Source organism: Durio zibethinus, chromosome 4 (assembly GCF_047325235.1).
Source record: "Durio zibethinus cultivar Kanyao isolate XHJ-2024 chromosome 4, ASM4732523v1, whole genome shotgun sequence".
Lineage (NCBI taxonomy): Eukaryota > Viridiplantae > Streptophyta > Magnoliopsida > Malvales > Malvaceae > Durio > Durio zibethinus.
In genome coordinates, this window is record NC_143165.1 from 13,900,362 (window position 1) to 14,022,257 (window position 121,896).

General features: G+C 29.9%; 8 protein-coding genes and 8 pseudogenes across 18 annotated transcripts; 10 read left to right on the forward strand and 6 right to left on the reverse strand.

Annotated features, from left to right (window-relative positions):
• Positions 1 to 4,054: 4,054 nt before the first annotated feature.
• On the forward strand, positions 4,055 to 12,357 carry LOC149519218 (disease resistance protein RPV1-like). Of its 5 annotated transcripts, none has more exons than XR_016341618.1 (7): positions 4,059 to 5,190; positions 6,043 to 7,138; positions 7,833 to 7,873; positions 8,335 to 8,575; positions 8,733 to 9,563; positions 9,653 to 10,364; positions 11,284 to 12,357. XR_016341618.1 is itself a non-coding variant. In XM_089759727.1 (6 exons), exons 1-6 carry the CDS (start codon positions 4,700 to 4,702, stop codon positions 10,187 to 10,189), a joined length of 3,237 nt encoding a protein of 1,078 aa, XP_089615853.1. In that variant the 5' UTR covers positions 4,059 to 4,699; the 3' UTR covers positions 10,190 to 10,460. The 5 variants fall into 5 exon arrangements, 2 of the variants coding, with proteins under 2 accessions (XP_089615854.1, XP_089615853.1); XR_016341619.1 differs by having other exon boundaries at positions 11,491 to 12,357; XR_016341620.1 differs by lacking the exon at positions 8,733 to 9,563 and having other exon boundaries at positions 4,055 to 5,190; positions 11,491 to 12,357.
• LOC149519219 (uncharacterized) lies at positions 11,249 to 12,294 on the reverse strand. Its single transcript, XM_089760233.1, has 2 exons — positions 12,132 to 12,294; positions 11,249 to 11,847 (listed from the first exon to the last, which is right to left on the reverse strand). The coding sequence occupies exons 1-2, from the start codon at positions 12,292 to 12,294 to the stop codon at positions 11,249 to 11,251; spliced, it is 762 nt and encodes a 253-aa protein (XP_089616359.1).
• Positions 12,358 to 15,653: 3,296 nt separating the features above from the next.
• LOC149519220 (disease resistance protein RPV1-like) lies at positions 15,654 to 18,133 on the forward strand (annotated as a pseudogene). Its single transcript, XR_016341623.1, has 2 exons — positions 15,654 to 16,266; positions 16,819 to 18,133. The product of XR_016341623.1 is annotated as a disease resistance protein RPV1-like (transcript).
• A 1,496-nt stretch (positions 18,134 to 19,629) lies between these two features.
• Positions 19,630 to 22,246, forward strand: LOC149519221 (disease resistance protein RPV1-like; annotated as a pseudogene).
• Positions 21,303 to 25,903, forward strand: LOC149519222 (disease resistance protein RPP2B-like). 3 transcript variants are annotated; one of them, XM_089759724.1, is made up of 7 exons: positions 22,264 to 22,393; positions 23,055 to 23,095; positions 23,553 to 23,793; positions 23,967 to 24,836; positions 24,918 to 25,044; positions 25,138 to 25,673; positions 25,816 to 25,903. In XM_089759724.1, the coding sequence occupies exons 1-7, from the start codon at positions 22,271 to 22,273 to the stop codon at positions 25,825 to 25,827; spliced, it is 1,950 nt and encodes a 649-aa protein (XP_089615850.1). In that variant the 5' UTR covers positions 22,264 to 22,270; the 3' UTR covers positions 25,828 to 25,903. The 3 variants fall into 3 exon arrangements, with proteins under 3 accessions (XP_089615851.1, XP_089615852.1, XP_089615850.1); XM_089759725.1 differs by having other exon boundaries at positions 21,303 to 22,393; positions 24,918 to 25,673; XM_089759726.1 differs by lacking the exon at positions 23,055 to 23,095 and having other exon boundaries at positions 21,303 to 22,393; positions 24,918 to 25,673.
• Positions 25,904 to 30,183: 4,280 nt separating this feature from the next.
• LOC111287816 (TMV resistance protein N-like) lies at positions 30,184 to 35,845 on the forward strand (annotated as a pseudogene). The gene is made up of 5 exons (XR_016341883.1): positions 30,184 to 30,893; positions 31,457 to 32,556; positions 33,224 to 33,288; positions 33,838 to 34,834; positions 34,916 to 35,845. The product of XR_016341883.1 is annotated as a TMV resistance protein N-like (transcript).
• A 2,078-nt stretch (positions 35,846 to 37,923) lies between these two features.
• LOC111288907 (uncharacterized) lies at positions 37,924 to 41,281 on the reverse strand (annotated as a pseudogene).
• Positions 41,282 to 41,759: 478 nt separating this feature from the next.
• Positions 41,760 to 43,901, reverse strand: LOC111287855 (putative ubiquitin-conjugating enzyme E2 38; annotated as a pseudogene).
• Positions 43,902 to 54,764: 10,863 nt separating this feature from the next.
• On the forward strand, positions 54,765 to 60,795 carry LOC149519223 (disease resistance protein RPV1-like). 2 transcript variants are annotated; one of them, XM_089759731.1, is made up of 6 exons: positions 54,765 to 55,530; positions 56,392 to 57,490; positions 58,185 to 58,225; positions 58,688 to 58,928; positions 59,085 to 59,915; positions 60,002 to 60,795. In XM_089759731.1, exons 1-6 carry the CDS (start codon positions 55,040 to 55,042, stop codon positions 60,533 to 60,535), a joined length of 3,237 nt encoding a protein of 1,078 aa, XP_089615857.1. In that variant the 5' UTR covers positions 54,765 to 55,039; the 3' UTR covers positions 60,536 to 60,795. The 2 variants fall into 2 exon arrangements, with proteins under 2 accessions (XP_089615857.1, XP_089615858.1); XM_089759732.1 differs by lacking the exon at positions 59,085 to 59,915 and having other exon boundaries at positions 54,782 to 55,530.
• A 733-nt stretch (positions 60,796 to 61,528) lies between these two features.
• On the reverse strand, positions 61,529 to 62,828 carry LOC149519224 (uncharacterized). Its single transcript, XM_089760234.1, has 4 exons — positions 62,660 to 62,828; positions 62,463 to 62,565; positions 61,772 to 62,119; positions 61,529 to 61,691 (listed from the first exon to the last, which is right to left on the reverse strand). Exons 1-4 carry the CDS (start codon positions 62,826 to 62,828, stop codon positions 61,529 to 61,531), a joined length of 783 nt encoding a protein of 260 aa, XP_089616360.1.
• Positions 62,829 to 66,010: 3,182 nt separating this feature from the next.
• On the forward strand, positions 66,011 to 89,394 carry LOC111287853 (TMV resistance protein N-like; annotated as a pseudogene).
• LOC149519225 (disease resistance protein RPV1-like) lies at positions 89,019 to 91,595 on the reverse strand. The gene is made up of 2 exons (XM_089759734.1): positions 90,782 to 91,595; positions 89,019 to 89,492 (listed from the first exon to the last, which is right to left on the reverse strand). Exons 1-2 carry the CDS (start codon positions 91,279 to 91,281, stop codon positions 89,489 to 89,491), a joined length of 504 nt encoding a protein of 167 aa, XP_089615860.1. The 5' UTR covers positions 91,282 to 91,595; the 3' UTR covers positions 89,019 to 89,488.
• Positions 91,596 to 94,616: 3,021 nt separating this feature from the next.
• Positions 94,617 to 103,132, reverse strand: LOC149519226 (TMV resistance protein N-like). Of its 2 annotated transcripts, XR_016341621.1 has the most exons (7): positions 102,363 to 103,061; positions 100,053 to 101,148; positions 99,318 to 99,358; positions 98,624 to 98,864; positions 97,636 to 98,463; positions 96,836 to 97,547; positions 94,617 to 96,692 (listed from the first exon to the last, which is right to left on the reverse strand). XR_016341621.1 is itself a non-coding variant. In XM_089759733.1 (6 exons), the coding sequence occupies exons 1-6, from the start codon at positions 102,851 to 102,853 to the stop codon at positions 97,011 to 97,013; spliced, it is 3,234 nt and encodes a 1,077-aa protein (XP_089615859.1). In that variant the 5' UTR covers positions 102,854 to 103,132; the 3' UTR covers positions 96,740 to 97,010. The 2 variants fall into 2 exon arrangements, 1 of the variants encoding a protein (XP_089615859.1); XM_089759733.1 differs by lacking the exon at positions 94,617 to 96,692 and having other exon boundaries at positions 96,740 to 97,547; positions 102,363 to 103,132.
• LOC111288911 (uncharacterized) lies at positions 94,675 to 95,992 on the forward strand. The gene is made up of 5 exons (XM_089760235.1): positions 94,675 to 94,843; positions 94,938 to 95,040; positions 95,159 to 95,683; positions 95,813 to 95,879; positions 95,951 to 95,992. Exons 1-5 carry the CDS (start codon positions 94,675 to 94,677, stop codon positions 95,990 to 95,992), a joined length of 906 nt encoding a protein of 301 aa, XP_089616361.1.
• An 11,812-nt stretch (positions 103,133 to 114,944) lies between the features above and the next one.
• LOC149519227 (putative ubiquitin-conjugating enzyme E2 26 pseudogene) lies at positions 114,945 to 115,631 on the forward strand (annotated as a pseudogene).
• A 658-nt stretch (positions 115,632 to 116,289) lies between these two features.
• Positions 116,290 to 119,055, forward strand: LOC149519228 (uncharacterized; annotated as a pseudogene).
• Positions 119,056 to 121,896: the final 2,841 nt, after the last annotated feature.

Here is a 121,896-nt window from a genome sequence, read left to right on the forward strand (position 1 = left end):
TGTCATAGAGCAAATATCTCAATGTAAAACTGTATGATATGATTAATGCAAAAAAAAAAAAAATAAAACAAAATTGAGTTAGTGTGGTTTGAAAAAAAACATTTTTTGTTTTTTAGTGTTTATTTTAGTGTTTTGAGATTTTTTTTGTTTTGTTTTGTTTTGTATTATGCATAACTTTTATTTTTAGGTATTTCCTACAAGAAGGTGGACAAGACTTTACATAAGGCTGGTTTCTTAAGCTTATTATATGCTCGGTTTGGATTAACAATGTCTAAAGGTTTCCAAATTGTTCCTCACTATCATCCATGTTGGACTAGTAAGGTACCCTGATCCTCACCCATTATAGGCTACGAACGGAAAGGGTTTAATTCGAGTGAAAGTATTTCGCTTGCCATTACGGAGGTTATCACCTCACGAGAGCATAGGTACTTTACTTCCTCTTATAAAGGATGGAGCTCGGGTATAGAGCTCATGCATGAGATGCATCGTGCCATTGTGTGCAAATGTATCCTAATTTATTGAGAGTAATATATACAAAAAAATAAAACATAAGAGGCATAGTAAAAGAAATGTGTGAATTTTTTTTGCTTTTTATTTTCGATTTGTTTTGTTTTTTGTTTTTTAACCTTTTTTTTTTTAAAAAGAAAAATAAAAATCTAAGAAATTAATTAAGACTATTTAAATAAAAAATTAAGGATAACAAGTAGTTAATTTTAGCCTGACTCTCGAAAATAAAAGGCAATACCCAGTGGAGTCACCAAGCTGTCGTAACAGTTTTGTGTTCGTCCGACGAATTTGGAAATGAAATAAAAAATAATGGAGTCGTCACCAATCTTTTTTTGGCTAGGTGTGATTGGCCACCTATTAAAACATATCCTTTTAATGAAATCTTAAAATTAATTAAAATTTATTAAAAGGATAACTTAAGGGTCTGCGTAACAGTCTAGGTTCGAGAGTTGATTACACATTGGAAAGGATTAGCACCCCCACAATACCTGTTTAAAAATGGTACCAATTAACTACGTGTTATCCTTTGATTTTGATGAAAAACAATCCCATTTTCGGTGTTTTTTAAAAAATAATTCTTGATTTTTTATTTATTAGAAAAAAAATTTTATTCTTGAGAAAAATAAATTAAAACCTTTTTATTGAAATAATTCTTAAAATGTTCCAGTACATTGGTAACATTAGAAGAACTTTTTCTCACCTAGAGATTTATTAGGCATCGTTTCTCGGAATACCTAAGAAATCTCATCCTCGGAGGTTTGAATTTACTTTTCATAAAAAATTATGTTGTGCATGCAATGAAGAATGTTATTATGTTGATGCATACATTTTATTCTCCTTTGTTAGAAATTTTATTAATTATTTTATTAATATTTATTTTTAATTGAAATTTTGAAGAAAAAAGAATTTAATTATATTGAAGATTTTCTATAAATATTCCAATACACTGGTAATATTTTACAAAAAATTTTCTCACCTAAAGATTTCTTAAAGCATCTCTACTCGGAATACTTTTAGAATCCCATCATCGGATAAAATTTCTTTTCTTTTCATTTTTATTACTTATATTTTTAATATATTAATCAATTTTTATTTATTACTTAAAAAAAAAAGAAAATTTTTATTGTATTAAAAATTTTTTTATAAATACTCCAATACACTGATAGTATTTTAAAAAAAATCTTTTCACCTAGAGATTTCATAGGCATCACTACCCAGAATACTTGAATCTCATCGTCAGATAAAAATTTCTTTTTCCTACATTTTTTGTTAGTCTTTATTATTTTAAAAGATTTATTTTAAAGTTAATAAAACTATAAAAAAGTTTTATCATATATTTTACTATTTATTTTTTAATATTTAATATTATAAAACAATAAAAATTTATTTTGGTAAATTTAAACATTTTTTACATGCATAAATATTAATAATAATAATTAAAATAACAAAAATAATATTTAAAAATATCTAAAAAAACAATTTTTTTACCTAAACCGGACTGGTCAACGTGCGGTTCGGTTCGGAGGTTCGGTTCGACGATTCAGGTGCGGTTCGGCTCGGTCTGGGCGCGATCTGGTTAGTTCAGGGTTCGATTCGAATTGAATGGTTCGGTTCCGGTTCAGTCAGACTGGTCAGAGGATGATGGAGAAGCAGGTCGTGAGTCAGATGCGCGGACCCCAGGTCGGGTCGTGGGTTGACACGCGAATCCTAGGTGCTTAAACGATGTTGTTTTGGGCATTTATTGAAACAACACCGTTTTGGCTATTGACAGCTTATATAAAAGCCGAAATTTTTTTTTCGGTCATTTCCCTCCCTCTCCAGAAAAAAAACATTTTTTTTGCCAAACGCAAGTGCCGGTCAGTCACCGTCACTATCATCGTTGCCGCCGATTGTCGGTCGTCTACCACCGTCACCGGTGATCGAAAAAAACCAAAATCACCTAAAACGTTCTACTCAACACCCTAATCACAGATCCAGCCTCATTTTCGCCAAAAAGAGTCCCCACTTCCCTAGATCTGTGTTCAAAGTTTCGGTGAAACTATTTTTTTTTGGTATTTTGACTCTTTTTTTTTTGAAACTGACTTTTTTTTTCATTCTTTGTGCAAGGGCTCTCGACGTTGGGTTTCTCCCTACGGGGAGGACTATTGATTTTTTTTTGGTAGAATCTCTTTCGTTTTTTTTTTTTGCAGCTTTTCTTCCTCTATTTTTGATCGGTTAGGAGCTCTATTTATAGAGCTCCGACAGTGTCCCGTGCCTAAGGGAATGGCACAAGGCTAGGCATGGGGGTGTAAGCACGACCCCCATGCCTCTTTTATTTTTTTTTGGCAACATCTGACAGTGGTAGGGTTAGATGATCAAAGGGGTGGGAGGTAGGGCATGGTGAAGGATGGGTGGTAGGGTATGGTGGCAATGGTGCCGAGAAAGACACCACTACCATCCTCGATTTTTTTTATATTTTATATTTTTTTGATATTTTTTTGATATTTCGTATTTTATATTTTTTTATCTTGATAAATTTGATGTCCACAACCACCACTAGGCGCTTTAACAAGTATTATAGAGATTTCAATACCCAGCAGACAACTCACCCCCTTTTCCTACTTTTGTTTCGGTTAAAAAATAAAAAGGCCAGTTTCAATGTCCATATTGCTCGCTTTTTCAGCCTATCTTGCTTTTTCCCTGCCCCAATTTAAACTGCAATTGGTCTTAATTTCCATCCAAATTCAATACTATCATTGAGCGCCCGCTTTAATAGTTGTCATGTGTGACCAATTATCAGACCCACTAATTAAACAAGGTAGGTTTTGAATTAATTTGATTTAGATTGTGACAGCATTCATACACTGTTCATCATTTGCCTAGGCCTGCAATGATTCAATGTCCACATATTCCATACAATACTTTAATCATCCAATCACGTATACTTTTTCAATTTTGCGATGAAACATTAATAGAGTGAACCCTACGAAACTCTACATTTAAAAATAATGATACATTGTAAAGCAAGGCAACAAAGGGCAAAAAAAAAAAAAAAAAACTCCTACATTTACATAGCTTATGATGACTTGCAGTATTTATTTACGGCCGGAAGCAGATGGCTTAAGGGGAGAGAGAGTCTAAAACTCAGAAATTCTAATAGGTATTGTACCTTAGAAATAAGGGAATCCAAATCACACATATGCTATGTAATTTATGTTATTTTTTAGTATTTTTGTCTTGACAATTTTTTAGAAAATTAAAGCAAAAGTTGAAAAGTGAAATCATATTCGATCAAAATAAATGGAAAATTAAAATGTGTTCGGTCAAGTATGCCATGACACAATGGTGAAGAAAAGAGCTCTTCAAAATTCTAAATACAACTATAATTTTATCAAAGAGTGCTCAAAAATGGAATAGGTGGTCTTTAGTTAGCAATATCTCACCAAGTCCTTCTCCTTGCGAAGAATGATGATTATTCATTGAAGCTTCCCCTGTATTTACGTTCAATTGCAAACTAAAAGCTCTAAAATTCATATACTATTCTCCTTCCACAATTTAATTGTTCAAAATGGGACTTGCACACCACAAAAATAACGCAAAACAACAATGTTTGAAAACAGAAAAGAACTTGACTCTCTTAGTTATCACTTAATTTTCACCCATAGCAATTTACCATTCTTTCCTCGCGGATTCTTCCTTGAAAGAACATCATAACAGATCTTTGGCCCAAAAGACCATCACCAGGCGCTTTCATAGGTATTATAGAGATTTGTTTAAAAAAGGGTTAGGTCAAGTGAAATTGTCGAGAAATGTTTGTTTTCCCTATTTCCCTTGGAAACTAGACTCTTTTAGTCGTTGTATAGCGTCTACTTTACGCAATAGCTATTTTCCTTTACAAACATTAGTCAACATAGCAGCCAATTCCCCTCATCTTCCTTGAATCTTCCTGGAAGGAGCCTCATAGCATATCTACGATCCAAAAGACCACCACTAGGCGCTTTCACAGTTATCATATGTAGATGCAATAGAAATAAAAGTTGGGCAACGTAAAAAGAAATTGTCGACAGATGTTTTATTCTTTCCTTGGAAATTGATCCGTTGGTCTCTTGCTTCATGCTCAAACTTGACGGTGTTTTTAGTTTCTGATAAATAGAATCAAAGGGAACTGTCTCAAACACCAGCTTGAGATATCTTCCTCTTGCACCTCCTCCTTATGTCGTCGTTACCATCATCATCATCATCTTCTTCTTCTCGACAGAAATATGATGTTTTCTTGAGTTTTAGAGGTGAAGATACCCGCAAAAACTTCACTGATCATCTATATGCTGCTTTAAAAAGGAATGGAATCGAGACTTTCAGGGATGATCCAAGGCTTGAGGCCGGAGAAGAAATCGCACCAGAACTCTTGAAAGCAATTCAAGAATCATGGTGTTCACTAATCGTTTTCTCAAAAACGTATGCTTTTTCAAGTTGGTGCTTGCACGAGCTTGCTGAGATTGTTGAACAGAGAGAAAAGAGGAGGCATAAAATTTTCCCAATTTTTTATGATGTGGATCCATCTGATTTGAGAAAACAAACAGGAAGAGTTGCTGAAGCCTTTTCCAAACATGAAGAGAGATACAAGGGAACTAAAGACAAGATCCAAAGATGGCGAACTGCTTTAACTGAAGTGGCTAATATCAAAGGATGGCATTTAAAAAACAGGTAACTCATTCTTTTCGTGGCTTGTTTTTGTTCGCAAATTTTATTTTTTTTCTTTTTTGCAGTACATGTTATATACTTTAAAAAACTTTTTTACTATTGTGTTTTATTGTTGAATTTCATTTAAAAAACATAGACTTCATTCTTATTGCTGCTCTGTTTTTCATCTCAAACTGTATTAGGAATAAAATCTTGTCTCTTCAAAATAAAGTGACCACCATGTATAATGTTTTGTTTGAAATAATAAAAAGAAAAGAAATTTATTTAAAAAATATTTTTTGTGATGAGATTGCAAGTTATAATGTACTTATATATTAATCATTTATGAAAAATAAAATCATAAATAATTTTTTAAAAACTTGAAATACATTTGGTAATGATTTTGGTTACTAAAGCTATAAGTACAACAATAAGCCAGAGGTTTTTAAGTAGACTTGTCCATGGATCGAGTTAAGTCCAATTATTATTTAGAATCTCTTATCCAAAGCAAGCTTGATTATTATTCAAAAATTTTAAAAATATTGAAAAATTCTTTATATTAATACGATATATATTTTAAAATTAAATTTAAATAAAATAATTCTTACTCATTAAACAATGATGCGGGTCAAACATGAACTTAAAAATTCTTGTCAAGGTTCAGTTTGAGATGAACCTGGCCTATGAGTAAAGTATGTAATTCTATCAATGACCAAGTTTACTTTAAAGGTATTCTAAATTTGTTTTGGTTAAAATTATTGTGCTTTTATTTTTTGATTCTGTAATTTCTAGGCTCATTTATCATCATAATCAGTTTCATTAGTGATTAATTTCTTAAGCAGAAACTAAATTTAATTTCTCTTTTTGTGTTTGAAGACATGAATCAGAATTTATTGGAGATATTGTTAAAAAGATATCAGCAAAATTATGTCAAACATATCCGATTGGCCATGATGAGTTTATTGGAATTAATTCACGTTTGGAAGAGTTGCATTTGAAAATAGGCATTGGTGAAGATGATGTCCGCATTATTGGAATTTGTGGTATGGGCGGCATTGGCAAAACTACTTGTGCAAAAGTTGTTTATTCTCAAATGTCACCTCATTTTGAAGGTAAAAGCTTTCTTGCTGATGTTCGAGAAGTTTCAGAGAAATGTGGACTTGTTTCTTTGCAGAAACAACTTCTTTCTCAGATATTGCCAGAAGAAGGTTTTAATCTATCCAATGTTCATGAAGGGAATGCCATGATTAGTCGCAGGCTATCTCACAAGAAGGTTCTTGTTGTTATTGATGATGTTGATAACTTTCAACACTTAAAATGCTTGGTTGGGAGGCGGGATTGGTTTGGTTTAGGGAGCAGAATCATTGTAACAACAAGAGATGAACATTTGCTCCAATCCTATGGAATGGATGATGTGTATAAGCCTCCAACATTGGATGATGATGAAGCACTTCATCTTCTCAATTTGAAAGCTTTCAAGAGTGATACAGTGCCAGAGAATGATTTCATTGAGCTTTCTAAACAAGTTGTAGCATACGCTGGTGGTCTTCCCTTAGCTCTTGAAGTTATCGGTTGTTTTTTGTGCGGTAGAGATGCAGCTCAATGGAGAAGTGCAATTGAAAGACTTAAAAGAGATTTTGACAAGGAAATTCATGACAGACTTCTAATAAGCTTTGATGGATTAGAAGAAACAGAGAAGAACATTTTTCTAGATATTGCATGCTTCTTTAAACGGGGTGAGAAAGATTTTGTAACTAACATACTAGATGGTTGTGGTTTCTTCGCAGAAATTGGAATAAATCGTCTCATTGAGAAGTCTCTCATAAAAGTTTGGGGCAAATTTTTGTGGATGCATGATTTGCTACAAGAGATGGGAAGAAAAATTGTTCGACAAAAATCACTTGATGAACCTGGAAAACGTTGTAGATTGTGGGAGGAAAATGATGTTTATCATGTTTTAACAAAAAATACAGTAAGTTATTCCATAAACATTTCATATTTATTTATTTATTTAGAATCTTGACTTTACTCAACATGCAAAAGTATATACCAAGAAAATTTATTGGCCAGGTAAGTTATTAGTATGACATTAAGATTTTGTAATTAAGATAAAACCAAAAATTTGAGATTGCATACTGATATTCTTGAATATATGAAAGAATAAAACTAAATAATTGCAAATAATAAAAGTAAGACTACTTAAGTGTATATTTTATTGTAGTTTTATAGTTTTTTATTAAAGTTATAATCATAAATAGGTACTAAATTCATATAAGAATAAAATAAAAATGGATAATTAGACCAATAAATAAACCTGCATATATAGCTATATATAAAATCCAATATAAAATTGGATTAAATCATATATGATAAAACTTAAACATGAAAGTTTAAAAGTAAGCAACTTTCTTGCTATTGAGACAATGTTTCATTCATATTATTTTAAAACTAAATTATGAATTTTTTATTTAAAATTATCTTGTTAGTTTAAATAAAGGAAAATTTCCTTTACTATAAACTTTGTTGAGAATTAGCATGACTATTAAATCCAATGCAAGAAACTATTATGTATTATGGTCTCCTATATTTCATCTTCTTGAAATTTAGCTATTAATATTTTACAGCATTTACTTTTCGTCCCCTTATTCTTTACTTTTGATTTTTAGGCTACCGACGCAATTGAGGGCATGATCATCGACAATAAAGGGTAAAAAACAAACACACACGTGTATCTATGTGTATATTATATATTATTATTTGATCTTAATTTGTCTCATTTAATTGAATTATTATTCCTAGAACATATATAGTATCAATATTTTGTCCTAATTTGCATTTTTTTATGTAGTTTTAGTTGTCGGACTTGAAATACCAGCATTATTACCCATTACATTCTCTCATCCTCTCATTTTTAGATTTGAACGTGAAAATAATCAAAATTAAAATAAAAAGTCATAGGTAATCACCAAATGACTATTCAAAATTAAAACATAACCAATACGAAATTGCAATCATGTGGTAGGAAAATTGATTGTATTAACTAAAAAAGTTGTGTTTCAAAAAGAAGAAAACAATGATAGATACGAGTGAATGTTGATTCTTGCCTTCTGTAGGTGTTGAAAGCTTCAATATTTTGAAGCTCATTTTTGTTTTGCCCTTGGTTGTCAGGGAACAGAACAACATGTTCACTTTGAATGCTGATGCCTTCTTGAATATGAAAAAATTAAGATTGCTCAAAGTCTTTTATCTCCCAGTTACTCAAGATCTCAAATATCTTTCAAATGAGTTACGGCTTTTAGATTGGAGTGGATATCCTTTCAGATCATTGCCATCAAGCTTCCAACCAGACAACCTTGTTGCACTTCTCCTACCTTATAGCCACATTGAACAACTATGGAAGGGAGACAGAGTAAGAATTACTTCATTCTATATTGGTCTTTTTGTTTATTTAAACGAATTATAAAAATTTTTTTTAATAAGATATGAAAATAACCAAAAAAAAAAAAAAGAGTTTTCCAAAGTTTTCTTTATTTTTTTTCTCTCTAATTTATTGTTGTTGTTAACAGACTTTACCTAAATTGAAATTAGTCAACCTCCAAGGCTCCAAAAACCTGATCAAAACGCTAGACTTCACAAGGGCTCGATATCTCGAAAGTTTGATTTTGGAAGGTTGTTCCAGAATAGTAGAACTTCCCTCTTCAATTGGACATCTCAGCAATCTTGTTTTGTTAAATCTGAAAGATTGCAGTAACCTCGTGAATCTCCCAAGCAGCATAAATGGGTTGAAATGTCTTAAAACTCTTAATCTCTCTGGCTGTTCTAAAGTTGAAACTTTACCAGAGAATTTGCAGCATGTAGAATTTTTGGAGGAGCTTGATTTAAGTAAAACTGCCATAAGAAAACCTCCATCCTTCATTTTTCAATTTAAAAGTTTGAAAGTTCTTTCTTTCAATGGATGCAAGGGACCGCCATCAAAAGTACGACTGAATTTGCCTTCTCTTTTCAATGTATTGCTAAGAAGAAGCTCGGATTCCATGGCTCTGATGTTGCCTTCTTTGTCAGGTTTGAGTTCTATAAAAAACCTGAATCTAAGTGACTGCAATCTTGGGGAAGGAGCTATTCCTAGTGATATTGGGTGCTTATCCTCTTTGGAGTCACTTGATCTTAGTGGTAACCATTTCGTCTACCTACCTGCAACTCTTAATCGACTTTCCAAGCTTTATCGTCTTAAATTGTCAGATTGCCGGGAGCTTAAATCTTTGCCTGAGCTTCTTCTAACAGATATATGTCCGTATAGATTACACAATCTAAAAAAGTGGGGAAGAATTTTTGGTTTTAACTGCTACAAACTGGCTAAGAAAAACAATACATTAACAATGCTAAAAAATCACCTTAAGGTTGGTGTCCCTCTCTGTCACTAAATCTCACTCCCTAAAATTTATTGTATTACTTGCCAAACAACGAGCGATTTTTTTTTTTTTTACAGGTATCTACAAAAGCAGGACGATTAGTCGATATTTTTATACCTGGAAGTGAAATCCCAGAATGGTTCTGCCATCGGAGGCATGAATCTTCAATAAAGATACCACTGCCTCTTAATATTGGACATGATAATCAGTTGATGGGAGTTGCTTTCTGCTGCGTTTTTGTCTTTGCCTCCACCGATGATGATGATCGTTCGAAGTATATCTTCTGTAAAGCTGTTATCCATGGTAGAAATATTTTGGATTTGAATGATAGTGGCTATGGTTTTGGTAGAGAAGACAGGTTGTCTTTGGAGATGGAGCACCTTTGGCTACGTTATTATTCTCGTGACATGATATTTCCGTTATTGAGTTCGTCTAGTACAGATTGGGCAAATCAAGAATGCAATGAAATTGAGTTCTCAACGAGAGCCACTCCAGGGCAAGTGAAGAAGTGTGGTGTTCAAATAATGTATGAGAAAGATTTGGAAGAGATGGAAGAACTACAAGAGGAACACAACAGTCCATCAAATTCTGCAGATCTTGACGATATCCATTAAAACGTTGGTGGTGATGAAGGGTCAGCAGGGAACGGAGTTGTCCTTGTAAAACGAAAACGTAAAATCTACGAGGAGGAAGGAGGACCAATTGATGAGAGTGACAGCCTTGAAAAAAGACCACAACCAAAACGTCTGGAAAAAATTTTAAACTTTATAGTGGGGAAGAAACTTTCTGGTAAACTTCTAAATACTAATCACTAGACTTGAATGAATCCTTTTATTTATTTACATGCTAATCAATAAAATACGAGGATTTCACTATTTTTTATAATTTCCTATAAATCTAATTTGCATTATTTCTGTGTTTGTTTTTTTAGATTGAAAGATAATAATCATTAAGTGAAATAAAATAATAGGGACAAACTCCATAAAAAGGCAAGGAAGATGAGAAGGTGAAATCCTTTGATGTCGCTTTGAGCATAATCATCTTATCTTTGCTTTAAAGAGTGTTTTACTTTGATTTAGGGAAAGAAGATTGTATCCTGTTTTTTGATTTGGTACCTTGAAAAATGAGATCATATGTGATTTTTTTTCCCAAGGATTATATAGAAATTTCATTTCCCAAAAATACAATAGTCAAGGGAATTATAAATTGTGCTGCCTACTAATAAAGAAAACATGATATAAAGTATAACAAAGGTATAAATTAATAAACACAATAACAAATATTAAAATATCATTTAAATATAAGCCAACTAGGTCTAGGATTTCTATTCAAGCTTGAACAATTTATTCTTTAATTTTTTTTAACAAAGGATGTTGCAGCTTAGAAATAAAAGGAGTTATAAATGTTGAAATTTAAAATCCAAATTCGCCGGATGTTATCTTTTAAGAGTAATTAGTTAATTGAATAAATTAAGTTAAACTTTAAGTTCTTATTTCTATCCTCCTGGTAAGCAGCTTCCCATCATGCCCGTTCCCACCCCCACTTAGAATTGCAATTGGCCTTCCCCGTCCAAAGTCAATGCTATAATAATCAAACCAAGTTGAACAACCCAAGACCAGAAGATTGTTTATACTCCTTGCTAGGCTTCCTGTCACTAGAACAGGAATTTCCTTTCATAATTTTGAGAAATTCGTCATCTTTTCCTCAGACTGTGAAGCAATAAACTTGTTCATTTGCCATGCTACATTGCCTAGCCCATGTTCTTGTAGCTCCATGATTTTCATGGTTATAAGTCCACCTCGTATCATATTTGGAGTATATTGTTCAGGCAGCTGGTGCAATCTTGATTTTGCACCAACTGCTAGGAAGAAATTAGTCTCTTCTTCCGGATCAAGATTTCTGATGCGCACAGCAGCTTGCCAGATATGAGACAAGAGTGCTTGAAGAGAGGAGATTTTGTCTGTGCCATGTTCAGCGTTGGCCTTTACATTGAGATGTGCTATGTTTTCCCTAGTGACATGAAAAAACCTGACTTGCAATGGTGGAAGAACGAATTCATGAATTTGTGTGAGACAAGAGTTCGGAATACCAACAGTTCCCTCAATACCATGTGGAAACCAACGTCGAAGAGATGGGGGCCTGGACAATTCTATGGAACCTCGGAAAATTTCTGCCCAGGAATTTGATAAAATGCACAAATGATGTGCCATCAACCACAACATGATTGTAAGTGCAGCTAATGAAGAGCCCTCTGAAAGCTCAGTCACTTGTACTGCAAGTAAGGTATTGTAAGTAGCCTCATAAATTTTTACTTCATTTAACTGAAAAAATGAGCGAATAAAGGAAGGAACAACCATAGGGCCAATGATATCAGAAATATCTCATTAGCTGCAGCATGAACAAGCAAAACACCAACATTGTTGCAGTCAATGAAAAACGAAGAGGTTTCATTGTAAACTTCAATGGATGCGAGGCAGCCAACGAGGGGGAAGAAGTAGTTTAATTAGAGTTCGTGAAGGGGAGTTTTTCAATTGGTGGACTAAGGTTTCACCTAACTTTTGATCTTGCTGGAGTTGTGGCCTGGAGTAGAGAAGTCCCTTCGGGGCATAGTCCATGGCAAGGAACATGAGATCCCACGAGCTAACTCGATTCTTTCAACTTCTGTCTTGGGGTTGGCAGCTTGAACAATGCTAGTGGATATGAATCGAATATCACCCATGTCTCTCTATATTTTGTTAAGTTTCTCTGGTTCTTAGAAATTGAAGCTTCTATTTATAGCCAACAGTCGCATAATTTATTAGTAAAGTAATAAACTCTTAATTTAAATAATCATAGATAAAATCCTAAACCTCAAATATATATATAAAAAAAGGAGCTTCCTATTTATAATCAAGTTCAACCACAACAACCATTAAAAATGTGCATTTAATTGAAGATAAGTTGTACACAGCTAGCATTTGGATATTTGATTTGATGGTAAAATGCATGTATTTCCAAATAAAGTTATGGTCAATTTCCTTTGCGTCAATAAAAAAATTTTCTATCCAAGAACATGGATGGCCTAATTTTCCTAAAGCAGCCAATTATAAACTTTCAATACTCAAGGCTATGAAGATAAGATGAAGGAAGCCATTAATACGGATGCTTTAAAAAAAGCTCAGTTCAATCTCAATTTTTTTTTTTAAATAATACATCTATTAAATCTAAACAAATTGAAATCCATGAATACGGGTGTTTTATTATATATATCCACATTGATTTTTTTTTCCAATTCCTTTTACTTTAAAATGTTTCTAACTAAGAAAAATTAAGCACAAAAAGGTGAAAGCCATAAGAAAGAAAAAGCATCACGTATAGACATTCATTTTTTTTTATAAAAAAAAAATCTAATTTTAAAAACAAAAGAAGTGAACAACTTTAAAAAAAAAGAAAAAAGGAAGAAAGTTGAGTTTGCATGCAACATCATGAGTTTTTATCAAAAATTTTATATCATAAATTAAAAAACAAAACTAAAGAAAAAATAGGGATTGAAAAAAGGAAAAGAAATTAAATTCGGATGTAATGCCAACACATCCCCTAGTATAATTTTCTTTAAAAATTATCAAATTATAAAAAAAAAAGATAAAACATGTATTTTTAATAATAACATCAAATAAACCCATATTAAAAAATTCAAAATATTAAAAATTATTTATTAAATATCAAAAGTTAACAAAACAATAAAAAATAAAAAAATCAGATAACTTGACATGTTGTATACCCTTGATATAAAATGGGTCTCACAAAAAAATATAAATCTAAAAAATGATTTATCAATTACATAAAAAAGGGGAAATGAACAAAAAATAACATGTGGTTTAGTATCCTTGATAACAGGTGAGTTTTAAAAAAATTAAAACAAAAAATTTAATTTTTTGAAAAAAAAGTTAAAAAAAAGAAGTAGAAAAAAATTTTGGTACAAATGGATCTCACAAAAAAATCTTTTAAAAAATATATTTTTGATTTCTTTTTAAAAATTATAAAATATTAAAAATATTAAAAAATTAGAGAAAATGTGTGGGTCCCACCCAAAAAAATTAACCGAAAAAAATGAGTCTCACACATTTACAAAAATTTTTAAAAATAAAAATGATGGGCCCTAAAAAAATGTAAAAAAATTAATGTCATGGATCTCACCTTAAAAAAAAGTGAGTCTCGCACCTTTTGAAAAAATAAGCAAAAGGTAATGGACTCTATTAATAAAAACAAAAAAAAAATAAAAACTAAGAGATTATAACATGGTAAATTAAATGGATGACACTAGGCAGCCTCTTGTTGATATTTGCATGCCAATATATACGATTCTCCTTTCACAATTTTATTGTTCAAAATGGGACTTGATGGACACCACAAAACAGAAAACAACTTGTCTTTCTTCGTATATTGCTGACCTTTTTAATATATTGTTATTGAAATCTACATATCAATATATTGGTCGTTTTTTCACCCCCACCAGGCATATGTAATCATCCAATCATGCCTTTTTCCTTGCCCCAATTCCAAATGCTATTGGCCTTAATTTCCATCCAAATTCAATACTATCAATTTTTTTTTTTGGGTACGATACTATCATTGAGTGCTTTCATTAATAGTTTTGTCATGTGTGACCAATTATTAGACCCATTAATTAAACAAGGTAGGTTTTGGACTAATTTGAATTAGATTGTGACAGCATTCATGAATTGTTCTGCATTTGCCAAGGCCTGCAATGATTCGATGTCCACATATTCCATATAATACTGTAATTGTCCAATCATATTTACTTTGTTCAATTTTACCATGATACATTGATAAAGTGAATTATACATAGTTCTACATATAAAAATAATGATACATTGTAAACGAAGGCAACAAAGGGCGAAAAGAAGAAAACTCCTACATTTACATAGCTTATGATGACTAGCAGTATATATTTACTGCTGGATGCAGATAGCTTGAAGGGAGACAGTCTACAACTCAGAAAATTCTAATGGGTATTGTACCTTAGAAATAAGGGAATCCAAATCCAACATATGCTATGTAATTTATGTTACTTTTTAGTATTTTTGTCTTGACAATTCTTTGGAAAATTAAAGCAAAAGTTGAAAAATGAAATCGTATTCAATCAAAATTAAATAGGCAATTAAAATGTACTGGTCAAGCACGCCAGGACACATTGGTGAAGAGAAGAACTCTTCAAAATTCTAAATACGACTATGATTTTATCAGAGAGTGCTCAAAAAATGGAATAAGTGGACTTTAATTAGCAGTATCTCTCCAAGTCCTCCTTGCGAAGAATGATGATTATTCATGGAAGCTTCCCCGCTGTTTACGCTCAAGGGTCAACTAGAAGCTCTAAAATTCACATACTATCTCCTTCCACAATTTAATTGTTCAAAATGGGACTTGATGGACACCACAAAAATGAAGCAAAACAACAATGAATGTTTGAAAACAGAAAAAGAACTTGGCTCCCTTAGTCATCACTTAGTCAATTTTTACCTACAGCAATTTACCATTCTTTCTTCTTGGAATTTTCCTGGAAGGAACATTATAGTAGATCTTTAATCCAAGACACCATCACTAGGCGCTTTCACATCTATGATAGAGATTTGTTTGAAAAAAATTTGGGATTAATGTCAAGGGAAATTGTCTGACAAATGTTTGTGTTTTTTTTTTTTCTTTTTTTCCTTGGAAACTGATGTGCTTTTAAACTAGAGAAGTTGACAGTTAGAAGTTGACAGTTACTAGACAGACAGTTCTTAAGCAGTAATTAACCATCACCAAGCTCCATTGCTTTCAAAGTTACTAGCTAACCTCTTAATATTTTCCTCTATAGACAATAGTCAAGACAGCAGTCAATTCCCCTCATCTTCTTGGAGTCTTCCTGGAAAGAGCTTCATAGCATTTCTGTGACCCAAAATACCACCACTACGCGCTTTCACAGTTGTTATATATCAATGCATTCGAAATAACGGTTGGGCAATGTAAAGAGAAATTATCGACAGATGTTTTCTTCTTTCCTTGAAAATTCATGTGTTCTCTTGCTTCATGCTCAAACTTGACGGTGTTTTTAGTTTCTGATAAATAGAAGCAAAAGGAACTGTCCCAAACACCAGATTAAGATATCTTCCTCTTCCACATCCTCCTTATGTTGTCGTTGCCAACATCATCATCACCTTCTTCTTCTTCTTCTTCTTCTTCTTCTTCTTCCTCTCCTCGACAGAAATATGATGTTTTCTTGAGTTTTAGAGGTGAAGATACCCGCAAAAACTTCACTGATCATCTATATGCTGCTTTAAAAAGGAATGGAATCGAGACTTTCAGGGATGATCCAAGGCTTGAGCCTGGAGAAGAAATCGCACCAGAACTCTTGAAAGCAATTCAAGAATCATGGTGTTCACTAATCATTTTCTCAGAAACATATGCTTTTTCAGGTTGGTGCTTGGACGAGCTTTACGAGATTGTTCAAGAGAAAAACAAGAGAGGACATAAAATATTTCCAATATTTTATGATGTGGATCCATCTGATTTGAGTAAACAAACAGGAAGAGTTGCTGAAGCCTTTGCCAAAACATGAAGAGAGATACAAAGAAATTAAAGACAAGATCCAAAGGTGGCGAACTGCTTTAACTGAAGTGGCTAATATCAAAGGATGGCATTTAAATAACAGGTAACTTGTTCTTTTCTTGTCCAGTTTTAGTTTTTAATCAAAGCAAATTTGATTTTTTTTTCTTTTTTGCATTACATGTTATATGATTTAAAAAACTTTTTTAATCTTGTGTTTTATTGTAGAATTTCATTTAACTAAAGGGTAATTTCTGTTTTATGATGTTGTAACATAGCCTTCCTTCTTATTCTTGCTTTGTTTTTTCAAACTCGGAATAAAATTGTTCCTTAAATAAGGGCAATCACAATGTTTCACGTTTTGTTTAAAATAAAAAAGATATATAAAATATGTTTTGAGAATTTTTTTAACTAGGTTGCTAATTCTGAATTACTTATATATTAACCATTTATGAAAAATAAAATCATAAATAATTTTTTCTAACCTTATAGATATTTGGTAATACTTAATTTCAGTTACTAAAGCTTCTAACAAGAAACTTGAGGCTTTAAAAGCGTCCTAAATTTTTTCCATAAAGGATTATTGTACCCTTATTTTTGTTACTCTTAATTTCTTGGCTCATTTTTCACTTAAAGTTATTTCTCTTTTTGTTTGTAGGCCTGAATCAGAATTTATTGGAGAGATTGTTACAATGATATCAGCAAAATTATGTGAAACATATTCAGATGTTCCTCATGGGTTGGTTGGAATCAATACACGTTTGGAAGAGTTGCAGTCGAAAATAGACATTGGAAAAGAAGATGATGTCCGCATTACAGGAATTTGTGGTATGGACGGTATTCGTAAAACGACTCTTGCAAGAGTTGTTTATAAAATGTCTCCTCATTTTGAAGGTAAAAGCTTTCTTGGTGATGTTCGACTTAATTCAGAGATATATGGACTTGTTCATTTACAGAAACAACTTCTTTATGAGATTTTGAAAGAAGATTTCAGATTTTCAGATGTTCAAGTAGGGAATAGAATCATTAGTCGTACACTATCGCACAAGAAGATTCTTGTTGTTATTGATAATGTCGATAACCTGCAACACTTAAAATGCTTGGTTGGAAGGTGTGATTGGTTCGGTTTAGGGAGCCGAATCATCATAACATCTAGAGATGAACATTTGCTATGATTCCACGGGGTAGATGATGTGTATCAGCCTAAAACATTGGATTTTCATGAAGCACTTCATCTTTTCAAATTGAATGCTTTCAAGAGTGATGCAGTGCCAGGAAAAGATTTCATTGAGCTTTCTAGACGTGTTGTGGGATATGCTGGTGGTCTTCCCTCAGCTCTTGAAGTTTTGGGATCCATGTTGTGGAATAAAGATGCTTCCCAATGGAGACGTGCAACTGAAAGACTTAAAAATGAACTTCACAAAGATATTCATGAGAGGCTTCAAATAAGCTATGATGGATTATCAGAGACGTAGAAGAATATTTTTCTAGATATAGCATGCTTCTTCAACAGGGAAAAGAAAGATTTTGAAACAAAAGTACTAGATGGTTGTGAGTTTTCAGCGGGTATTGGAATAGATGATCTCATTGATAAGAAAATTGATAAAGACAACAAATATTTGTGGATGCATGACTTGCTACAAGAGATGGGAAGAGCAATTGTTAGAAAAAAATCTCTTGGTGAACCTGGAAAACAATGTAGATTGTGGGAGACAAACGATATTTATCATGTGCTAACGGAAAATACAGTAAGTCATTTCGTAAATATTATGCATTTATTTGTTTATTTTGAATCTCGACTTTACCCAAAATAATAAATTGACTATCACGAAAAGTTATTAAGTAGGTATATATTTTACTCTCATGACATTAAGATTCTGTAATTAGGATATATACAACCAAAATTTTGGGATTACGAATGAGTATTCTTGAATATATGAAAGAATAAGATTACTATTGTTTATTTATTATAAAATAACACTACTTTTTTTGGCCAGAATAAATTAATTAAGACTATTTGAGTGTATATTTTATTGTAGTTTTATAGTTTTTTTTATGAAGTTAAAATCATAATTAAGTATTTTATTTCATATAAAAATTCAAATAAATAGATAATGAAACTGGATCAAAACTCACATATAATGATACCTGCAACTTGAGACAAAGCCTCATTTGCATTATAATTTTATAGTTAAATTATGGATTTTTCTATTTAAATTTCTCATGTTAATTTAAATAAAACCAAACTAATTTCTTTTAATGTTAATTAAGCTTTATCGAGAATTAACCTAACCATTTAAAATCTTTAGTATTATGTCCCGTTTTAGTTCATTCCTCTTATAAATTAGCTATTAATTTTATTACACCATGCATTTTATGTCTCCTTATCCTTCACTCTTTTGATTTTTAGGCTACAGAAGCAATTGAAGGCATGGTCATCGACATTAAAGGGTACAAAAACATACATATACATGTATCGATGTATATATGTATTATTACTTAATCTTGACTTATTTTTGAACCATGGTTGCTAGATCATATATATTATTAATATTTTCCCTTACATTACATCCTTTCATTTTTTTTTATTGTAGTTCTTTAAATAAAGTCAGAATTATATATGTTCAAAGGTCAGTTATCCATCTAAACTTGAAGGCTTATTTGCTATTTGGAGAATTGAACAAAAAAATAAGACTCAGTTACAGATCTTAACTCTAATATTTAAGGCCCGAGTCTAATTTAAATTATATAATATATATCATTTTTTATGTTTATATAATATATATATTTATATTTATATTATAATAGGAAGGGATCAACTTACGCAAAAAATTTTTATATTTTTTAATTATTAATTTTAATATATATAAAAGATGAGATTAAATCATTTTTTTACTAATTTTTCTTATCTTTTGGATCTATTGAATATATTATACAAAGTTGGAATTATATATGTTCAAAGGTATCCGTTCAAACTTTAAGACTCATTTGCTATTTGGAGGGTTGAACAAAAAAAAAAGACGCATTTAGGACTTTGACTCTAACATTTAAAACCTAGCCTGATTCAAATTATATAATAAATATAATTTTTATATTTATATATAATTATATATTATATATAGTATATAACAAGGAGGGATCAACTTACATAAAAATAAATTTACATTTTTTTTAATTATTGATTTTAATAAATCTAAAAATAAAGTTAAATCATTTTTTTCTTTTTATTTCTTTCTCGTCTCTTATATTTATTAAATATATTATATAATAAAATGAAAAAAAAACATCATAGGTAATCACCTAATTGGTCCTCAAAATTAAAGTGAAAAATCGTAAGCAATCATCTAATGACTACTCAAAATTAAAACATAACCAATAAGAAATTGAAATCATGTGATACGTGTGCCAAGAAAAATGGTTTTAGCTAAAAAATTTGATTGTTTTAACAACAATATTTGGAAAGAGAAAAGAAGTTGTCTCTCTTAGTCATCACTTAATCAATTTTTACCCATAGTAATTTACCATTCTTTCCTAGTGGATTCCTCCTGGAAAGAACATCATAATAGATCTTTGACCCAAAACACCATCACTAGGCGGAGATTTGTTTAAAAAGAGTTTGGAATTAATGTAATTAGAGCTTTTCAAGCATTCCCATAGTAAGAAGGTCAAAGGAAATTGTTAAAAAATGTTTGTTTTTCCTATTTCCCAGGGAAACTAGACTCTTTTAGTCGTTGTCTAGCGTTTACTTCACGCAAGTTTGAGCTTCATGCTCAAACTTGACGGTGTTTTTAGTTTCTGATAAATAGAAGCAAAAGGAACTACTCAAACACCAGCTTGAGATATATTCCTCTTCCACCTCCTCATGTCATCGTTGCCATCTTCTTCTTCTTCTCGACAAAAATATGATGTTTTCTTGAGTTTCAGAGGTGAAGACACCCGCATAAAATTCACTGATCATCTATTTTCTGCTTTAATAAGGAGTGGAATCGAGACTTTCAGGGATGATCGAAAGCTTGAGGCTGGAGAAGAAATCGCACCAGAACTCTTTAAAGCAATTCAAGAATCATGGTGTTCAGTGATCGTTTTCTCTGAAACATATGCTTCTTCAGGTTGGTGCTTGAAAGAGCTCGCTGAGATTGTTAAACAAAAAAAGCTGAGGGGACATATAGTTTTTCCAATTTTCTATGATGTGGATCCATCTGATTTAAGAAAACAGACTGGGAAAGTTGAAAAAGCCTTTGCCAAACATGAAGAGAGATACAAGGAAAATAAAGATGAGATCCAATAGTGGAGAAAAGCTTTGAGTGAAGTGGCTGATATCACGGGATGGCATTTAAAAAGCAGGCAACAAACTCTTTCCTTTTCTAGTTTCCAATTTTAATGAATATAAAATTATTATTATTATTTTTTGTTGTTTTGTGTATTGCATGATATATAATCTTAAAAAACATTTTTAATCTTGTGTATTATTATAGAATTTCATTTAACTAAAGGATCATTCCTATTTCATGATGTCGTAACATAGTCTTCCCTCTTGTTCTTGCTCTGTTTTTGGTCCCAAACTCTACTAGGAATAAAATTGTTTCTTAAAATACAAGTGATCACCATGTTTCATGTTTTGTTTAAAATAAAAAAGTTATATAAAATATGTATTAAGAATATTTTTGACTTGGTTGCTAGTTATGATTTAATTATATATTAGCCATTTATGAAAAAATAAAATCATAAATAATTTCTTCTAACCTTGTAGATATTTGAAAATACTTAATTCGTTTTATATTTATGTAATATCAATATATAGATTCTGTATATTATTAATGAATCAGTTGATATCACCTCATTAATGAATAATTTTTTAAAAAATATTAATTTTTTGTATATTTATTTTAAAAGTTTATATTTATTTTTTTAATTAGATGTCATCATCAATTCATTGATAATGTATAGATTTTATATATTGATAATGCATTAAATATAAAATTTAATTAATTTCAATTACTAAAGCTACTAATTAGAAACTTGAGGCTTTAAGAGCATCCTAAATTTGTTCCATAAAAGATTATTGTATCCTTATTTTTTGACTCTTAATTTCATAATTACCAACTAAAGTTTATTTCTCTTTTTAGTATTTGTAGGCATGAATCAGAATTCATTGGAGACATTGTTAAAAAGATATCAACAAAATTACGTCAAACATATTCGGTTGTTTCTAATGAGTTGATTGGAATTAACTCACGTTTGGAAGAGTTGCATTCGAAAATAGACATTGGTGAAGACGATGTCCGCATTATAGGAATTTGTGGTATGGGCGGCATTGGTAAAACTACTCTTGCAAGAGTAGTTTATATCCAAATGTCCTCTCATTTTGAAGGTAAAAGCTTTCTTGCTGATGTTCGAGAAGTTTCCGAGAAATGTGGACTTGTTTCTTTACAGAAACAACTTCTTTCTGATATATTGTTGGAAGAAGGTTTCAATCTATTCAATATTCATGAAGGCAATGCCATGATTAGTCGCAGGCTATCTCACAGAAGGTTCCTGTTGTTGTTGATGATGTCGATAACTTTCAACATTTAAAATGCTTGGTTGGAAGGCGTGATTAGTTCGGTTTAGGGAGCAGAATCATTGTAACAACAAGAGATGAACATTTGCTTCGATCCTACAGAGTGGATGATGTGTATAAGCCTACAACACTGGATGTCGATGAAGCACTTCATCTTTTCAATTTGAAAGCTTTCAAGAGTGATACAGTGCCAGAAAATGATTTCAATGAGCTGTCTAAACAAGTTGTAACATACACTGGTGGTCTTCCCTTAGCTCTTGAAGTTATCGGTTGTTTGTTGTGCGGTAGAGATGCAGCTCAATGGAGAAGTGCAATTGAAAGACTTAAAAGAGATTTTGACAAGGAAATTCATGACAGACTTCTAATAAGCTTTGATGGATTAGAAGAAACGGAGAAGAACATTTTTCTAGATATTGCATGCTTCTTCAATGGGGGTGAGAAAGATTTTGTAACTAACATACTAGATGGTTGTGATTTTTTCGCAGAAATTGGAATAAATCGTCTCATCGAGAAGTCTCTCATAAAAGTTACTTCGCGCAAATTTTTGTGGATGCACGATTTGCTACAAGAGATGGGAAGAAAAATTGTTCGACAAAAATCAGTTGATGAACCTGGAAAACGTTGTAGATTGTGGGAGGAAAATGATGTCTATCATGCGCTAACAAAAAACACAGTAAGTTATTCCATAAACATTGCATATTTATGTATTTATTTAGAATCTTGACTCTACTCAACATGCTAAATTATATACCAAAAAAATTTATTAGCTAGGTAAGTTATTAGTATGACATTAAGATTTTGTAATTAAGACAAAACCAAAAACTTGAGATTGCATACTAATATTCTTGAATATATGAAAGAATAAGACTAAATAATTGCAAATAATAAAAGTAAGACTACTTAAGTGTATATTTTATTATAGTTTTATAGTTTTTTATTAAAGTTATGATCATAAATAGGTACTAAATTCATATCAGAATCAAATAAAAATGAATAATTAGACCAATAAATAAACCTGCAAATATAGCTATCAAATCCAATATAAAATCGGATTAAATCATGTATGATAAAACTTAAACATGAAAGTTCAAAACTAAGCAACTTTCTTGCTATTGAGACAATGTTTCATTCGCATTATTTTGAGACTAAATTCTGGATTTTTTTATTTAAAATTATCTTGTTAGTTTAAATAAAGGAAATTTTCTCTTACTATAAATTTTGTTGAGAAAATATTATGTATTATGGTCTCCTATATTTCATCTTCTTAAAATTTAGCTATTAATATTTTACAGCATTTACTTTCTGTTCTCTTATGCTTTACTCTTGATTTTTAGGCTACCAACACAATTGAAGGCATTATCATCGACAATAAAGGGTAAAATACAAACACGCGCATGTATCTATGTGTATATTATTATTTGATCTTAATTTGTCTTATTTAATTGAATTATTATTACTACAACATATATATTATCAATATTTTGTCCTAATTTGCAATTTTTTTTATTTAGTTTTAGTCGCCGGAATTGAAATACCAACATTCTTACCCATTACATTCTCTCATATTCTCATTCTTTAGATTTGAACATGAAACTAATCAAAATTAAAGTACAAGGTCATAGGTAATCACCAAATGACTATTCAAAATTAAAACATAACCAATATGAAATTGAAATCATGTGGTAGGAAAATTGATTGTATTAACTAAACAAGTTGTGTTTCAAAAAGAAGAAAACAATGATAGATACGAGTGAATGTTGATTCTTGCCTTTTCTAGGTGTTGAAAGCTTCAATATTTTGAAGCTCATTTTTGTTTTGTCCTTGGTTTTCAGGGAACAGAACAATACGTTCACTTTGAATGCTGATGCCTTCTTGAATATGAAAAAATTAAGATTGCTCAAAGTCTTTTATCTCCCAATTACTCAAGATCTCAAATATCTTTCAAATGAGTTACGGCTTTTAGATTGGAGTGGATATCCTTTCAGATCATTGCCATCAAGCTTCCAACCAGACAACCTTGTTGCACTTCTCCTACCTTATAGCCACATTGAACAACTATGGAAGGGAAACAGAGTAAGAATTACTTCATTCTAAGTTTGCCTTTTAGTTTTATTTTTGAGACTAATTATAAAAAAAAAAAAAAAAATCTGTATAAGATATGAAAATAACCAAAAAAAAAAAAGGGAGTTATCCTATGTTTTCCTCTTTTTTTTTTTTCTCTCTAATTTTATTGTTATTGTCAACAGCCTTTACCTAAATTAAAATTAGTCAACCTCAAAGGCTCCAAAAACCTGATCAAGACGCCACACTTTACAAGGGCTCCATATCTCGAAAGTTTGATTTTGGAAGGTTGTTCCAGAATAGTAGAACTGCCCTCTTCAATTGGGGAACTCAGCAATCTTGTTTTGTTAAATCTGAAAGATTGCAGTAACCTTGTGAGTCTCCCAAGCAGCATAGATGGGTGTAAATGTCTAAAAACTCTTAATCTCTCCGGTTGTTATAAAATTGGAACTTTACCAGAGAATTTGCAGCACATAGAATTTTTGGAGGAGCTTAACTTAAGTAAAACTGCCATAAGAAAACCTCCATTCTTCATTTTTCAATTTAAAAATCTGAAAGTTCTGTCTTTCAACGGATGCGAGGGACCACCTTCAAAATTACGGCTGAATTTGCCTTCTATTTCCAATGTGTTGCAAAGAGGAAGTTTGGATTCGATGGCTCTGATGTTACCTCCTTTGTCAGGTTTGAGTTCTTTAACAAGGCTGAATCTAAGTTACTGCAATCTTTGGGAGGGAGCTATTCCTAGTGATATTTGCTGCTTATCCTCTTTGAAATATCTTGATCTTAGTGGTAACAATTTCATCTACCTACCTGCAACTCTTAATCGACTTTCCAAGCTTCGTTTTCTTCTATTAAAAAATTGCAGGGAGCTTAAATTGTTTCCGGAGCTCCTAAGTATAGAATATGTGATCATATATGGTTGTGTTTCACTGGAAGAAGTTGCAGATCCAACAACAGCACGCAATTCAACAAATTGGGGAGGCATTTGCGGTTTTAACTGCTACAAATTGGTTGAGAAAAACGATGCATTAACAATGCTAAAAAAATATCTTAAGGTTGGTACCGCTCTCTCTGTGAATCTCACTCTCTAAAATTTATTGTATTAGTTGCCGAATAACAAAAGATTTTGTTTACAGGCATTTGCTAATGCAAGACGATTATTCCACATTGTTATACCTGGAAGTGAAATCCCAGAATGGTTCCGCCATCGGAGGGATGAATCTTCAATAAAGATACCACTACCTCCTAATATTCGGAACGATAGTAAGTGGATGGGAGTTGCTTTCTGTTGCATTTTCGTCTCTCCCTTCATCGATGATGATGTTTATGAGGAGGTTGCAATAATGTCTAAAGCAGTTATCCACGGTAGGAATATTCCACAAGTCGATTGGAGTGGCTTATATTTAGGAGAACTATCTAGGCGGCCTTCGGTCATTGAGGAACACCTTTGGCTACGTTATTATTCTCGTGACAAGATATTTCCGTTTTCATTGGAAGAAAGATGTGGTAAAATTGAGAATTCATTGAGCACAGATTGGGCAAATCAAGAATGCAATGAAATTGAGTTCTCAATCCAATCCTCTTTGGGTGTCTCATCTGTCAAAGTGAAGAAGTGTGGTGTTCGAATAGTTTATGAGAAAGATTTGGAACAGATGGAAGAAATGCAAGAGCAACACAGCATTCCAACAAATTGTGCAGATCTTGACAATATCCATCAAGACATTGGTGGTGATGAAGGGTCAACAGGGAATGATGGTGTCCTTGTAAAACGAAAACACAACGTCTACGAGGAGGCAGCAGGACCAGGTGATGAGAGTGATAGCCCTGAAGAAAGACCATACCCCAAGCGCCTGGAAAAAATTTTAAACTTAATAATGGGAAGAAACATTTTGGTAAACTTCTAAATGCTAATTGCTATACTTGAATGAATCCTTTCATTTATTTGCATACTATTCAATAAATAAGAGGATTACACTATTTTCTATAATTTCTTATAAATCTAATTTGCATTATATCTATATGTTTTTTCTTCAGGCTGAAGAATAATAATTATCGGGTGAAGTAAAATAGTTGGAACAAACTCTATAAAAAAAGCAAAGAAGGTTAACAAAGGAAACATTAGATAAAGTAGATAAAAAAACATATTCAATGAGTATTAATTTTTTTTTAATATGTAAGTACTTTTTTATATTATTAATATGTCAAATTTATTAAGTTGTAAATGATGAATAATTTATAGTTATTTATAATTTTAGTCGTATTCATTTTGGTGGTGTTTATTCGTGTATATTTATATTAGTCGTATCTATTTGTATATAATTATATTATTTGTATTTATTTATATCATGTGTTAATCATATTATGTTGCATATAATATGTATATTAAGCATATCGTGTTTGTGTTTAAAATTTAAACATGTTTTATAATTCATCTTGTACTTATATTTTAATAATTTATGTCGTTATATGTGTCAAACATGACACGAGACCCAACATGAAAACTATAATTACTAGGTCTAGTCTGAAAGTTGGTTTCAGTTCATGGATAAATATGAGTTCAAGTGAGAACACATGCTCGTTAATCACCAACTTCTTTACCAAGCACGTCTACTGCATGGACGAATAGTCTGGTTATTTTAAACCCCTGCAATAGGGGCTGAAGGAAGGACCCATTTTTGCAAACTATTTATTACGACACCTCCAAGCAATTGTTCCCTAACAAATAAGGGCAGAGTGCAATTAACAGTCACCACAGTTGCCACAACAATTACTCTCTTCTATTATTAGTTCAAAGATAAAATTTCAACAACAACCAAATTTCAAAATAAAAAAAATAAATGTAGAATAAATTTGGCAACTTTAAAGCAACATGATTGTAAGAACATAGTCACAAGTCCCAACCTATAGTAATAACTGAACTCCAAAGTTTTCAATATAAACATCCAAAATTTAACTCCTTTAAGCCGTAATAAAGCAATACTAATAATGATCCAAGCAAAAATAAAATCAATACAACTCCAAAATGGACCAATAAATTAAAATTCCCATAACAAAAGTGATAGCTGAAGTGATCATTTTATTTATTCGAATTCAACTTTCATTATCATAACATATATATTCATAGATTTATCGTTAATATATTTTATTTAAGAAATAATTCTTAAAATCTTTCAATAATTTGGTAATATTTTATTTTGATGCAGATCTTTTAATAGTTTAGTAAGATTTTATTTGAAAACCATTTATAAAATTTTACTTAAAAAAACTTATTTAATCTTCCAATAGTTTAGTAAAATTTAATTCAAGATTTAGATACTCTAATAGTTTGATAGGATTAAAAAATTCATTAAGTCCTCCAATAATTTAATAGGATTAAAAAATTCATTAAATTCTTCAACAATTTGGTAGTACTTAATTTGATATCTAAATATGGTAAGACTGAAAATTTTATTATTATTTTATTATAAAATATTCATTAAATCCTTCAATAATTTAGTAAAACTTAATTTAATGTTTAAATTCTTTAATAGTTTAGTAAAATTTTATAAATTTGTCATAAACATTTTATTATCATTTTTAACTCACAATCTTTAAATCTTATTTTAAACATATATAAAAAAAATAAGTGAAATGAAAGAATAAATATATAAATAAGCAAGATATAAAAATTACGTTAATGGATGAAGAGAAACCCAAAATTATGCCAAGACAAACTTTAAGCCTATTACTAGTATAGGTTGGTGAGAACCAAGGCCTAGTAAAACCACTCTTTTGGTCAACTGTTTCAACATTTTGTCTTCCATCTTACTACACAGCACCTTTGAAATGCCTCCTGGCAAAATAGTTTAACATACGCCAAGTTTGAAGCACATGGACTTGTGAATGGTCTCCTTTACTCCGTGTTTTCTTGATTTCTCTGTTCTTTTTCCTTCTCCCCCGCCCCCCTTTTTTTTTTCTTTTATTGCTAGCTCCTTCATTATATAATGAAATTCGACTAAAAAAATCTAGGTTTTCATAAAGAGGAAGATCAACTATTTAATGCATCGATTCTTATTCTATTTTTAATTCTTGATTTTCTTTTAATTTCACAATCTTCAACCCCAAAATTTTTGCAAATTCTCACCTTGATTCTCAAATTTACAATTTTTACAAAAATCTTTCGAGTCTGATTTCTTTTCATCTAAAAATAATCTATCGAAGATTTAAATCAAAAAATAAAATAAACAAGTAAATAGAATAAAAACAAAATAACATAAAATAATAAAATAAACAAATTAAAACCCTACAATTAGGTTCGAAGTGAGTTTGAGTTCAACTAATTTAAGTTTAAAGACCTAAAATTAAATCGGATCTAATTGATTTAGATATTGAATTAAATGTGATGTTTACATTCATACATATATATATATATATATATGATATTTCTATAAATATGAAGTTAAATGAACAAAAAGAATGAGGGGGAAAATTTTGAAATTATAAAAGAAAAAAAAAAGAAAAGAGTTTTCTTGGGAATGACCTGTTTTTGTTTTGACAATAAAAAGTGAGGAATCTCTACCGAATCTCGACCACTTCGAGATCCATGAAGGAACCGTAAGAAAAACGTTGGTTTGGACAATGAGAAATTAAGAAAAAGAGTAAGAAAAGTTATCAAAGAACCCCAAAAGAGGTCAAATCTTTTCTTTATTTTTTAAGACTGTAGTTGATAGTTAGAATGGTGGTTTCGAACTTCCACTGCATAAAAAGAATTTTCTTTTTTAATTAGAAAGAAATTTTGTTTTGTATAAATGAGAACGGGAAATTAAAAAAAAAAAAAAATAGAACTTTTTAAACAAAGGCAGGCCAGTGGACTGTGGCAATCTTTGGGCCTATGAAGGAGATAGTAAACCTAAACTAAATATCTTTTGGGCTGAATTCTCTAAGAAAGAAAGGCTAAGACTAGATTTTAGCCCACTAAAATTGACCAACCATCAGTGGCCACGCAGATAGTTGGGAATATGGGAGTAGGCGTCGGGGAGCTTAATCTCTTTAGAAAATGAAATTACTTCGAATTAATGGCCTATATTAATTGATATCTTTTAAAGGTGATATTTAGTAGTTTTTTTTATTGGTTTAGCACCTAATATGTTTCAGATTCAAATTTCAATAATTGTTTGTCCTAATATTATGGCTTCTTTTGTATTAAAAATTATTTTTTCAAAAAAAAAAAAAAAAACTTAAAAAAAAATTTAGGAAAGCAACTCAAGGGTTTTGTTTCAACCAAATACTAAAGTTCTGAATATCTTTTCAACATGAACTGATTTGGTCTTCTGGTTTTGTAGTGTGTTCTTCTTCCATTTATTAAAGATCAATTATAGTCATAAAATATATGCTTTAATATGCAAGTTACCTTTCAAAAGGTGAAGGAAAGTGAACCCTCAAAACCACTTCATTGTTGGGAGGTTACTTTACCATAGCCATCACACCATTGCCTATTTTCTTGATGGGTTACTTATCGGTACCAATCGCCAAATTTGACAATGTTTTAATTTATATTTCATATATAGTTTAAATTAAATTTCACTTCATTCTCATAATTGATTGAATTATTTTTAATTTTATGTATACTACTCTAATCCTTATTTTATATTTGATTGTCAGATATTAATCTTTAATTATTAAATTAAAAAGTTTAACATTTTATCAATAAATTATGTAATTATCGATAACTTTAAAAAAATATTAACAAAAAATCCACCCAAAAAATTAACCAAAACAAAACCTCACAACTTTAAAAAAAATTTTAAAAAATAAAAAATTAATAGACCCTAGAAAAAGCATTTAACAAAATTTAACGTGTGAATCTCACCTTAAAAAAAAAAGGTGGGCCTCGCAATTTTTTAAAAATAAAAAGCTAATGACCTCCAAGAATAAAAAGAAAAAACCAAAAAATTATAACATGATAAAGTACGTAACATATTAAAATCTGTATATTAATATATAGATTCTCCTTCTATAATTTAATTATTCAAAATGAGATTTGATGGACATCACAAAAATAAAGCAAAACAACAATATTTGGAAACAAAAAAAAACTTGTCTTTTTTTATCATCACTTAATTTTTGCTCATAGCAATTTACCATTATTTCCAGTGGATTCTTTGTGGAAAGAACATCATGATAGATCTTTGACCCAAAACACCATCACTGGGTGGAGATTTGTTTAAAAAAAGAGTTTGGAATTAACGTCAGGGGAAATTGTTAAAAAATGTTTGTTTTTCCTATTTCCCTCGGAAACTAGACTCGTTGGGTGGTTGTCTAGCGCCCACTTTACGCAGAAGCTATCTTCCACGATAAACAGTAGTTAACACAAGAATCAATTCCACTTCTTTCCTTTTCTTTTTTGGGCCAATTCCCCCCCCCCCCCCCCCGGCTTTTCTTCGAATAATCCTGGAAAGAGAAATTGTTGACAGATGTTTTCTTCTTTCCTTGGAAATTGATCTGTTGTTCTCTTGTTTCATGCTTAGACTTGACGGTGTTTTTAGTTTCTGATAAATAGAAGCAAAAGGAACTGTCTCAAACACCAGTTTGAGACATCTTCACCAGCTCCTTATGTCGTCATCACCACCATCACTATCATCATCATCATCATCATCTTCTTCTTCTTCTTCTTTTTCTCCTCGCCAGAAATATGATGTTTTCTTGAGTTTTAGAGGTGAAGATACCGGCACAAAATTCACTGATCATCTATATGCTGCTTTAATAAGGAATGGAATCGTCACTTTCAGGGATGATCCAAGGCTTGAGGCTGGAGAAGAAATCGCATCAGAACTCTTGAAAGCAATTCAAGAATCATGGTGTTCACTAATCATTTTCTCTGAAACATATCCTTTTTCAGGTTGGTGCTTGGACGAGCTTGCCGAGATTGTTGAACAGAGAAAAAAGAGGGGACATAAAATTTTCCCAATTTTTTATGATGTGGATCCATCTGATTTGAGAAAACAAACAGGAAAAGTTGCTGAAGCCTTTGCCAAACATGAAGAGAGATACAAGGAAACTAACGACAAGATCCAAAGGTGGCGAACTGCTTTAACTAAAGTGGCTAATATCAAAGGATGGAATTTTAATAACAGGTAACTCGTTCTTTTCTTGTCTAGTTTTCGTTTTTAATCACCGCAAATTTGATTTTTTTTTCTTTTTTGCATTACATGTTATCTACTTTAAAAAAAAAAAAATTTTTTAATCTTGTGTTTTATCGTAGAATTTCATTTAACTTAAGGGTAATTTCTGTTTTATGATGTTGTAACATAGCCTTCCTTCTCATTCTTGCTCTGTTTTTTTCCCGAACTCAGAATAAAATTGTTTCTTAAAATAAAAATGATCACCATGTTTCTTGTTTTGTTTAAAATAAATAAGATATATAAAATATGTATTAAGAATTTTTTTTACTAGGTTGCTAGTTCTTAATTACTTATATACTAACCATTTATGAAAATAAAATCATAAATAATCTCTTCTAACCTTATAGATATTTGGTAATACTTAGTTTCAGTTACTAAAGCTACTAATAAAAAACTTTAGGCTTTAAAGGCATCCTAAATTTGTTCCATAAAGGATTATTGTACCCTTATTTTTTTTTACTCTTAATTTCTTGGCTCATTTTTCGCCTAAAATTTATTTCTCTTATTGTTTGTAGGCCTGAATCAGAATTTATTGGAAAGATTATTACAATGACATTAGCAAAATTATGTGAAACATATTCAGATGTTCCTGATGGGTTGGTTGGAATTAATTCACGTTTGGAAGAGTTGCATTTGAAAATTGACATTGGAAAAGAAGATGATATCCGCATTATAGGAATTTGTGGTATGGGCGGAATTGGTAAAACAACTCTTGCAAGAGTTGTTTATAAAATGTCCCCTCAATTTAAAGGTAAAAGTTTTCTTGGTGATGTTCAACTTAATTCAGAAATATATGGACTTGTTCATTTACAGAAACAACTTCTTTATGAGATTTTGAAAGAAGATTTCAGATTTTCAGATGTTCAAGTAGGAAATGGAATCATTAGTCGTACGCTATCGCGCAAGAAGGTTCTTGTTGTTGTTGATAATGTCGATAACCTGCAACACTTAAAATGCTTGGTTGGAAGGCGTGATTGGTTCGGTATAGGAAGCCGAATCATCATAACATCTAGAGATGAACATTTGCTACAATTCCACGGGGTAGATGATGTGTATCAACCTACAACATTGGATTTTCATGAAGCACTTCATCTTTTCAAATTGAATGCTTTCAAGAGTGATGCTGTGCCAGGAAAAGCTTTCATTGAGCTTTCTAAACGTGTTGTGGGATATGCGGGGGGTCTTCCTTTAGCTCTTGAAGTTTTGGGATCCATGTTGTGGAATAAAGATGCTTCCCAATGGAGAAATGCAATTGAAAGACTTAAAAATGAACTTCACAAAGATATTCATGAGAGGCTTCAAATAATCTATGATGGATTATCAGAGACGCAGAAGAATATTTTTCTAGATATAGCATGCTTCTTCAACTGGGAAAAGAAAGATTTTGTAACAAAAGTACTAGATGGTTGTGAGTTTTCGGCGGGTATTGGAATAGATGATCTCATTGATAAGTCCCTAATAAAAATTGATAAAGACAACAATTATTTGTGGATGCATGACTTGCTACAAGAGATGGGAAGAGCAATTGTTAGAAAACAAATCTCCTAGTGAACCTGGGAAACAATGTAGATTGTGGGAGACAAAGGATGTTTATCGCATGCTAACGGAAAACACGGTAAGTCATTCCATAAATATTACACATAAATTTGTTTATTTAGAATCTCGACTCTACCCAAAATAATAAATTAACGACCGTGAAAAATTATTAAGTCGGTATATATTTTACTCTTATGACATTAAGATTCTGAAATTAGGATATATACAACCAAAATTTTGGGATTACGAATTAGTATTCTTGAAAATGCAAAAGAATAAGATTACTATTGTTTATTTATTATAAAATAACACTACTTTTTTTTTTTACCAAAATAAATAAATTAAGACTATTTAAGTGTTTATTTAATTTTAGTTTTATAGTTTTTTTTTTTATGAAGTTAAAATCACAATTAGGTATTTTATTTCATATAAAAATCAAATAAATAGATAATGAAATTGGATCAAAACTCACATATAATGATACATGCAACTTGAGACAAGGCCTCATTCGCATTATAGTTTTATAATTAAATTATAAATTTTTATATTTAAATTTCTCATCTTAATTTAAATAAAATCAAACTAATTTCTTTTAATGTTAATTAAGCTTTACTGAGAAGTAACCTAACCATTTAAAATCTTTAGTATTATGTACCGTTATAGTTCATTCCTCTTATAATTTGGCTATTAGTTTTATTACATCATGCATTTTGTGTCTTCTTATCCTTCACTCTTTTGATTTTTAGGCTACGGAAGCAATTGAAGGCATGGTCATTGACATTAAAGGGTGCAAAAACATACATGTATCGTTGTATATATGTACATGTATTATTACTTAATCTTGACTTATTTTTGAGCCATGGTTGCTAGATCACATATGTTATTAACATTTTTCCTTATGTGACATCCTTTCAATTTTTTTTATTGTAGTTTTTTAATAAAGTTAGAATCATATATGGTCAAAGGTATTCGTTCAAACTTGAAGACTCATTTACTATTTAGAGAGTTGAACAACAAAAAATGAGACTCATTTAGGGACTTTGGCTCTAACATTTAAGACCTGAGCCTTATTCAAATTATATAATATATATCATTTTTTATATTTATATATTATATATAGTATATAACGAGAAGGGATCAACTAACATAAAATAATTTATATTTTTTTAATTATTGATTTTAATAGATCTAAAAAGTAAAGTTAAATCATTTTTTCTTTTTATTTTTTTCGTCTCTTATATCTATTAAATATATTATATAATAAAATGAGAAAAAAAATCATAGGTAATCACCTAATGACTACTCAAAATTATAACATAACCAATAAGAAATTGAAAACATGTTGTTTTAACTAAAAAAGTTTGTTGGAGCTTTATTTAGATGGAACAGGCATTGAAGAACTTCCCTCTCCAATTGGACATCTCAACGGGCTTAAACGTTTGAATTTAAGTGACTGCAAAAGTCTTAGAAGTCTTCCAACCAAAATTGGAATGGAATCTCTTGAAACGTTAATTCTTTCAGGCTGCTCAAATCTTAAAAGGTTTCCAGAGATCGATGGCAAAATGAAATGTTTGCTGGAGCTTTATTTAGATGGAACAGGAATTGAAGAACTTCCGTCCTCAATTGGACATCTCAGCAATCTTGTTTTGTTAAAACTGAAAGATTGCAGTAACATTGTGAGTCTCTCAAGCAGCATAAATGGGTTGAAATGTCTTAAAACTCTTAATCTCTTTGGCTGTTCCAAAGTTGAAACTTTACCAGAGAATTTGCAGTATGTAGAATTTTTGGAGGAGCTTGATTTAAGTAAAACTGCTATAAGAAAACGTTCATCCTTCATTTTTCAATTTAAAAGTCTGAAAGTTCTGTCTTTCAATGGATGCAAGGGACCACCATCGAAATTACGACTGAATTTGCCTTCTCCTTTCAATGTGTCGCAAAGAGGAAGTTCGGATTCCATGGCTCTGATGTTACCTCCTTTGTTAGGTTTAAGTTCTTTGACGAAGCTGAATCTAAGTTACTGCAATCTTTGGGAAGGAGCTATTCCTAGTGATATTTGCTGCTTATCCTCTTTGGAAGAACTTGATCTTAGTGGTAACAATTTCATCTACCTACCTGCAACTCTTAATCGACTTTCCAAGCTTGGGTTTCTTAGATTGTCAGATTGCGGGGAGCTTAAATCGTTGCCTGAGCTCCTAAGTATAGAACAAGTGATCATAGATGGTTGTGTTTCATTGGAAGTAGTTGCAGATCCAACAACAGTGCGCAATTCAACAAATTGGGGATCAATCACCGGTTTTAACTGCTACAAATTGGCTGAGAAAAACAATGCATTAACAATACTAAAAAAACACCTTAAGGTTAGTATCACTCTCTCTCTGAATCTAACTCTCTAGAATTTGTTGTATTAGTTGCCAAATAACCAAAGATTTTTTTCACAGGTAATTGCTAATGCAAGACCATTATTCGACATTGTTATACCTGGAAGTAAAATCCCAGAATGGTTCCCCCATCAGAGGGATGAATCTTCAATAAAGATACCACTGCCTCCTAATATTCTGAATGATAGTCAGTGGATGGGAGTTGCTTTCTGCTGCATTTTCGTCTTTCGCTTCATTGATGATGATGTTTATAAGAGGGATGCAATAACGTGTAAAGCAGTTATCCACGGTAGGAATATTCCAAAATTCGATTGGAGTGGCTTTACTTTGGGAGGAGAATCTAGGCAGCCTGGGTTCATTAAGGAGCACCTTTGGCTACGTTATTATTCTTGTGACAAGATATTTCCGTTTTCGTTGGAGGAAAAATGTGGTAAAATTGAGAATTCATTGAGCACAGATTGGGCAAATCAAGAATGCAATAAAATTGAGTTCTCAATCCAATCCTCTTTAGGTGTCGCATCTATCAAAGTGAATGTGTGGTGTTCGATTAGTGTATGAGAAAGATTTGGAAGAGAAGGAAGAAATGCAAGAGCAACGCAGCATTCCAACAAATTGTGCAGATCTTGACGATATCCATCAAGACATTGGTGGTGATGAAGGGTCAACCGAGAATGATGGTGTCCTTGTAAAACGAAAAGGTAACGTCTACGATGAGGCAGCAGGACCAAGTGATGAGAGTGATAGCCCTGAAGAAAGACCACACCCCAAGCGCCTGGAAAAAATTTTAAACTTTATAACAAGGAAGAAACATTCTGGTAAACTTATAAACCTTATATGAATCATTTCATTTATTTGCATGCTTTTCAATAAAATAAGGGGATTGCTCGATTTCTATAATTTCTTATAAATTTAATTTGCTTTAATATCTAGGTGTTTTTTCTTCAAGTTGAAGAATAATAATTATGAATTGAAATAAAATAGTTAGTACAAATTACAAAAAATGGCAAGAAAGGTGGGAAGGTGGAATCTTTTGATGTCATTTGGAGCATAATCATCTAATCTTTGCTTCAAAGAGTGTTTTACACCATTTTTTTTGTTTTAATTGGAAGAAAGAAGATTCGAATCTTGTTTTTTGATTTGGTATTTTAAAAAATAAGATCATATGTAATGTTTTTTTTTTCCCAAGGATTATATAGAAATTTCATTTTCCAAAAATCAAGTAGGCAAAGGAATTATAAATTGTGCTACATGGTAAAAAAAAAAACATGAGATAAAGTAGAAGAAAGGTATAAATTAATAAACACAACAATAAATATTAAAATATCATTTAAATGTAAACCACCCAAGTCTAGGATTTCTATTCAAGCTCAAACAATTTATTCTTTAATTTAATTTTTTTTTTACAAAAGATGTTGTTGCTTAGCGATAAAAGAATTAGTTATAAATGTTAAAATTTAAAATTTAGATTTGTTGGATATCACCTTTTAAAAGTAACTAATTAATGAAATAAACTTAGTTAAACATTGAGTTATTATTTGTAGCTTCCTTACAGGGAGCTTAATATGGATAGACCAAGTTTCACTAACGGCTACTAAAGTTGGATTATTTCACCCATTGAACAATGTAGAAGTTGGATTAAGATTAGTTTGTGACAGAATTTATGAACTCTTCATCGTTTGCCAAGGCATGCAATGTTTCAGGTAAAAAGTAAGCTTCAATGTCTTCTTCAGCTCCACCATATACTGTTATCTTCCCATCATGCTTGTTCCCAACCCCACTTCGAATTGCAATTGGCCTTCCCCATCCAAAATCAATGCTATAATAATCAAACTGAGGTGAACCACCCAAGACCAGCAGATTGTTTATACTAGTTGCTGAGCTTGCTGTCAATAGAATAAGACTTTCCTTCCATTATAAGATGATTCTCACCCCTTTCATTACATGAAAGAACGACAAAATAGAATACAAAAAAATCTCTTATAAAATCTTTAGGTTATACAAGTTCAGTCTAATGTATAATATATAAGTTTCCTCCAATTTTATATTGGTTTGTAAAATTATTTTATTTAGTTTATTCTTTAATTTCGCTCACTTGATTTTATAATAATTATTAGATCGTAGATTGTTAGAATGATTTGATTTCAATTTTAATTTCTATGTACTTTTGAGGGCATTATCCCTCCAAAACCATTGTACCACGAAGGCAGCACGAGACTTATACAATTGTAACTAAATTTTTTTTATAATTTTCAAATAAATAAATTAGTTTAAAATTAATTTTGTTTGCTCCTTGCTTTAGTTTTAGAGGTTTCACTTTAAATACTACTATTTATAGGATTAGGCAAGGCTGCTTTCATTGTGCGATAACAAGCAAAGTCAATTAAGGCCTTAATTAAGGCCTATCATTTAATATTTTATGGTATTCTATAGGGTAACTTGTTCTATTCTTATTGGCATGTTTAAAAAAATAATTGATATTAACCTTAATCAATGTATTTTTAAAAATAATTACTAAATTCCAATGTAAAATAAATAAACTGCTATTATCTCTAAATTAAAACTAAATTAAAAACATGAATAATGGCCCACACCAAGGCTAACGGACTAGAATCAATTTTCATTGTTTGAATATTTAGACAATATGGCTTAATATAGTTGATTTATACAGTTATCTTTAAATGTGATATTCATTAAGTATGGCAGTTAAATTTCAATACTTTCAATCCCTTCTAAATTCTAAAACCAGATAATATGAACAGGTTATGAAAGATTCAAATTCACAACAATCTATTTTCCTCCTTTCTTTCTAAATATGCTTGATAGTATCAGAATGTTGGGATACTATCGCAGTCTAAAGCAATTTTATAGTGCAATTTCGAAACTTACTGCCACTGAACGCCTCATAACTTTAGGCTCAGCAGTTTACCTTCTTTCTATAATTAGCTCTGTTTCAATCCAACATACTAAAGGTTATTATTCTTTGTAACCCTCATAGCTCTGTTTCTATATAATTAGCTTTGTTTCATCCAAAAGAAGGGAAAAGAAAAAAAAATGGCAAAACCTTGGCATCTCATATTAGATTTGTTTTAATCTGATGCAAATAAGATGTTGCTAACAAAATATATGCAAAGGCATTTCTTCTCTGTCTGACAATATTCCATCATGGAATGTGTCTGTAGGGAGAGGGTTTATCTGCCAAAGATAGAGAAAGGCTTAGAATACATAACTGTTTATAGTACATCGTCTCAGAAAACTTGCATAACAAGAGACCAATTTACAGAATTATTTCAGAATAGAACTTGAGATGGAAACATCAATCTCCATGGTAAGTAGTAACACAAGGAGGCACTAGGTGCTGGATTTTAATGGCAATTGCTCTTCTGAAGCCACTGGAAGGTCCTCATTTATCACTGATTCTTGGAATATCTTTGGAAGGAAACAACGACCACCAAAGCGTTGTTGCAAGTGTATGATTGCAGAAAAGAACAGGCCCAACACAGGAATAATGATGTTCCAAGCAGTTGAGTAATAATCTGCAGCAGGATCTGCATAAATGTATGAGTCATCTACATCAACATAATTGTGTGCCCTGTAGAGATCATATCCGTGGGGTACCAGGCGAACAAGGGTGATTCCAATGTAAAAGAAGCGAGAAAGAGCCTGTTCTTTTGAGTTCTGGAACATGTTGAAAAGGATTTGGGTGAAAAGAAAGGCATCAAGGATCAAACCAGCATAAGCTCTTGAAGCCCCCAAAATGATCTGCTCTATGTAGTATGAAGAATGGCTTCCGGTTCCAACTAGATTTTTCCTCCATTTCATGAAAGAGGCGATTACAGCTCCGGCTATGTACACTGGAAAACACACGTAGAGCCCGCGATTCTCAGCAACCCACAAGGCCTTTTTCTTTTCATCAGAACATCTAGCAGTCCATGAAAGCATCAGAAGACGAATTTGCAGCAGAAAAGACACCATTGTGACAACCCTAATGATCACCTTATTCATTTCTAGCGATGTTCCACCTCTAATCCAAACAGATCTTCTCACTATCTTGAACGAACATTGCTTCAAGATTTAGAACCAAAGGGATCAAGTGTCCCAAGGCTAGAATGACAAGCATGAGAAGTGAAACAAAAGGACAAACGCCAGGATGCTTCCTCACATGAAAGATTTGAAGTACTACAAAGACAGTTGCAAGAGTGTTGGATATGACAGACATGACCACCTCGAAATCCATTCTCCAAATTGATTCCACTGCCCACCTGCGATAATGAGCTCTTCCTGAGAAGTACATAGGTTCAAAGTAAAGGTGATCAGTTGTTTCACGCATGCTCTTAATGCTTCCCTTGATTTTACTTCCTTTTCTGTCTGAGTTCAATGGAGGAAAATGAATATCCACAAGGATCTCGCAGTCCATTGAATGACTTACAGGTGCTTTGTTTTCTGATCTGAGTTCTCTGCAGCCAACCATGCACAGATTACCTGTTTCAGCATCATAAAACCCTTCAGCAGAAATTTGGATTTCCCAATATCCATTTGAAGATTGGTTAAATGGACGATTAAGGCTAGAACTCAATTCCAAACTAGGTAGTTTGATGCTCATTTTGTAGCTGATATTAAGCAAGCTACGATGGTATCTGATTTAACACCAGGATTTACAGGCCTTGAGCTTGAGGATGGTATTAGAAATGGAAATCTCTCATAAGGCTGATCACCCACTGCAAGAGGAATTGAATAACCGCATCCTGTTTGTCCTTCGGAATTTTTGATTGAGATATGAAAACCCATATCTCCAGAATAGCCATCTGGGTATTTCCCCAGGCTGCTCTTCCTAGTCGGATTCTTCTTTAGGCATGACTTCTTTACTTTGTCCATTGCCATGTACTCATACTTCAAACCTTGAAGCTGAATTCCTCCCCTACTATGGTAAGTATTTCGGAACACGAACCTATCAAAGAAACCAGATTCATTCCTCGGCTTTTCACTCCAAATTTCACCTAAAACAGTATTCGTGTTTCTGATAGACAAGATTGCTGGAAATCTCAAGCTCAACCTTGTTGTGCAATCTCCAACATGAGACTTCTGCAAGGAGCTTGATGCATCATAGATTCGGCAAGCAACTATACAAAGCCGATTCTTCTTTGCATCCCAAGATCCTTCCCCAACTAATGATGTGCTGAAATTGAAAGAGCTATAATACCCCATATGACTATTGTTAGGAAATTCTATCAGAAGCCTCAAGCTTAGCTTATCGTCGGAGCACTGAATCATACGCAAAGATATGACCCGCGGCAAATATCCAATACCGTCACCAAATGGATTGCAACTCTTTGAAGAATCACAACCACTTGCATACTCTAGTTCGAAAACATTGCCTCGACCTAAAACCATATTACAAATAGTTCGACTCCGCGATAAGCTGAGGGATGACACCACTGGAATATCAGTTCCCCCAGGGCACCCTTGACTAAATTGTTTTGAAACCTTGGTGCACTTGTAACTTACTTCAGGAAACATCAGAAGGGAAATTTGCTCAAAGTAATTTGGTTCAGCAGCAGGATACAAGCTATCCATGGTTCCAGTGACTAAACTATTAATAGTACTTGAACTCTTAATATTGTTGAACTTGAGAACAGCAGCAAGATGAATCAGCTTACCTTCTTTGGAGTATGTATAGCTTGATCCCACCATGCATAGCTTCCCGGTAGTTCTAGACCAGAAGCCATGAAAATCAAAGTCCAGAACTCCACGATTACTTGAATCACTTGAATATGAATAGAATGACAAACCAGAGGAGAAACTCTGTTCGTAGTTATAGAAGCTTTGAAAGATTAGGTTTCCTGCTACCTTGAAGACATCCTCATCATCAGTTGCATATACATGATGAGTTTCGAAAACTAGAGCTTTCGATTCAGATAAATAATACTGATATGAGCTACGATTCAAGACTTTATCCCCACCATAGTAGTAACCAGTTTGACGTCCAGGAAATGGGAAGATACTGAACTCCTCATCAGCTGGTTTTGATTCATGAACAACTGAATCACAGTGATGACCATAACTAAGTTGAGTTGCGGTGCCAGATACAATATTCAGGTAGAAGAAAGAGGAGAGAAAAAACAGCAATGAAACATGAAAGGAAAGTTTTGATGAAGTAGAGAATATGGAACAATGATCCATAACTATAGGCTTGAATTTCTTCAGACAAAAGGATTGGGAGGAAGAACTTATAGGAAACTTGGAAAAGAGGTGAAAATATAGAGCTCTATCTCTCACTGAGCTAAGGTGAACTAGGCAAAGCTGGTGGACCTTCAAGGAAATTTCCTGGTGCACGAGCTTTGTAGAAAACTTGCATCTTTGACTTGACTGAAAATCATCTCTACTAACTCTTCTTAGTTTCGAGTGGGACCAATGACGTGATAATAGCATGCTTAATTCATAATATATCTTTGAAAATCGATTTTTTTTTTGGACTTCGGTTTCGGTTTGAATATTTTAAATATTTTTATTTTATAATTCGAAAATCGATACGAATTGAATTGAAACATTTAATATTAAAGAATTAAAAAAACTAAGTTTTGACCCAGTTTGGGAATAGGAGACGTTTCTTGGCAGGTCCTACAGCTGACTTGACTTAAACTAGAGCCAGTCATTTACTTTTAGATAGCTGAAGCTGTCGACCATGCTTTCAGTGTATATAAACCACAATTTTCACTAATTTCATTCAGAGAAATAAACCATGTTGTCCCTCATTCGCCAAACATATGAAGGAAAGGAAAGGTCAAATAACAACTGTCAGAGAAGACATTCCAGAGGAGCAAATGCCGGACATTTTCTGTCATCCTTTTAGTTATCAAGAAGATCATTAAAAAAGCAAAATTAAAAAAAAAAAAAAAAGCCATTGGAGAAAGTTGCAAAAATTTCCAATTTACAATGTTGAAATTATTTACATCCATATACAATGCTGAAACTATATATAAGCGTCCTATGAACCGAAGCATCTTGATAAGAAAAAAAAAACTACTTTACATATTTATAAATTAAACCATTTTAATCCAAGTTTCAAATTTTTAATTTAAAAAAGGAGTTCATATTGCAGACTTGAACGTATTATCAACTCGGTTATTTTGACATTTGAGGAGAATAAGAAATTTACACATCCAGCCATAGAGTCATTAAATTTCTGTGAGCAGCTTTCTCACCTTCATCGACGTCTTGAACGCCACCTTTTACCATGCAACCTACCTGAGCACCATCCATATATGCTTTACATGCCACAAGAATATCATCAGCACGCCTGTAGAAATGGCCCACAACAAAGTCCTCAAAATGCTGCAGCCAAACATGATTTTTTTTAGAATTTTAAGCCAAAGAGAAGCAATGGTAATTATACATTCTAACTCGCATTGTGGAACAAAATTTTCTTATATTATCATCAATATCAATATCTTAGTGCAAGTGATTAGTACCACATTGAATAGATCATTGTCTTCACTGACAAGATAAATGTATCCTCATTGTAATGCCGAGACAATAATTCACCTTTTGATGTGCCATTATGATGTGCCAAACCAGGCTCGTTAAACTAGGGCTTCTGATTCAAGATTAGAGCCTAAATACATACCAGAACTTGGAGCATGGTTGACATACCAGGTATCCACTTCTCATTCTTATAACCAGACCAAATGTTAAGAAGACTAAGAAATACTTTGCCACAACTATACAAATTTGGATTGAGCAGAAGTCCACCAGAATAGATAGTATACATGCTGAAACAAGCAATTTCCTAGTCATCCAACCAAACATGTATACCAAAAGATATAATCATAAAAGATGCAAGATAATATTTCAAATTCATAATCCTCAATTACAAACTGGTGGTACTTGAGGATGGCTAGCAGGGAAGAAAACATCAAAGAAAAAGAGGCCATCATGGTAGGGGGTGCCCTCTGCTCCTATAATTACAGCCCTCAAGAGATCCATTCTTGATTCGTAAACCCTAACAAAAATAGTATCTGTTGAGACCAAAAAAAAGAGATAAACTAAGAAGCAATATTATTTATATATTTCATCGGCAAAAGAGGAAATTGTTACAATCACAGTGGAAGATCTCAGCTGTTAATATTGCATCCAAAACTTAGGGTGCATTTTGAGTCACAATTCAAGTTTGTTTGCAGTATTCACTAAACAATGGTTTTATTGAAATACGATTGATAAAAGAAAGAAAGAGTTATCAAATGAAAATTCTCTTGGAGTAGGATATAATACTTAAAACTCACCGGTAAATCTTTCTCAAGTATTTTCCACTCCTCCTGAATCTTCTTTGATGGCTGTCACAAACAGAATTTAATAAAGACCAATTTTATTGGTTGAAAATTAGGAATATCACAACAAAGAAAAGGAAGAGCTTAATATATCTTGAAAAGCTAGTCACCTGCTTTGTTGAAGCATCAGTTGAAGCATAGTGATGGTCTGAAAAATCTTCAACAGTATCAAACTATTTAAATAGTTGGAACTTACTGAGGATATCTTCTTCATTTACATTTCTCTGATTTCTGATGTCTGCCACTTCTTAAGGAGTTACATACGTGGCATCAACTGGATCAGGAAAACTTGAATAGATATTATGCTTATAGAAACTATATTTGGGCTTCATAGGTGGTAGCCACCAAGACATGGATGGTTCCGCATCCACAGTGTGATTTAGTTGTGCATCTACATTCATAGGAAAATTTGAATGCAACAAACTACTAGCACCAATTTGGCTCTGTATAGCAGACTTAAAATGATACCAAAAAGCTGGAGCTACTGCATGAGGGAGCATCAACAGTCGATGAAATGTTTCCATAAGAAGTTTTCTTTTTACTCTCTGAAAAATCTGCAAACCAAGGGATGGATGCCTCTACTCCAGCAGGAATATCAACATAATCAAAATGTGCTTGCAACATGGAAAGGTAATAGTTACCAAAATAACTCATCATTGTAAGCCAAATCACAATCCAGGTTAAATATATTATTTGATCCTTGGGTAGAATTCTTAGAAGGTTCAACCTTGTTTATTTAACTAAGAGATTTAGTCACAAAGCCCTGTATAGAAAATGGGGAAAAATAAACAACCAAATTATAGGTCCACTTGTGCATTAAATTTGATGCTGGGCACAATAAACAGAAATCACTACAAAAACACTTCAATCTCTCAGATACTTCTGATTGAACAGCACTATACACAACCAGAGCTATTTTTTACAGCCTTCCCTTTTTTTCGTTACATCAACTCTCTCATCAAGGATCATTATATCAGTCGAATCTTCATATTTATCAACATCAATTACTTCATGAAAAACAACCTGCCAATACATGAAACATAAATTTTCTAGTAATGCATCAGATAAGGAAGATTTTTCTCAGAGCAAAAAGAGTGATGTGAGAAACCAGTTAACAAAACATAGCTTGCTAAAGAATCATTTAAAGAATGTGAGGCTTTGCTAAAACCATGTTGTCTCTATTTTTAACAAGGCACGCCTATTGCAAGGACAAATAGTATATGAAAGTTGGTTTTGGTTCATGGAAGAATATGAGTTCAAGTGAGAACACATGCTCATTTATCACCGACTTCTTTACCAAGCACGCCTACTGCATGGACGAATAGTCTGGTTATTTTAAACCCCTGCAGCAGGGGCCAAAGGAAGGACCCATTTTTGCAAACTGTTCATTAGGGCACTTCCAAGCAATTGTTCCCTGACAAATAAGGGCAGAGGACACTTAACTGTCGCCACAGTTGCCACAACAACTACTGCCTTCTATTATTACTTCAAAGACCAAATTTCAAAAAAGAAAAAAAAAAAAAACAATAAATTTGGCAACTTTAAAGCAACATGATTGTAAGAACGCAGTCACAAGTCCCAACGTACAGTAATTACTGAACTCCTAAGTTTTCAATATGAAAATCCAAAATTTAACTCCTTTAAGCCCTAATAAAACAATACTGATTATGATCCAAGCAAAAAAAAAAAAAAATCAATAAAACTCCAAAATGAATCGATCAATTAAAATTCCAATAACAAAAGTAATAGCCAAAGCAATCACTTTATTATTCGAATTCAACATTCAAAGATATGATATTTCTATAAAAAAGAAGTTAAATGAACAAAAGAATGAGGAAGGAAAATTTTGAAAATAAAAGTTTCAAGCAATGGCAGGCCAATGGGCTGTGTCAGTCTTTGGGTCTATGCAGGGTATGCTAGACTTAAATTTAATATCTTTTGGGCCGAATTCTCCAAGGAACAAAAGCCAAGACTAGATTATGGCCCAATAAAGTTTGACCAACTGTCAATGGCCTAATAGATAATTAGCAGTACGGCAGGATGAGGTGGAAGAGCTTAATCTCTTTACAAAATGAAATTACTTTAAATTTGGAGTTTATTTTAATTAATTTATATAGGCATTTTTAAATATGGCATTTAGTAGACTTTTTTTTTATTGATATAACATTCAGTTTGTTTAAGATTCAAATTTCAATAATTACTTATCCTAATGTTGCGGCTTCTTTTGTATTAAAAAATTACTTTCTTAAAATAACATGAAACTTAAAAGAAATATCATTTGTAATAGAAAAAAAAAATAGAAATGTAGGAAAGCAACTCAAGAGTTTTTTTTCAAACCAATACTAAAGTTTTAAAAATCATATCAACATAAGCTGGTTTGGTCTTTTGATTTCGGAGTGTATTCTTCTTCCATTTATTAAAGTCCAATCACAATCATAAAATATATGCTTTAATATGCAAGTTACCTTTCAAAGGTGAAGGAAAGTGAACCCTCGAAACCACTTCATTCTTGGGAAGTTTTCTTGTACCATAGTCATTACACCATTGCCTATTTTCTTCATGGATTACTTATCTATACCAAGAACCTAATTTGACAAATTTTTATTTTACATTTCATATATAGTTTAAATGAAATTTCACTTCATTTACATAATTGATTAATTGTTTTTTTAATTTTATGTATACTAATCTAAACCCTTTTTATATTTGGTTGTCAAATATTGATGCTTGGTTATTGAAACTAAAGAGTCTAACAATACTCTATCAACAAATCATATAATTACTGAAAACTTAAAAAAAAAAAAAACATAATATAGTTCCTAAAAAAATTTAAAACATGTGTATGTCAGTGTACATATAAATGGACATTTATGCTAGGCCAAAACCTTAAATAGATTGCAAACCAATATTATTCATTAAATTTTTAAAATGGGTTTGATTTTTTATATAATCCTACAAAAAATTGACATAGACATGTAAGGTGGAGAAAGAAAAGGAAAAACAGTGGTAAGGAGGCCAAGCATGATTTTCTCTATGCTAATTGTGGATAAAAGCTTGAAAACATATATGTAAGGCTATACGTTGTTTGACGACAAAAGAGATTTCAAAGTAAAGTTGCTAGTCAAAAAAGAAATTGCCAAATGAAAAGACCCCCAACCACTACTAGGAAGGTTTTTGCTTGCAAAATTTAGCAATCCACCTCAACTGAAGAATATAATTAAAGATTAATTGGACTTTTCAGTCTAGCTCTTTCTTTCACCATAGATTTCATTCACATTTTCTTCCTTCTTTTTTTTTTTTTTTTTTGCAACAAATAGGAATAAAACTCCTACAAATTAAGCTTCTCTTTAGGGAAAAAAAAACACAAGCTAATCTCTCTTAAAGGGAAAAACATGATGTATTATTAATAGGTCAAAATTAACCATAAAAGTTAATTAAATAACATTAGATACCAAACTAAATCAGGTATAGAATTTTTAAACTCTACAAATAAAGTTAATAAATGCTTATTAAAGGATATTTTGAAAATGAATTAATTATCAAGTAAAGAAATGTCAATTTTTTTAATTCAATCAATCGATGTATATCTAAAATAATAATTTAATATATTCATAGTTGGGTTTTCAATTTAATATAAAATTAATTAATTTTTAAGTAAACTTTTTGTTTACCTTTTTCAATTGATTTCACAAAACTTTTGATCAATCAAGAATAAGGAATTTATATTTTCTAAGTATATGAACCAAATTAGAGAAATTCTCCATCAGTCTTTCAAAGGGAGATGCCTAACATTTGGGTGCTCAATATTTAAGGTATTTATACTTAAGTGCATTTAGATATAAAAACAAAAATACTTTGAAAAAGTAAAATTTATTAAACTATATTTATGATGGCCAAGATAAGGTGCTACTAATGTCTATATGGTCAAATATTGATTTTCTTCTACAAATCAAAACCCTTTGATTATTTGATATGTTTCCTAACTTTGAGTTTTTCTTATTTGTTAATGCATGTTATATAAAATCATATAAAGAAGATAATTTTTTTCTCATTTTATAAATTTTATCTCGTTTAATTTAGAATTCAAACTTAAAACATTTAAAATAAAATTTTAAACTGTAATGGCTGAAATTTTTTCTTTAAGATTTTTTTAACTTTAGTTTACCAAATCATGTTTGAAACATATACAAAATTTCATATCAATCTTGGTAAGAAATCCTTCTAGGAGAATCTTAAAATGAGAAAGATAATATCATCTCCTTTTCAATAGATATATATATATATATATATATATCATCTCTCTTTTTCAATAAAGTGAAATGAAATTGACATGAGGCACTACAAGAAAATGAATATTTAACAATACTATTTTGTAACAACTGAAAATATTATTGTAAAATATTGTTATATTTACAATGACTTTTTATAATAATTGCTTAATTAAATTTTTTAATATTTTATACAACGATAAATTTTATCATTGTGAATTCCTCTATCAGTTGTAATGCCAACAAAAAATTGTTGCGAAAATTTGTTTTATTTGTAATGATTTTTTCATTACCGTTGCTTAATTATTTTTTAATATTTTATATAAAGACAAAACTTTGTTACAAAAAATTCTATCATATTTGTAACCATAACAAAAAGTTGCTACAAAAAAATTTTTATTTGTAATAATTTTTTAAAGTCGTTGCTTAAGTTATTTTTTTTAATATTTTATTTAATGACAAAAAAGTTGCTATACAAATCTTATAATATTTGTAATGACAATAAAAAATTATTGTGAAAACCTATTTTATTTACAACCATTTTTCAATTGATAGCCCTCATTTCTATGGTTTTCAGTTTAGTGTTCTAGGGATGTGGGTATAACATTAAAAAGAAGCTATTTCATTACTTAAGTTATTTTTTAATATTTTATACAATGACAAAAATTATTGTTATGAAAACTTTTTATTATATTCGTAATGATAAAAATGTAATGTTGTGAAAACTTGTGTCGTAACGATTTTGGGACCGTCAGACGTAAAGTGTTTTAAAATTGAAATAAATTAGGGGAGTCACCACCAATCTTTGTTAGGGTGTGATTAGCCACCCAAAAGTTTATCTTTTTAATAAAACTATAAAAGCGAGTTTAAAGTTTATCAAAAAGATAAATTTCGATCTACGAAAAATCAGGTTGGGTCCGAGAGTCGGTTACGTATGGGAAAGGATTAGCACCCCCATAACGCCCATAAATTGGCACCATTTAATTACGCGTTATTTTTGGTGTTAGATAAAAATGGTTTCAATTTGAAATTTAACATTAATTCCCTTCATTTGGAAAAATAAAATTTTGTTAAAGTTCTTTATTTAGGAATATTGAGAAAATCTTAAAGTTAAAGAATTATTTTAAAATTCTCTAACATCTAAGTAGAATTTTAAAATAACTCTTTTCGCTTAAAATTTAACACGATAATCCTTAAAATGAAATAACAATCTTTATAGAAGATAATTGTTAGTGACTCTCCAACATCTAGGCAGAGTACCAAGAATTATTTCCTTCGGACTGTTATTTCTATTTTATTTTATAATATCATAATTTTTTTAAATGTATTATTCTTTTTTATTATAAATATGTTATCATCAAATAATAAATAAAAATTAAAGAGAGAATAATGCAGACAAATATCGACGATAACACGCTAACATATGTATGCTAATGAAATGCAATTTAGAAGTTGGATTCTTAAGTATAATGAGATCACCCCGACTCTCCAACATCTAGACAGAGCTTAGGTGCGATTGTTTATATTTAAGATCTCAATTTACTATTATATTTTTTATTTATTAATTTTATTATTAATGCGAATTAAGAATTAGTGTAAAAAACTTAACAAAGTAAAATTTCCTAAATACCCCATCATCTAGGTAGCATTCGAGAACATATTACTTCAAATGAGATTTTCACATGTGTCCTTAAGATTTTCAGAATGTTTTGGAGTAAGGGCTTGGGTAGAGGTTTTAAAAGTTAGGGTTTCAAGATTTTGAAGATTAGAATTTTAAGGTTTTGGCTTTTAGGGGTTTTGAATTTGGGGGTCTGGATTTAAAGGTTGGGATTTTAGGGTTTTGGATTTTATAGGGTTTGGATTTAAGGGTTTAAAAGTTTTAGGGTTTTGGATTTTAGGGGGTTTGGATTTAAGGGATTTTAGATTTTAGGGGTTTTAGAATCCTAGGGTTTTGGTTTTAAAAATTGAGGTTTCGTTTTTAAGAAAATGCGAACATTTCTAAAAATCCCTAACATCTAGATGGATTTTCGAAGCAAGTTTGATTTTAGTGATTTTTGAAATTTAATCAATAATTTCTCATATATTTATTTTTTTTATGAAAATTTATTAATAATAATTTCCCAACATTTAGGCGAAATTATTTTTATGAAAATGTTTTTATTTCCTCCAACATCTAGGCAGAAAAAATAATAAAAATTATTTTTTTTGAGCATTTTTAATATGTATTTTTAATTATTATCTTATTTATTTTCATTTTTATTATTATTAAAATAATTAAATATTTATTCTAACAAATTTAAGAATTTATCATGCATCAATATAAAAAAACTTAAAATAACAAAAATAATAATATATAAAAAAATTAGAAATTTGAAAAAAAATTTTTTTTTACCTGAACCGGACAGGTTAACGGTTATGTCAATGCTGGTCTAGACTGGTTTAACAGTTCAATCAATGGTTCGAGAAGTCTAGTGGTTCAGACTGGTTCGATCGGTTCACTAACGGTTCGTTTGGACCGGTTCAAGGCTAGTTGAAGCGGGTTGGCGGGTCGATTTACACAGATCTCGGGTTGGATCCGGGTCCACGTGCTGATCTCAAGTTGACGGGTCGGTTAAAGCGGAGGTTGTTTTGGGTCTTTCCCTAAATGACGTCGTTTTGAGTCTCAGCCTTCTATATAAGACCGAATTTTTTTTTCATTCATTCTGCCCTCTTTTTGCCCAAAAAAAAATTATAGAGCTCTTAAGGGAGCTCTGTGGCCCAGTCGACGTTCGACCTCCGATGTTTGTGCCGTTGTGCTGGTTGTTGCACCTACCGCCATCGGTGGGTCGTCATCGGTGGTCGAAAAACATAAAACTTTCTCAAATGTTCACCTTCTCGTGATCTTTTCAGATCTGGTGCCCGTTTTGCCATAAACTACCCAAATCGGTGTAGATCGGGGCTAAAAGCTTTCGGTCTTCTCTACCTGTTTTTTTTTCTTTGTAAAATCAAAACTGATGTTATTTTTGTTGCAGGTACCTTTTTGGCATTGGGTTCCTCCCTACGAAGAGGACTGTTTGTCTTTTTTTTTTATTTCTATTTTTCTATTTTTTTTTTATGGTTGGTGTGGGTTCTATTTGGGGTTGTTGAAGGGAGAGGTTTAGGTTGGTGTCTGGGCTCGAAACGAGAAGGTGCTGAGGGTAGTATGTCTAGAGGTTTCGAAGATCTGTCCGTAGGTTTTTTAGATGGGGTGTCCGAGAGAGAGTCTGAAAGGGAAGAGGCTAGGGGTTTTAAAGAGCTTCAAATAATGAGATAGATGGTGGTCGTAGACATGGTAGGGTGGCTGCTTGGTCTAGTGGCTAGAAAGGGGACTGGTCAGAGGCTGGACAGGGGGTTGGTCGGGGGCTGAACAAGGGTGGCAGCGGTGCCGTACCAGCCCTCTGGTTTCTGTCTCTTTTTCCTTTTTTTTATTATTATATTTTTTTAAATATATTTATTATTATTATTATTATTAAAATTATTAATATTAAACTGAAATGAAAACAGTAGACCCGGACAAAACCGGTGTCTACAACTTGTTTTATTTGTAATAATTTTTCAATGTCGTTGTTTAATTTTTTTTAATATTGTATATACCAACAAAAAGTTATTAAGAAAATTTTTATCATATTTGTAATGATAAAAAATTATTGTTATGAAAACTTATTTTATTTGCAATGATTTTTTAATATATTTTTGATATTTTCATTAATTAAAAGAAGGATTTTGAAAATTAACAAGGAATTTAAAGCGGTAGCTCCAAATTCCACCTATTTACATGGCTTTTGCAAATTCCTTCCCTTAAGTCCTGATTCCTGATTCCACTTGTCCTACTACAAAAAATAGAATTTTTTAATTTTGTACAACTTATTATAAAATATAATTGTTATAATTATAATTATAGAAACTCTTATTTATGATTTTAAAACTATTTTATTATATTTTAATTCTTTTATTTATATGTCAAAATACTTTATTCACATTTCATAGTTATAATTCAGAATTAATATGAATATTTAAAATACTTTTCATTAATATATTCATGAAATTCATTGACATAAATACTATAAATCATATAATGGAAAAAAATATCTTATATGAAATTAACATAATAATTTAATTTAATTAAACAAATAGTGATGAACATTTTAATTGTTTTTTATAATGTATGATTATTGAGGGAAGATGATTAAAACCTAACTTTTTGAGCATGGATAAATATACTTTACACCATCAAATCAAATATTTAAGTGAAATAATTAAAATAACTAAGTAAACTAAAATAATATAATAATTAGCATTTAATATTTATCAACTCATAAAAAATTCAATTAATAATAAAATCACCATTCTAGAAATTATATAAAAAATTACTAATTATTTTAAAATGATTATACATGACTACATGCATAAAAATACAAAAAAAAAATCACTAATTAACAACTCACATTCCCTCTCAAACTTTCAACTAAATTATCCAAAAAAAATTAAAATATTAAAATTTTAATCAATCATTCGCTTTTCCCTCTCAAATTTTCACCTAAATAAGAAAAAAAAAAGCAAAAAATATAATTTTAAGTTTTAAATGGCACACGTGAATAGTTTCCAAAAGCCTTCCAAATTCTCACCTAAATTTTAAGGTAGAAAATAACAAAATAAAAATTTTATTATTGATTCAGTTGAACCAAAATCCACCAAACCTTTCCCACTTTCATGTCTCAAAATTCATCTCTATTTATGGTTCACTCTAACTCTCTCTTTCTTTAAAAATTCATCAATGGCGAGGCCTCTCTCACTCATCACCACACTTCCTATTTCTTCTAATCTTTTCTAAGTTCCATTCACACTATCTTTGCCTTCTTCCTCGACCCAAGCGGCTAACCACACTATTACTAAACCCAAACTCTTCCTCCTATCTTCATATTTGGTATAAATGGGCTTCATAAAAAAGAAAAAATCTTTTTAAAAAATATATTTTTGATTTCTTTTTAAAAAATTATAACTTCACAAAAAAGAAAAAATCTTTTCTAAAAAAATCTTTTTGATTTCTTTTTAAAAAATTATAAAATATAATAAAATTATAAAAATTCAAAAAGAAAAAAATGGGAGGTGCACCCAAAAAATAACAATAAAAAACCTCACACCTTTAAAAATATTTTTAAAAAATAAAAAGTAATGAACCCTATAAAACACATTTACAAAAATTTAATGTTTGGATCTCACTTTAAAAAAAAAAGTGGGTCTCGCACCTTTTGAAAAAAAAAAAAAAAAAGGCTAATGATCTCCACTAATAAAAAAATGCGACATCTTGGAATCTACATATCAACAAATAGATTCTCGTTTCACAATTTTATTATTCAAAATAGGACTTGATAGACATCACAAAACAGAAAAGAGCTTTCTCTCTTACTCATCACTTATTTAAACAAAATTACTATATGGTCTGTCATGGCCAGTAATGTTTTATGTAAAAAGCATGCTTCAATAACTGTCCCCAACATAGATCCTATTGTCTTCCCATCGCGCGTGTTCCTTGCGCCACTTTGAATCGCAAGTGGAAGTGGCCTTATCCATCCAATCAATACTATAATAATATAATCAAAATGAGATTAACCACCTAAGACCAAAATATTTGCTTACTACGCTTCCAAGGCTTTCCTTTCAAATTTCCAACAAGTTCCTCATCTTTTCCTCAGTGAAGCAATAAACTTGTTCATTTGCCATGCTGTATTACCTGTCCTATGCTCTATTAGCTAGTTCGTATAATTTCATGTGAATTTTTGAGCCAATTAATATAACTCAAACTGGCCAAAAAAATTTTACTCCCTCTGTCTCATTTTCTTTGTTCAATTTTTTTTTATGTCCCAAAACTATGTCTTATTTTCATTTTTAACATTTAAAACTCTTATTTTTTATATTTTAAAATTATTTTTATGATTTTTTTGTACTTTTTGACATTAAAAATTATGAAACTTTAATTTTATAAAAAAAATTTAATTTAATATTCAATAAATTAAAGTCAAAATTTTTTTTCTTAAATTATATGAAAGTCAATGCAAGACAAACAAATAGGAATGTGGGGAGTAATATAACTCAAAGGGAAATTTAATGATAATGAGTTTAAAAAACTGTTAATAAATGCATGTTAAAGTCACTTCCCTTGTGATTACCCTAATTTGAAAACTTTAATGGCAACTTAACTTATGTTGCAGTATAAAAGCTTTCTCTTAACCAAGAGAAGGAAAAAATAATCAAGCAAATGGCAAGTTTCAATGTTATGCTACTAGTTTTGGAGTTTTGGTTATTATGCAAGTGGAGAAGTGGCTCTTGATGTATGATCCAATCAAAGTAAATAATTATGAAGCCAGATGACATTGCATTCAAGATTCGTTGCCTAGCATTGCTGCCATGAACTTATCAAATTTGTCAATTTTGCCATGATGCATATGATAACTTGCAGTATTTATTTACTGCCGGAAGCAGATGGCTTAAGGGAAGAGAGAGTCTAAAACTCAGAAATTCTAATAGGTATTGTACCTTAGAAATAAGGGAATCCAAATCCCACATATGCCATGTAATTTATGTTATTTTTTAGTATTTTTGTCTTGACAATTTTTTAGAAAATTAAAGCAAAAGTTGAAAAGTGAAATCATATTCGATCAAAATAAATGGAAAATTAAAATATGTTCGGTCATGTATGCCATGACACAATGGTGAAGAAAAGAGCTCTTCAAAATTCTAAATACAACTATAATTTTATCAAAGAGTGCTCAAAAATGGAATAAGTGGTCTTTAGTTAGCAACATCTCACCAAGTCCTTCTCCTTGCGAAGAATGATGATTATTCATTGAAGCTTCCCCTGTATTTACGTTCAAGTGCAAACTAAAAGCTCTAAAATTCATATACTATTCTCCTTCCACAATTTAATTGTTCAAAATGGGACTCGCACACCACAAAAATAACGCAAAACAACAATGTTTGAAAACAGAAAAGAACTTGACTCTCTTAGTTATCACTTAATTTTCACCCATAGCAATTTACCATTCTTTCCTCGCGGATTCTTCCTTGAAAGAACATCATAACAGATCTTTCATCCAAGAGACCATCACCAGGCGCTTTCATAGGTATTATAGAGATTTCTTTAAAAAAGGGTTAGGTCAAGTGAAATTGTCGAGAAATGTTTGTTTCCCTATTTCCCTTGGAAACTAGACTCTTTTGGTCGTTGTCTAGCGTCTACTTTACGCAATAGTTATTTTCCTTTATAAACATTAGTCAACATAGCAGCCAATTCCCCTCATCTTCTTTGAATCTTCCTGGAAGGAGCCTCATAGCATATCTATGATCCAAAAGACCACCACTAGGCGCTTTCACAGTTATCATATGTAGATGCAATCGAAATAACAGTTGGGCAACGTAAAAAGAAATTGTCGACGGATGTTTTATTCTTTCCTTGGAAATTGATCCGTTGTTCTCTTGCTTCATGCTCAAACTTAACGGTGTTTTTAGTTTCTGATAAATAGAAGCAAAGGGAACTGTCTCAAACACCAGCTTGAGATATCTTCCTCTTCCACCTCCTCCTTATGTCGTCGTTACCATCATCATCATCATCTTCTTCTTCTCGACAGAAATATGATGTTTTCTTGAGTTTTAGAGGTGAAGATACCCGCAAAAACTTCACTGATCATCTATATGCTGCTTTAAAAAAGAATGGAATCAAGACTTTCAGGGATGATCCAAGGCTTGAGGCCGGAGAAGAAATCGCACCAGAACTCTTGAAAGCAATTCAAGAATCATGGTGTTCACTAATCGTTTTCTCAAAAACGTATGCTTTTTCAAGTTGGTGCTTGGACGAGCTTGCTGAGATTGTTGAACAGAGAGAAAAGAGGAGGCATAAAATTTTCCCAATTTTTTATGATGTGGATCCATCTGATTTGAGAAAACAAACAGGAAGAGTTGCTGAAGCCTTTTCCAAACATGAAGAGAGATACAAGGGAACTAAAGACAAGATCCAAAGATGGCGAACTGCTTTAACTGAAGTGGCTAATATCAAAGGATGGCATTTAAACAACAGGTAACTCGTTCTTTTCTTGGCTAGTTTTTGTTTTTAATCACCGCAAATTTTATTTTTTTTTTCTTTTTTGCAGTACATGTTATATACTTTAAAAAACTGTTTTAATATTGTGTTTTATTGTTGAATTTCATTTAAAAAACATAGACTTCATTCTTATTCCTGCTCTGTTTTTCGTCTCAAACTGTATTAGGAATAAAATCTTGTCTCTTCAAAATAAAGTGACCACCATGTATAATGTTTTGTTTGAAATAATAAAAAGAAAAGAAATTTATTTAAGAAATATTTTTTGTGATGAGATTGCGAGTTATAATGCACTTATATATTAATCATTTATGAAAAATAAAATCATAAATAATTTTTTAAAAACTTGAAATACATTTGGTAATGATTTTGGTTACTAAAGCTATAAGTACAATAACAGGCCAGAGGTTTTTAAGTAGGCTTGTCCATGAATCGAGTTAAGTCCAATTATTATTTAGAGTCTCTTACCCAAGGCAAGCTTGATTATTATTCAAAAATTTTAAAAATATTGAAAAATTCTTTATATTAATACGTTATATATTTTAAAATTAAATTTAAATAAAATAATTCTTCTCATTAAACAATGATGTGGGTCAAACACAAACTTAAAAATTCTTATCAAGATTCAATTTGAGATGAACTTGGCCCGTGGGTAAAGCATGTAATTCCATCTATGACCAAGTCTACTTTAAAGGTATCCTAATTTTGTTTGGTAAAATTTTTTGTGCTTTTATTTTTTGATTCTTTAATTTCTAGGCTCATTTATCATCATAATCATTTTCATTAGTGATTAATTTCTTACGTAGAAACTAAATTTAATTTCTCTTTTTGTGTTTGAAGACATGAATCAGAATTTATTGGAGACATTGTTAAAAAGATATCAGCAAAATTATTTCATACATATCCGATTGTTCATGATGAGTTTATTGGAATTAATTCACGTTTGGAAGAGTTGCATTTGAAAATAGACGTTGGTGAAGATGATATCCGCATTATTGGAATTTGTGGTATGGGCGGCATTGGTAAAACTACTCTTGCAAGAGAAGTTTATTTTCAAATGTCACCTCATTTTGAAGGTAAAAGCTTTCTTGCTGATGTTCGAGAAGTTTCAGAGAAATGTGGACTTGTTTCCTTGCAGAAACAACTTCTCTTTCAGATATTGTCAGAAGAAGGTTTTAATCTGTTCAGTGTTCATGAAGGGAATGCCATGATTAGTTGTAGGCTATCTCACAAGAAGGTTCTTGTTGTTATTGATGATGTTGATAACTTTAAACACTTAGAATGCTTGGTTGGGAGGCGGGATTGGTTTGGTTTAGGGAGCAGAATCATTGTAACAACAAGAGATGAACATTTGCTCCAATCCTATGGAATGGATGATGTGTATAAGCCTCCAACATTGGTTGATGATGAAGCACTTCATCTTCTCAAGTTGAAAGCTTTCAAGAGTGATACAGTGCCAGAGAATGATTTCATTGAGCTTTCTAAACAAGTTGTAGCATACGCTGGTGGTCTTCCCTTAGCTCTTGAAGTTATCGGTTGTTTTTTGTGCGGTAGAGATGCAGCTCAATGGAGAAGTGCAATTGAAAGACTTAAAAGAGATTTTCACAAAGAAATTCATGACAGACTTCTAATAAGCTTTGATGGATTAGAAGAAACAGAGAAGGACATTTTTCTAGATATTGCATGCTTCTTTAAAGGGGGTGAGAAAGATTTTGTAACTAACATACTAGATGGTTGTGGTTTCTTCGCAGAAATTGGAATAAATCGTCTCATTGAGAAGTCTCTCATAAAAGTTACTCCAGACAAATTTTTGTGGATGCATGATTTGCTACAACAGATGGGAAGAAAAATTGTTCGACAAAAATCAGTTGATGAACCTGGAAAACGTTGTAGATTGTGGGAGGAAAATGATGTTTATCATGTTTTAACAAAAAATACGGTAAGTTATTCCATAAACATTTCATATTTATTTATTTATTTAGAATCTTGACTTTACTCAACATGCAAAAGTATATACCAAGAAAATTTATTAGCGAGGTAAGTTATTAGTATGACATTAAGATTTTGTAATTAAGATAAAACCAAAAATTTGAGATTGCATACTAATATTCTTGAAAATATGAAAGAATAAAACTAAATAATTGCAAATAATAAAAGTAAGACTACTTAAGTGTATATTTTATTGTAGTTTTATAGTTTTTTATTAAAGTTATAATCATAAATAGGTACTAAATTCATATAAGAATAAAATAAAAATGGATAATTAGACCAATAAATAAACCTGCATATATAGCTATATATCAAATCCAATATAAAATTGGATTAAATCATATATGATAAAACTTAAACATGAAAGTTTAAAAGTAAGCAACTTTCTTGCTATTGAGACAATGTTTCATTCATATTATTTTAAAACTAAATTATGAATTTTTTATTTAAAATTATCTTGTTAGTTTAAATAAAGGAAAATTTCCTTTACTATAAACTTTGTTGAGAATTAGCATGACTATTAAATCCAATGCAAGAAACTATTATGTATTATGGTCTCCTATATTTCATCTTCTTGAAATTTAGCTATTAATATTTTACAGCATTTACTTTTCGTCCCCTTATGCTTTACTTTTGATTTTTAGGCTACCGACGCAATTGAGGGCATGATCATCGACAATAAAGGGTAAAAAACAAACACACACGTGTATCTATGTGTATATTATATATTATTATTTGATCTTAATTTGTCTCATTTAATTGAATTATTATTCCTAGAACATATATATTATCAATATTTTGTCCTAATTTGCATTTTTTTATGTAGTTTTATTTGTCGGACTTGAAACGCCAGCATTCTTACCCATTACATTCTCTCATCCTCTCATTTTTAGATTTGAACGTGAAAATAATCAAAATTAAAGTAAAAAGTCATAGGTAATCACCAAATGACTATTCAAAATTAAAACATAACCAATACGAAATTGAAATCATGTGGTAGGAAAATTGATTGTATTAACTAAAAAAGTTGTGTTTCAAAAAGAAGAAAACAATGATAGATACGAGTGAATGTTGATTCTTGCCTTTTGTAGGTGTTGAAAGCTTCAATATTTTGAAGCTCATTTTTTGTTTTGCCCTTGGTTGTCAGGGAACAGAACAACATGTTCACTTTGAATGCTGATGCCTTCTTGAATATGAAAAAATTAAGATTGCTCAAAGCCTTTTGTCTCCCAGTTACTCAAGATCTCAAATATCTTTCAAATGAGTTACGGCTTTTAGATTGGAGTGGATATCCTTTCAGATCATTGCCATCAAGCTTCCAACCAGACAACCTTGTTGCACTTCTCCTACCTTATAGCCACATTGAACAACTATGGAAGGGAGACAGAGTAAGAATTACTTCATTCTATATTGGTCTTTTTGTTTATTTAGACGAATTATAAAAAAAATTTTGAATAAGATATGAAAATAACCAAAAAAAGAAAAAGAGTTTTCCAAAGTTTTCTTTATTTTTTTTCTCTCTAATTTATTGTTGTTGTCAACAGACTTTACCTAAATTGAAATTAGTCGACCTCCGAGGCTCCAAAAACCTGATCAAAACGCTAGACTTCACAAGGGCTCGATATCTCGAAAGTTTGATTTTGGAAGGTTGTTCCAAAATAGTAGAACTTCCCTCTTCAATTGGACATCTCAGCAATCTTGTTTTGTTAAATCTAAAAGATTGCAGTAACCTCGTGAATCTCCCAAGCAGCATAAATGGGTTGAAATGTCTTAAAACTCTTAATCTCTCTGGCTGTTCTAAAGTTGAAACTTTACCAGAGAATTTGCAGCATGTAGAATTTTTGGAGGAGCTTGATTTAAGTAAAACTGCCATAAGAAAACCTCCATCCTTCATTTTTCAATTTAAAAGTCTAAAAGTTCTTTCTTTCAATGGATGCAAGGGACCGCCATCAAAAGTACGACTGAATTTGCCTTCTCTTTTCAATGTATTGCTAAGAAGAAGCTCGGATTCCATGGCTCTGATGTTGCCTTCTTTGTCAGGTTTGAGTTCTATAAAAAACCTGAATCTAAGTGACTGCAATCTTGGGGAAGGAGCTATTCCTATTGATATTGGGTGCTTATCCTCTTTGGAGTCACTTGATCTTAGTGGTAACCATTTCGTCTACCTACCTGCAACTCTTAATCGACTTTCCAAGCTTAGTCTTCTTGAATTGTCAGATTGCCGGGAGCTTAAATCTTTGCCTGAGCTTCTTCTTAAATATACATATCCGTCTGTAAACGGCAATCTAAAACAGATCGGAAGAATTATTGGTTTTAACTGCTACAAACTGGCTAAGAAAAACAATACATTAACAATGCTAAAAAATCACCTTAAGGTTGGTGTCCCTCTCTGTCACTAAATCTCACTCCCTAAAATTCATTGTATTGCTTGCCAAACAACGAGCGATTTTTTTTTTTACAGGTATCTACAAAAGCAGGACGATTATTCGATATTTTTATACCTGGAAGTGAAATCCCAGAATGGTTCTGCCATCGGAGGGATGAATCTTCAATAAAGATACCACTGCCTCTTAATATTGGACACGATAATCAGTTGATGGGAGTTGCTTTCTGCTGCGTTTTTGTCCTTGCCTCCACTGATGATGATGTTCGTTGGAAAACCTTCTGCAAAGCTGTTATCCATGGTAGAAATATTCGAGATTTGAATGATAGTTTCTATTGTTTTGATAGAGAAGACAGGTTGCCTTTGGACATGGAGCACCTTTGGCTACGTTATTATTCTCGTGACATGATATTTCCGTTATTGAGTTCGTCTAGCACAGATTGGGCAAATCAAGAATGCAATGAAATTGAGTTCTCAACCAGAGCCATTCCAGGGCAAGTGAAGAAGTGTGGTGTTCAAATAATGTATGAGAAAGATTTGGAAGTGATGGAAGAACTACAAGAGCAACACAACAGTCCAACAAATTCTGCAGATCTTGACGATATCCACTAAAACGTTGGTGGTGATGAAGGGTCAGCAGGGAACGGTTGTGTCCTTGTAAAACGAAAACGTAAAATCTACGAGGAGGAAGGAGGACCAATTGATGAGAGTGACAGCCTTGAAGAAAGACCACACCCAAAACGTCTGGAAAAAATTTTAAACTTTATAGTGGGGAAGAAACTTTCTGGTAAACTTCTAAATACTTATCACTAGACTTGAATGAATCCTTTCATTTATTTACATGCTAATCAATAAAATAAGAGGATTTCACTATTTTTTTTTTTTTAGATTGAAAGATAATAATCATCAAGTGAAATAAAATAATAGGGACAAACTCCATAAAAAGGCAAGGAAGATGAGAAAGTGAAATCCTTTGATGTCGCTTGGAGCATAATCATCTTATCTTTGCTTTAAAGAGTCTTTTACTTTGATTTAGGGAAAGAAGATTGCATCCTGTTTTTTGATTTGGTATCTTGAAAAATGAGATCATATGTAATTTTTTTTCCCAAGGATTATATAGAAATTTCATTTCCCAAAAATAAAATAGTCAAGGGAATTATAAATTGTGCTGCCTACTAATAAAGAAAACATGATATAAAGTATAACAAAGGTATAAACTAATAAACACAATAACAAATATTAAAATATTGTTTAAATATAAGCGAACTAGGTCTAGGATTTCTATTCAAGCTTAAACAATTTATTCTTTAAATTTTTTTTTACAAAGGATGTTGTAGCTTAGAGATAAAAGGAGTTCTAAATGTCGAAATTTAAAATCTAAATTTGCTAGATATCATCTTTTAAGAGTAATTAGTTAATTGAATAAATTAAGTTAAACTTTAAGTTCTTATTCCTATCCTCCTGGTAAGCAGCTTTCCGGGGTGAACCAAGTTTCACAATCGGCTATTAAAGTCTGGTAAATCTTATTGAAACTTCTTATTGATGGCAATTATTTCACCCATTGAGCAACGTAGAAGTTGGATTAAGATTAGATAGTGACAGAATTCATGAACTGTTCATTTGCCAAGGCCTGCGATGTTTCGGGTAAAAGCAAGTGTCAATGTCCATAATTCCTCCTTTAGCTCCACCATACATTGTTACCTTCCCATCATGCCTGTTCCCACCCTCACTTAGAATTGCAATTGGCCTTCCCCATCCAATGTCAATGCTACAATAATCAAACCAAGTTGAACCACCCAAGACCAGAAGATTGTTTATACTCCTTGCTAGGCTTCCTGTCACTAGAACAGGAATTTCCTTTCATAATTTTGAGAAATCGTCATCTTTTCCTCAGACTGTGAGGCAATAAACTTGTTCATTTGCCATGCTACATTGCCTAGCCCATGTTCTTGTAGCTCCATGATTTTCATGGTTATAAGTCCACCTCGCATCATATTTCGAGTATATTGTTCAGGCAGCTGGTGCAATCTTGATTTTGCACCAACTGCTAGGAAGAAATTAGTCTTTTCTTCCGGATCAAGATTTCTGATGCCCACAACAGCTTGCCAGATATGAGACAAGAGTGCTTGAAGAGAGGAGATTTTGTCTGTTCCATGTTCAGCGTTGGCCTTTACATTGAGAAGTGCTATGTTTTCCCTAGTGAAATGAAAAAACCTGACTTGCAATGGTGGAGGAATGAATTCATGGATTTGTGTGAGACAAGAGTTCGGAATACCAACAGGGCCCTCAATACCATGTGGAAACCAACGTCAAAGAGATGGGGGCCTGGACAATTCTATGGAACCTTGGAAAATTTCTGCCCAGGAATTGATAAAATGCACAAATGATGTGCCATCAGCCACAACATGATTGTAAGTGCAGCTAATGAAGAGCCCTCTGAAAGCTCAGTCACTTGTACTGCATGTAAGGGATTGTAAGTAGCCTCATAATTTTTTACTTCATTTAACTGAAAAAATGAGCGAATAAAGGAAGGAACAACCATAGGGCCAATGATATCAGAAATATCTCATTAGCTGCAGCATGAACAAGCAAGACACCAGCATTGTTGCAGTCAATGAAAAACGAAGAGGTTTCTTTGTAAACTTCAATGGATGCGAGGCAGCCAACGAGGGGGAAGAAGTAGTTTAATTAGAGTTCGTGAAGGGGTGTTTTTCAATTGGTGGACTAAGGTTTCACCCAACTTTTGATCTTGCTGGAGTTGTGGCCTGTAGTAGAGAAGTCCCTTCGGGGCATAGTCCATGGTAAGGAACATGAGATCCCACGAAGCTAACTCGATTCTTTCAAATTCTGTCTTGGGGTTGGCAGCTTGAACAATGCTAGTGGATATGAATCGAATATCTCCCATGTCTCTCTATATTTTGTTAAGTTTTCCGGTTCTTAGAAATTGAAGCTTCTATTTATAGCCAACAATCGCATAATTTATTAGTAAAGTAATAAACTCTTAATTTAAATAATCATAGATAAAATCCTAAACCTCAAATATATATATAAAAAAAGGAGCTTCCTATTTATAATCAAGTTCAACCACAACAACCATTAAAAATGTGCATTTAATTGAAGATAAGTTGTACACAGGTAGCATTTGGATATTTGCTTTGATGGTAAATGCATGTGTTTCCAAATAAAGTTATGGTCAATTTCCTTTGCGTCAATAAAAAAATTTTCTATCCAAGAACATGGATGGCCTAATTTTCCTAAAATAGCCAATTATAAACTTTCAATACTCAAGGCTATGAAGATAAGATGAAGGGAGCCATTAATACGGGTGCTTTAAAAAAAGCTCAGTTCAATCTCAAAATTTTTTTAAATAATACATCTATTAAATCTAAACAAATTGAAATCCATGAATACGGGTGTTTTATTATATATATCCACATTGATTTTTTTTTCCAATTTCTTTTACTTAAAAATGTTTCTAACTAAGAAAAATTAAGCACAAAAAGGTGAAAGCCATAAGAAAGAAAAAGCATCACGTATAGACATTCATTGTTTTTTATAAAAAAAAAAATCTAATTTTAAAAACAAAAGAAGTGAACAACTTTAAAAAAAAAAAAAAAAAGGAAGAAAGTTGACTTTGCATGCAACATCATGAGTTTTTATCAAAAATTTTATATCATAAATTAAAAAACAAAACTAAAGAAAAAATAGGGATTGAAAAAAGGAAAAGAAATTAAATTCGGATGTAATGCCAACACATCCCCTAGTATAATTTTCTTTAAAAATTATTAAATTAGAAAAAAAAGATAAAACATGTATTTTTAATAATAACATCAAATAAACCCATATTCAAAATTCAAAATATTAAAAATTATTTATTAAATATAAAAATTTAACAAAAAAATCAAAAATCAAATAGCTTGACATATTGTATACCCTTGATATAAAGTGGGTCTCACAAAAAAATATAAATCTAAAAAACGATTTATCAATTACATAAAAAAGGGAAAATGTACAAAAAATAAAACATGTGGTCTAGTACCCTTGATGACAAGTGAGTTTTAAAAAAATTAAAACAAAAAATTTTAATTTTTTGAAAAAAAGTTAAAAAAAAGTAGAAAAAATTTTTGGTACAAATGGATCTCACAAAAAAATCTTTTAAAAAATATATTTTGTGATTTCTTTTTAAAAATTATAAAATATAATAAAATATTAAAAAATTAGAGAAAAATGTGTGGGTCCGACCCAAAAAATTAACCGAAAAAAATGAGTCTCACACATTTAAAAAAAAAATTTAAAAATAAAAAATGATGGGCCCTAAAAAAATGTAAAAAAATTAATGTCATGGATCTCACCTTAAAAAAAAGTGAGTCTCGCACCTTTTGAATAAATAAAAAAAAGGTAATGGACTCTATTAATAAAAAAGAAAAAATGTAAAAATTAAGAGATTATAACATGGTAAATTAAATGGATGACACGAGGCAGCCTCTTGTTGAGATTTGCATACCAATATATACGATTCTCCTTTCACAACTTTATTGTTCAAAATGGGACTTGATGGATACCACAAAACAGAAAACAACTTGTCTGTCCTCGTATATAGCTCACCTTTTTAATATATTGTTATTGAAATCTGCATATGGTCCTTTTTTCAGCCCCACCAAACATATGTAATCATCCAATCACGCTTTTTCCTTGCCCCAATTCAAATTGCAATTGACCTTAATTTCCATCCAAAGTCAATACTATCATTTTTTTTTTTTGGATACGATACTATCATTGAGTGCTTTCGTTAATAGTTTTGTTATGTGTGACCAATTATTAGACCCATTAATTAAACAAGGTAGGTTTTGGATTAATTTGATTTAGATTGTCACAGCATTCATGAACTGTTCATCATTTGCCAAGGCCTTCAATGATTCTATGTCCACATATTCCATATAATACTGTAATCGTCCAATCATATATACTTTGTTCAATTGTAAAGGAAGGCAGCAAAGGGCAAAAAGAAGAAAACTCTTACATTTACACAGCTTCTGATGACTAGCAGTTTATATTTACTGCTGGAAGCAGATGGCTTAAGGGGAGAAAGTCTACAACTCAGAAAATTCTAATGGGTATTGTACCTTAGAAATAAGGGAATCCAAATCCCACATATGCTATGTAATTTATGTTACTTTTTAGTATTTGTCTTGACAATTCTTTGGAAAATTAAAGCAAAAGTTGAAAAATGAAATCGTATTCAATCAAAAATCAAATGGACAATTAAAATGTACTCGGTCAAGTACGTCGTTGGTCAAGTACGTCATGACACATTGGTGAAGAGAAGAACTCTTCAAAATTCTTAACACGACTATAACTTTATCAAATAATGGTCCAAAAATGGAAAAACCGGTGATTATTCATTGAAGCTTCCCCTGTATTTACTCTCAAGGGCCAACTAAAAGCTCTAAAATTCTCATACTATTCTTCTTCCACAATTTGACTGTTCAAAATGGGACTTGATGGACACCACAAAAATAAAACAAAACAACAATTAATGTTTGACAACAGAAAAAGAAGTTGGCTCCCTTAGTCATCACTTAGTCAATTTTTACCTACAGCAATTTACCATTCTTTCTTCTTCGAATTTTCCTGGAAAGAACATTATAGTAGATATTTAATCCAAAACACCATCGCTAGGCGCTTTCACATGTATCATAGAGATTTGTTTGAAAAAAAAACTGGAATTAATGTCAAGGGAACTTGTCTGACAAATGTTTGCGTTTTTTTTTTTTCTTTTTTTCCTTGGAAACTGATGTGCTTTTAAACTAGAGAAGTTGACAGTTACAAGACAGACAGTTCTTAAGCTGTAATTAACCATCACCAAGCTCCATTGCTTTCAAAGTTACTAGCTAACCTCTTAATATTTTCCTCTATAAACAATAGTCAAGACAGCAGCCAATTCCCCTCATCTTCTTGGATTCTTCCTGGCAAGAGCTTCATAGCATTTCTGTGGCCCAAAATACCACCACTACGCGCTTACACAGTTGTCATATATAGGTGCATTCGAAATAACGGTTGGACAATGTAAAGAGAAATTGTTGACAGATGTTTTCTTCTTTCCTTGGAAATTCATCTGTTGGTCTCTTGCTTCATGCTCAAACTTTACGGTGTTTTTAATTTCTGATAAATAGAAGCAAAAGGAACTGTCTCAAACACCAGCTTGAGATATCTTCCTCTTCCACCTCCTCCTTATATCGTCGACGCTATCATCATCGTCGTCGTCTTCTCGACAGAAATATAATGTTTTCTTGAGTTTTAGAGGTGAAGATACCCGCACAAAATTCACTGATCATCTATATGCTGCTTTAATAAGAAATGGAATCTTCACTTTCAGGGATGATCCAAGGCTTGAGCCTGGAGAAGAAATAGCACCAAAACTCTTGAAAGCAATTCAAGAATCATGTTGTTCAGTAATCGTTTTCTCAGAAACATACGTTTTTTCAAGTTGGTGCATGGACGAGCTTACCGAGATTGTTGAACAGGGAAACAAGATGGGACATAAAATATTCCCAATATTTTATGATGTGAATCCATCTGATTTGGGAAAACAAACAAGGAAAGTTGCTGAAGCATTTGCGGATCATGAAGAGAGATACAAGGAAAATAAAGACAAGATCCAAAGGTGGCGAACTGCTTTAACTAAAGTAGCTAAAATCAAAGGATGGCATTTAAATAACAGGTAACTCATTATTTTCTTGTCTAGTTTTTGTTTTTAATCACAACAAATTTGAATTTTTTTTTCTTTTTTGCATTACATGTTATATAATTTAAAAAAACCTTTTCAGTCTTGTGTTTTATTGTAGAACTTCATTTAACAAAAGGTTAATTTCTGTTTTATGATGTTGTAACATAGCCTTCTTATTCTTGCTATGTTTTTTTCCCAAACTCAGAATAAATTTGTTTCTTAAAATAAAAGTGATCACCATGTTTCTTGTTTTGTTTAAATAAAAAAGACATAAAATATGCATTAAGAAATTCTTTTACTAGGTTGCTAATTATGAATTACTTATATATTAACCATTTATGAAAAATAAAATCATAAATAATTTCTCATAAATTTATAGATATTTGGTAATACTTAATTTTAATTACTGAAGCTAGTAATAAGAGACTTCAGGTTTTAAAGGCAGCCAAATTTGTTCCTTAAAAGATTATTGTATCCTTATTTTTTGGGTTTGTTTATGGCCACAATATATCGTTCTTATTCTAAAGTTATGAGATATCATGATATCTTATAATATATCATGATAAATAGTAAGAATAATACAACTTAAAAAAAAGAACAAGTTAACAGGTAAATATTAAAAAATATATACATAATTTTATTTAATTTATTAATTTAACAAATAAAAAATTATATATTTTTTAATTTTATAACATCAATTTATTTTACGAAACCAACTTAATTAATTAAATTTAATAATATATTTTTATACTTTTTTTATCATTACATTTAGAATTATTAAAACTTTTTTTTGAGGATAAGGCATTTCAAACTCATGTTATATCTAATGATATGAATTTTATGATTATTTTCATCTTTTTATGTTAACAAAATTTTTTTATTTAGAATCTTTTAATTTAAAAATATCAATTCTTTTACATTATCAGTTTAATTATTTACTCTAATTTTTTTGTTACACTTGCTGTCACTTTCTATTTCATTTAAAATTATCATAATTCTTTCTTAAGGTATTACAATGTCAAATAATATCAATTTTACAATTATTTTCACTTTTTTTTTACGTTAACACTTATTTTTTGGTTTGAAATTAATTTTTATTTATAGTAATAATTTTTTACATTACCAATTAATTATTTACGTTACAATAATATGTTTTTATACTTGTTCATATCTTTTATTATATTTAGAATTATCACAATTTTTTTCTTAAGGTATTACGATGCTTCTAATATACTTTGTCAAATGATATAAATTTTACGATTATTCTTCAGTTTTACATAAAATTTTATTTTTTATTAAATTATTTTTTTATTTATAATAATTCTATTATGTTGTCAACTTAATTATTTAAGTTAAAATTATTATTATTATTATTATTATTATTATTATTATTATTACGTTTGTTCTTATATTTCATTACATTTAGAATTATTACAACTTTTCCTTAGAGTGTTATGGTATTTCTAATCTATTTTATATAAAATGATACTAATTTTATGACTATTCTTACATTTTTACGTTATGATACCTGTAACAAATTTTATGTTAAATTATACAAATTTTACGATTATTCTCACTTTTTTATGTTAACACTTTTTTGGTTTAGAATTATTTTTTATTTATAATAATAATTTTTTATGTTATCAATTTAATTATTTATGTTATAATAAAATCTGTTACATTTGTTCGTATATTTTATTATATTTAGAATTATCACAAACTTTTTCTTAAGTATTACAATAGTTCAAATATATTTTATGCCTAATTATACCAAATTTAGGATTATTTTCACCTTTTTACTTTAACATTTATTTTTTGATTTAGAATTATTTTTATTTATAATACTAAATTTTTTAAGTTACAAATTTATTATGTTTCAATAATATCTTTTTACGTTTATTATTACTTTTCATTACATTTAAAATTATTAAAATTCTTTTGTTAAAGTGTAATGATATTTCTAACCATTTTATGTAAAATAATACCAATTTTTTTATTATTCTCACTATTTTATGTTAACTGTTATTTTTTATTTAAAATTATTTTTATTTGTAATAATAATTTTTTTATATTACCGACTTAATTATTTATATTATAATAATATCTTTTTATACTTGTTGCTACCTTTGGTTACTTTTAGGATTATTATGACTTTTTCTTAAAGGTATTACAATACTTCTAATCATTGTACGCCAAATTATCTATTTTATGATTACTCTCACATTTTTTATATTAACACTTATTTTTTTTGTTTAGAATTATTATTCATTTGTAATAATAAATCTTTTATGTTGTCAAAAATATTATTTATGTTACAATAATTTTTTTATACTTGTTTCTACTTTTTATTATGTTTAAAATTATTATAACTTTTTGTTAAGATATTACGACACTTTTAATTTAATTTATGCCAAATGACACCAAATTTACAACTATTCTTACCCTTTTACATTATAACATTGCAACATATTTTACACTAAATGATTCTAATTTTTCAATTATTCTCACCTTTTTACGTTTACACATATTTTTTTTGTTTATAATTATTTTTTATTCATAATAATAATTTTTTTATATTGTCAACTTATATTTATGTTACAATAAATTTTTTTACGCTTGTTCTTACCTTTTATTATATTTAAAATTATCAAAAGTTTTTCTTAAGATATTACAGCTCTTCTAATATATTTTATACCAAATTATACTAATTTTATGATTATTCTCACCTTTTACGTTAATACTTATTTTTTGATTGAATTATTTTTTTATTTATAATACAAATTTTTTTAATTTACCAATTTATTCCATTTTAATAATATCTTTTTACATTTATTGTTACTTTTTATTATGTTTAGAATTATTACAATTTTTTTCTTAAGGTGTAGCGATACTTTTAACTATTTTACATTAAATAATACCAATTATACAATTATTCTCACCTTTTTATGTTGATTCTTGACTTTTTATTTAAAATTATTTTTTATTTATAATAATAGTTCTTTTATATTACCAACTTAATTGTTTATGTTCTAATAATATCTTTTTACGCTTGTTGTTACCTTTCATTACGTTTATAAATATTTTAACTTTTTTCTTAAAAGTGTTATGATACTTTTAACTATTTTATGTAAAATAATACAAATTTTATGATTACTCTTTCCCTTTTTTTTATACTAGCACTTATTTTTTAGTTTAGAATTATTAATTATTATTAGTAATAATTCTTTTATGTTACCAAAAAATATTATTTATGTTACAATAATATTTGTTTACACTTGTTCTTGCTTTTTATTATATTTAAATTTATCACAACTCTTTGTTAGGTTGCCATTACGACAATTCTATTCCAATTTATGCCAAATAATACCAAATTTACAACTATTTTTACTTTTTTATGTTATGACATTTATAACGTACTGTATGCTAAATGATTCAAATTTTACAATTACTCTCACTATTTTATGCTAACATTTTTTTTTGTTTAGAATTATTTTATTTATAATAATAATTTTTTTATGTTGTCAACTTAATTATTTACATTATAATAATATCTTTTTACATTTGTTACTTTTCATTATATTTAGGATTATCATAGCTTTTTTTTAAATGTGCTATGACACTTCTAACCATTTTACACCAAAAATACTAATTTTACAATTATTCTTATCTTTTTACTTTAATATCTATTTTTTAGTGTAGGATTATTTTTTGTTTATAATACTATTTTTTACATTACCAATTTAATTATTTACATTTTAATAATATATTTTTACACTTGTTATTACTTCTTATTTACATTTAGAATTATCACAGTATTTAATTAAGGTGTAACAATACTTATAACCATTATATATTAAATGATACTAATTTTATGATTATTCTTACTTGTTTACATTAACTTTTTTTTTTGGTTAAAAGTTATTTTTCATTTGTAATAATATATTTTTTTACATTACAATAATATTTTTTTATGCTTATTAGTACTTTTCAATACGTTTATAACTGTAACAACTCTTTGTTAGGGTGTTACAACATTTCTAACTCATTTTACGTTAAATGTCACCAATTTTATGATTATTCTTACCTTTTTATGTTAACATTTATTTGTTGGTTTAGAATTATTCTTTAAGTTTAAAGTAATAATTTTTTATGTTGTCAACTTAATTATTTACGTTACAATAATATCTTTTTATGCTTGCTCTTATTTTTATTATGTTTAAAATTATCACAACTCTCTTTTAAAGTATTACGATACTTCTAATTTTACGATAATTCTCACCTTTTTACGTTAGTCAATTTTCAATTAAAATTTTTAAATATTATATTATCTTGTCCTCTTTTTTAGGAATTTTAAATCAATTGTGTTTATCTGTTAAAATTTTCTTTTATTTGATTTGATAAATAATATTTAGTATTAATTAATTAAAATTAGATTAACCAGTTAACAAGTAATTAATTATTTTTACAATTAAAAAATCAATTATTTATATCTAACGGTTATTATTCAATGACCTTATAATTAGGTCAAAAAATTTAAATTTACTGTAGAAGTTCCCTTTATTTTTTTACTCTTAATTTCTTGGCTCATTTATGCCATACTAGTTTTTAACACGTGCATGATGCATGTGTAGTTTTATTTCTAAAAATTTATATCAATAATTTTTTTTGATATTATGATAATAATGATAAATAATGTTAATTTAATTTTGATTTTGACATAATATAAGTAAAATTTAATAACTTTTGATAAAATTTTAATAACTTTCGATGCAATTTTGGTAATCATTGATTAAATTTTAGTAACCTCTTGATGTAATTTTAATAATTAACCTTCTAATAACTTATGATATACTTTTAGTAATCATTGATAAAATTTGAATTATCATATATTTAATAATAGATTTTCGTAAGAAAACTCAGATTCAATTCTAGTATAAGATAATTTTTTATATAATAACAATATTGTTTCATTCAAATTTAGAATTTTTTTCACTAAATTTTTTATTGAATAGGTTCATGGTAGGTTTATCCAAGTCTCCCAAGATAAATTTTAAGTTTCATTTTTGCTAATAATCAAGATTCAATTCCTAACCACTCTAAGTTCAAAAAGTTTATCAATGATTAACAATTAAGTTATCATTAATTTTTTATTATATTCTCTGTAATTTACTACTAAGTTATCAGTGATTTATTATTAAATTATCAATGATTTACCACTGAATTAGTATTGATTTACTATTAACTTATGAATCATCTAGTACTAAATTATGAATCATTTACTATTAAATTGTTAATGATTTACTACTAAATTACTGATAATTTCTAATAAAGTTATAGCTGATTTACTATTAATTTAATGATGATTTACTATAAAGATATCAATAATTGACTAATTTATGACTAAATTATCAATAATTTACATATAAATTATATATGATTTATTATTATGTTATTATGCATTTATTATTTTGTTATCATTAATTTACTATTTAGTTTTTGATTATTTACTACAAAATAATCATAGAATTATTACAAAATTAACTATGATTCATTATCAAGTTATCACTAATTTATATTAAATACTCTTAAGTTATTTAACTATTAAGTTATTGATGATTAACTACTACTAAGTTATATCAATTTACTTTTAGATTTCAATAATAAACTACTAAATTATCATTGATTTACTATTAAATTATTTATAATTACTACTAAATTTATCAATTAACTACTACTAAATTGAAATTTACTTACTATTAAGTTATTACTAATTTACTATTAAGTTATAATTAATTTTTTGTTAAGTTATTCATAATTAACATCTAAATTATCACTTATTTTTATTAACCTATCATTGATTTACTAATATGATGTTATACTTTTAAAACCATGAAACATGGAATTTAAACAACCCACTAATAATATATAAGATAATTTTCTTTTGATATAATAACATTATTGTTTTATTTAAATTTAGAATTTTTCACTAATTCTTTTTATTGAATAAGTTCGTGATAAGTTTATCCTAACCATTAAAATAAAAGTTTTGACTTTGTTTCTATTAGTAACCAAGGTTCAATCATAGGCGATTTCAAGTATAAAAAGTCATCAATAGTTGATAATTAATTTATCAGTTATTTATTACTAAATTATCAAAGATTTACTATCAATTATCAATGATATTTAGTTCTATTTTATGAATGATTTACCATTAACTTATTAAATATTTATCATTAAGTTGTAAATGATTTCTATTAAATTGTTGGTGATTTACCATTAAGTTATTAATAATTTATTATAAAGTTATAATTAATTTACTATCAATTTACCGATTATTCACTAAAAAGTTATCAATAATTAATTAATATACTACTAAATTATCATTGATTTACAATTAAATTATTAGTAATTTACTATTATAGTATTAATGATTTACTACTAAGTTATTAATTTATTAGTAAATTATCAATGATTTAGTATTACATTTTTATATATTTACTATTAGGATATCATTGACTTATTACTTAATTTTTTATTATTTACTATAAAATTATCACCGATTTACCATTAAATTAACTATGATTCATGATCAAGTTATTACTGATTTATATTAAATTATGCATGATTTATTATTAAGTTATTATAGATTAACTATTATGTTATAAATTATTTACTACTAAATTATACTGATTTACTTTTACTTTTTCAATGTTTAACTACTAAATTATCAATTATTTATTACTAATTTATCATTGATTTACTATCAATTAATTATATTAAACTAAATTTGATATACTATTAAATTATTACTAATTTACTATTAAATTATTACTAATTTACTATTAAATTATCATTGATTTATTACTAAGTAATCAATAATTAACTATTAAATTATCACTTATTTTTTGTTAAGTTATCCTTGATTTAGTATTATGTTATTATATATTTACAACTATATTATAATTGATTTACCATTAAGGTATTATCATATATTATTATTAATTTACTAAAAAGTTATCGATTATTTATCACTAAACGATCATTCATTTATTATTAAGTTATCATTAATTTACTATAAAATTATCGATGATTATTATTATATTATACTGATTACATTTAAGTTTTCACTGGTTAATTACTAAGTTATTAATTATCTACTACTATATTATCATTCATTTATGTATATCCAAAAAGAAAGTAATCACAATGTATGCTAGATGATGTAATTTGTAAGATAGAGAAAAAAAGAAGAAAAAATTCAAGTTTAAATGATTTGAAAAGTATGAGTAAATGCTCTTAATTTACTCCATAGTTTGACATGCAATAATATGTTAAAATCATAACTTTTTATACTAATATAAGTATTAAAACTAAATTAAATAAATATATACAATATATATTAAGTCAATATTTTAAAGAGTTTCCTCAAATTTTTTATTTCATGGTAAAATAATAGATATTAAGATAAGCATTATTAATGATTTGATTGAATTATTAGTGTATATATTTTCATACTTGTTAGTAAAGTAGAATCGTATATAAAAGATTAAAAGTTTTAAAGTGTTTTATCATCAATGGAAGTAATAAACTTTACCTTATGTTTCTATTTTTAATTATATAATTTTAAGTAAAAAATTTGTTATATATATGCTAAAAGTAATATGAACTTATTTACTAAATAAAATTTATAAAAATTAAGTAGACAATGATTTTAAAAAAATTAGATTCATAATAATTACTTTCACGTTCTTCATAAATTTTTTTTTACTAAACAAAAACCTAGATTTTTTTAATTATTGCTTCATTCTAATCACCACCATTCAAAATAACTTTTTCGATATTTTGATTCCAATCAAATTCTCCATTTAAAAATAGTAAATAATATTTTGCATTCTCTATAAAAAATTTCTTCTACTAAATGAAAAGATAGTATATTTTTAATTGTTACTTTATTCTTATTACCATCATTCAAAATGACTTTTTTGATATTTTGATGTTAATTAACTTCTTCATTTGGAAAGAGTAAAAAAATATTACGAAGGGTCATAACAACCAAAATAATGTTTAACTTTTTGCTATCTTCATGAATGAGTTTGAACTATGATATGATCACTTTCAAATATAATATTTGAATTATCTTTTTTAACCTATATAGCGGTAATTTGATTAACAAATGAATAATTATAAACTCGTTGATTTATATTAACATTTATACAATTCGAATTTCAAAATCTTCAAAAGAAATATCCTTTAATCTCTGCAAAACTTGGATATAAGGATTTTTTTTCTAAAATTATCATCTGTAACTTTATCACTTTTGTACTTAAATTTTTATTGTGTTGTGTTCTCATTTTATTTTGAAATTTATTACAAGTGTCATAATTTTAAAAAATAATTTTTATTCCATCAACTAAAAGCTTAATTTTTCTTTTATTTTAAAAATTTTATCATACATAAATTTTTATTATATAAATACATAATTTTAAAAAATAAAATAAAATAAAATCTTACCTTGAAAGAATTCACCATAAACAATTAATTTTATGTCACTTGATAGTTTTTTACTTAGAATAATTCACATTAGATCATTTAACCACCTGGATTATTTGATGTGAAAGATCATTTTACTTATAAAAAGAATCCAATAATAAAAAATTTTCATTTAAATTAAAATTTCTAAAAAACTTACTAAAGACATTTTAATCAATCACTTTTAACACTGGTTAAATTAAAATTTTATTAAGAATATTTTAATCAATCACTTTTAATATTTTTTAAGTCTAATTATAAAAAGAAAGAGTCTAATAATAAAAAATTCATATAAAAACATTTAGTAAGGATATTTTAGGCAATCAGTTTTAATGCTTTTAGAATTAAAATTTTAAAATTAAAAAAATAATTTTACATAAACTCTATTTTTAATTTTAGTTGATTTGAATTAAATTTAAATAAATTAATAAAAGTTATACATATTTAAGGATAAATTTGTTAATTTAAAATTTTATATACATAATTTTAAAAAATAAAATAAAATAAAATAAAATCTTACCTTGAAAGAATTCACCAAAAACAATTAATTTTATTTTACTGGATAATTTTTTACTTAGAATAATTTAGGTTAGATCATTCAACCACCTAGATTATTTAATGTGAAAAATCATTTTACTCATAAAAAGAGTCTAATAACAAAAAAAGGTCATTTAAATTAAAATTTCTATAAAAATTACTAATGACATTTTGATAAATCATTCTTTAATTTTTTTTAAATTAAAATTTTATTAAGAGTATTTTAATCAATCACTTTTAGTATTTTTTTTTAGCCTAATTATAAAAAGAAAGAGTCTAATAATAAAAAATTCAAATAAAAACATTTACTAAGGAAATTTTAGACAATCACTTTTAATACTTTTAAAATTAAAATTTTAAAATTTTAAAAAATTTAATTTTGCATAAATTCTATTTTTAATTTTAGTTGATTTAAATTAAATTTAAATAAATTAATAAAAGTTATCAATATTTAAGGATAAATTTGCTAATTTAAAAATTTATAGAGGTGTTTAGGTCGTTTAATATTAATAGAATTCACCAAAAATAATTAATTTTATTTTACTTGATAATTGTTTACTTAGAATAATTTACGTTAGATCATTCAACCACCTAGATTATTTAATGTGAAAAATCATTTACTTATAAAAAGAGTCTAATAATAAAAAAAGTCATTTAAATTCAAATTTCTAAAAAATTACTAATGACATTTCGATCAATCAGTTTTTTAATATCTTTTAAATTAAATAATCAATCACTTTTAGTATTTTTTTGGCCTAATTATAAAAAGAAAGAGTCTAATAATAAAAAATTCATGTAAAAACATTTAGTAAGGATATTTTGGATAATCACTTTTAATACTTTTAGAATTAAAATTTTAAAATTTTAAAAAATTTAATTTTACATAAACTCTATTTTTAATTTTAGTTGATTTAAATTAAATTTAAATAAATTAATAAAAGTTATACATATTTAAGGATAAATTTATTAATTTAAAAATTTATAAAGGTATTTAGGTCGTTCACTATTAATAGTTTTAGAGTTCATACTTTTATATATAGATGATATAGTTAATTTCATAACTAGCAACTAAAGTTTATTTCTCTTTTTGTTTGCAGGCCTGAATCAGAATTTATTGGAGAGATTGTTACAAATGTGTCAGCAAAATTATGTGAAACATATTCAGATGTTCCTGATGAGTTGGTTGGAATTAATTCACGCTTGGAAGAGTTGCATTTGAAAATAGACATTGGAAAAGAAGATGATGTCCGCATTATAGGAGTTTGTGGTATGGGCGGAATTGGTAAAACAACTCTTGCAAGAGTTGTTTATAAAATGTCCCCTCATTTTGAAGTTAAAAGCCTTCTTGGCGATGTTCGACGTAATTCAGAGAAAAATGGACTTGTTGATTTACAAAAACAACTTCTATATGAGATTTTGAAAGAAGATTTCAAATTTTCAGATGTTCAAGTAGGGAATGGAATCCTTAGTCGTAGGCTATCGCACAAGAAAGTTCTTGTTGTTATTGATAATGTCGATAACCTGCAACACTTAAAATGCTTAGTTGGAAGGCGTGATTGGTTCGGTTTAGGGAGCCGAATCATCATAACATCTAGAGATGAAGATTTGCTACGATTCCATGGGGTAGATGATGTGTATCAGCTTACAGAATTGGATTTTCATGAAGCACTTCATCTTTTCAAATTGAATGCTTTCAAGAGTGATACAGTGCCAGGAAAAGATTTCATTGAGCTTTCTGAATGTGTTGTGGTTTATGCTGGTGGTCTTCCCTTAGCTCTTGAAGTTTTGGGATCCATGTTGTGGAATAAAGATGTTTCCCAATGGAGAAGTGCAATTGAAAGACTTGAAAATGAATTTCACAAAGATATTCATGAGAGGCTTCAAATAAGCTATGATGGATTATCAGAGAAAAATATTTTTCTAGATATAGCATGCTTCTTCAACCGGGAAAAGAAAGATTTTGTAACAGAATTACTAGATGGTTGTGGGTTTTCAGCGGGTATTGGAATAAACGAACTCATTGGTAAGTCTCTGGTAAAAATTGATAAAGACAACAAATCTTTGTGGATGCATGACTTGCTACAAGAGATGGGAAGAGCAATTGTTAGAAAAAAATCTCGTGGTGAACCTGGAAAACAATGTAGATTGTGGGATGAAAAGGATGTCTATCGCGTGCTAACAGAAAGCACAGTAAGTCATTTTATAAATATTGCATATTAATTAATTTATTTATTTAAAATCTCGGCTCTACTTAAAATGAAAAATTAATTACCATGAAAAATTATTAACAAGGTATATATGTTACTAGTTAAGATTCTGTAATTTGGATATATATATACAACCAAAACTTTGGGATTACGTATGAGTATTCTTGCATATATGAAAGAATAAGATTATTATAGTTCATTTATTATAAAATAACTTTACTTTTTTGGCCAGAATAAAATAAGACTATTTAAGTGTATATTTTATTATAGTTTTATAATTTTTTTTATGAAGTTAAAATCACAATTAAGTATTTTATTTCATATAAAAAATCAAATAAATAGATAATGAAATTGGATCAAAACTTACACATGATGATACATGCAACTTGAGACAAAGCCTCATTTGCAGTATAGTTTTATAGTTAAATTATGCATTTTTCTATTTAAATTTCTCGTGTTAATCTTAATAAGATCAAACTAATTTCTTTTAGTCTTAACTGTTAAGCTTTATTTTAGAATTAGCCTAACCATTTAAAATCTTTAGTATTATGTCTCATTTTGGTCCATTCCTCTTATAATTTAGCTATTAATTTTGTTACACCGTGCATTTTATGTCTCCTTATCCTTCAGTCTTTTGATTTTTAGGGTACGGAAGCAATTGAAGGCATGGTCATCAATAGTAAAGGGTACAAAGGCATACATATACATATACATGTATTGATGTACATATAGTATTACTTAAACTTGACTTATTTTTGAACCATGGTTGCTAGATCATATATATTATTAATATTTCCTTGCATTACATCCTTTAAGTTTTTTTATTGTAGTTCTTTTAATAAAGTCAGAATTATATATGTTCAAAGGTTAGTTATCCATCTAAACTTAAAGACTTATTTGCTATTTGGAGGGTTGAACAAAAAAATAAGACTCATTTACAGATCTTAACTCTAACATTTAAGGCCCGAGTCTAATTTAAATTATATAATATATATAATTTTTTATGTTTATATAATATATATTATAATAGGAAGGGATCAACTTACACAAAAAGGTTTTATATTTTTTTTAATTATTAATTTTAATAGATATAAAAGATGAGATTAAATTATTTTTTTACTTGTTTTTCTTATCCCTTGGATCTATTGAATATATTATATAATAAAGTGAAAAAATCATAAGCAATCACCTAATAGCTCCTCAAAATTAATGTGAAAAGTCATAGGTAATCACCTAATGACTACTCAATTAAAACATAACCAATAAAAAATTGGACACATGTGCCAAAAAAAATCGTGTGGTAAAAATTTTGGTTGTTTTAACTAAAATAGTTTTGAGTATTTTAGAAGGAAAAAAGAAAAGATAGAAAAGCTTGAATATTATGCTTGCTTTCTCAAGTGTTGAAGGCTTGGCGTATTTTGAAACTCGGCATTTTTGTTTTGCTCTTGTTTTTCAGGGAACAGAGCAAGACCTTCACTTTGAATGCTGGTGCCTTCTTGAAGATGAAAAGATTAAGATTGCTCAGAGTCTCCTTGCCTTCAAGCTTCCAACAAGAAAACCATGTATTAAGAATGCTCAAAGTCTTTCATCCACTGAATTCTCAAGATCTCAAATATCTTTCTGATGAGTTACGGCTTTTAGATTGGAGTGGATATCCTTTCAGATCCTTGCCTCCAAGCTTCCAACCAGACAACCTTGTTGCACTTCTCCTACCCAATAGCCACATTGAACATCTATGGAAGGAAAACAAAGTAAGAAACACTTCATTAATTTGATGTTTGTCTTGTAGCTTATTCTAAGATTAATTATAAAAAATTTGAAGAAGATATGAAAATAATAATAAAACGAAGAGTTCAAATTGTTTTGTCTTTTCTCTCTAATTTGTTATTGTTTTCAACAGCCTTTATCTAAATTGAAATTAGTCAACCTTCAAGGCTCCAAAAACTTGATCAAGGCACCAGATTTCACAACGGCGCCAAATCTCGAAAGTTTGATTTTGGAAGATTGTACCAGACTAGTTGATGTTCATCTCGGTGTTCAAAGCAAGCTTAAACTTTTGAATTTAAGAGGCTGCAAAAGTCTTAGATCTCTTCCAAACAAAATTGGAATGGAATCTCTTGATAAATTAATTCTTTCAGGCTGCTCAAATCTTCAAAGGTTTCCAGGGATTGATGGCGAAATGGAATGTTTGCAGGAGCTTCATTTAGATGGAACAGGCATTGAAGAACTTCCCTCTTCAATTGGACGTCTCAGCCATCTTGTTTTGTTAAATCTGAAAAATTGCAATAACCTTTCGAGTCTCCCAAACAGCATAGATGGGTGCAAATGTCTAAAAATTCTTAATCTCTCTGGTTGTTCTAAAGTTGGAACTTTGCTAGAGAATTTGCTGCAAGTAGAATTTTTGGAGGAGCTTGATTTAAGTGAAACTTCCATAAGAATACCACCATCCTTCATTTTTCAATTTAAAAATCTGAAAGTTTTGTCTTTCAAAGGATGCAAGGGACCACCATCAAAATTACGATCAAATTTCCCTTCTCGTTTCTTGGCAAGAGGAAGAATAGATTCCATGGCTCTGATGTTACCTCCTTTGTCAGGTTTGAGTTCTTTAACAAAATTGAATCTGAGTGACTGCAATCTTGGGGATATTCCTAATGATATTGCTTGTCTGTCCTCTTTGAAAGAACTTTATCTTAATGGTAACAATTTCATCTGCCTTCCAGAAACTCTTAGTCGACTTTGCAAGCTTTATCTTCTTGAGTTGGTAGATTGCAGGAAGCTTAAATCGTTGCCTAAGCGTCTCCCTAGCGTACGATGCGTGTACCTAGATGGTTGTGCGTCACCGGAAGAAGATGCAGATCCAATAATAGAATGCAATTTACTTTTTGGCAAATTTGGTGAATTTAGAGGTATTAACTGCTATAAATTGGCTGAGAAAAACAATGCATTGACAATGCTGAAAAAACACATTAAGGTTGGTATCTCTCTCTCACTGAATCTCACTTTCTAGAATTTAATGTATTAGTTTCCAATCAACGGGGTTTTCTTTTCTTTTCTTTTTTTTTTTTGTTCCAGGTATTTGTGAATGTAACACGGGCCTTTGACATTTTTGTACCTTGAAGTGAAATCCCAGAATGGTTCAACCATCAGAAGGATGGATCTTCAATAAAGATAACACTGTCTCCTAATATTCAGAATGATAGTCAGTGGGTGGGAGTTGCTCTCTGCTGCGTTTTTGTTAATGATGAAGCCTACAATTTTGATGATGATAAGTGGAAGCCGTCGAAGGATATCCGCCGTCGTATGGATGGTTACTATCGTAAATATGGTCGGACCTGTTATTTCCTCCCAATGAATAGGCGGCAGCATGCCAAGAAGGACCACCTTTGGCTAACTTATATGTGTCGTTCCCAGTTTTATCTCGATGAGGTCAACGAATTTGAATCTGGAATACGAAACGGAATACGAAACGAGTCGTATTGCAAAGTGAAGAAGTATGGGCTTCGATTAGTGTACAAGAAAGATTTGGAAGAGATGGAACAAATACAAGAGAAGCACAACAGTCCAGCGTCTACAGGGAATGGTGGGGCCCTTGGAAAGCGAAAGAGAGATATCTATGAGAAGAGGGCAGGGCTGAGTGAGATTGACAGTGCTGAAGAGAGACCACCACCTAAATGGCCAAAAAAATTATAAAATTTGATGATGGGAAGAAACAATAATTCTGGTAAACTACTAAACACTCGTCTCTATAATTCTTTTTGCTAGACCTTTTATACTGTTTAATTTTATTTATTTATTTATTTCATTTTTTACATTATAGAAACTTGGATTATAATGAATTCTTTTTTATTTTTTTATTATTTGCAATTTATTCTGGACAATTAGAGGATATAAACTATCATCTGATCTCTTATAAATCTAATTTGCATTATATATAAACATATATATTTTCTTTTAATAAAGAAAATTTCATTTTATCTATGTGTGCTTTGTTCCAGGATGAATCGGATGATTATCAAGTGGAATAATTGAGACAAGCTGTTGGAGGCAAGCACATTACTCTATATAAAAGAAGGTGGGAGTGTGAAATCCGTTTGATGTCCTATGAAGAATAAACATCTTATCTTTGCTATAAGATTGTTTTGTAATTTGTTAAATTTTAAACAAAGTTTCATTTGTTGCCAATCGTGTTGCTTAGGCCTTAGTTATATTATGATTGGTTGCATATTGTAATGGTGTTTTGGTGTGATTGAGTGCCTCGTTTAATAGCTTTGTGGAACATTTTTTTAATGAAAAATAGTAGAATTTCATTAGATATCTGAAACAGTGTCGAGGGTACAAAAAAATTCAGGAAGAGACTTCAACCATAATTTTTGGTGTCCCACTTCACAATCTACTGTAGCAAGGTTATTATGTGCGAAGACACTAGCACTCCTCCTAACATAAGAAAATTGACATAAGGTAATGAATCGGACCATCATTCAGTTCATACGATGCAACAATGAATCAAACGATTCATTTTTTATATATAGTTGATCAAATATGAGTTATCAAATTGATCCTTACCACCACCATTAAGGTTCTTTTTAAGCAGCAATTCTCCAACTTAAAAAGAAATACAATAATAAACATCCTTATGATATTATCAATGTGGTTGAGCTGCATTTAATGGCAATTGCTAAATTTAATTCCAAATGCAATGTCAAATAATGTATAAAATTTCGATTTAAAACTTTGACTATGGTGAATTTGTACTCAATAAGAAAAGCACATCAAACTTGAAATTGCGCGATTACTAATGCAATTGCTTTCAATCGCAATTGTGATGGGAATCCTAATACAAAAAAAGCCTCAATTTCTTGGGAGAAAACACTACAAGAAAGTGAATATTTAGTAATGGTCAAAGTTGTTACAAAATAGCACTTTATCATTGTTAAATATTTTTTGAAATGATTTTTTGTCATTGCTATTAACTCCGTTGAAAAAGAGTTAATGCATATATTATAACGACTTTTAGTTGTTATATAAATAATGTTTTCACAACAATAAAATATCGTCATGTAAACTTTATTTTAGTAACAATAAATTTTGGATACAAAAACTTTTATGCAACATTATTTTTATCATTGCAAAAATTTTTGCATAACAATATTTTTTTGATTACTAAATTTTTAATGTAACAACAATATTGTAGTTGCTAAAAATTATTTTGCAACCACAAAATACCATTGTATAAACTTCAATTTAGCAACTATAAAATTTGATTATAAAAACTCTTACATAACAATATTATTTTAATTACATATCATATTTTGTAATGATAAAATATTATTTTAATTTTATTTTAACAACTTTTTCTTTCGGTTTCAAAAATTTTTTACGTAACAATATATTATTTTAGTTACCTTATAATATTATGCAATATAATCTTATCTAGTTGCCAATAACCTTAAGCATTATGTTTTTTGTCATTTCGATAAATAATTTTAATGACTATAATAATTGAAAAATCATTAAAAAATCTTTTACTTATCTACTATTATTGTTGGTATGTTAACACTGAAACTCTTCATTTCTTGAAGAAGCACGTCAACATCCTGCACAAGTCAGAAGTTCAAAGTACAAGTTCTTAAATATTCAGGCACACTTTTAGGTGGAAAAAAAGAGAGCAAAGTGAATACCTTTAGATATCATTTGATAGCTTATGCAAGATCACTCTAATAATGTAGTTATCGGGGATAATTTTATTATCAAAATGATCTTAATATTTGTGATATAAAAATATTTTATTTGATTAATAATGATTAATTTTAAAAAATTAAAGATCACTATATTTGGTATTATTAAAAGTCAAATATTATTTTGTATAAAAATACAAAAATAACAATGCATATTGTAATAGTTAGACAAATTAATATTTTTAAAGTTATTTATAAATAATAATTTATAAAATATTAGTAATATTTATTTATTTTAAAATAAAATAAAATAAAATCAATAAACATAGTGATCTAATCACTATCTGTCGATTATCATGATTTTTGAAGTGATCATCCCATACCAAACACTACAGTATCAGAACCATTTAATCTACACCGGTCCTAACCTGATTCAGCCAGGCTTACTAGATCAGAATTCATTTATGTTTCCTAAACTTGGACCTGAAGCTCCAATATCTATGCAAATAATAATGAAATATCATATAGAGTATAAAGACAATGACAACCATATTCCCAGGTCTTTTTTTTTTTTTCAAAGGAGACAGCTGTTTCACAAGATAAAGAAATTCAATCACCTCTGATTTTAACTCGTAAAGAATGTCAACCTCAATCGCTGCAGTACGTTTATCTGAGATAACTTTTCTTGCACTGTCTATCCAGACCTAAAGATCCTCAATGATGAAAGTGGATCACGAATGAAAATATACATTCAGAGATAACAAAATTAAATTATGAATGTTAAAAAGATATAACTTAGCCAAAGATATTTTCTATGATAACTTCTCACTTTGTTTCACATGGATTTGTGAGCTGTAAGCCCTTGAATACAATAACTCCAACTCATTAATCTGGAATTTAAACGATGAAAATAATTATCAAGATCATAGGAGAGAAGAGAAGCATCATTCTAGACCAAACTCTAAGCTCTTCTGAAAATCAAAAAGTTTAATTTAAGCGATTGGAATAATATGTACAAGCATGTCTAGAGATACCGTGGAGCATGATGATAGAGCAGCATCAATATCCTGAACCAACAAACTGGCCTCTTCAGCGCAATCCTCTGCAAAATAAACAACTACATGAGTTTTCATATACAGACAAAAGAAAAGGGAAGATTAAACATATTATGCTTAAAGCTTACTGAATCCATATCTGAACCTGCCAACAAAAAGTATTCAGCTTCCTTCAACAGATTAGTATATGCATTACCTGAAAAGGACTCTGCAAAATACTACACGAGCACGAAAGCCATTGTTATTAAAAACATAGGGATTGGAAAACTTGAATTTTCTGTAGAAAGAAGTAATACTTGTCGTGGCGAAGGGATTCATAACGCTCTGCTTCGCTCATAGCAGTTTTGCCCTTGTACTTGTGGGTTATTTCATCATTGCAACATCCAATCAGCAAATACATACCGGGAAACCTAGAAATTTACAAAATTCAATCACATATATAATCAAAAAAAGGAAAAAACCAAGCAGTTGCGTGTAAGTGAAAGACTTAGATGAAATTTCGATGAAGTTAATAAAGTTCCTAATTAAAAACAATTAAATCAAAATTAAAATTGAAAATCAAAATTAATAGATTAAAAGGTCCCATTACAAAAATCAAGTATTTAAATTTTGAAAAATTTTTAATATATGTTTTTAGATATATTTTTTATTTAAAATATTGCCAAAATTTTTATCGTTGAATAAGTATTAATTAATTTTGAAATATAAACAACATTTTTAATAATATTTTTTCATATTATTGATGTTCACATTAAATTCTATCAATTTATTGGGTTAAATTTTTTATTAAATTATTTATTTAATCATTTTTTAGAAAAAAAAATTCATAAATTTCACCTAAAAATTTTCATATAAGTTTTCTTATGCATGTAAGTAACACAAAATAAATATTTGGGATACAAATAAACAAATATCTCACACATGAAATAAAATCCACAATAATTTCAAACATAAAAACTCAAAAAATTAGAGAGATAAAAAAAAAAAAAACACCCACACATGAGAATTTTGAAAGAAACCCATTACTCACCAGGAATTTTCAAACATACTCTATCTTTATATATAAAAAAAAAAATTAAATATGCAACACTAAGGAAATGTCATTATAAATTTAATAAGATTTAGTAACAACTTTTTTATCATTATGAATATGGTATATATATTATAACAACCTTTTTTGTTACTGTGTAAAATATTTAAAATATTAAGTATTAACCAGAACAGAAAGTCATTACAAAAATAATAGTATATCACAATGACTTTTTTTGTTGTTACTAATTTAATAGAAATTTGTAACGACAAAAATTATCATTGTAAAAAATATTAAAAAAATTCAAATAAGCAATGACCATGAATTGTCTTGCTCTTATCCATTTGTTTTCCAAACCTCTGCAACAAAAAGGAAAAAAAAAAGTGTTTTCCAACCACAATGAGTGTAAAATTTTCCTAGCAAAATTAATTTCATTTTTATCATTCATAAGAAGAGAAATATTATATTATATAAAACAATTTTTTCATTTCATAATACAAGAAATATTTTTTTCATTATAAATATGATTAAATATTTATAATAAATTTTTTATCGTTGTATAAAATATTAAAATTTTGATTAAGCAATGATACCATAAAGTCGTTAGAAATATAACTAAGCAACTTAACAAATTTTTTTGTTGTTAAGAATATAATAGGAATTCACAACAATAAAAATTATTATTGTATAAAATATATAAAAAAAATCAATTAAGTAACGATCATGAGAAGTCATTGCAAATTTATTCTATTTTGCGACAATAATTTTTAATCCTTGTAAATATGATAAAAATTCTTGTAACAACTTTTTTATCATTTATAAAATATTAAAAAAAATTAAACAATGACATTAAAAAATCATTGTAAATAAAAAAAATTTTCGCAACAACTTTTATTGTTATTACAAATATAATGGGAATTCACAACAATAAAATTTATCATTGTATAAAATATGAAAAAATTCAATCAAACAATGACTATAAAAATTGTAATAAATATAACAAGATTTTGCAATGATATTTTCAGTCGTTGCAAAGTATGGTTGCTAAATATCCACTTTCTTATAGCGAAATAAGTAACTAAATTGTGATCATTAATTAGAATTAATAATGCTCTCTTCTTGTGCCTCAACATACACTCTAATCATCCTATCATGCTTGTTCCCTGCTCCAATTCAAATGACAATTGCCCTTCCCATCCAAAATCAATACTATAATAATTGGAACACGGTTAACCACTAAAGAAGATAGTTTTTTCCTATCCTAAGGTAATTAAAAATCTTTTTTTTCCAAATTGAACTAAACTGACAAATGATAAGACTTAAACATGAAACTTCAAAGGTAAGCCTCTTTCTTGCTATTGAGACAAGGTCTTATTCGCATTATAGTTTAAAAACAAAATAACAAAATTATAAATTTTCTCTATTTAAAATTATCTAGTTAGTTTAAAAGAGGAAATTTTCTTTTGGTTTAAAGCTTTGTTGAGAATTAGCGTGATAATTAAATCTAATGCAAGAAAATAGTAAGCTATGGACGCGACATGCTCATTGACATTAAAAGGTACAAAAGCAAACATACACATGTATCTATTTGTATATTATATAGTATTACTTATTATAGCTAGAATATATATTATCGAAATTTTGTCCTAGGTTGCATTCTTTTCTTTTTTTATTGGAGTTTTCTAATCGGACTTGAAATATCAACATTCTTACCCATTACATTCTCTCATACTCTCATTCTTTAGATTTGAACATGAAACTAATCAAAATTAAAATAAAAGGTCATAAGTAATCACCTAATTACTACTCAAAATTAAAACATAACCAATAAGAAATTGATTGTATTAACTAAAAATGTTTCAAAAAGAAGAAAAAAATTGATAGATGCGTGTGAATTTTGATTCTTGCTTTTGTAGGTGTTGAAAGCTTCAATATTTTGAAGCTCAATTTTGCTTTGCCCGTGGTTGTCAGGGATCAGAACAAGACGTTCACTTTGAACGCTGATGCCTTCTTGAAGATGAAAAGATTAAGATTACTCAAAGCCTTCTTTCTCCCAAATTTTCAAGATCTCAAATATCTTTCAAATGAGTTACGGCTTTTAGATTGGAGTGGATATCCTTTCAAATCCTTGCCATCAAGCTTCCAACCAGACAACCTTGTTGCACTTCTCCTACCTTATAGCCACATTGAACAACTATGGAAGGGGAACATAGTAAGAATTACTTCATTTGATGTTTGCCTTTTAGTTTATTTTGAGATGAATTATCAATGATTTGAATACTATAGGAAAAAAATGAGTTTTCTATGTTTTCATCTTTTCTCTCTAATTTATTATTGTTTTCAACAGCCTTTATATAACTTGAAACTGGTTAACCTTAAAGGCTCCCAAAAGCTGATCAAGACGCCAAACTTCACAATGACCCCTAATCTCGAAAGTTTGATTTTGGAAGGTTGTACCAGAATAGTACATGTTCATCCGTATGTCGGAGTTCTAAGGAGACTTAAACTTTTGAATTTAAGATACTGCAAAAGCCTTAGGAGTCTTCCAACAAAATTGGAAGGGAATCTCTTGAAATATTAATTCTTTCAGGTTGCTCAAATCTTAGAAGGTTTCCTGAAATTGATGGACAAATGAAATGTTTGCGGGAGCTTTATTTAGATGGAACAGGCATTGAAAAGCTTCCCTCTTCAATTGGAGATCTCAGCAATCTTGTTTTGTTAAATCTGAAAGATTACCGTAACCTTGTGAGTCTCCCAAGCATCATAGATGGGTGTAAATGTCTAAAAACTCTTAATCTCTCCGGTTGTTATAAAGTTGAAACTTTGCCAGAGAATTTGCAGCAAGTAGAATTTTTGGAGGAGCTTGATTTAAGTAAAACTACCGTAAGAAAACTTCCATCCTTCATTTTTCAATTTAAAAATCTGAAAGTTCTGTCTTTCAATGGATGCAAGGGGCAACCATCAAAATTAAGGCTGAATTTGCGTTTTCTCTTCAATGTAATGCGAAGTGGAAGTTCGGATTCCATCGCTGTGATGTTACCTCCTTTGTCAGGTTTGAGTTCTTTAACGAACCTGAATCTCAGAGACTGGAATCTTTGGGAAGGAGCTATTCCTAATGATATTTGCTGCTTATCCTCTTTGGAAAAACTTGATCTTAGTGAGAACAATTTCATGTACCTACCTACAACTCTTAATCGACTTTCCAAGCTTAAAATTCTTGGATTGTTAGATTGCAGGGAGCTTAAATCTTTGCCTGAGCTTCTAACAAGTATAGACAATGTGTTCGAAGATGGTTGTATTTCACTGGAAGTTGTTGCAGATCCAACAACAGTAGGTAATTCAAAATATAAGGGATGTATTATTGGTTTAAACTGCTACAAATTGGCTGAGAAAAACAATGCATTAACGATGCTAAAAAAACACCTTAAGGTTGGTATCGCTCTCTCTCTCTGAATCTCACTCTCTAGAATTTATTGTATTAGTTGCCAAACAACAAGAGTTTTTTTTTTTTTACAGGTATCTGCAAATGAAAGACAATTATAGGATTTTGTTATACCTGGAGGTGAAATCCCAGAATGGTTCCGCCATCGGAGGGATGGATCTTCAATAAAGGTTCCATTGCCTCCTAATATTCGGAATGATAGTCAGTGGATGGGATTTGCTTTCTGCTGTGTTTTTGTCTATGCCTCCACTGATGATGATGCTTGTTGAAAGCAGCCGAGCATCGGGTGTGAAGCTGTTATCTGTGGTAGACGTATTGTAAATGATGCTTGTTGGAAGCAGCCGAGCATCGGGTGTGAAGCTGTTATCTGTGGTAAACGTATTGTAAAAGTCGAATATATTGGCTTTCATTTTGGAAGAGAAAACACAAGGAAGCACCTTTGGCTATGTTATTTTTCTCGCGACGTGATATTTTCGCTTTACATGGAGGACAAATGTGGTGAAACTGAGAATTCATCAAGCACAGATTGGGCAAATAAAAAATGCAATGAAATTGAGTTTTTAACCAAATCCACTCCAAATTTGAAAGTGAAGAAGTGTGGGGTTCGAGTAGTGTATGGGAAAGATTTTAACGAGATGGAAGAAATACAAGAGCAATACAGCATTCCAACAAATTGTGCAGATCTTGACGATATCCATCAAGACATAGGTGGTAAATAATTAAATTGATAATGTAAAAGAATTGATACTTTTAAACTAAAAAATTCTAAATAAAAAAATTTGTTAACATAAAAAGATGAAAATAATCATAAAATTCATATAATTAGATATAACATGAGTTTGAAATGTCTTATCCTCAAAAAAAAGTTTTAATAATTCTAAATGTAATGATAAAAAAAGTATAAAAATATATTATTAAATTTAATTAATTAAGTTGGTTTCGTAAAATAAATTGATGTTATAAAAGTAAAAAATATATAATATTTTATTTGTTAAATTAGTAAATTAAATAAAATTATGTATATATTTTTTAATATTTACATGTTAACTTGTTCTTCCTTTTTTTTAAGTTATATTATTCTTACTATTTATCATGATATATTATAAGATATCCTGATATCTCATAACTTTAGAATAAGAACGATATATTGTGGCCATAAACAAACCCAAAAAATAAGGATACAATAATCTTTTAAGGAACAAATTTGGCTGCCTTTAAAACCTGAAGTCCCTTATTACTAGCTTCAGTAATTAAAATTAAGTATTACCAAATATCTATAAATTTATGAGAAATTATTTATGATTTTATTTTTCATAAATGGTTAATATATAAGTAATTCATAATTAGCAACCTAGTAAAAAAATTTCTTAATGCATATTTTATGTCTTTTTTATTTAAACAAAACAAGAAACATGGTGATCACTTTTATTTTAAGAAACAAATTTATTCTGAGTTTGGGAAAAAAACAGAGCAAGAATAAGAAGGCTATGTTACATCATAAAACAGAAATTAACCTTTTGTTAAATGAAGTTCTACAATAAAACACAAGACTGAAAAGGTTTTTTTAAATTGTATAACATGTAATGCAAAAAAGAAAAAAAAATTCAAATTTGTTGTGATTAAAAACAAAAACTAGACAAGAAAATAACGAGTTACCTGTTATTTAAATGCCATCCTTTGATTTTAGCCACTGTAGTTAAAGCAGTTCGCCACCTTTGGATCTTGTCTTTATTTTCCTTGTATCTCTCTTGATGATCGGCAAATGCTTCAGCAACTTTCCTTGTTTGTTTTCCCAAATCAGATGGATTCACATCATAAAATATTGGGAATATTTTATGTCCCATCTTGTTTCCCTGTTCAACAATCTCGGCAAGCTCGTCCATGCACCAACTTGAAAAAACATATGTTTCTGAGAAAACGATTAGTGAACACCATGATTCTTGAATTGCTTTCAAGAGTTTTGGTGCTATTTCTTCTCCAGGCTCAAGCCTTGGATCATCCCTGAAAGTGAAGATTCCATTTCTTATTAAAGCAGCATATAGATGATCAGTGAATTTTGTGCGGGTATCTTCACCTCTAAAACTCAAGAAAACATCATATTTCTGTCGAGAAGACGATGAAGAAGACGATGATGATGATGATAGCGTCGACGACATAAGGAGGAGGTGGAAGAGGAAGATATCTCAAGCTGGTGTTTGAGACAGTTCCTTTTGCTTCTATTTATCAGAAATTAAAAACACCGTAAAGTTTGAGCATGAAGCAAGAGACCAACAAATGAATTTCCAAGGAAAGAAGAAAACATCTGTCAACAATTTCTCTTTACATTGTCCAACCGTTATTTCGAATGCACCTATATATGACAACTGTGTAAGCGCGTAGTGGTGGTATTTTGGGCCACAGAAATGCTATGAAGCTCTTTCCAGGAAGAATCCAAGAAGATGAGGGGAATTGGCTGCTGTCTTGACTATTGTTTATAGAGGAAAATATTAAGAGGTTAGCTAGTAACTTTGAAAGAAATGGAGCTTGGTGATGGTTAATTACAGCTTAAGAACTGTCTGTCTAGTAACTGTCAACTTCTCTAGTTTAAAAGCACATCAGTTTCCAAGGAAAAAAAAAAAAAAGCACAAACATTTGTCAGACAATTTCCCTTTACATTAATCCCAGTTTTTTTTTCAAACAAATCTCTATGATACATATGAAAGCGCCTAGCGATGGTGTTTTGGATTAAATATCTACTATAATGTTCTTTCCAGGAAAATTCGAAGAAGAAAGAATGGTAAATTGCTGTAGGTAAAAATTGACTAAGTGATGACTAAGGGAGCCAACTTCTTTTTCTGTTTTCAAACATTAATTGTTGTTTTGTTTTATTTTTGTGGTGTCCATCAAGTCCCATTTTGAACAGTCAAATTGTGGAAGAAGAATAATATGAGAATTTTAGAGCTTTTAGTTGGCCCTTGAGAGTAAATACAGGGGAAGCTTCAATGAAAAATCACCGGTTTTTCCATTTTTGGACCACTATTTGATAAAATTGTAGTCGTATTTAGAATTTTGAAGAGTTCTTCTCTTCACCAATGTGTCATGACGTGCTTGACCAATGACGTACTTGACCGAGTACATTTTAATTGTCCATTTAATTTTAGATTGAATACGATTTCATTTTTCAACTTTTGCTTTAATTTTCCAAAGAATTGTCAAGACAAATACTAAAAAGTAACATAAATTACATAGCATATGTGGGATTTGGATTCCCTTGTTTCTAAGGTACAATACCCATTAGAATTTTCTGAGTTGTAGACTCTCTCCCCTTAAGCCATCTGCTTCCAGCAGTAAATATATACTGCTAGTCATCATAAGCTGTGTAAATGTAAGAATTTTCTTCTTTTTGCCCTTTGCTGCCATCCTTTACAATTTATCATTATTTTTAAATGTAGAATTTTGTATAGGTCACTTTATTAATGTATTATCGTAAAATTGAACAAAGTATATATGATTGGACGATTACAGTATTATATGGAATATGTGGACATTGAATCATTGCAGGCCTTGGCAAATGATGAACAGTTCATGAATGCTGTGACAATCTAAATCAAATTAATCCAAAACCTACCTTGTTTAATTAATGGGTCTAATAATTGGTCACACATAACAAAACTATTAACGAAAGCACTCAATGATAGTATCGTATCCAAAAAGAAAAAATGATAGTATTGACTTTGGATGGAAATTAAGGTCAATTGCACTTTGAATTGGGGCAAGGAAAAAGCGTGATTGGATGATTACATATGTTTGGTGGGGCTGAAAAAAGGACCAATTTATTGATATGCAGATTTCAATAACAATATATTAAAAAGGTGAGCCATATACGAGGAAAGACAAGTTGTTTTCTGTTTTGTGGTATCCATCAAGTCCCATTTTGAACAATAAAGTTGTGAAAGGAGAATCGCATATATTGGTATGCAAATCTCAACAAGAGGCTGCCTCGTGTCATCCATTTAATTTACCATGTTATAATCTCTTAATTTTTATTTTTTTTGTTTTTTATTAATAGAGTACATTACCTTTTGTTTATTTATTCAAAAGGTGCGAGACTCACTTTTTTTTAAGGTAAGATCCATGACATTAATTTTTTTACATTTTTTTAAGGCCCATCATTTTTTATTTTTAAAATTTTTTTTAAATGTGTGAGACTCATTTTTTTCGGTTAATTTTTTGGGTCGGACCCACACATTTTTCTCTAATTTTTTAATATTTTATAATTTTTAAAAAGAAATCACAAAATATATTTTTTAAAAGATTTTTTTGAGAGACCCATTTGTACCAAATTTTTTTTCTACTTTTTTTTAACTTTTTTTTCAAAAAATTAAAATTTTTTGTTTTAATTTTTTTAAAACTCACTTGTCATCAAGGGTACTCGACCACATGTTTTATTTTTTGTACATTTTCCCTCTTTTTTGTAATTGATAAATCATTTTTTAGATTTATATTTTTTTGTGAGACCCACTTTATATCAAGGGTATACAATATGTCAAGTTATTTGATTTTTTTATTTTTATTTTTTTGTTAAATTTTTATATTTAATAAATAATTTTTAATATTTTGAATCTTTAATATGGGTTTATTTGATGTTATTATTAAAAATACATGTTTTATCTTTTTTTTTTAATTGGATAATTTTTAAAGAAAATTATACTAGGGGATGTGTTGGCATTACATCCGAATTTAATTTCTTTTCCTTTTTTCAATCCTTTTTTTTCTTTAGTTTTGTTTTTTTATTTATGATATAAAATTTTTGATAAGAACTGATGATGTTGCATGCAAACTCAACTTTCTTCCTTTTATCTTTTTTTTTAAAGTTGTTCACTTCTTTTGTTTTTAAAATTAGATTTTTTTTTTTTATAAAAAACAATGAATGTCTATACGTGATGCTTTTTCTTTCTTATGGCTTTCAACTTTTTGTGCTTAATTTTTCTTAGTTAGAAACATTTTAAAGTAAAAGGAATTGGAAAAAAAAATCAATGTGGATATATATAATAAAACACCCATATTCATGGATTTCAATTTGTTTAGATTTAATAGATGTATTATTTTAAAAAAAATTGAGATTGAACTGAGCTTTTTTTAAAGCACCCGTATTAAATGGCTCCCTTCATCTTATCTTCATAGCCTTGAGTATTGAAAGTTTATAATTGGCTGCTTTAGGAAAATTAGGCCATCCATGTTCTTGGATAGAAAATTTTTTTATTGACGAAAAGGAAATTGACCATAACTTTATTTGGAAATACATGCATTTTACCATCAAATCAAATATCCAAATGCTACCTGTGTACAACTTATCTTCAATTAAATGCACATTTTTAATGGTTGTTGTGGTTGAACTTGATTATAAATAGGAAGCTCCTTTTTTTATATATATATTTGAGGTTTAGGATTTTATCTATGATTATTTAAATTAAGAGTTTATTACTTTACTAATAAATTATGCGATTGTTGGTTATAAATAGAAGCTTCAATTTCTAAGAACCGGAAAACTTAACAAAATATAGAGAGACATGGGAGATATTCGATTCATATCCACTAGCATTGTTCAAGCTGCCAACCCCAAGACAGAATTTGAAAGAATCGAGTTAGCTTCGTGGGATCTCATGTTCCTTGCCATGGACTATGCCCCGAAGGGACTTCTCTACTACAGGCCACAACTCCAGCAAGATCAAAAGTTGGGTGAAACCTTAGTCCACCAATTGAAAAACACCCCTTCACGAACTCTAATTAAACTACTTCTTCCCCCTCGTTGGCTGCCTCGCATCCATTGAAGTTTACAAAGAAACCTCTTCGTTTGTCATTGACTGCAACAATGCTGGTGTCTTGCTTGTTCATGCTGCAGCTAATGAGATATTTCTGATATCATTGGGCCTATGGTTGTTCCTTCCTTTATTCGCTCATTTTTTCAGTTAAATGAAGTAAAAAATTATGAGGCTACTTACAATGCCTTACTTGCAGTACAAGTGACTGAGCTTTCAGAGGGCTCTTCATTAGCTGCACTTACAATCATGTTGTGGCTGATGGCACATCATTTGTGCATTTTATCAATTCCTGGGCAGAAATTTTCCAAGCTTCCATAAAATTGTCCAGGCCCCCATCGCTTCGACGTTGGTTTCCACATGGTATTGAGGGCCCTGTTGGTATTCCGAACTCTAGTCTCACACAAATCCATGAATTCATTCCTCCACCATTGCAAGTCAGGCTTTTTCATTTCACTAGGGAAAACATAGCACATCTCAATGCAAAGGCCAACGCTGAACATGGAACAGACAAAATCTCCTCTCTTCAAGCACTCTTGTCTCATATCTGGCAAGCTGTTGTGCGCATCAGAAATCTTGATCCGGAAGAAGAGACTAATTTCTTCCTAGCAGTTGGTGCAAAATCAAGATTGCACCAGCTGCCTGAACAATATACTCGAAATATGATGCGAGGTGGACTTATAACCATGAAAATCATGGAGCTACAAGAACATGGGCTAGGCAATGTAGCATGGCAAATGAACAAGTTTATTGCTTCACAGTCTGAGGAAAAGATGACGAATTTCTCAAAATTATGAAAGGAAATTCCTGTTCTAGTGACAGGAAGCCTAGCAAGGAGTATAAACAATCTTCTGGTCTTGGGTGGTTCAACTTGGTTTGATTATTATAGCATTGACTTTGGATGGGGAAGGCCAATTGCAATTCTAAGTGGGGGTGGGAACAGGCATGATGGGAAGGTAACAATGTATAGTGGAGCTAAAGGAGGAATTATGGACATTGACACTTGCTTTTACCTGAAACATTGCAGGCCTTGGCAAATGAACAGTTCATGAATTCTGTCACTATCTAATCTTAATCCAACTTCTACGTTGCTCAATGGGTGAAATAATTGCCATCAATAAGAAGTTTCAATAAGATTTACTAGACTTTAATAGCCGATTGTGAAACTTGGTTCATCCTGGTAAGCTGCTTACCAGGAGGATAGGAATAAGAACTTAAAGTTTAACTTAATTTATTCAATTAACTAATTACTTTTAAAAGATGATATCTGACAAATTTAGATTTTAAATTTAGACATTTATAACTCCTTTTATCTCTAAGCTACAACATCCTTTGTAAAAAAAAATTTAAAGAATAAATTGTTTAAGCTTGAATAGAAATCCTAGACCTAGTTCGCTTATATTTAAACAAAATTTTAATATTTGTTATTGTGTTTATTAATTTATACCTTTGTTGTACTTTATATCATGTTTTCTTTATTAGTAGGCAGCACAATTTATAATTCCCTTGACTATTTTATTTTTGGGAAATGAAATTTCTATATAATCCTTGGGAAAAAAAATTACATGTGATCTCATTTTTCAAGATACCAAATCAAAAAACAGGATGCAATCTTCTTTCCCTAAATCAAAGTAAAACACTCTTTAAAGCAAAGATAAGATGATTATGCTCCAAGCGACATCAAAGGATTTCATTTTCTCATCTTCCTTGCCTTTTTATGGAGTTTGTCCCTATTATTTTATTTCACTTGATGATTATTATCTTTCAATCTAAAAAAAAAACAAATAGAAATAATGCAAATTAGATTTATAAGAAATTATAAAAAATAGTGAAATCCTCTTATTTTATTGATTAGCATGTAAATAAATGAAAGGATTCATTCAAGTCCAATGATTAGTATTTAGAAGTTTACCAGAAAGTTTCTTCCCCACCATAAAGTTTAAAATTTTTTCCAGACGTTTTGGGTGTGGTCTTTCTTCAAGGCTGTCACTCTCATCAATTGGTCCTCCTTCCTCCTCGTAGATTTTACGTTTTCGTTTTACAAGGACACCACCGTTCCCTGCTGACCCTTCATCACCACCAACGTTTTAATGGATATCGTCAAGATCTGCAGAATTTGTTGGACTGTTGTGTTGCTCTTGTAGTTCTTCCATCACTTCCAAATCTTTCTCATACATTATTTGAACACCACACTTCTTCACTTGCCCTGGAGTGGCTCTGGCTGAGAACTCAATTTCATTGCATTCTTGATTTGCCCAATCTGTGCTAGACGAACTCAAGAACGGAAATATCATGTCACGAGAATAATAACGTAGCCAAAGGTGCTCCATGTCCAAAGGCAACCTGTCTTTTCTATCAAAACTATAGAAAATATCATCCAAATCTCGAATATTTCTACCATGGATAACAGCTTTACAGGAGATTCTCTTCCAACGATCATCATCATCGGTGGAGGCAAAGACAAAAACGCAGCAGAAAGCAACTCCCATCAACTGATTATCATGTCCAATATTAAGAGGAAGTGGCATCTTTATTGAAGATTCATCCCTCCGATGGCAGAACCATTCTGGGATTTCACTTCCAGGTATAAAAATATCGAATAATCGTCCTGCTTTATTAGATACCTGTAAAAAAAAAAAAATCGCTCGTTGTTTGGCAAGTTATACAATAAATCTTAGAGAGTGAGATTTAGTGACATAGAGGGATACCAACCTTAAGGTGATTTTTTAGCATTGTTAAAGTATTATTTTTCTTAGCCAGTTTGTAGCAGTTAAAACCAAAAATTCGTCCCCAATTTTCTAGATTGCGTCCATACGGATATGTATCTGTTAGAAGAAGCTCAGGCAAAGATTTAAGCTCCCGGCAATCTGACAATGTAAGACGACGAAGCTTGGAAAGTCGATTAAGAGTTGCAGGTAGGTAGACGAAATGGTTACCACTAAGATCAAGGAAGTTCAAAGAGGATAAGCACCCAATATCACTAGGAATAGCTCCTTCCCCAAGATTGCAGTCACTTAGATTCAGGTTTTTTATAGAACTAAAACCTGACAAAGAAGGCAACATCAGAGCCATGTAATCCGAGCTTCTTCTTAGCAATACATTGAAAAGAGAAGGCAAATTCAGTCGTACTTTTGATGGCGGTCCCTTGCATCCATTGAAAGAAAGAACTTTCAGACTTTTAAATTGAAAAATGAAGGATGGAGGTTTTCTTATGGCAGTTTTACTTAAATCAAGCTCCTCCAAAAATTCTACATGCTGCAAATTCTCTGGTAAAGTTTCAACTTTAGAACAGCCAGAGAGATTAAGAGTTTTAAGACATTTCAACCCATTTATGCTGCTTGGGAGATTCACGAGGTTACTGCAATCTTTCAGATTTAACAAAACAAGATTGCTGAGATGTCCAATTGAAGAGGGAAGTTCTACTATTCTGGAACAACCTTCCAAAATCAAACTTTCGAGATATCGAGCCCTTGTGAAGTCTAGCGTTTTGATCAGGTTTTTGGAGCCTTGGAGGTTGACTAATTTCAATTTAGGTAAAGTCTGTTGACAACAACAATAAATTAGAGAGAAAAAAAATAAAGAAAACTTTGGAAAACGGTTTTTTTTTTTTTTTTTGGTTATTTTCATATCTTATTCAAAATTTTTTTTATAATTCGTCTAAATAAACAAAAAGACCAATATAGAATGAAGTAATTCTTACTCTGTCTCCCTTCCATAGTTGTTCAATGTGGCTATAAGGTAGGAGAAGTGCAACAAGGTTGTCTGGTTGGAAGCTTGATGGCAATGATCTGAAAGGATATCCACTCCAATCTAAAAACCGTAACTCATTTGAAAGATATTTGAGATCTTGAGTAACTGGGAGATAAAAGACTTTGAGCAATCTTAATTTTTTCATATTCAAGAAGGCATCAGCATTCAAAGTGAACATGTTGTTCTGTTCCCTGACAACCAAGGGCAAAACAAAAATGAGCTTCAAAATATTGAAGCTTTCAACACCTACAAAAGGCAAGAATCAACATTCACTCGTATCTATCATTGTTTTCTTCTTTTTGAAACACAACTTTTTTAGTTAATACAATCAATTTTCCTACCACATGATTTCAATTTCGTATTGGTTATGTTTTAATTTTGAATAGTCATTTGGTGATTACCTATGACTTTTTACTTTAATTTTGATTAGTTTCATGTTCAAATCTAAAGAATGAGAGGATGAGAAAATGTAATGGGTAAGAATGCTGGTATTTCAAGTCCGACAACTAAAACTACATAAAAAAAATGCAAATTAGGACAAAATATTGATAATATATATGTTCTAGGAATAATAATTCAATTAAATGAGACAAATTAAGATCAAATAATAATATATAATATACACGTGTGTGTTTGTTTTTTACCCTTTATTGTCGATGATCATGCCCTCAATTGCGTCGGTAGCCTAAAAATCAAAAGTAAAGCATAAGGGGACGAAAAGTAAATGTTGTAAAATATTAATAGCTAAATTTCAAGAAGATGAAATATAGGAGACCATAATACATAATAGTTTCTTGCATTGGATTTAATAGTCATGCTAATTCTCAACAAAGTTTATAGTAAAGGAAATTTTCCTTTATTTAAACTAGCAAGGTAATTTTAAATAAAAAATTCATAATTTAGTTTTAAAATAATATGAATGAAACATTGTCTCAATAGCAAGAAAGTTGCTTACTTTTAAACTTTCATGTTTAAGTTTTATCATATATGATTTAATCCAATTTTATATTGGATTTGATATATAGCTATATATGCAGGTTTATTTATTGGTCTAATTATCCATTTTTATTTTATTCTTATATGAATTTAGTACCTATTTATGATTATAACTTTAATAAAAAACTATAAAACTACAATAAAATATACACTTAAGTAGTCTTACTTTTATTATTTGCAATTATTTAGTTTTATTCTTTCATATATTCAAGAATATTAGTATGCAATCTCAAATTTTTGGTTTTATCTTAATTACAAAATCTTAATGTCATACTAATAACTTACCTGGCCAATAAATTTTCTTGGTATATACTTTTGCATGTTGAGTAAAGTCAAGATTCTAAATAAATAAATAAATATGAAATGTTTATGGAATAACTTACCGTATTTTTTGTTAAAACATGATAAACATCATTTTCCTCCCACAATCTACAACGTTTTCCAGGTTCATCAAGTGATTTTTGTCGAACAATTTTTCTTCCCATCTCTTGTAGCAAATCATGCATCCACAAAAATTTGCCCCAAACTTTTATGAGAGACTTCTCAATGAGACGATTTATTCCAATTTCTGCGAAGAAACCACAACCATCTAGTATGTTAGTTACAAAATCTTTCTCACCCCCTTTAAAGAAGCATGCAATATCTAGAAAAATGTTCTTCTCTGTTTCTTCTAATCCATCAAAGCTTATTAGAAGTCTGTCATGAATTTCCTTGTCAAAATCTCTTTGAAGTCTTTCAATTGCACTTCTCCATTGAGCTGCATCTCTACCACACAAAAAACAACCGATAACTTCAAGAGCTAGGGGAAGACCACCAGCGTATGCTACAACTTGTTTAGAAAGCTCAATGAAATCATTCTCTGGCACTGTATCACTCTTGAAAGCTTTCAAATTGAGAAGACGAAGTGCTTCATCATCATCCAATGTTGGAGGCTTATACACATCATCCATTCCATAGGATTGGAGCAAATGTTCATCTCTTGTTGTTACAATGATTCTGCTCCCTAAACCAAACCAATCTCGCCTCCCAACCAAGCATTTTAAGTGTTGAAAGTTATCAACATCATCAATAACAACAAGAACCTTCTTGTGAGATAGCCTGCGACTAATCATGGCATTCCCTTCATGAAAATTGAATAGATTAAAACCTTCTTCTGGCAATATCTGAGAAAGAAGTTGTTTTTGCAAAGAAACAAGTCCACATTTCTCTGAAACTTCTCGAACATCAGCAAGAAAGCTTTTACCTTCAAAATGAGGTGACATTTGAGAATAAACAACTTTTGCAAAAGTAGTTTTACCAATGCCGCCCATACCACAAATTCCAATAATGCGGACATCATCTTCACCAATGTCTATTTTCAAATGCAACTTTTCCAAACGTGAATTAATTCCAATAAACTCATCATGGCCAATCGGATATGTTTGACATAATTTTGCTGATATCTTTTTAACAATATCTCCAATAAATTCTGATTCATGTCTTCAAACACAAAAAGAGAAATTAAATTTAGTTTCTACTTAAGAAATTAATCACTAATGAAAATGATTATGATGATAAATGAGCCTAGAAATTAAAGAATCAAAAAATAAAAGCACAATAATTTTAACCAAACAAATTTAGGATACTTTTAAAGTAGACTTGGTCATAGATGAAATTACATACTTTACCCATAGGCCAGGTTCATCTCAAACTGAACCTTGACAAGAATTTTTAAGTTCGTGTTTGACTCGTATCATTATTTAATGAGAAGAATTATTTTATTTAAATTTAATTTTAAAATATATAACGTATTAATATAAAGAATTTTTCAATATTTTTAAAATTTTTGAATAATAATCGAGCTTGCCTTGGGTAAGAGATTCTAAATAATAATTGGACTTAACTTGATTCATGGACAAATCTACTTAAAAACCTCTATATGTACCTCAAAATTTATTAGTATTAGATTAGTATTAAATTAGTATGATTTATTTGGGTTTCGTTTAGAGGGAAATGAAAAAACCCAAATAAATCATACTAATCTAATACTAATACAATTATTAGTCTTTCATTTTTAAATTGTTAGTTGTCACTCCTTTTATTTTTTATTAAATTTAAAAAAAATGTTGATTTTGATGTATTTAATATAAATTTTTAAAGGAAAAAAAATATTGAATTGGAGTTTTTAAAGATGAGTTATACATGAACTTGTCTTAAGGTCAAAATTGAACTGTTGGAATCTTCTTTTTTTTAAAGTAACTTTTATAAAGCATTTTTAGAGACATTAGCCCAATAATCTGTGTCCTAAGAATTATTTATTGAGTCAAAACAAAAAAAATCATTACCAAATGTATTTCAAGTTTTTAAAAAATTATTTATGATTTTATTTTTCATAAATGATTAATATATAAGTACATTATAACTCGCAATCTCATCACAAAAAATATTTCTTAAATAAATTTCTTTTCTTTTTATTATTTCAAACAAAACATTATACATGGTGGTCACTTTATTTTGAAGAGACAAGATTTTATTCCTAATACAGTTTGAGAAGAAAAACAGAGCAGGAATAAGAATGAAGTCTACGTTTTTTAAATGAAATTCAACAATAAAAAAAGTTTTTTAAAGTATATAACATGTACTGCAAAAAAGAAAAAAAAAATAAAATTTGCGGTGATTAAAAACAAAAACTAGCCAAGAAAAGAATGAGTTACCTGTTGTTTAAATGCCATCCTTTGATATTAGCCACTTCAGTTAAAGCAGTTCGCCATCTTTGGATCTTGTCTTTAGTTCCCTTGTATCTCTCTTCATGTTTGGAAAAGGCTTCAGCAACTCTTCCTGTTTGTTTTCTCAAATCAGATGGATCCACATCATAAAAAATTGGGAAAATTTTATGCCTCCTCTTTTCTCTCTGTTCAACAATCTCAGCAAGCTCGTCCAAGCACCAACTTGAAAAAGCATACGTTTTTGAGAAAACGATTAGTGAACACCATGATTCTTGAATTGCTTTCAAGAGTTCTGGAGCGATTTCTTCTCCGGCCTCAAGCCTTGGATCATCCCTGAAAGTCTCGATTCCATTCTTTTTTAAAGCAGCATATAGATGATCAGTGAAGTTTTTGCGGGTATCTTCACCTCTAAAACTCAAGAAAACATCATATTTCTGTCGAGAAGAAGAAGATGATGATGATGATGGTAACGACGACATAAGGAGGAGGTGCAAGAGGAAGATATCTCAAGCTGGTGTTTGAGACAGTTCCCTTTGCTTCTATTTATCAGAAACTGAAAACACCGTCAAGTTTGAGCATGAAGCAAGAGAACAACGGATCAATTTCCAAGGAAAGAATAAAATATCTGTCGACAATTTCTTTTTACGTTGCCCAACTGTTATTTCGATTGCATCTACATATGATAACTGTGAAAGCGCCTAGTGGTGGTCTTTTGGATCATAGATATGCTATGAGGCTCCTTCCAGGAAGATTCGAAGAAGATGAGGGGAATTAGCTGCTATGTTGACTAATGTTTATAAAGGAAAATAGCAATTGCGTAAAGTAGACGCTAGACAACGACCAAAAGAGTCTAGTTTCCAAGGGAAATAGGGAAAACAAACATTTCTCGACAATTTCACTTGACCTAACCCTTTTTTAAACAAATCTCTATAATACCTATGAAAGCGCCTGGTGATGGTCTCTTGGGTCAAAGATCTGTTATGATGTTCTTTCAAGGAAGAATCCGCGAGGAAAGAATTGTAAATTGCTATGGGTGAAAATTAAGTGATAACTAAGAGAGTCAAGTTCTTTTCTGTTTTCAAACATTGTTGTTTTGCGTTATTTTTGTGGTGTGCAAGTCCCATTTTGAACAATTAAAATTGTGGAAGGAGAATAGTGTATGAATTTTAGAGCTTTTAGTTTGCACTTGAGCGTAAATACAGGGGAAGCTTCAATGAATAATCATCATTCTTCGCAAGGAGAAGGACTTGGTGAGATATTGCTAACTAAAGACCACTTATTCCATTTTTGAGCACTCTTTGATAAAATTATAGTTGTATTTAGAATTTTGAAGAGCTCTTTTCTTCACCATTGCGTCATGGCATACTTGACCGAACACATTTTAATTTTCCATTTATTTTGATCGAATATGATTTCACTTTTCAACTTTTGCTTTAATTTTCTAAAAAATTGTCAAGACAAAAATACTAAAAAATAACATAAATTACATGGCATATGTGGGATTTGGATTCCCTTATTTCTAAGGTACAATACCTATTAGAATTTCTGAGTTTTAGACTCTCTCCCCTTAAGCCATCTGCTTCCGGCAGTAAATAAATACTGCAAGTCATCATATGCATCATGGCAAAATTGACAAATTTGATAAGTTCATGGCAGCAATGCTAGGCAACGAATCTTGAATGCAATGTCATCTGGCTTCATAATTATTTACTTTGATTGGATCATACATCAAGAGCCACTTCTCCACTTGCCGTAATAACCGAAACTCCAAAACTAGTAGCATAACATTGAAACTTGCCATTTGCTTGATTATTTTTTCCTTCTTTTGGTTGGGAGAAAGCTTTTATACTGCAGCATGAGTTAAGTTGCCATTAAAGTTTTCAAATTAGGGTAATCACAAGGGAAGTGACTTTAACATGCATTTATTAACATTTTTTTAAACTCATTATCATTAAATTTCCCTTTAAGTTATATTACTCCCTACATTCCTATTTGTTTGTCTTGCATTGACTTTCATATAATTTAAGAAAAAAAATTTTGACTTTAATGTATTGAATATTAAAATTAAAAATTTTTTATAAAATTAAAGTTTCATAAATTTTAATGTCAAAAAGTAAAAAAAAAAAACCATAAAAATAATTTTAAAATATAAAAAATAAGAGTTTTAAATGTTAAAAAAGAAAATAAGACATAGTTTTGGGACATAAAAAAAAAAAATGAACAAAGAAAATGAGACAGAGGGAGTAAAATTTTTTTGGCCAGTTTGAGTTATATTAATTGGCTCAAAAATTCACATGAAATTATACGAACTAGCTAATAGAGCATAGGACAGGTAATGCAGCATGGAAAATGAACAAGTTTATTGCTTCACTGAGGAAAAGATGAGGAACTTGTTGGAAATTTGAAAGGAAAGCCTTGGAAGCGTAGAAAGCAAATTTTTTTGTCTTAGGTGGTTAATCTCATTTTGATTATATTATTATAGTATTGATTGGATGGATAAGGCCACTTCCACTTGCGATTCAAAGTGGCGCAAGGAACACGCGCGATGGGAGGACAATAGGATCTATGTTGGGGACAGTTATTGAAGCATGCTTTTTACATAAAACATTAATGGCCATGACAGACCATATAGTAATTTTGTTTAAATAAGTGATGAGTAAGAGAGAAAGCTCTTTTCTGTTTGGTGATGTCTATCAAGTCCTATTTTGAATAATAAAATTGTGAAACGAGAATCTATTTGTTGATATGTAGATTCCAAGATGTCGCATTTTTTAATTAGTGGAGATCATTAGCCTTTTTTTTTTTTTTTCAAAAGGTGCGAGACCCACTTTTTTTTTTTAAAGTGAGATCCAAACACTAAATTTTTGTAAATGTGTTTTATAGGGTTCATTACTTTTTATTTTTTAAAAATATTTTTAAAGGTGTGAGGTTTTTTATTGTTATTTTTTGGGTGCACCTCACATTTTTTTCTTTTTGAATTTTTATAATATTATTATATTTTATACTTTTTTAAAAAGAAATCAAAAATATTTTTTTAAAAAGGATTTTTTCTTTTTTATGAAGCCCATTTATACCAAATGTCAAGATAGGAGGAAGAGTTTGGGTTTAGTAATAGTGTGGTTAGCCGCTTGGGTCGAGGAAGAAGGCAAAGATAGTGTGAATGGAACTTAGAAAAGATTAGAAGAAATAGGAAGTGTGGTGATGAGTGAGAGAGGCCTCGCCATTGATGAATTTTTAAAGAAAGAGAGAGTTGGAGTGAACCATAAATAGAGATGAATTTTGAGAGATGAAAGTGGGAAAGGTTTGGTGGATTTTGGTTCAACCGAATCAATAATAGAATTTTTATTTTGTTATTTTCTACCTTAAAATTTAGGTGAGAATTTGGAAGGCTTTTGGAAACTATTCACGTGTGCCATTTAAAACTTAAAATTATATTTTTTGCTTTTTTTTTTCTTATTTAGGTGAAAATTTGAGAGGGAAAAGCAAATGATTGATTAAAATTTTAATATTTTAATTTTTTTTGGATAATTTAGTTGAAAGTTTGAGAGGGAATGTGAGTTGTTAATTAGTGATTTTTTTTTGTATTTTTATGCATGTAGTCATGTATAATCATTTTAAAATAATTAGTAATTTTTTATATAATTTCTATAATGGTGATTTTATTATTAATTGAATTTTTTATGAGTTGATAAATATTAAATTGCTAATTATTATATTATTTTAGTTTACTTAGTTATTTTAATTATTTCACTTAAATATTTGATTTGATGGTGTAAAGTATATTTATCCATGCTCCAAAAGTTAGGTTTTAATCATCTTCCCTCAATAATCATACATTATAAAAAACAATTAAAATGTTCATCACTATTTCTTTAATTAAATTAAATTATTATGTTAATTTCATATAAGATATTTTTTTCCATTATATGTATTTATAGTATTTATGTCAATGAATTTCATGAATATATTAATGAAAAGTATTTTAAATATTCATATTAATTCTGAATTATAACTACGAAATGTGAATAAAGTATTTTGACATATAAATAAAAGAATTAAAATACAATAAAATAGTTTAAAAATCATAAATTAGAGTTTCTATAATTATAATTATAACAATTATATTTTATAATAAGTTGTACAAAATTAAAAAATTCTATTTTTTGCAATAGGACAAGTGGAATTAGGAATCAGGACTTAAGGGAAGGAATTTGCAAAAGCCATGTAAATAGGTGGAATTTGGAGCTACCGCTTTAAATTCCTTGTTAATTTTCAAAATCCTTCTTTTAATTGACGAAAATGTCAAAAATATATTAAAAAATCATTACAAATAAAATAAGTTTTCGTAACAATAATTTTTTATCATTACAAATATGATAAAAATTTTCTTAATAACTTTTTGTTGGTATATACAATATTAAAAAAAATTAAATAACGACATTAAAAAATTATTGCAAATAAAACAAGTTGTAGATACTGATTTTATCTGGGTCTACTGTTTTCATTTTAGTTTAATATTAATAATTTTAATAATAATAATAAATATATTTTTAAAAAATATAATAATAAAAAAAGGAAAAAAGAGATAGAAACCAAAGGGCTAGTACGACGTTGCTGCCACCCCTGTCCAGCCCCTGACCAGTCCCCTGTCCAGCCACCCTACCACGCCTACGACCACCATCTATCCCCCTATTTGAAGCTCTTTAAAACCCCCAACCTATTCCCCTTCAGACTCTCTCTCGGACAACCCATTTTAAAAAGCTACGGATAGATCTTCGAAACCTCCAGATATACTACCCTTAGTACCCTCTCGTTTCGAGGCCAGACACCAAGCTAAACCTCTCCCTTCAACAACCCCAAATAGAACCCACACCAACCACAAAAAAAAAAGCAAACAGAAAAACAAAAACAAAAAAAAAAGACAAACAGTCCTCCCCGTAAGGAGAAACTCAGCACCAAATAAGGTAATTGCAACAAAAATAACATCAGTTTTGGTTTTATAAAGGAAGAAAAAAAGGGAGAGAAGATCGAAAGCTTTGAGCCCCGATCTACACCGATCGGGGTAGTTTATGGCAAAATGGACACCAAATCTGAAAAGACCACGATGAGGTGAACATTTGAGAACGTTTTGTGTTTTTCGACCACCGGCTGTGGCCCACCGATGGTGGTAGGTGCGGCGACCAGCACGATGGCACAAACACCGGAGGTCGAACGTCGACTGGGCCACAGAGCTCCCCTAGGAGCTCTGTAAATTTTTTTGGGCAAAAAAAAGGGTAGAATGAATGAAAAAAAAATTCGATCTTATATAGAAGGCTCAGACTCAAAATGACATCATTTAGGAAAAGACCCAAAACGACACTGTTTTAGTCAAGGAAGATCTGCGCGTGGACCCGGATCCGCCAACCCACTTCAGCTAGCCTTGAACCGGTCTAGACGAACCGCCAGTGAACCGGTCGAATTGGTCTGAACCACTAGACTGCTCGAACCGCTGATTGAACTGTCAAATTGGTCAGACCAACATTGACCTAACCGTTTATCAGTCCGGTTCAGGTAAAAAATATTTTTTTTTTTAATTTTTGAATTTTTTTATATATTATTTTTTTTTTATTTTAAGTCTTTTTTATATTGATGCATGATAAATTCTTAAATTTGTTAGAATAAATAGTTAATTGTTTTAATAATAATAAAAATGAAAATAAGTAAGATAATAATTAAATATATATAGTAACAATGCTAAAAAATAATAATAATAATTTTTATTATTTTTTCTGCCTAGATGTTGGAGGGAATAAAAATATTTTCCTAAAAATAATTTCACTTAGATGTTGGAAAATTATTATTAATAAATTTTCATAAAAAAATAAATATATGAGAAATTATTGATTAAATTTCAAAAATCACTAAAATCAAACTTACTTTGAAAATCTATCTAGATGTTAGGGATTTTTAAAGATGTTCGCATTTTCTTAAAAACAAAACCTCAATTTTTAAAACCAAAACCCTAGGATTCTAAAACCCCTAAAATCCAAAATCCCTTAAGTCCAAACCCCCTAAAATCCGAAACCCTAAAATCCCAACCTTTAAATCCAGACCCCAAAATTCAAAACCCCTAAAAGCCAAAACCCTAAAATTCGAATCTTCAAAATCTTAAAACCCTAACCTTTAAAACATCTACCCAAGCCCTTATTCAAAACATTCTGAAAATCCTAAGGACATGTGCGAAAATCTCATTTGAAGTAATCTGTTCTCGAATGTTGCCTAGATGATGGGGTGTTTAGGAAATTTTACTTCGTTAAGTTTTTTACACGAATTCTTAATTCACATTAATAATAAAATTACAAATAAAAAGTATAATAGTAAATTGAGATCTTAAATATAAATAGTCGCACCTAAGCTCTGCCTAGATGTTGGAGATCGAGGTGGTCTCATTATACTTAAGAATTCAACTTCTAAATTGCATTTCATTTTACATGACATTCATTAGCATACATACGTTAGCATGTTCTCATCAATAATTGTCTGCATTATTCTTTCTTTAATTTTTATTTATTATTTGATGATAAAATATTTATAATAAAAAAGAATAATACATTTAAAAAAAATTATGATATTATAAAATAAAATAGAAATAACAGTCCGAAAGAAATAATTCTTGGTACTCTGCCTACATGTTAAAGAGTCACTAATAATTATCTTCTATAAAGATTGTTATTTCATTTTAAGGATTATTGTATTAAATTTTAAGCGAAAAGAGTTATTTTAAAATTCTGCCTAGATGTTGAAAAATTTTAAAATAATTCTTTAACTTTAAGATTTTCTCAATATTCTTAAATAAAGAGCTTTAGCAAAATTTTATTTTTCCAAATGAAGGGAATTAGTATTAAATTTCAAATTGAAACCATTTTTATCTAACACCGAAAATAGCGCGTAATTAAATGGTACCAATTTATTGGTGTTGTGGGGGTGCTAATCCTTTCCTACACGTAACCGACTCTCGAACCCAACCTGATTTTTCGTAGATCAAAATTTATCTTTTTGATAAACTTTAAACTCGCTTTTATAGTTTTATTAAAAAAATAAACTTTTGGGTGGCCAATCACACCCTAACAAAGATTGGTGGCCACTTCCCTCATTTATTTCGATTTTAAAACACTTTACATCTAACGGTCCCAAAATCATTACGACACAAGTTTTCGCAACATTACATTTTTATCATTACGAATATAATAAAAAGTTTTCATAACAATAATTTTTGTCATTGTATAAAATATTAAAAAATAACTTAAGTAATGATGTAGCTTCTTTTTAATGTTATACCCACATCCCTAGAACACTAAATTGAAAGCCATAGAAATGACGGCTATCCATTGAAAAATGGTTGTAAATAAAACAGATTTTCACAATAATTTTTTATTGTCATTACAAATATTATAAGATTTTTATAGCAACTTTTTTGTCATTAAATAAAATATTAAAAAATAACTTAAGCAATGACTTTAAAAAATTATTACAAATAAAAAATTTTTTGTAGCAACCTTTTGTTATGGTTACAAATATGATAGAATTTTTGTAACAAAGTTTTTTGTCTTTATATAAAATATTAAAAAATAATTAAGCAACAGTAATGAAAAAATCATTACAAATAAAACAAGTTTTCGCAACAACTTTTTGTTGGCATTACAAATGGTAGAGGAATTCACAATGATAAAATTTATCATTGTATAAAATATTAAAAAATTTAATTAAGCAATTATTATAAAAAGTCATTGTAAATATACCAATATTTTGCAATAATTTTTTCAGTTGTTACAAAATAGTATTGTTAAATATTCATTTTCTTGTAGTGCCTCATGTCAATTTCATTTCACTTTATTGAAAAAGAGAGATGATATATATATATATATATATATATCTATTGAAAAGGAGATGATATTATCTTTCTCATTTTAAGATTCTCCTAGGAGGATTTCTTACCAAGATTGATATGAAATTTTGTATATGTTTCAAACATGATTTGGTAAACTAAAGTTACAAAAATCTTAAAGAAAAAATTTCAGCCATTACAGTTTAAAATTTTATTTTAAATGTTTTAAGTTTGAGTTCTAAATTAAACGAGATAAAATTTATAAAATGAGAAAAAAAATTATCTTCTTTATATGATTTTATATCACATGCATTAACAAATAAGAAAAAACTCAAAGTTAGGAAACATATCAAATAATCAAAGGGTTTTGATTTGTAGAAAAAAATCAATTTTTGACCATATAGACATTAGAAGCACCTTATCTTGGCCATCATAAATATAGTTTAATAAATTTTACCTTTTCAAAGTATTTTTTTTTTTATATCTGAATGCACTTAGGTATGAATACCTTAAATATTGAGCACCCAAATGTTAGGCATCTCCCTTTGAAAGACTGATGGAGAATTTCTCTAATTTGGTTCATATACTTAGAAAATATAAATTCCTTATTCTTGATTGATCAAAAGTTTTGTGAAATCAATTGAAAAAGGTAAAAAAAAAAGTTGACTTAAAAATTAATTAATTTTATATTAAATTGAAAACCCAACTATGAATATATTAAATTATTATTTTAGATATACATCGATAGATTGAATTTAAAAAATTGACATTTCTTTACTTGATAATTAATTCATTTTCAAAATATCCTTTAATAAGACATTTATTAACTTTATTTGTAGAGTTTAAAAATTCTATACCTGATTTAGTTTGGTATCTAATGTTATTTAATTAACTTTTATGGTTAATTTTGACCTATTAATAATACATCATGTTTTTCCCTTTAAGAGAGATTAGCTTGTGTTTGTTTTTTCCCTAAAGAGAAGCTTAATTTGTAGGGAGTTTTATTCCTATTTGTTGCAAAAAAAAAAAAAAAAAGAAGGAAGAAAATGTGAATGAAATCTATGGTGAAAGAAAGAGCTAGACTGAAAAGTCCAATTAATCTTTAATTATATTCTTCATTTGAGGTGGATTGCTAAATTTTGCAAGCAAAAACCTTCCTAGTAGTGGTTGCGGGTCTTTTCATTTAGCAATTTCTTTTTTGACTAGCAACTTTACTTTGAAATCTCTTTTGTCGTCAAACAACGTATAGCCTTACATATATGTTTTCAAGCTTTTATCCACAATTAGCATAGAGAAAATCATGCTTGGCCTCCTTACCACTGTTTTTCCTTTTCTTTCTCCACCTTACATGTCTATGTCAATTTTTTGTAGGATTGTATAAAAAATCAAACCCATTTTAAAAATTTGATGAATAATATATTGGTTTGCAATCTATTTATGTTTTTGGCCTAGCATAAATGTCCATTTATATGTACACTGACATACACATGTTTTAAATTTTTTTAGGAACTATATTATGTTTTTTTTTTAAGTTTTCAATAATTATGTGATCTATTGATAGAGTACTGTTAGACTCTTTAGTTTTAATAACCAAGCATCAATATTTGACAACCAAATATAAAAAGGGTTTAGATTAGTATACATAAAATTAAAAAAACAATTAATCCATGATGTAAATGAAGTGAAATTTCATTTAAACTATATATGAAATGTAAAATAAAAATTTGTCAAATTAGGTTCTTGGTATAGATAAGTAATCCATCAAGAAAATAGGCAATGGTGTGATGACTATGGTACAGGAAAACTTCCCAAGAATGAAGTGGTTTCGAGGGTTCACTTTCCTTCACCCTTGAAAGGTAACGTGCATATTAAAGCATATATTTTATGATTGTGATTGGACTTTAATAAATGGAAGAAGAATACACTCCAAAATCAAAATACCAAACCAGCTTATGTTGATATGATCTTTAGAACTTTAGTATTGGTTTGAAAAAAAAACCCTTGAGTTGCTTTCCTACATTTCTATTTTTTTTTTCTATTACAAATGATATTTCTTTTAAGTTTCGGTGTTATTTTGAGAAAGTAATTTTTTAATACAAAAGAAACCGTAACATTAGGATAAGTAATTATTGAAATTTGAATTTTAAATAAACTGAATGCTATATCAACAAAAAAAAAAAAACCTACTAAATGCCATATTTAAAAATGCCTATATAAATTAATTAAAATAAACCCCAAATTTAAAGTAATTTCATTTTCTAAAGAGATTAAGCTCTTCCACCTCATCCTGCCGTACTGCTAATTATCTATTAGGCCATTGATAGTTGGTCAATCTTTATTGGACCAAAATCTAGTCTTGGCTTTTGTTTCTTGGAGAATTCGGCCCAAAAGATATTTAATCTAAGTCTAGTATACCCTGCAAAGACCCAAAGACTGCCACAGCCTATTGGCCTGCCATTGCTTGAAATTTTTATTTTCAAAATTTTCCTTCCTCATTCTTTTGTTCATTTAACTTCTTTTTTATAGAAATATCATATCTTTGAATGTTGAATTCGAATAAATAAAGTGATTGCTTTGGCTATTACTTTTGTTATTGGAATTTTAATTGATCGATTCATTTTGGAGTTTTATTGATTTTTTTTTTTGCTTGGATCATAATCAGTATTGTTTTATTAGGGCTTAAAGGAGTTAAATTTTGGATTTTCATATTGAAAACTTAGGAGTTCAGTAATTACTGTACGTTGGGACTTGTGACTACGTTCTTACAATCATGTTGCTTTAAAGTTGCCAAATTTATTGTTTTTTTTTTTTTTTTGGAAATTTAGTCTTTGAACTAATAATAGAAGGCAGTAGTTGTTGTGGCAACTGTGGCGACAGTTAAGTGTCCTCTGCCCTTATTTGTCAGGGAACAATTGCTTGGAAGTGCCCTAATGAACAGTTTGCAAAAATGGGTCCTTCCTTTGGCCCCGGCTGCAGGGTTTTAAAATAACCAGACTATTCGTCCATGCAGTAAGCGTGCTTGGTAAAGAAGTCGGTGATAAATGAGCATGTGTTCTCACTTGAACTCATATTCATCCATGAACCAAAACCAACTTTCATATACTATTTGTCCTTGCAATAAGCGTGCCTTGTTAAAAATAGAGTCAACATGGTTTTAGCGAAGCCTCACATTCTTTAAATGATTCTTTATCAAGCTATGTTTTGTTAACTGGTTTCTCACATCACTCTTTTTGCTCAGAGAAAAATCTTCCTTATCTGATGCATTACTAGAAAATTTATGTTTCATGTATTGGCAGGTTGTTATTCATGAAGTAATTGATGTTGATAAATATGAAGATTCGACTGATATAATGATCCTTGATGAGAGAGTTGATGTAACGAAAAAAAGGGAAGGCTGTAAAAAATAGCTCTGGTTGTGTATAGTGCTGTTCAATCAGAAGTATCTGAGAGATTGAAGTGTTTTTGTAGTGATTTCTGTTTATTGTGCCCAGCATCAAATTTAATGCACAAGTGGACCTATAATTTGGTTGTTTATTTTTCCCCATTTTCTATACAGGGCTTTGTGACTAAATCTCTTAGTTAAATAAACAAGGTTGAACCTTCTAAGAATTCTACCCAAGGATCAAATAATATATTTAACCTGGATTGTGATTTGGCTTACAATGATGAGTTATTTTGGTAACTATTACCTTTCCATGTTGCAAGCACATTTTGATTATGTTGATATTCCTGCTGGAGTAGAGGCATCCATCCCTTGGTTTGCAGATTTTTCAGAGAGTAAAAAGAAAACTTCTTATGGAAACATTTCATCGACTGTTGATGCTCCCTCATGCAGTAGCTCCAGCTTTTTGGTATCATTTTAAGTTTGCTATACAGAGCCAAATTGGTGCTAGTAGTTTGTTGCATTCAAATTTTCCTATGAATGTAGATGCACAACTAAATCACACTGTGGATGCGGAACCATCCATGTCTTGGAGGCTACCACCTATGAATCCGAAATATAGTTTCTATAAGCATAATATCTATTCAAGTTTTCCTGATCCAGTTGATGCCACGTATGTAACTCCTTAAGAAGTGGCAGACATCAGAAATCAGAGAAATGTAAATGAAGAAGATATCCTCAATAAGTTCCAACTATTTAAATAGTTTGATACTGTTGAAGATTTTTCAGACCATCACTATGCTTCAACTGATGCTTCAACAAAGCAGGTGACTAGCTTTTCAAGATATATTAAGCTCTTCCTTTTCTTTGTTGTGATATTCCTAATTTTCAACCAATAAAATTGGTCTTTATTAAATTCTGTTTGTGACAGCCATCAAAGAAGATTCAGGAGGAGTGGAAAATACTTGAGAAAGATTTACCGGTGAGTTTTAAGCATTATATCCTACTCCAAGAGAATTTTCATTTGATAACTCTTTCTTTCTTTTATCAATCGCATTTCAATAAAACCATTGTTTAGTGAATACTGCAAACAAACTTGAATTGTGACTTAAAATGCACACTAAGTTTTGGATGCAATATTAACAGCTGAGATCTTCCACTGTGATTGTAACAATTTCCTCTTTTGCCGATGAAATATATAAATAATATTGCTTCTTAGTTTATCTCTTTTTTTTTTTGTCTCAACAGATACTACTTTTGTAATTGAGGGTTATGAATTTGAAATATTATCTTGCATCTTTTATGATTATATCTTTTGGTATACATGTTTGGTTGTGGCAAAGTATTTCTTAGTCTTCTTAACATTTGGTCTGGTTATAAGAATGAGAAGTGGATACCTGGTATGTCAACCATGCTCCAAGTTCTGGTATGTATTTAGGCTCTAATCTTGAATCAGAAGCCCTAATTTAACGAGCCTGGTTTGGCACATCATAATGGTACATCAAAAGGTGAATTATTGTCCCGGCATTACAATGAGGATACATTTATCTTGTCAGTGAAGACAATGATCTATTCAATGTGGTACTAATCACTTGCAGTAAGATATTGATATTGATGATAATCTAAGAAAATTTTGTTCAACAATGCGAGTTAGAATGTATAATTACCATTGCTTTTCTTTGGCATAAAATTCTAAAAAAAATCATGTTTGGCTGCAGCATTTTGAGGACTTTGTTGTGGGCCATTTCTACAGGCGTGCTGATGATATTCTTGTGGCATGTAAAGCATATATGGATGGTGCTCAGGTAGGTTGCATGGTAAAAGGTGGTGTTCAAGACGTCGATGAAGGTGAGAGAGCTGCTCACAGAAATTTAATGACTCTATGGCTGGATGTGTAAATATGCTCGTGAAAGAATTTACAATACTTGAAATCAATGATTGTGAGAAATTTCTTATTCTCCTCAAATGTCAAAATAACCGAGTTGATAATACGTTCAAGTCTGCAATATGAACTCCTTTTTTAAATTAAAATTTTGAAACTTCGATTAAAATGGTTTAATTTATAAATATGTAAAGTAGTTTTTTTTTTTTTTATCAAGATGCTTTGGTTCATAGGACGCTTATATATAGTTTCAGCATTGTATATGGATGTAAATAATTTCAACATTGTAAATTGGAAATTTTTGCAACTTTCTCCAATGGCTTTTTTTTTTTTTTAATTTTGCTTTTTTAATGATCTTCTTGATAACTAAAAGGATGACAGAAAATATCTGGCATTTGCTCCTCTGGAATGTCTTCTCTGACAGTTGTTATTTGACCTTTCCTTTCCTTCATATGTTTGGCGAATGAGGGACAACAGGGTTTATTTCTCTGAATGAAATTAGAGTAAATTGTGGTTTATATACACTGAAAGCATGGTTGACAGCTTCAGCTATCTAAAAGTAAATGACTGGCTCTAGTTTAAGTCAAGTCAGCTGTAGGACCTGCCAAGAAACGTCTCCTAAACCCAAACTGGGTCAAAACTTAGTTTTTTTTATTCTTTAATATTAAATGTTTCAATTCAATTCGTATCGATTTTCGAATTATAAAATAAAAATATTTAAAATATTCAAACCGAAACCGAAGTCCAAAAAAAAAATCGATTTTCAAAGATATATTATGAATTAAGCATGTTATTATCACGTCATTGGTCCCAGTCGAGACTAAGAAGAGTTAATAGAGATGATTTTCAGTCAAGTCAAAGATGCAAGTTTTCTAAAAAGCTCGTGCACCAGGAAATTTCCTTGAAGGTCCACCAGCTTTGCCTAGTTCACCTTAGCTCAGTGAGAGATAAAGCTATATATTTTCACCTCTTTTCCAAGTTTCCTATAAGTTCTTCCTCCCAATCCTGTTGTCTGAAGAAATTCAAGCCTATAGTCATGGATCATTGTTCCATATTCTCTACTTCATCAAAACTTTCCTTTCATGTTTCATTGCTGTTTTTTCTCTCTTCTTTCTTCTACCTGAATATTGTATCTGGCACCGCAACTCAACTTAGTTATGGTCATCACTGTGATTCAGTTGTTCATGAATCAAAACCAGCTGATGAGGAGTTCAGTATCTTCCCATTTCCTGGACGTCAAAATGGTTACTACTATGGCGGGGATAAAGTCTTGAATCGTAGCTCATATCAGTATTATTCATCTGAATCGAAAGCTCTAGTTTTCGAAACTCATCATGTATATGCAACTGATGATGAGGATGTCTTCAAGGTGGCAGGAAACCTAATCTTTCAAAGCTTCTATAACTACGAACAGAGTTTCTCCTCTGGTTTGTCATTCTATTCATATTCAAGTGATTCAAGTAATCGTGGAGTTCTGGACTTTGATTTTCATGGCGTCTGGTCTAGAACTACCGGGAAGCTATGCATGGTGGGATCAAGCTATACATACTCCAAAGAAGGTAAGCTGATTCATCTTGCTCTTGTTCTCAAGTTCAACAATATTAAGAGTTCAAGTACTATTAATAGTTTAGTCACTGGAACCATGGATAGCTTGTATCCTGCTGCTGAACCAAATTACTTTGAGCAAATTTCCCTGCTGATGTTTCCTGAAGTAAGTTACAAGTGCACCAAGGTTTCAAAACAATTTAGTTAAGGGTGCCCTGGGGGAACTGATATTCCAGTGGTGTCATCCCTCAGCTTATCGCGGAGTCGAACTATTTGTAATATGGTTTTAGGTCGAGGCAATGTTTTTGAACTAGAGTATGCAAGTGGTTGTGATTCTTCAAAGAGTTGCAATCCATTTGGTGACGGTATTGGATATTTGCCGCGGGTCATATCTTTGCGTATGATTCAGTGCTCCGACGATAAGCTAAGCTTGAGGCTTCTGATAGAATTTCCTAACAATAGTCATATGGGGTATTATAGCTCTTTCAATTTCAGCACATCATTAGTTGGGGAAGTATCTTGGGATGCAAAGAAGAATCGGCTTTGTATTGTTGCTTGCCGAATCTATGATGCATCAAGCTCCTTGCAGAAGTCTCATGTTGGAGATTGCACAACAAGGTTGAGCTTGAGATTTCCAGCAATCTTGTCTATCAGAAACACGAATACTGTTTTAGGTGAAATTTGGAGTGAAAAGCCGAGGAATGAATCTGGTTTCTTTGATAGGTTCGTGTTCCGAAATACTTACCATAGTAGGGGAGGAATTCAGCTTCAAGGTTTGAAGTATGAGTAAATGGCAATGGACAAAGTCAAGAAGTCATGCCTAAAGAAGAATCCTACTAGGAAGAGCAGCCTGGGGAAATACCCAGATGGCTATTCTGGAGATATGGGTTTTCATATCTCAATCAAAAATTCCGAAGGACAAACAGGATGCGGTTATTCAAATCCTCTTGCAGTGGGTGATGAGCCTTATCAGAGATTTCCATTTCTAATACCATCCTCAAGCTCAAGGCCTGTAAATCCTGGTGTTAAATCAGATACCATCGTAGCTTGCTTAATATCAGCTACAAAATGAGCATCAAACTACCTAGTTTGGAATTGAGTTCTAGCCTTAATCGTCCATTTAACCAATCTTCAAATGGATATCGGGAAATCCAAATTTCTGCTGAAGGGTTTTATGATGCTGAAACAGGTAATCTGTGCATGGTTGGCTGCAGAGAACTCAGATCAGAAAACAAAGCACGTGTAAGTCATTCAATGGACTGCGAGATCCTTGTGGACATTCATTTTCCTCCATTGAACTCAGACAGAAAAGGAAGTAAAATCAAGGGAAGCATTAAGAGCATGCGTGAAACAACTGATCACCTTGACTTTGAACCTATGTACTTCTCAGGAAGAGCTCATTATCGCAGGTGGGCAGTGGAATCAATTTGGAGAATGGATTTCGAGGTGGTCATGTCTGTCATATCCAACACTCTTGCAACTGTCTTTGTAGTACTTCAAATCTTTCATGTGAGGAAGCATCCTGGCGTTTGTCCTTTTGTTTCACTTCTCATGCTTGTCATTCTAGCCTCGGGACACTTGATCCCTTTGGTTCTAAATCTTGAAGCAATGTTCGTTCAAGATAGTGAAAGATCTGTTTGGATTAGAGGTGGAATATGGCTAGAAATGAAAGAGGTGATCATTAGGGTTGTCACAATGGTGGCTTTTCTGCTACAAATTCGACTTCTGATGCTTTCATGGACTGCTAGATGTTCTGATGAAAAGAAAACGGCCTTGTGGGCTGCTGAGAAGCGGGGACTCTACTAGGGATGGCGAGCTAACCCGTCCCCGACGGGTTCCGACCCGATCCGACCCCACGGGGTCAGTTATTTTTTTGAAATTTGGGTTTCGGGGTCGGGTCGGGTAAAATAAGGAAACAATCGGAGTCGGGTTGGGTTGGGTTTGCCTAAAACCCGACCCGATATTAAATAAAAAATTAATTTTTAATTAATTATTTAATTTTTTATTATATATATTTATATAATAATATTTTTAAATATTTATATTTAAAAAATAATATTTTATATTTAAAAAAAATAATATTTTATTAATTTCGGGTCGGGTCGGGTACGGTTTACATGGTATCGGGGTCGGGTTCGGGTATGAAAAACCAAAAAAATTTTCGGGTAGGGTCGAATTCGGGTTCAATAAAGCATTAAATCGGGTCGGGTTTGGGGCGAGCAAAACCCGCCCCGAACCTGACCCGATGCCAACCCTAGGCTTTACGCGTTTTTCCAGTGTACATAGCTGGAGCTGTAATCGCCTTTAATAAAAAAATATATTAATAAATAAATAATATTAATAAATAAACAAAAAATAAAAATAAAATGCAAATGGGCTTACCCATTTGGATCATATCTGAGCTAAGCCCAACAGGCTTAGGCCCAGCCGCCTGTTGAGCCCAATAGACTTAGGCTTGGACAAAGTAGGGTGTCTACAATATCTTTTTACACTTATTGCTACCTTTCATTACTTTTAGGATTATTATAACTTTTTCTTAAAAGCATCACAACACTTCTAATCATTGTATGCCAAATTATCAATTTTACGATTACTCTCACATTTTTTACATTAACACTTATTTTTTTTGTTTAGAATTGTTATTTATCTGTAATAATAAATCTTTTATGTTGTCAAAAATATTATTTATGTTACAATAATTTTTTTATACTTGTTTCTACTTTTTATTATGTTTAAAATTATTATAACTTTTTGTTAAGATATTACGACACTTCTAATTTAATTTATGCAAAATGACACCAAATTTACAACTATTCTTATCCTTTTACATTATGACATTGTAACATATTTTACACTAAATGATTTTAATTTTTTAATTATTCTCCCCTTTTTATGTTTACACGTATTTTTTTGTCTAGAATTATTTTTTATTCATAATAATAATTTTTTTATACTGTCAACTTATATTTATGTTACAACAATTTTTTTTTACGCTTGTTGTTACCTTTAATTATAATTAAAATTATCAAAAGCTTTTCTTAACATATTACAGCTCTTCTAATATATTTTACACTAAATGATACTAATTTTATGATTATTCTCACCTTTTACGTTAATACTTATTTTTTGATTGAATTAATTTTTTATTTATAATACAAATTTTTTAAAATTACCAATTTATTCCATTTTAATAATATCTTTTTACGTTTATTGTTACTTTTTATTATGTTTAGAATTATTATAATTTTTTTCTTAAGGTGTAGCAATACTTTAACTATTTTACATTAAATAATACCAATTATACAATTATTCTCACCTTTTTATGTTAATTCTTGACTTTTTATTTAAAATTATTTTTTTTATAATAATAGTTCTTTTATATTGCCAACTTAATTATTTATGTTCTAATAATATATTTTTATGCTTGTAGTTACCTTTTATTACGTTTAGAAATATTTTAACTTTTTTCTTAAAAATGTTACGATACTTTTAACCATTTTATATCAAATAATACTAATGTTATGATTACTCTTTCTTTCTTTTTTTTTTATACTAGCACTTATTTTTTACTTTAGAATTGTTAATCATTAGTAATAATAATTCTTTTACGTTACCAACAAATATTATTTATGTTACAATAATATTTGTTTACACTTGTTCTTGCTTTTTATTACATTTAAATTTATTACAGCTTTTTGTTAGGTTGCCATTACGACAATTCTATTCCAATTTATGCCAAATGATACCAAATTTACAATTATTTTTATTTTTTTACGTTATAACACTTATAACGTACTGTATGCTAAATGATTCCAATTTTACAATTACTCTCACTGTTTTAAGCTAACACTTTTTTTTGTTTAGAATTATTTTATTTATAATAATAATATTTTTATGTTGTCAACTTAATTATTTACATTATAATAATATATTTTTACACTTGTTACTTTTCATTATATTTAGGATTATCATAACTTTTTTTTAAATGTGCTATGACACTTCTAACCATTTTACACCAAAAATACTAATTTTACAATTATTCTTATCTTTTTACTTTAATGCCTATTTTTTAGTGTAGGATTATTTTTTGTTTATAATACTATTTTTTACATTACCAATTTACTTATTAAAATTTTAATAATATATTTTTACACTTGTTATTACTTATCATTTACATTTAGAATTATCATAGTATTTTATTAAGGTGTAACAATACTTATAACCATTATATATTAAATAATACTAATTTTACGATTATTCTTACTTGTTTACATTAACTTTTATTTTTTGATTAAAAATTATTTTTTATTTGTAATAATATATTTTTTTACATTACAATAATATTTTTTTATGCTTATTAGTACTTTTCAATACGTTTCTAGCTGTAACAACTCTTTGTTAGGGTGTTACAATATTTCTAACTCATTTTACGTTAAATGTCATCAATTTTATGATTATTCTTACTTTTTACGTTAACATTAATTTATTGGTTTAGAATTATTCTTTAAGTTTAAAGTACTAATTTTTTTACGTTATCAACTTAATTTTTTACGTTACAATAATATCTTTTTATGCTTGCTCTTATTTTTATTATGTTTAAAATTATCACAACTCTCTCTTAAAGTGTTACAATACTTCTAATTTTACGATAATTCTCACCTTTTTATGTTAGTCAATTTTCAATTAAATTTTTTTAAATATTATATTATCTTGTCCTCTTTTTTAGGAATTTTAAATCGATTGTGTTTATCTATTAAAATTTTCTTTTATTTGATTTGATAAATAATATTTAGTGTTAATTAATTAAAATTAGATTAACCAGTTAACAAGTAATTAATTATTTTTACAA

Coding starts and splice junctions, on each gene's coding strand:
- LOC149519218 (XM_089759727.1), top strand. CDS start 4,700: ATGTCGTCGTTACCATCATCATCATCATCTTCTTCTTCTCGACAGAAA. Junction 5,191..6,042: donor GGATGGCATTTAAAAAACAG/GTAACTCATTCT, acceptor TTGTGTTTGAAG/ACATGAATCAGAATTTATTG. Junction 7,874..8,334: donor ATGATCATCGACAATAAAGG/GTAAAAAACAAA, acceptor CTTGGTTGTCAG/GGAACAGAACAACATGTTCA.
- LOC149519219 (XM_089760233.1), bottom strand. CDS start 12,294: ATGGGTGATATTCGATTCATATCCACTAGCATTGTTCAAGCTGCCAAC. Junction 11,848..12,131: donor CAACTCCAGCAAGATCAAAA/GTTAGGTGAAAC, acceptor CCTTACTTGCAG/TACAAGTGACTGAGCTTTCA.
- LOC149519222 (XM_089759725.1), top strand. CDS start 22,271: ATGCACGATTTGCTACAAGAGATGGGAAGAAAAATTGTTCGACAAAAA. Junction 23,096..23,552: donor ATTATCATCGACAATAAAGG/GTAAAATACAAA, acceptor CTTGGTTTTCAG/GGAACAGAACAATACGTTCA. Junction 23,794..23,966: donor AACTATGGAAGGGAAACAGA/GTAAGAATTACT, acceptor TATTGTCAACAG/CCTTTACCTAAATTAAAATT.
- LOC149519223 (XM_089759731.1), top strand. CDS start 55,040: ATGTCGTCGTTACCATCATCATCATCATCTTCTTCTTCTCGACAGAAA. Junction 58,226..58,687: donor ATGATCATCGACAATAAAGG/GTAAAAAACAAA, acceptor CTTGGTTGTCAG/GGAACAGAACAACATGTTCA. Junction 59,916..60,001: donor TGCTAAAAAATCACCTTAAG/GTTGGTGTCCCT, acceptor TTTTTTTTACAG/GTATCTACAAAAGCAGGACG.
- LOC149519224 (XM_089760234.1), bottom strand. CDS start 62,828: ATGGGAGATATTCGATTCATATCCACTAGCATTGTTCAAGCTGCCAAC. Junction 62,120..62,462: donor CTGATATCATTGGCCCTATG/GTTGTTCCTTCC, acceptor TCATTTCACTAG/GGAAAACATAGCACTTCTCA. Junction 61,692..61,771: donor AATTATGAAAGGAAATTCCT/GTTCTAGTGACA, acceptor TGATTATTGTAG/CATTGACATTGGATGGGGAA.
- LOC149519225 (XM_089759734.1), bottom strand. CDS start 91,281: ATGTCGTCGACGCTATCATCATCATCATCGTCTTCTTCATCGTCTTCT.
- LOC111288911 (XM_089760235.1), top strand. CDS start 94,675: ATGGGAGATATTCGATTCATATCCACTAGCATTGTTCAAGCTGCCAAC. Junction 95,041..95,158: donor CTGATATCATTGGGCCTATG/GTTGTTCCTTCC, acceptor GCTCTTCATTAG/CTGCACTTACAATCATGTTG. Junction 95,880..95,950: donor GGAACAGGCATGATGGGAAG/GTAACAATGTAT, acceptor GAAACATTGCAG/GCCTTGGCAAATGAACAGTT.
- LOC149519226 (XM_089759733.1), bottom strand. CDS start 102,853: ATGTCGTCGTTACCATCATCATCATCATCTTCTTCTTCTCGACAGAAA. Junction 98,464..98,623: donor AACTATGGAAGGGAGACAGA/GTAAGAATTACT, acceptor TGTTGTCAACAG/ACTTTACCTAAATTGAAATT. Junction 97,548..97,635: donor TGCTAAAAAATCACCTTAAG/GTTGGTATCCCT, acceptor TTTTTTTTACAG/GTATCTAATAAAGCAGGACG.